This window comes from Sus scrofa, chromosome 1, assembly GCF_000003025.6.
Source record: "Sus scrofa isolate TJ Tabasco breed Duroc chromosome 1, Sscrofa11.1, whole genome shotgun sequence".
Classification (NCBI taxonomy): domain Eukaryota; kingdom Metazoa; phylum Chordata; class Mammalia; order Artiodactyla; family Suidae; genus Sus; species Sus scrofa.
In genome coordinates, this window is record NC_010443.5 from 121,272,354 (window position 1) to 121,403,893 (window position 131,540).

Consider the following 131,540-nt stretch of genomic DNA (forward strand, 5'->3'; position numbering starts at 1 on the left):
ACTTGCTTGGGGGAAGGGCCCACTGCAATGCTGACCAGTGGCTGAGCAGGACCACAAATGGTTGCTCACTTATACAACTGCCTCCTTCCCCAGGGTGAGAAATGGTCCCTCAAAGTCCCAGGAGTAATGCGGTCACTGGGAGTGTGGGTGAATGCCTTAAGGGAGCAGGGTTGCCATAGTGTCCACATAGGTGTGACCTGGAGGCAGATCTGTTTGGTGTATGTTTTGTGTATGTGTGTAATAGATTAGATAGATAGATAGATAGATAGATAGATAGATAGATAGATAGATACAGAGAAACTTAGAAAAATGAAGAGAGGTTATACGTTCAGTTCTGTGAAGTCTTAACTTTTTTTTCCTTTTTGTCTTTTTAGGGCTGCACCCTTGACATATGGAGGTTCCCAGGCTAGGGGTCAAATCGGAGCTATAGCTGCCTGCCTACACCACAGTCACAGCAACTCGGGATCTGAGCTGCATCTGCAACCTACACCACAGCTCACAGCAACGGCGGATTCTTAACCCACTGAGCAAGGCCACGGATTGAACCTGCATCCTCATGGATGCTAGTCAGATTTGTTTCCACTGAGCCAAGATGGGAACTGCTGAGGTATAATCTTTTAAAGTTTTAAAGCAACCAGGTAACAGTATCCTGACAACATGATAGAATCCTGATGTGTAATGTAAAGGATTATGATGTATGGGAAATCCAAGTCGGAACGTACCTGAAGTACAGATGAAATCAGTTTGCAGCTACTGAAAGTAGGGAGGAACATACAAGTTATTTATTACAAAGAAAAAGAACCAAAGTAAAAGGCTCGGAGAAATGAAGTTAAAAGGAATAGAAGTAGCTCCTGAATAGAAGTGAAAGACCAAAGTGGTTTCACTAAAATGGCTTCACAGCTGCCTTTTCCTGCAGACGACTTCGGTATCTACTATGTCCTGTGAGCCTCTGTCTACTACAGCTTACTTGAAAAGTTTGGTTGGGGTGGAGGGAAGAAGCTATGCTTAAAGGAATCAGGAGTACATGCCTCATTTCAAGTTGACCCATTGGCGGCCCCCCAAAGGAAAGGGAAGTTATTAATATCTAGTCAGTAGGTATTCCTAAAGAGTGACGGTTCAGGGGCTCCCATGACATCAGTAAATAAAAGGGAACATGGCCAACTATGTAACAGCATTCTTCAAACTGGTAGCATTGTAAGTAGAGGTACTGAGGTGAGGTAGCTGTACCCAATTGTAGATACTACATGGAAAGAAAAACCAAAAGGACAGAAATACTGGACTGCCTGGTGCAGTAGCCAGATTACAAAAGGAAACTGTGTGGAAAGAGGAGGACTGTCTTCTCTGTGCAGGTCTGCTTGGCCACGTGGACACACTAATTCTATAGCTACTATCTAGGAGAGCCTAGATCAGTCATTACTTTTTTAAAAATGTTTTTAGGTTACCATTTATTAAGTGTGGCATCTGTGCCACATGCCTTGCTTGCATCATTTAAGCTAATCCTCACAACAACATTATAAGGCAGGTAATATTATTCCTATTTTATAGATGAGAAACAGATATAAGTCCCAGATCATGTAACTGGTAAGTGACAGAGTCAGAATTTAGCTCTTATGTATTTATTTGTTTTTTACTTTTAGGGCTGCACCCATGACATATGAATGTTCCCAGGCTATGGGGTGGAATTGAGCTACAGCTGCCAGTCTACACCATAGCTCACAGCAACACTGGATCCCCGACCCACTGAGTGAGTCCAGAGATCAAACCTCTTGCATCCTCATGGATACTAGTCAGATTTGTTTCTGCTACGCCACAACCAGAACTCCCAGAGTCAGAATTTAAACTGTGTTCTTTCTCTCCCACTATGTATTATGTATGTTTGTGTTTACATGTATATATATGCATATACATATATAGAACACACACATATGTATGTGCTCTTAATGTATGTATATATACTCTTACCATGTGTATATATTATGCTCTTAAATGTATATATACCATAGATATGTGTATACACACACACATATATGTCTGATATATAAATCCAAATAACTCTTGACAGATAGGTGTTAGGTGAATCAACAAATAGATATCCCTTCTCTCTACGTGCCACCACACTGCCTTAGTACAGTGCCATGGGCAAATGACTAAACCATTCATACATGATATTTCACCTGTAAAACAGGCTTTAAAAATAATTATACCTGCTCAATAGAATCATTGAAAGAATTAAATAGGAAAGTTCATGTTAAGTACTTAACAAATGCTAGGTTAATACATGATAGCAATGGTTATTAACTATTATCTATTATTAATAGTAACAATAGACAATACTAATAATAACTTACTTGCCCAGCAAAAACAGGAAATACTTGGATATTTAGAAGGAAAATCTGTGTTTTTAGCAAAGCAATTCTAGGGCTCTGAAGGGCCAGTATTTTCTGTCTTCTTGCTTTGGTTTTAGGAAAAAAAATTTTTTCTCTGCTTATGTGGCCTCAGGCACTGTTCAAGGAGCCCTGAACAAAGTAATGCAATTTTAGACTCCAAGTCCAAATACTTCTGTCCTTGATAGGGGATGTATTTGGTGGAAGTCTTATGAAAACTGTGTCATAAGATCAAATGGGCCTTATTTCATTTTTATGTATTTTGTTCCTTCCAAATACTTTCCTTTCTTTCCACATGGCACCAACCCAGCTCAGAGTGCACAGATCACTATGACCCCTTTCCAGTGAACGAGGCTGATGAGAACCAGCCACATTTCCAGGGTGTGACTGGCCTGCGGAACTTGGGCAATACCTGCTACATGAATGCCATCTTACAGTGTCTCTGCAGCATCTCGCCGCTGGTGGAATATTTTCTCTCCGGAAAGTACATTACTGCCCTTCAAAAGTAAGACTGTTTGCAACAGGGGCCCGCCATATAGCACAGGGAACTCTACTCACTCTTCTGTAATATACAGGGAAAGAATCTGAAAAAGAACAGTTTTGTGTATAACTAAATCACTTTGTTGTACACCTGAAACTAACACGACATTGTAAATCAACTATACCTCAATAAAACTTTAAAAAATGAAAAAAAGTAAAAACATTAGCCTTCCCTGTGGCCCCGTTCCCACCCCTGCTCCCCAAGGTGAAGTTAGGGAAGGGATCTTCTGGAGCCCCTGTTAAGGGCTAAACCAATTAATAGAGGCTGCAGCACCCCAGATCCCTTTCTAGGGTGAGTAAAACACGGAAGGTCAACCAAGAAAGTGATGAAGCTTTGTTGGGGGCCTGATGCCACATGTGGAAGTTTTTAGGTGCCTTCTTTTCATTAAATCAGCCAGAAACATTTCCCTTCCTTCTTCCAAGGGATTGTAGTGAGGTTGCCACGGCTTTCGCCTATGTGATGACAGACATGTGGCTTGGAGACTCTGAATGTGTCTCACCAGAAATATTTCGGTCAGCTCTTGGCAACCTCTACCCAGCGTTAATGAAAAAGACGCAGCAAGATGCTCAGGAATTCTTGATTTATGTCCTGAATGAACTTCATGAAGCTCTGAAAAAGGTAAGTAGAATGAATGGCCTTGAAATAGGATTGACTTTTAGATCTATCAGCTACTTTCATTTTTCATTGGTTTGTTCAGTAGATAGTATCTATTCAGTGGAGTTACTGGGGTCACTATGGGGAACATTCAAATTAGTATTTGAGTGGGTCTGTACTTACCAAACTTAGCTGGTTATCAGAATCACCTGGCAAGATTTTTTGGCACAGCTTCTAAGGCCCTCACTCCAATGTTATTGAATTAGAATGTCTGAGTGGTCTTCTGGGAAAACTTGGGATTACTAGTGATCAACAGGTGTGGAAACCACTGATCTAGTTCCCCTTGTAATAACATCTGCATGGACTGGTTTTTAAAGGTGAAAAATATGAGATATGTTTTATCATGAGATAGAACATATAAAACTTTACAACTTAAATGTTCTCAGAGTTTCCTCATGGCTCAGCAAGTTAAGGATCGGTGTTTTCACTGCTGAGGCTTTGGTTATACCTGTGGTGCAAGTTCTATCCCTGGTGTGGGAACTTCCACATGCCCTGGCTAAAACAAACAAACAAACAAACAAGCAAAATGTTCTTGGTAGCTACAAACCTGAGAAAGTATCAAGCTTGGTATGAGGTGAAAGGACAGATCTGTATACTGCAGAGTTTCATCTTCATACTAAATGTGTCTGACCTGAGTTCTTCACTGGATTAGGACATACATTTAATAAAACATGAACTCACCAGTTACTAAGGAGGTTACCTTTATTTGTAAGAGGCACTACTTTCGGCCTTGATCCAAGACCCACACCCTCCAAGGATGTGCCCTGGACTTTATACAGTGTCCTTGTGCTGCTGTTAGCTTAGTTCATAGCCAGCACCCAGGAGACACTTAGCGTGGAAGATCACAAACTATCACTGTTAATCACTCTCATTTGCAAATTAATTTTTGCCTATAAGATATTAATGACGACACTTTATTTTAGCCAGAGGGGAAGTGATGGGCAGTAAAGTCACTTAAGTCCTCATTTGCAGCCAGTCTGAATTAAATAGTTTCCCAAGGTCAAACGTGGAGTTAGAGGCATCAAACTATAGATAGGTGGAAGACCTGGGCGGCAGAATGTGATGAAAGAAGCACAAAGCAGAGTTGTGTGCACAGCTTCAAAGCAGAGCTGACTGATGCTCCCTCAGAATGTATATTCTGCTGAGGCTGTAGAATCACTGACCAATCAGCATGCTCCCGGAAACACTGTTCCTGAACATCAGCTAAATTCAATTCGGGCTCCAGGGAGAGTGAAGTTGGGCTTAACCTTCTTAGAAGTTTAAGATTTGCTCTTTAAAAAACAAGGTTTTCAAACAAAGGAGAAGAGGCTAGGGAACAACACCTGAAGGGCCTGGAAGCAAGATCCAATTCCTTTATTTTACCTCTAGATCAGCTTGCTGGACCAAAAGCTAGTTTGACAGCTTATCTTCTTCCCACAGTAACTGCCTCCAGGACCCTATATCACATTACCTGTCAGTTTATGGGGCCATGGACATGTGTTTTACCAAGGTTAGGGTGTCCTCATTCCTCAGCTTCACATAAGAGGGGAAATAACTGAATTATCAGAAATCACACCTAGTATACACTGTTAAGAAGATCTTATTCTTTTTATTGTCTGAATCCAAAACTAAGTGGTTTTGGGTAGCACTGTATCATTCTGATAGGAAAAAAATCAGGGTATTCTGTTAAAAAATTTGATAACCATTAGTTGATTTGGGATGAATTTGTTCCTTGATTCAGTACCACCGAAGAAGATCATATGAAAATAGATCTATTCCAAGATGCTGCAGGAAAATGATTGCCAGTGAGTCCTCTATCATCACCCGGCTGTTTGAAGGGCAGCTCAGTTACAGCATTATATGTTTAAAGTGTGAAAACTGCACCTATAAGAACGAGGTCTTCACTGTTCTGCCCCTTCCCATTCCATCGGAATACGAGTGCTCTCTTCAGGTAGGGATTTTTTACTCCTAGAGAATTCTTTTGTCTTTTTCTACTCAAGCCCTGAATTTTCTCAGGTCTGTTTTCTACATTTTCTAGTGGGTTGCTTTATAACTTAAAAAACAAAACAAAACAAAACAAAAAAAACTGGGGAGTTCCTGCTGTGGCACAATGGAATCAGCAGTGTCTTGGGAGCGCTGGAATCCAGGTTTGATCCCTGGCCCTGCACAGTAGGTTAAGGATACAGTATTGCCACAGCTGCAACATAGGTCACAACTGTGGCTCGGATCTGATCCCTGGCCCAGGAACTCCATATGCCTGGGGCAGCCAAAAAAAAAAAAAAAAAATTGGAAGTCTGTGATGACAATGTTTTGTAGAAGAGCAACCTACAGCCAAAAGTTACTGTGAATTCAGGTTATTTCTAAATGTGCTTAATAAAACAACCTCACTGGAAAGCTAGAAAGATAGGTGTGGCTTTACTCAGTTTATTGAGATGGCTTGATGCACATAGGTTATTTATACTTATCAAAATTTTATGGCCCTTTCTTACCCTAGAAGTCTGTAGGTCCAGATTGGGAACTAGACAGAAATGATCCTCTTATTGTTGAGCTCTTATGTTTTGGACAGAAGTTGAGGAATTTGAGAGGAAGAAAATGAAATAGTGCCTTAGTTTAACTCATGAATTTTCTTTATCATGACACCAAGAGTTAATCTGTAAAGGATGTGAAGGTGAGAGGGATGGCAGTGGCAGTAAAAGGCAGGGAACAGAAACCAGAGAGCAATAAGTTTCCTTGCAGAAAATCACACATGTATATTTTTCTTCCTGAATTATGAAAGCACATATATTGCTAAAGGTTTTTTTTTTTTTTTTTTTTTTTTTTGGTCTTTTTGCTATTTCTTGGGCTGCTCCCGCGGCATATGGAGATTCCCAGGCTAGGGGTCCAGTCGGAGCTATAGCCACCGGCCTACGCCAGAGCCACAGCAACGCGGGATCTGAGCCGTGTCTGCAAGCTACACCACAGCTCAGGGCAATGCCGGATTGTTAACCCACTGAGCAAGGGCAGGTACCGAACCCGCAACCTCATGGTTCCTAGTTGGATTCTTTAACCACTGCGCCACGACGGGAACTCCTGCTAAAGGTTTTAAAGTAGCAAAGAGAGAGAATAGAATTCTACTACTTATTCAGAACTGGGCTTTGTTCTCAGATCAAACTGCAAAAGATGGCTGGAGATGAGGCACTGGCAACTCTACTGCAAACAGAATATGTGCTCATCTTCCTCTTTAGGTTAATGGTTTGCTGAGTGGGGCCCTGGGTGGGTGAGGATATCTCCTGTGGGAATGAGAGCTCATTCTCTCTGTGCTGCTCTCTTTATTATAGGCCACTCCCAAATACTGGGATAGGATCATTTTTCAATCACCAGATCACTTTTGTGATGAGATGAGTAATTTAAAGCAGTTGCCTGTCTTGGTTAGTGGAAATTGCATAGTCAGTATTATTCTGAAACAAACCAGAAATGTTAAAATGCTGATTCAGAGATTGGAAGTGAGATGGACCCTTGGATCTATTTCAGTAATTGAGAAAACAGCACCTCCTTGCCAAGTGGACTCTATCTAGGCTGCAGCTCGTGGCACTGGCATCTCCTGGACTTGTTGACTTTGAGAAAAGCATCAAAGATTACATTCCCAAAGCTCTTTCAAGTTCTAATATAGACAGGATCCGGGGTTGCAGTGGATCTAGTTTGGTTACCAAATGCTTTTTTCCTCAACAGGACTGTCTCCAGTGTTTTTTTCAACAAGACACACTGACTTGGAACAACCAGATTCACTGTTCCTTTTGTGAAACCAAGCAAGAAACAGCTGTGAGGGCCAGTATTTCTAAAGCCCCCAAAATAATTGTCTTTCACTTAAAGAGGTATGGATTTTGACATTTTGTGAGCATATTTTTTTGAACAGCTTTATCAGGATGTAATTCACATACCAGGCAATTCACCCATTTAAGTGTACAATTCAATGTTGTTGAGTATATTACATTAATTTTTAAAAATCTTTGATAAGGAGTTCCCTTGTGGCCCAGCATGTTAAGGATCCAGCCTTGTCACTGCAGTGGTTTAGTTCACTGCTGTGGCGCAGCACAGGTTTGATCCCTGGCCTAGGAAGTTCCACATGCTGCAGGCATGGCCAAAAAAAAAGTCTGTTGTAAGATACATACAACAAAATTTGCAATTTAAGTATATAATTCACTGGCATTAATTATGTTCACAATTACACTGTTACACAGTCACTATTTCTAAAACTTTTTCATCACCCCCAACCGAAACTCTGGAACCATTAAACAGTTACTCCCCATTCCTCTTTTCTCCAGCCCTTGGTAACCTCCAGTCTACTTTCTGTGTCTGTGAACTCTCTGATACTTCATGTAAGTATAATCATACAGTATTTGCCCTTTTCACTCAGTATAATGCTTCCAAGGTTCATCCTTGCTGTGACATGTACCAGAAGGTCATTCCCTTTTAGAGCTGAATAATAATCCATTGTATGTATGTACATCATATTTTGTTTATCTGTTCAACTGTTGATGAACATTTGGCATTCATCTTGAATGCTTTTAAAAAATAAAAAATACAGTTCCTACTGTATAGCACAGGGAACTATATTCAATGTTGTATGATGAACCATAGTGAAAAAGAATATTTTTAAAAGAATTTCTATATGTATAACTGAATCACTTTGTTATACAGCAGAAATTAACACAACACTGTAAATCAACTATATTTCAATTTTTAAAAATTCCCTATTGCATTGGGGAAATAAAAATTTTTTAAAAATTAAAATAAAAAAGTTAATGTCCTAAAAAAAAAAAAAGATTCCCTGACTTTACCCTTGGGGATTCTAATCCCACAGGTCTGAGGTGGAATCCAAGCATCACTATTTTAATTTTTAAATTCCCCCAATTTTTTATTTTTAAATGTTTCATATCTACAGAAAAGTTGAAGAGATATAAAATGAATACCCATATACCCTAGGATCATCATTAGTTGATGCTACTTTGTCACACTGCCTTTTGTTCTTCCTATCTGTCTGTTTGTCTGTCTTTCTCCCTGCAGCCTTTCCACTTTGTTAGCTGAACCACCTAAAGTAAGATGCAGGAGTTCCCACCATGGCACAGTGGTAATGAACCCGACTAGTACATATGAGGATGAGGGTTCCATCCCTGGCCTCACTGAATGGGTTAAGGATCCAGCGTTGCCGTGAGCTGTGGAAAAGGTCACAGACATGGCTGGCATGGCTGTGGCTGTGGCATAGGCCAGCAGATGTAGCTCCGACTGGACCCTAGCCTGGGAACTTCCATATGCTGTAGATGTGGCCCTAAAAAAAACCAAAAAATAAAATAAAATAAAATAAAATAAAATAGAGTAAGTGGCAAACACCATGGCATTTCATGCTTAAACACTTCAGCATGTATTGCCTAAGAATAAGGACATTCTCCTACATGATCATGACACTATTATCATACTTAAGAAGTTGAACAATAATTTTATATCACCCAAGATACAGTTTATATTGAAATTCCCCACATCCCAAAAATGACTTTCATAACTTTTTTTTCTAATCTAGCATTGAGTCAACGACTCTACATTGCATTTGGCTGTCTCTTTAGTCTCATTTATTCTAGAAAAATCTAGATTGCTCTTTTTCCATATTTAAATTTTTTTTCTCATATTGTGCCTTTGAGGAGTCCCTGGTTTAGATTATGTGCCCCATCCTGGATTTGTCTAATTGTTTCCCTATGGTTAGATTCAGGCTAAACTTTTTTTTAGTAAGAGTCTCCCATAGCTGATATTATGTACTTGTCATCACATCGCGTCAGGAGCCAAACCATACAAGTTTGTCTCATATTGGTAATGATAAGTCTGACCCTTTAGTTAAGGTAGTGACTCTAAGATCTCACCCTTTAAAGGTTTAGTTTTCTCCTCTGGAAGTAATGTCCTTCTGGACTCATGGACATTTTTTAACTTAATGGGTTTAATATCCATTACTGTTATCATTCTTCTTGATGTTCAAAATCTTCAAAGTTAGCCAGTGGGATCCCTTTCAAGCCAGCTCCTGTAACCACATTAGTTAATTTAAGTTTAATAAAGTATAACTACATATAAAAAATGTATCCTTTCAGCTATATAGTTCTATGAATTTTGGCAAATATGATGTTGTCATCACTCCAAATGTAGAGATTACTTCCATCACCTTAAGAAAGTTTTCTCATTCTCCTTTGTAATCAATCCCTTCTTCCACCCTCAGCCTGTAGAATCTTCTGATGTGGTTTCCATCTTCATAGTTTTGCCATGTCCAGAATACCCTGTGTTATACCATATGTGGCCTTTTGAGTTTGGCCTCTTTCACTTAGCACAATGAGATTCATCCATGTTATGGCATGTAGCAGTGGTTCCTTCCTTTTTCTCTCTCTTTTTTTTAGGGACATGCCTGTGGCATATGGAGGTTCCCAGGCTAGGGGTCGAATTGGAGCTGTAGCCTCTGGCCTAAACCACAGCCACAGCAATGCCAGATGGGAGCCTCATCTGTAACCTACACCACAGCTCACGGCAATGCCAGATCCTTAACCCACTGAGTGAGGCCAGGGATCAAACCTGCATCCTCATGGATGCCAGTCAGATTCGTTTTCTGCTGAGCCACGATGGGAACTCTGTTTCCTTTCTTTTTATTGCTGTGTAGTATATACCCTTTTATGAATGTACGAAAATTGTTTATCCATTCGCTAGTTGCTGAATATTTGTGTTGTTTCCAGTTTGGGGCAGATAGGAATACAGCTGCCATTAACATTCACATATAGGTATTTTTGCAAATATAAATCTTGATTTCTTTGAAATAATAACTAGGAATGGGATTTCTGGGTCATGTGATATTCCCTTAGTTTTTACAAACAAGGTTTCTTGCTTTCTGGCACAAGAATATCTCAGTATCACCCAGTAATTTCCCTGCCCCAGCCTTAAATCAGCCATTTTCCATATAATTTATTTTTTAAAAAGCTCTGGGATGATTCTGATATGAACTCAGATTTGGGAACTGCTGATCTATATAGCAAATGGAGAATATGACAAGATTTTCACAAAATTTTATCTCGTTAAAGATATATTAAAACCTCAGAGAAGGAAAATAGGACACTGCCAAGACAATGTATTCTGAAATCAAGATAAGGAAAAGCTGAGTTGGCTTGGTTAGAGTGAACAGCATGAGCTGGAGGGAAGGTTTCAGAAAATTATCCACGTGATTTCTGCTCCCCTGATGCCAAGCCTGGCTTTATCCCTTTCTTTTCCTCCCACTGGATTGACTCTATCCTGTCTCACTCCCTGACTCAAGATCTTGGCCCATTCTAGCCTCAGTTTTGGCCAGGCTTGTGGATGTGGAGATTCTAAATCTATGTAGATAAGAAAAACATAGTTTATGTATAGGTCTGAACCAAATAATCTTTCCAAAAAATTACTGTTAACTCTACTTGGGATTTATGAAGGTCTGTGGACTTCGTCTGTGGTGGTTCACAAACTTACTTTCTATTTCACACATTTGTTTTATCTCTCCAGGTTTGACATTCTGGGTACAATGAAAAGGAAACTGAGGACAGATATTCATTACCCACTCACTAACTTGGACCTTACTCCTTACATTTGTCCAATTTTTCGGAAACATCCTAAATATAACCTCTGTGCAGTGGTGGTGAGTAATATATTGAAACTATTTAACAGATTTTTTTAAAAGCTGTAGAATTACCTGCTTGAATGACTGTTCCTTCTATATTTCCCTGAGTTCTCTAGCACTTCTCTTTTAAAAACAAAATATAGGCATTCCCTTGTGGCTTAGCAGGTTAAGGATCTGGAGTTGTTACTGCTATGGCTCTGGTGAGAGATGTGGTACAGGTTCAATCCCTAGTCTGGGAACTTCTGCATGCTGCAGATGTGGCCAAAAAATAAAATAAAACAAAACAAAATATAGGGCCAAGAAACTCCCTGCTTTGACCATGAACAGTACAACAGTGAAAGAATACAGTTCCTCTTCACTGCTCTCACTGTCCGTCTGCTCTGTGGCTCTTTCAAATCTAGGGATCTTTGTGAGCTGTGCTCTGGGGAGAAGCAGAAGTTGGTTCCAGTAGCTTTATGTGGAATAACTGTGAACACTTCCGTGGTCAAAGCCCCCTGAACACGAGGTACACAGGAGTCACAGACACACTGTCTGTGTGAATGATTTCCAAGGAAACTCTAAGGGTTCCCTTTGGCTCTAAATCAACTGTCATCATCAAGGATTCCCCAAAGGAAGGAAAGCATGAAGTATAATTCAGACCAAATCATCCAGATCTTCCCACAACATCAGCCACTCCAAGTACCAGCCCATTCTCTGGGTTTCTGTTCTAGATCATGCCATTAAATATCTGCTTCAGAACACTCAGATTTTAGTTGAACCTGGATGTCTGGCTGTGTCCATGTCAGATGGGCAAGGCTCCCTCCAGAACCCAGTATGCTTCACTAGAGTCCCCTGATGTACTGAAGTCTAACTTGCCTATTCAGCTTGTTGTTGGATTAATATAGTATAAAATAGTGATCCAAATGCTTTCTCTTTAACATCTCTCAGAACCGTACTTCAAACTTAAAAAAAAAATCCTTCTTTATTGTTTCCTTTTTACTTCAAGCCTTGACGTTCTCCTTCTTTCTTATCCTGCCTTTAAATATGATTTTCCTTTTCCCACTCACCTAATTGGATATCTAGAGCGACATCTCTTCTTTATTGTAATAGACTCCGATGTGAAATCTAAAATGATATAGGACCTCTCCCCCCATTTTATTCTTATAACTTCTCATTATAAGTGTTTCTGCTATTTTAAAAAAATCCAAAAATGGAGTTCCTGTCATGGATCAGCAGAAACAAATCTGAGTAGGATCCATGGGGAAGCAGGTTTGATCCCTGGCCTCGCTCAGTAAGTTAAGGATCCAGTGTTGCTGTGAGCTGTGGGGTAGGTTGCAGACACAGATCGGATCTGATGTTGCTGTGGCTGTGGTGTAAGCAAGCGACTACAGCTCTGACTAGACCTCTAGCCTGGGAACCTCCATGTGCTGTGGGTGTGGCCCTAAAAAGACAAAAAAAAAAAAAAAAAAAAAGGAAAAAAATCCAAAAACATAATTTATATAAAAAGTCTGGCTTCTTATAACTTCTAAATTCTTTTAGTGTTTAAATTATTATTAGTTCACTGAAGGGTAAAACTTGGTTTTGAAAGAGAAACATATCTAGGGAGTTCCTGTTGTGGCACAGCAGAAACCAAAGAGAAATATATCTAGAATTTACTGCAAGGTGATGATTGACCAGAAATGAGAACTGAGGACCTTAGGAACTGTGATGTATTGATCAGAGGGAAAGGCCCTCCAGAGCTCTGCTCCTCAAGGTGTCATCTCCAGGAGACTCCTGTTAGAAATAAGCAATATCGGGCTCCACCCCACCTTTACAGACTGGAAACTTGCCTTTTAGTAAGATCTCCATGTGATTTGAATGCACCTGAAGTTTCAGAAGTACTCATTTGGACCAGAAAGGATGGATTACCTCTACACCATCCTTAACAGAGATGTATCCAGCTTTTGAATAAGCCCTTGAAGGGCTTTCTGCTTCACAGGGAAGGCTCTTTGTCTGCCAGATTTGATTTATTTTACAAACATGTGGTGCTTCTTCTGTACCAGGCACCGTTCCAAGCACTTTATGAATAATCACTCACTTAATCCTTACGTAGCCCTGTGAAGTGTAGGCATTCCTTTGTGTTCTACTTCATTAATTTCTGGTCTTTATTTCATTCCTACTTTCTTCAAGTTTTCATCATGTTATTTAGAGGTGCATTTGAAAAATTCCAAACATAATTTAAAATAGTTGTCTTTTGTTATTAATTTCTAACTTAATTGTGTTCTTATCAGAAAATATGGTTCAAATATCATCCTTTTTTGGTATATGTTGATAATTGCTTTGTGTCATAGTTTTATGTGTTCTTGAAAATAATTTTTAAATTAGGTTCAGAGTTGCTTTGATTTGACAAAAATTTTTTTTTTTTTTGGTCTTTTTTTGCCTTTTCTTGAGCCACTCCTGCAGCATATGGAGGTTCCTAGGCTAGGGGTCTAATTGGAACTGTAGCCACTGGCCTACACCAGAGCCACAGCAATGCAGGATCCAAGCTGTGTCTGTGACCTACACCACAGCTCACGGCAATGCCGGATCCTTAACCCACTGAGCAAGGCCAGGGATTGAACCCGCAACCCCGTGGTTCCTAGTCGGATTTGTTAACCACTGTGCCACGATAGGAACTCCTGATTTGACAAAATTAGTAACTGAAAGATATATGTTAAAAGACTATGATTTTGCCAAATTCTTATAGTAATTGTCATAATTTGAATCTATGTGTGCAGTTTTATATCTTTGTAGTAAATTGTTCCTTTTATCATGCTAGAGGGAGTATTTTATCCTTAGACATGCTTTTGCACTTAAAGTCTATCAAGTCTGATATTGATAAAACTATGCCAGCTTTGTATTCAATGATATTGTTTGTTCTTTTTCTGTCCTTTTCTTCTCTTTTCTTTGTTTTTGGTTTCTTCCAATTTTATTGATATAATTGACATATAGCACTGTATAAGATATACTGAACAGTGATGTAACCTACACACATCATGAAATGATTATCGCAGTAAGTTTACTCAACATCCATAGCTAATACAAATACAAAATTAAGGAAACAGAAAAACATTTTTCCTTGTGATGAGAACTCTTTGGATTTATTCTCTTAACATCTTTCATATCTAACATACAACAGTGGTAACTGTATTTATCATGTTGTACCTTTCATCCCTAGTACTTATTTATCTTTAAACTCTAAGTCTGAACCTTTGACTACCTTCATCTACTTCCCCCTTTCCCCACCTCTTGTCATTGTAACCACAAATCTGATCTCTTTTTTTTTTTTTTTTTTTTTTTTTGTCTTTTTGTCTTTTTTGTTGTTGTTGTTGCTATTTCTTGGGCCGCTCCCGCGGCATATGGAGGTTCCCAGGCTAGGGGTTGAATCGGAGCTGTAGCCACCGGCCTACGCCAGAGCCACAGCAACGCGGGATCCGAGCCGCATCTGCAACCTACACCACAGCTCACGGCAACGCCGGATCGTTAACCCACTGAGAAAGGGCAGGGACCGAACCCGCAACCTCATGGTTCCTAGTCGGATTCGTTAACCACTGCGCCACGACGGGAACTCCTGATCTCTTTCTATGAGATTGTTTTTGAAGTATAATTGACCTACAACACTGTTAGTTTTTGTTACACAACATAGTGATCTAATAGTTTTATACATTCCAAAATGATCACTACAGTAAGCCTAGCTACGCTATATCACTATACAAAGATATTATATATTTGTCGACTATATTTCCCCAGACTGTATATTTCATCCCTGTGACTCATTTATTTTCCAACTAAGTGTACTTCTTACCCTTCCTCACCTATTTCTTTCCTTCTCCTACCTTACTCCCTTCTGGCAACCACCTGTTTGTTCTCTGTATCTATAACTGCTTCTGTTTTCTGTTTTCTTTTTTCTTTTTTTGTTTTTGTTTTTCAGGTTACATATATAAGTGAGATCATTCAGTATTTGTCTTTTCTCAGCTGACTTAATTTACTTAGCGTAATACTCTCTAGATCCATCCATGTTGTTGAAAATAGCAAAATTTCATTCTTTTTTTTATGGCTAATACTCCATTATATATATATGTACCACACATCACACATCTTCTTTATCCATTCCTCTCCCGATAGGCACTTAGATTGCTTTCATATCTTGGCTGTTGTAAATAATGCTCCAGTGAACATAGTGCATATATTTTTTCAAATTAGTATTTTGGTTTTCTTTGTATATATATCCAGGAGTGGAATTGCTGGATCATATTTCTCTTTTAAAATTTTTGAGGAATCTCCATAGTTTTCCATAGTGGCTGCACTAGTTTTTTTTCCCACCAACTGTGTACTAGGGTTCCCCTTTCTCCACATCACTTGTTATTTTTGTTTTTGTTTTTTATAATAGCCATTATGACAAGTATGAGGTGATATCCCACTGTGGTTTTGATGTGCATTTCTCTGATCACTGCAGTGATGAGCATCTTTTCACCTGCCTGTTGTTCATCTGTATGTCTTCTTTGGAAAAAATTCTATTCATATCTTTTGCCCATTTTTTAATAGGGTTGGGTTTGGGGGTATTTTATTTTATTTTATTTTGGGCCACACTTGTGGCATATAGAAGTTCCCAGGGTTGAATTGTAGCTGCAGCTGCTGGCCTACACCACAGGCACAGGAACATAGTATCTGAGTCACATCTGCACCATACACCACAGATTGCAGCAACATCAGATCCTTAATCCACTGAGTGAGGCCAGGGATCAAACTGTATCCTCTTGGATACTAGTTGGGATCTTAACCTGCTGAGCCAAAACTGGAACTCACGTTTTTTTGTTGTTGAGTTGTATGAGTTGTTTATATATTTTGGATGTTAACCCCTTATCAGATATATCATTTGCAAATATCTTCTCTCATTCAGTAGCCAGTGTATTTGTTTTGTTGATAGGTTCCTTAAAAGCTTTTTTTCCTTTCCCTTCCTTTCCCTTCCCTTCCTTTCCTTCCCTTCCCTTCCCTTCCCTCCCCTTCCCTTCCCTTCCCTTCCCTTCCCTTCCCTTCCCTTTCCTTTCCTTTCCTTTTCTTTTTGTTCCAATGCAATGTATAGCAGCCTGATATGGGATCTCAGTTCCCAGACCAGAGACTGAACCCTGGCTGCAGCATGAAAGTGCCAAATCCCAATGACTAGACCACCAGAGAATTCTCTCAAAAGCTTTTTAGTTTGATGCAGTTCCATTTATTTATTTTTGCCTTGGTTTCCCTTGCCTGAGGACACAAATGCAAAAGAAATATTGCAAAGACTGATGTCAAAGAATGTACTGCTTGTTTTCTTCTAGAAGTTTTGTGGTTTCAGGTCTTACATTTAAGTCTTTAATTCATTTTGAATTTTTGTGCATGTTATAAGAGATTGGTTTGATTCTTTTGCATGTAACTGTCTAGTTTTCCCAACACCATTTCATTTGTTCATTCACTTATTTATTTTTGATTACTCAATGAATTTTATTACATTTATGGTTGTACAACAATCATCACAACAAAGTTTTATAGCATTTCCACCCCAAGCCCTCTGTGCATCCCCCTACACCCCAACCTGTCTCATTTGGAAACCATAAGTTTTTCACGGTCTATGAGTCAGTATCTGCTCTGCAAAGTTCATTGTGTCCTTTTTTCAGATTCCACAAGTAAATGATAGCATTTGATGTTGGTGTCTCATTGTCTTATTGACTTAACTTAGCATGATAGTTTCTAGGTCCATCCATGTTGCTGCAAATGCCTTTATTTCTTTCTTTTAATGGTTGAGTGATAATCCATCGTGTATATGTACCACATCTTCTTTATCCACTCCTCTGTCAATGGACATTTAGGTTGTTTCCATGTTTTGGCGATGTGTGTATAGTGCTGCAATGAACATTGGAGTACATGTGCCTTTCAAGTCATGGTTTCATCTGGATAGATACCCAGGAGTGGGATGGCTGGATCAAATGATAGTTCTATTTTTAGTTTTTTGAGGAATCACCATACTGTTTTCCATAGTGGTTGCACCAATTTACAATTCCACCAACAGCGTAAAAGTGTTCCTTTTTCTCCACACCCTCTCCAGCACTTATTGTTTGTAGACTTTTTGATGATGGTGATTCTGGCGGGTGCAAGGTGGTACCTCATAGTGGTTTTGATTTGCAGTTCTCTAATGATGAGTGATGTTGAACATCTTTTTATGTGTTTTTTGGCCATCTGTATGTCTGCTTTGGAGAATTGTCTGTTTAGATCTTCTGCCCATTTTTTTTTTGATGGGGTTGTTTGTTTTTTTGGTATGGAGTTGCAGAAGGTGTTTATAAATTATGGAGCTTAATCCCTTGTCAGTCGACTGATTTGCAAATATTTTCTCCCATTCTGTGGGTTGTCTTTTCATTTAGTTTAGGGTTTCCTTTGTTGTACCAAAACTTTAAAGTTTAATTAAGTCCCATTTGTTTATTTTTGTTTGTACTGTCATTATTCTATGAGGTGGATCTGAAAAGATACTGCTGTAGTTTATGTCGGAGTGTGTTTGGCCTATGTTTTCCTCTAAGCGTTTTATACTCTCTGGTCTTACATGTAGGTCTTTAATCCATTTCGAGTTTATTTTTGTGTATGGTGTTAGAGAGTGTTCTAATTTCATCCTTTTACATGTGACTGTCCAGTTTTCCCAGCACCACTTCTTGAACAGACTGTCCTTTCTCCATTGTATATTCTTGCCTCCTTTGTCAAAAGATTAGGTGGCTGTAGGTGCGTGGGTTTAATTCTGGGCTTTCTATCCTGTTCGACTGATCTGTATTTCTGTCTTTGTGCCAGTACTATAAGGTTTTGATGACTGTAGCTTTGTAGTATAGTTTGAAGTCAGGAAGCCTAATTCCTCCAGCTCCATTTTTCTTTTTCAGGGTAGCTTTTGTATTCTGGGTCTTCTGTGCTTCCAAACAAACTTTAAAATATTTTGTTCTAGTTCTGTGACAAATGTCCTTGGTAATTTGATAGGGATTGTATTGAATCTGTAGATTGCCTTAGGTAGTACAGTCATTTTGATAATATTAACTCTTCCAGTCCAAGAGCATGGTATGTCTTTCCATCTCTTTGTGTCATCTTTGATTTCTTTCATCAGTGTCTTATAGTTTTCAGAGTACAGGTCTTTTGACTCTTTAAGTAGGTTTGCTCCTAATTAATTTATTCTTTTTTTTTTTTTGTCTTTTTGCTTTTTCTAGGGCCACTCCTGTGGCATATGGAGATTCCTAGGTTAGGTGTCTAATCAGAGCTGTAGCCGCTGGTGTACGCCACAGCCACAGCAACTCGAGATCTGAGCCGTGTCTGGGACCTACACCACAGCTCACAGCAATGCCAGATCCTTAACCCACTGAGCAAGGCCAAGGATCAAACCCGCAACCTCATGGTGGTTCCTAGTCAGATTCATTAACCACTGAGCCACAATGGGAACTCCATTAATTAATTTATTCTTTTTGATGCAGTGGCAAATGGGATTGCTTCCCTAATTTCTCTTTATGATCTTTCATTGTTAGTCGATTTCTGTGTATTAATTTTGTTTCCTGTGACTTTCCAAATTCATTGATGAGCTCTAATAGTTTTCTGGTAGAGTCTTTAAGATTCTCTAGGTGTAGTATCATGTCATCTGTAAATAGCAGTAGTTTTACTTCTTCCTTTCCAATTTGGGTTCCTTTTATTTCTTTTACTTCTCTGATTGCTGTGGTTAGGACTTTCAAAACTATGTTGAATAGTAGTGGCAAGAGCAGACATCCTTGTCTTATTCCTGATCTCAGCAGGAATTTGTTCAGCTTTTCACCACTGAGAATGATGTTAGCTCTGGGTTTATCTTATATGCCCTTTTATTATGTTGAGGTAGGTTCCCTCTATGCCCACATTCTGAAGGGTTTGTATCAGAAATGAGTGTTGGATTTTGTCAAAGGTTTTTTCCGTGTCTGTTGAGAGGATCACATGGTTTTTATTCTTCAGTTTGTTAATGTGGTGTATCACATTGACTGATGTGTGGATATTGAAGAATCCTTACATCCCTGGGATAAATCCCACTTGATCATGATGTACAGTCCTTTTAATGTACTGTTGGATTTGGTTTGCTAGTATTTTGTTGAGGATTTTTACATCAATGTTCATCAGTGAAATTGACCTATAGTTTTCTTTTTATGTGATATCTTTATGTGGTTTTGGTATGAGGGTGATGGTGGCCTCATAGAATGAGTTTGGGAGTGTTCCTTCCTCTACAATTTTTTGGGATACTTTTAGAAGGATAGGTGTTAGCTCGTCTCTGAATGTTTGATAGAATTCACCTGTGAAGCCACCTGGTCCTGGACTTCTGTTTGTTGGAAGTTTTTGTTTGTTTGTTTGTTTGTTTTTGTTTTTGTTTTGCCAGTTCTTGGGCTGCTCCCACGGCATATGTAGGTTCCCAGGCTAGGGGTCGAATCGGAGCTGTAGCCGCCAGCCTATGCCAGAGCCACAGCAACGCAGGATCCGAGCCATGTCTGCAACCTACACCACAGCTCACGGCAATGCCGGATCGTTAACCCACTGAGCAAGCGCAGGGATCGAACCTGCAACCTCATGGTTCCTAGTCAGACTCGTTAACCACTGTGCCACGACGGGAACTCCTGTTGGAAGTTTTTTAATCACAGTTTCAATTTCAGTTCTTGTGATTGGTCCATTCATCTTTTCTATTTCATCATGGTTTAGTCTTGAGAAGATTGTACTTTTCTAAGAATTTGTCCATTTCTTCTAGGTTTTCCATTTTATTGGCGTATAGTTGCATGAAGTAGTCTCTTATGATCCTTTGTATTTCTGTGATGTCCATTGTTACTCCTCCTTTTTCATTTCTAATTTTACTGATTTGGGTCTCTCTCTTTTTTTCCTGGTAATTCTGGCTAAGGGTTTATCAATTTTGTTGATCTTTTCAAAGAACGAGCTTTTCGTTTCATTGATCTTTTCTGTGGTTTTCTTCATTTCTATTTCATTGATTTCTGCTCTGATCTTTATGATTTCTTTCCTTCTCGTAACTTCAGGTCTTGTCTGTTCTCTCTCTAGCTGCTTTAGATGTAAAGTTAGCTTCTTTATTTGAGGTTTCTCTTGTTTCCTGAGGTAGTCTTGTATTGCTCTAAACTTGCCTCTTTGAACTACTTTTGCTGCATCCCATAGGTTTTGGAGTGTTGTATCTTTATTGTTGTTTGCTTCTAGGTAACTTTTAATTTCCTCTTTGATTTCTTCAGTGATCCCTTGGTTGTTTAGTAGCATGTTGTTGAGTCGCCACGTGTTTGTGTATTTGGCAGTTTTTTTCTTGTTGTTATTTCCAGTCATATAGTGTTGTGGTCGGAAAAGATGCTTGTTATGATTTCAATTTTCTTAAAGTTACCGAGGCTTGATTTGTAGCCCAAGATGTGATCAGTCTTAGAGAATGTTCCATGGGCACTTGAGAAGAATATGTATTCTGTTGCTTTTAATGGAATGTCCTATAAATATCTATTAAGTCCATCTGGTCTAATGCTTCATTTAGGACCTATGTTTCCTTATTGATTTTCTATCTGATGACCTATCCATTGCTGTAAGTGGGGTGTTAATGTCCCCCACTATTATTATGTTATTGTTGATTTGTCCTTTTAAAGTTGTTTAGTAGTTGCCTTATGTATATATATAGTGATCTTATGTTGAGTGCATATATATTTATAATTGTTATATCTTCTTCTTGGATTAATACTTTGATCATTATGTAATGTCCTTCCTTGTCTCTTAAAATATTCTTCATTTTAAGGTCTATTTTGTATGTTATGAGTATTGCTACTCCAGTTTTCCTTTGATTCCCATTTGCATGGAATATTTTCTTCCATCTTCTCACTTTCAATTTGTATGTTTCTCTAGAAGTGAAGTGGGACTCTTGAAGACGGCATATATATGGGTCTTATTTTTGTATCCACTTAGCCAGTCTATGTCTTTTGGTTGGGGCATTTAGTCCGTTTACATTTAAGGTAATTATTGATATGTATGTTCTTATTGCCATTTTATTAACTGTTTTGGATTTGTTTTTGTTGCTCCTTTTTCTTCCCTTCTTCTTTTGTTCTTTCCTCTTGTGGTTTGATGAGTATCTTTAGTGTTGTATTTGAGTTGATTTTTCTTATTTTTTTGTGTATCAATTGTAGATTTTTGGTTTGGAGTTGCCCTGAAATTTTGATATAGGTGTCTATATATATATACAAGATTGTTTTAAGTTGTTGATCTCTTAATTGCAAGTGTATTTCCAGTATCCTGCATTTGTACCTTCCTCTTCTCATGATTTCTGATTTTGGTAGCATAATTGTGCATGGATGACTTCATATCTTTACTGTATATATGCCTTTACTTGTGTGCCTTGTTATTTGTGGTATTTTTGTTTCTGGTTGTGGCCTTTTCTTTTCTGCCTAGACAAGTTCCTTTAGTATTTGTTGTAAAGCTGGTTTAGTGGTGCTGAATTCTCTTAGCTTTAGCTTATCGGTGAAGCTTTTGATTTCTCCTTCAAATGTAATGAGAGCCTTGCTGGGTAAAGTAATCTTGGTTGGAGGTTTTTTCCTTTCATCACATGAAGTATATCATGCCACTCCCTTCTGGCATACAGAGTTTCTGCTGAAAAATCTGCCAATAACCCTATTGGTGTTGCCTTGTATGTTATTTCTTTTCCTTAGCTGCTTTCAATATTTTCTCTTTGTCATTCATTTTGGTCAGTTTGATTAATATGTGTCTCAGGATGTTCCTCCTTGGCTTTATTTTATATGGTACTCATTGTGCTTCCTGGATTTGAGTGAGTGGTTCCGTTCCTGTGTTAGGGAAGTTTTCAGCTATTATCTTCGAATATTTTTTCTGTCCCTTTCTTTCTCTTTTCTCCCTATGATACAGATGTTGGTGCGTTTAATGTTGTCCCAGAGTTCTCTGAGCCTGTCTTCATTTCTTTTCAATCTTTTTTCTCCCACATCAGTGATTTCCACTAGTCTGTCTTCCACCTCACATATTCGTTCTTCTGACTCCTGTATTCTGCTGTTGGTTGCTTCTAATGAGTTTTTTATTTCAGTTATTGTATTTTGCATCTCTGCTTGCTTAAGTTTTAAATCTTGCTTTGTGTTTGCTCTAAATTATCTGTCTTTGCCTCCAGTTTATTTGTAATGTCTTGCATCATCTTCAGCATCAACAGTCTAAAGTCTTTTTCCTGGAGGCTTAGTTGTTTTTCTGAGTTTTTTTCTTGCTCCATTATCTGAGTTATCTGTCTTATCATTTTTATAGGTTTTTGGTGTGGTGTCCTTTTTGCAGACAGTAGAGTTGTAGCCTCTCTTACTTCTGGTGTCTGCCTCCCTTGTGGCTGAAGTTGTTATGTGGGCTTGGTATAGGCTTCCTGATGGGAGGGACTGGTGCCTGCCCACTCGTAGGTGGGGCAGATTCCTATCCCTCTGGTGGGTGGGGCTTTGTCTCTGGTTGAGGTTAGAGGTGGCTGTGTGCCTGGGGGGGGGGTCTTTAGGCAGCCTGTTTACTGATGGGTGGGGCTGCGATCCCACCTGGATTGTTGTTTGGCCTGGGGCTTCTCAGCGCTTATGGGTGGGGCCAGATTTTCACAAAGTGGCCACCTCTGGAGAAACACACAAAGCTGATGAATATTCCCAAGAGCTTTGATTCCAATGTCCTTCCCCCACAACAAGCTACAGCCGCGCCCCCCCCCCCATTTTCTCAAGAGATCCTCCAAGAAGTGTAGTCAGGTCCAACCCAGATTCCTATGGAGCCTTTGCTTTGCCCTGGGATGCAGTGCACGTGAATGTCTTTGTGCACCTTTCAAGGATGGGGTCTCCATTTCCCCCAGTCCCATGGAGCTCCTGCTCATAAGCCTCTCTGGCCTTCAATACCAGATGCTACAGGGGCTCTTTCTCCCAATGCCAGATCCCCAGGCATGGGGATTTGATGTGGGGTCAGGAACTCTCACTCCTGTAGGTGAGTCTCTCTGATACAGTTACTTTCCAGTCTGTGGGCTTCCCCCCACACCCTGGAGGTATGGGGTTGCTTATATCATGTAATCACTGCTCTTACCTCTTGATGTGGCTTCCTCTTTGTCTTCTGGTGGAGGATATCTTTTTGAAAGTTTCCAGTCCATTTGGCTGAAGGTTGTTCAGCATTTAGTTGTAGTTTTCTTGTTTTTATGAGAGAAGTTGAGCTCCAGTCCTATTCCACCATCTTAATCCTGTCTCCAGCCCCCACACCATTTCTATATAATTTCCCCACTGTTGTTATTGCCTCCTTTGTCATAGATTAACTGACCATAGTTCATTTCTGGCCTCTCTGTTCTATTCTCTGATCTATGTATCTGTTTTTGTGTTAATTTCTCTTTATGATAGTTCATTGTTGGTGTACAGAAATGAAACAGATTCTATATATTAATTTTGTATCCTGCAACTTTACTGAATTCATTGATGAGTTCTAGTAGTTTTTGGGTTTTTTTTGCTTTTTAGGGCTGCACCTGCAGCATATGGAGGTTCCAGACTAGGGGTCAAATCAGAGCTACTGCTGCCAGCCTACGCCACAGCAACACTGGATCCGAGCCACATCTGCAACCTACACCACAGCTTATGGCAATGCCAGATCCTTAACCCCCTGAGTGAGGCCAGGGATTGAACTGGCACCTCATGGTTCCTAGTCAGATTTATTTCTGCTGCACCACAACGGGAACTCCTCTAATAGTTTTTTTATGGCATTTTTAGGATTTTCTACATATAAGTATCATATAATCTGCATACAGTGACAGTCTTACCTCTTTTTTTCTAGTTAGGATTCCTTTATTTCTCTTTCTTGTCTGACTGCTGTGGTAAGAGTGGACATCCTTGTCCTCAGGGGAAATGCTTTCAGTTTTCCACCAGTGGAGTATGATGTTAGCTGTGGGCTTGTCATATATGGTCTTTATTATTTTGGGATATTTTCCCTCTATACCACTTCATTGAGAGTTGTTAGTCATATTCCACAGAAAAGAAAATCATGGACATGGAGAATAGACTTGTTGCCAAGAGGGAGGGGGAAGAATGGGAGGGACTGGGAACTTGAGGTTAATAGATGCAAACTATTGCCTTTCAAATGGATAAGCAATGGGATCCTGCTGTATAGCACTGGGAACTATATCTAGTCACTTATGATGGAGCATGATAATGTGAGAAAGAATGTATACATGTATGTGTGACTGGGTCACCTTGCTGTGTGGTAGAAAATTAACAGAACACTGTAAATCAGCTATAATGAAAAAAGTAAAAATCACTATAAAAAAATTTTTAGGGAGTTCCCGTTGTGGTGCAGTGGAAATGAATCCAGCTGTAGCTCCGATTAGACCCTGAGCCTGGGAACCTCCATATGCTGTGGGTGTGGCCCTAAAAAGACAAAAAAAAAAAGGAGTTTTTAGTCATAAATAGATATTGAATTTGTCAAAACATTTTTCTTCATTTATTGAGATAATCATATGATTTTTATTCTTCAATTTGTTAATGTGGTGCATCACACTGATTTGCAGATATTGAACAATCCTTGCATCCTTAGGATAAATTCCACTTGATCATGGTATCTGATCCTTTTAATGTATTAGTGAATCTACTCTACTAATATTTTGTTGAGGGCTTTTACATATATGTTTGTGAGAGGTATTGGCTTATAATCTTCTTTTTTTGTGATATCTTTGTTTAGTTTGGTATCAGGGTAATACTGGCTTCCTAAAATGAATTCAGATGAATTCCTTCCTCTGTAATTTTTTTGAAACAGTTTGAGAAGGATAGGTGTTAACTCTTCTCTAAATGTTCGGTAAGATTCACTTGTGAAGCTGTCTGGTTGTGGATTTTTGTTTGTTGGGAGTTTTAAAATTATTGATTCAGTTTCATTAGTGTTAATTGTTCTGTTCATATTTTCTATCTCTTCCTAGTTCAGACTTGGGAGATTGAATTTTCTGGGAATTTGTCCCATTTCTTTTAGGTTGTCTATTTCATTGTGTATACTTGTTTATAGTATTCTCTTATGATCCTCTGTATTTCTTTGGTGTTGGTTTTAAGTTTTCCTTTTTCATTTCTGATTTTGTTGATTTGGGCCCTCTTTTTTCCTTGATGAGTCTAGCTGAAGTTTAAAATTTTGTTTATCTTTTCGAAGAACCAGCTCTTTTATCTTTTAAATATCATTATATTTGATGTACATAAAAGAATATATAATGGAAACATGATAAATGAGGACCTGTGAAATCATCACTCAATTAACTTAAACATCATTAGTGCAATTGTGTCTACCTGTATGCTCCTTCCTTTCCCTCAGCCCCCCTTGAGGTTACACTCTCCTAGATTTAATGCTCATTATTCCCTTGAATATTTAATATAATTTTATTTCACACATATATAAACAATATATTATTTAGCTTCCTTGCATTTGAGATTTATAAAAATACATTATATTCTTTAGACTTTGGCAGGTTGCTTTTTTCACTCTATTGTTTTTAAGATTCACCCATATTTTTATATGCATCTGTAATTTCGCTAGCATATGTGTGAATATACCGTAATTTATCCATTGTCCTATTGATGGACATTTGATTGTTTCCAAATTTTTGCTATTATGAACAACACTGTGTGGACATTCTAGCATATATATCTGTGAGAGTTTGCCTAGTGTGTATACTTAGGAATGGAATAACTTGCATCATAGAGTATGTGAATGTTTTAACTTTCTAGGAAATATGAATGGTTATCAAAGTGGTTATACCATTAAACACTCCTACCAGTTAATAATTTTTGCACATCTAATAGGTATACATTATATTTCTTAAATTGTATTTCCCTACTAATCAATCTTACCATATTTCTTTCCTATTATATGAAAATTGTTCTTTTGCACATTTTAAAAAGGGTTATTTCTCTTTCTTCTTATTCAAAGAAGCTCTTCATGTGCTCTAGGTAGTGTTTCTAAGTTATAGATGTTGCAAATAACTTCTCTCAGTTTTGGTTTGTTGTACATTATCTTTTTCTTTTCCAACTTTAAAAATGTAAGTTATTGAGATAATTCACATACCATTAATTCACTCTTTAATGTATACAGTTACATGGTTTTTAGTATATTCATTTAGAATACTGTCATCATCCCCCAAAGAAACTTCATAACCCACACCTTCTCCTCCCAGCCCATGGCAGTCACTAATATACTCTGTTTCTACGGATTTGCCTATTCTAGACATTTTGCATAAATAGAATAATACAATATGTGGCCTTTTGTGAATGTGTTCTTTTATTCAGCATGTTTTCAAGGTTTATCCTTAATGCAGCATTATCTGTGCTTCATTCCTTTTATTGACAAATAATACTCCATTGTATGGATTTATCACATTTCATTTATCCAATCATCTGCTGATAGGCATTTGGGTTGTTTCTACTGTTTGGCTGTTGTCAGTAATGCTGCTATGAACATTTGGGTACAGGTTTTTGTGTGGACATGTTTTCATTTCTCATAGGTATATACCTAAAAGTGAAATTACTGGGTCACATGGTAAATCTACTTTAACTTTTCAAGGAACTACAAAACTATTTTCCAAAATAACTGCATCATTTTCCATTAGCAGTGTATAAGGTTCCCCTGTCCCATATCCTGCCAACAATTAATATTTTATTTTTTATTTTAGCAGTACAGCTGAGTTTAAAGTAGTATCTCATGATTTTGAATTGCATTTCCCTAGACTAATGATGATGAGCCTCTTTTTATAGGCCTTCTCCCAAGTTTTTAAATAAAAATTTGGAAACATTCAGAAAATCTGAAAGAACTGTACTAAGAACACTGGTATATTCTTCATCTAGATACAACAATTAATATTTTGCCAGTGTATATATACATTTTAATATATTTTTGTTTATTTTCTCTCTTGTTCTATGTATATATTTATACATATTTATATAAAAATTTATGCTAAAATTATCTGAATGTTAGTTGCATATATTATGAGAATTCATCCATAAATAAATGTATCTTCTAACCACTTTCTCCTACATACACACAATTACTGGTATTATCTGTAAGAACATTAAAAATTTTATCTTATATTCCATTTATAATCATAAATCCATTTTCAAATGTCCCCAGTTGGTTCAGTGTTTTTTATATAACTGTTTTTTTAAAGATGAGAATCCATTCAAGATTCACAAAACTCATTTGGTTTTTGTATCTTATAGTGATTCCTAACAAACAGAAGTTTTAATTTTAATTAAAACATCAATATCAATATTTTCTAGTTGTTTTCTGTATCTCATTTAAGATATCCTTCCAGTCTCGAAGTTACAAAGATACCTTCCTATGTCTTCCAAAAGTTTAAAAATTTTTATTTTTGGCTGTACCTACAGCATATAGAAGTTCATGGGCTAGGGAACAAACCTGCACCTAGGGCAATGACCTGAGCCATAGCAGTGACAATGCCAGATCCTTAATTGCTAGGCCACCAGGGACTCCTAAATTTTGTGTTTGCCCTTTTTATAGACATGTGTTTGGTATAGATTTAATTTTTTCCCATATGAATAACTGTATATCCTGTGGGACTCATGGGCATAAGCTCCACTGGCTACCAGAGTCAGGCAATGTAGAGGAGTTTCCTGGTGGCAACTGTAAAAGTCAGTGTGCTAGACAAAGGCATAAGCTCCTTTCTTGGAGATATTGGTGAGCTGGAGCAAAGCAGTGGGAGAGCACAGAGGTTGCATCCACCAGTCTAGGTTCCCTGAGAACACCTCTGTTGGGCCCTATTTGTCCCCAGAAGCATGTCTCTCAGGCTGAAGCTCCAGGACAAGCAAATAAGCCTCTTTCATAAAAGGACTGGGGATATATTTCAGTCTGCTGTCTCTGCTGTGCCCTGAAGGAGGTAGTCTGCCAGGAACTCTCTCCCCAATTGCCCATGGGATTCACCCCTTGCCCCCACAGCTAGGAGATCAAGAGGCATCCCCTGGGCAGCATCTGCAAAACTAGACACATGTAAAAGCTCCCCTCTTGGAGACACTGGTGCTCTGAAGCATTAGCAGAGGCAGAGTGTGGCAATGGTGCCCAGTGGCTGGAGTGATGCAGAGGGAGAGTGTATAAATTGTGCCTGCTGGGAAAAAGAAAAAGAAAAGAAAACTGCAGCTAGAGCTAGGGAGAGGGAGAGTTTATAGATGAAGCTCCCCAGCCAGCAGTCCCCTAGATGTGTGTTAAATTAGATGCTTGCCTCTTAGACTAATACTTTTAAGATTAGCAAATGAGCCTCATTCATATAAAGTCTGGGCACCTCTCAATTGGCTGCCTCTGCACTGAGCTCTAGGGTGAGCAAGTCTGAGCACGTGAGCCCTTTAAGAGGAATTTGTCAGATTATATACTTAAGGGTTGTTTCCTGATATGAACCAGAAAGTTTTTCTGTATGCTCCTGGGAGGAAGTGAGACCAGAGTGCTACACCTTGAATGAGTGTTTGTTTTTTTTTCCTTGATTTTTTAAAGGGGGCAATCAAGAATGTTTGCTGTTAAGTTTTTGTTTATTTATTTTTGTCTTTTTGCCTTTACTAGGGCCGCACCCATGGCATATGGAGGTTCCCAGGCTAGGGGTCCAATCGGAGCTGCAGCCGCTGGCCTATGCCAGAGCCACAGCAATGGGGAATCTGAGCCGCGTCCTCGACCTACATACATCACAGCTCATGGCAATGCCGGATCTTCAACCCACTGAGCAAGGCCAGGGATGGAACCTGAAAGCCCATGGTCCCTAATTGGATTCGTTAACCACTATGTCACGAGGGGAACTCCTCTACCCTGGTTTTAACATAACAGTTTTTGTGCATGTTTGTAAATGTGTTGCATTTTACTAATCTTTTTCCACAATAATTGAGATGCTATGGCTCCCCTGAATCCTTACTAATCTATTTATATGGTCAGTTGCATTTATAGATTTTCTAATTTTACTACTGGCTGGGATAAATACAACTGGTCATTATTTATTGTATATCCATACACACATAATGTAATGGTATATAAGAAATATAAACATGATAGCAGAGTTATCAAACTTTTCCTGGAGTTGGTAATATTTTTCTAAATGAATCTTATTTTATTAGATGCATAGCAGTTTGGAGTTATCTTTTTGGTGTCGAACTTTTTTTCAATTTTATGACTCAATCATTTATGTTTTTTAAGTCCATTTTAATTTATTTATATAGCTCCTCCAGCTTTCTTTCAGTAGTGTCTACCTACTGTATCTTTTTTCCATTCCTTTGAATTCGCATTGAGTTCTTAATGTTAAATAGTGTAGAATGTGGAAATGGATTTTTTTAAAAGTTTATTTTATTTCTTCCTTTTTTTTAGGGCCACACCTGTGGCATATGGAGGTTCCTGGGCCAGGGGTCAAATCAGAGCTGCAGCTGCTGGCCTATGCCACAGCCATAGCAACAATGGATCTGAGCCACATCTGCAAGCCTACACTGCAGCTCATGGCAACACTGGATCCTTAACCCACTGAGTGAGGCCAGAGATTGAACCCACATCCTCATGGATACTGGTTGGATTCTTAACCCACTAGGTTACAATGTAAACTCCTAGAAATGGATTTTAAAAATCCAATCAATCTCTCTCTAGTAAGTTTAGTACATTTCCATATACTTCAAATAGTAATAAATTTGGATTTGTTTGTTATTCTTATGTGTTAACCTGATTTCTCTAGTTATCCCCCCTGCTTTTTTCTTACCTACTACTATAATGATAGTTCTCTTTATTCTTTTCCTCTGCAGCTTTGGAGGTTATACATTTTATTTAGATTCTTTTATAATTACCCTTAAAACTTTTGAGCTTCTATATTTGATTTAAAGCCTAAAGTTAATTAAGACCCCACCCCATATGCTCCTCTCAAACAAATAGAAGGATCTTAGATCATTATAATTCTAATGATTGAACTACTACTGTTTTCTAGCATACTGGTTTTAACTTTATAATATTTACCTACAAAGTAGACATTATTTATCATGGTCCTATATGGTTCATGTTGGTCTATATTTATTAAGATCTTTACAAACTTTTGCTGTCTAATCTATGTCACTTTTTCATTTGTATCCAGTTTTATTTACTTGGGATATATTTCAGTACACTTTTCAATAACTTGTTATCCTGAAGTCTCCCAAGTCTGTTTTTTGTTCTCTTTTTTTCAAGGCTGTACCTGAGGCATATAGATGTTCCCAAGCTAGGGGTCCAGCTGGAGCTGCAGCTGGTGGCCTACACCACAGCCACAACAATGCCAAATCTGAGACACATCTGTAACCTAAGCCACTTCTTGCGCAACTCCAGATCCTTAACCCACTAAGTGAGGCCAGGGATAGAACCTGCATCCTCAGAGACTAGTCAGGTTCTTAACGCTTTATGAGGCACAATGGGAAAGCCTCCCAAGTCTTTGACTGAAAAAGTTTTTAGTTCACTTTTCTTTCTTGAATAATTTAACTAGAAACCTAATTCTAGATTATCATTTTGAAACTATTTTATTATTTCTCTTTTTGTTTGTTTTTTTTGCCTTTTCTAGGGCCGCTCCCGTGGCATATGGAGTTTCCCAGGCTAGGGGTCGAATCGGAGCTGTAGCCACCGGCCTATGCCAGAGCCACAGCAACATGGGATCCGAGCCACATCTTCGACCTACACCACAACTCACAGCAACACCAGATCCTTAACCCACTCAGCAAGGCCAGGGATCGAACCCTCAACAACATCATGGTTCCTAGTCGGATTTGTTAAACACTGCACCACGCCAGGAACTCCTATTATTTCTGATTTATATGGCTGCTATGGAGTTCTATCATCATGTGGGTAATCTTTTTTTCTGGTTGCTTTAAAGATTTTTCTCTTTGTGTTGTCTTGCAGCACTATTTTTATTTATGCCTGGTTCACTAAATTTGGTATTTATGCTTGGTATAAATTTTTATTTATGCTTTGGTTCACTATGCTTGGTATTTACTAAATTTGAAGATTCATCTTTCATTAATCATTTCTAGTCATTATCACTTTCAATATTGCCTATACTCTATTCTCTGAAACACCTATTAGACATACATTGAATGTCTTCATTCAATTTCCTATTACTACGATATTCAGAGTAATTTCCTCAGTTTCATTTCTATAGTTTATTCATTCTCTGTTCAATTCTATGTACTAGTTAATCTCTACACTGAATTTTTAATTTCAAGTATTATATTTTTCACTTCTAGAAGTTCCTTTCAGGATTCCAAAGTCTGCTTCCTTTTTCTTAAATGTCTATACCTTTTATATAGTCTCTATTTATTGCCTTTTAACTCTTACTCATGGTGAATTGTTTCCTTGTGTGTTCTGTAATACTAAATTGTCAGTTCAGCATTACTAGGTTTTTGTCTTATGTGGGTATCCTGTGCAGCCTGAATTAAATACATCAAACCAGAAAGTAATTATCTTCCCTTTTGCCAAAGGCAACCCCAGAATACTTCTAACATTAAATTCACAAGATTCTGGAGTTCCTGCTATGGCACGGTGAGTTAAAGATCCAGGTCATAGCTGTGGCTCAGATTCAGTTTGTGGCTCGAGAACTTCCATGTGCCATGGGTATGGCCAAAAAAAAAAAAAAAAAATTCACAGGATTCTGAGACACACAGGTAGTGAAAAAAATTTTTTTTTCCAAGGCATGTTGAAGTTCCCAGGCCAGGGAATGAACCCATGCCACAACAACAGATCCTTAACCTTCTGAGCTACCAGGGAATTCCCCAGGTAGTGTAACTTTGAATCCAAACCAAAGAGAAGTCAGTCTGTGGTAACAAGCTTCTAGGAATGACTTTTGTTCTATGTACCCAGAGCCTAAGCTAAGCTAAGCACTGGAGGATGGGTTTTTCTCTCCTAGTTCATTGTTTTATTGAGGACGAATCTCTTTAAGAGTTGTGGTTATGTGTGTGGATCTCCAACCCAACTCCTCGCCTTGCTGGGACCTAAGACTTAACCTCCTCCAGTCCTTAACGCAAGTACCCTGGTTCCAGGAACCAGGGACTGTCTTTACTCCCAGGAAGTCACAACACGAACCACATGCTATGCTAATCTTTTTATTTCTTCTGTTCTTGGCCTCTGGGGATTACTTTCGTTATACAGTCTTTAAAGTTAGCCATATATTTCAAAGGGTATTTAACAGGTTTTCTCCAGCACTTCCATAACTAAGGCTTTCAGGCTAGCTAATTGTCTGCCCAAGTTACTGGGAATGGAAATCTAGAAAGAGGCTTCATTCTCTTTGACTAAGTTTTTTGTTTGTTTGTTTAACAATAAGTCATCCAACTGAACATATTCCAGCTGTGGTCTGTCTAGTCACTTTAAAACACTACTTCATTATCTGGATCCACCAGATGTTTCTGTCAGTCAAATTACAATCACACCATTATAGGCACCATTTTATAAATAAGGAAGCTAAAGAGCCTATCAGCTTAAGGTAACATGGCAAGGACCAGGATCAAAGACTGGATCTTTTATTTATTTTAATTTTTTTTGTCTTTTTGCCTTTTCTAGGGCCGCTTCCCAAGGCATATGGAGTTTCCCAGGCTAGGGGTCTAATCAGAGCTGTAGCCACTGGCCTACGCCAGAGGCACAGCAACGCGGGATCCAAGCCGTGTCTGCAACCTACACCACAGCTCACGGCAACACCAGATCCTTAACCCTCTGAGCAAGGCTAGGGATTGAACCCGCAACCTCATGGTTCCTAGTTGGATTCGTTAACCACTGCGCCACGACGGGAACTCCAAGACTGCATCTTTTAAATGTCAGCTTTGGGATATTTCTCTAACATGTAGGGGGAGAGGGAGGGAAGATGAAGGTCTTAGGAAATATTTAACCAAGTACTTCCTATATGGCAGCACTAAGAGAGAAATAGTAGCCATGTAAGACAAGACAGATCTAATTACCCCATTTTAAACGACAGGGGAATTAAAGCTCAGATGGTTTCCTTAAGGTCACTGTGTAGTATTAGAGCTGAATTCATAGTCAGAATGAATTTAAAAAATCCATTTTCTTCACTCTACCCTAGGGATCAACAAACTTATTCTGTAAAAAGCTAGACAGTAAATATTTTAGGCTCTGCAAGCCATATAGTCTCTAGTCTGTACTGCAATTATTCAACTTTACTGTTGTAGTGTGAGAACAGCCAGCTAAAAACATAAACAAGGAGGAGTTCCCATCATGGCTCAGTGGTTAATGAACCCGACTAGAATCCATGAGGACGTAGGTTCCATCCCTGGCCTCGCTCAGTGGGTTAAGGATCCGGTGTTGCCACGAGCTGTGCTGTAGTTTGCAGAGGCGGCTCGAATCCCGCATTGTTGTGGCTGTGGTGCAGGCCAGCAGCTACAGCTCTGATTCGACCCCTAGCCTGGGAACCTCCATATGCCACAGATGCAGCCTTAAAAAGACAAAGACAAAAACAAAAAAACAAAACAAAAAACATAAACGAGTGAGCATGGCTGGGTTCCCATAAAACTTTATTTAAGGACATTGAAAAATCTGAATTTCATATAATTTATAATTTTCACATGTCACAAAATATTATTCTTTTGACTTTCTTCAACCGTATAAAAATATAAAATGCATTCTTAATTCACAGACCATATACAAACAGGCAGTGGGCTGGCTTTTTGACCCATGCGCAAATAGTTTGTCAACCCCTGGCCTATACCAGACCACCTTCTGAGAAGTGAGGTTCTCCAATGCCTTTGCTTCAGACACTCTTTGACTGGGTTAGGAAAGACATGCGAAAAAGAGGATGGAACAGGTTCTTTTGGGGGGCCTTAGATGACCAGGAGAACTGTTGTTCAAGTACAACAGCCTCAAATTGTGTGGTAGCAATATACAGTTGTTTTCATGTCCTGCTCCAATGTTAAATTTTTTTTTCATGTCGTCAAAATTAAACAATAAGCTCATTTAGGAAAGATTATTATTTTCTTATTTTAAAATTTCCCTTGATGTTTAATAGTCTATGTACAGTACGTGCTCAGTAAGTATTAATGAATAAATATTAGATGCTGCCAAATATTGTCCTACTTCATTCACAGATTCTGTTAAATAATCAATGTACACAATATATAAGTTCAGTGATTAAGAAAAATATAGCAGTCAGGCTATATGTGGGATTTAACTTAACAAAATTACCATTTCCTTTTAATCCAGTATATGGGACAATTAGAAAAAATATTTATTGGCCCTACCTTTTTGATTCCAAGTGTTTAAAGTATTCGAATGTAAATACTAATGCTGACATTCCTTTCTCCTCTAGAACCATTTTGGTGATCTGGATGGTGGCCACTACACTGCTTTCTGCAAGAACTCGGTGACCCAGGCCTGGTATAGCTTTGATGACACACGAGTCAGTGAGATTCCGGACACTTCAGTTCAAACTGCTACAGCGTATCTCCTGTTCTATAGCTGCCAGCCCTTTTCTATACCTATACAAAAATGCAAGAGTTAGGAATATGGTAATTCCTGAAAACTGCAAAACAAGTAGTCAGAAACTGGTACTTAAGTTCTGTACTATCATTAAAACTCTTGCAACTTACCTGCATCACATTTAAGTCTTTCTGGCATATTATGCAAACTTTTATAAGTCTATAACAAAGATGGGTCCTGGACCACCAAAAAAAGGCAGCATAAGAATGATGCAATGCCAATGGGCTGGGAGCCTTCAAAGCACTTAGACTACATATTGTGTTCAGGCTTCAAAGTGCAGTGTTTATTAGGGTATTTATTTATTTTTTACCATAAACTGTCTCATAATTATTTATATCCAAAGAGTTATTTTCCGAAGATATTTCACAGAGCTAAACCGAAATAACTTTTGTTCGAATGGCTCTGTGAGCTTAGAATGTGAGCTGAAAATATTTAATTTGATCAGATAATTTAGCCAAGAAGCTTTAATCTCAGACTACTTGTGGTACATGAAGTCGTCAGTTTCACAATTCAAAACCTATCCTTTCATCTTCTTCCTGGGAGTCCACTAGTGGTGACATCTTTTAGAAGCACCTTTAGAATTTTGTTTTTATATGGAGTGTTTATATTGATTTTATCTGTAACAACTGAGTCCCTGAGGTAAGTGAAATTCTAAGCTCCTCTGTTCCTATTAATAAATCACTTTTTTTTTTTTTCCACTTTTTAGGGCTGCACCCATGGCATATGGAAGTTCCCAGGCTAGAGGTCGAATCAGAGCTACAGCCACCAGCCTACACCGCAGCCACAGCAACTTGAGATCCGAGCCATGTCTGTGAGCTACATCACAGCTCTCGGCAACACCAGATCCTTAACCCACTGAGTGAGGCCAGGGATTGAACCCATGTTCTCGTGGATACTAATCAGATTAGTTTGCCCTGTGCCACAACGGGAACTCCAAATGCATCACTTTATAAAGATGTGGTTTATAATGCAGTTTTGCAGTCATGCCTGACTCTTTTTTTTAAAATCTTAATCCAAAGAATTCTACACTCTTGATAGAATAAGTCTGGTTTTATTATATCTGACTCCCAATCCTGAGACTCGTAAGTGTTATATGTAGTTCGGGGTCAAGATGAAGGAAGAGTGGAATCAACTGATGTAACAGAGTAAGCGAACTAAATTCTAAGTCACTGTAGTGGGATAAAGTGTGTGTATGTGTGTATAAAATCTTTAGTTATTCTGTCCTATGTGTGATAATATAAAATTAAAGACAGAACACTTACAGGATTTTAAATTATTTTTCTCATTAAGATTTTAATGTAGGTGTAAATGAAAATTCTCATTTTAAAAAATTAAAGAAAAGTTTCCATTTATTTTTTTAGAATAAAGGTTTAGTGCACAAATACAGCCCAAAGCCAACAGAAAAAGAGCTTTGCCCTGTCATTTCCCTAAGAAAGCACTGCAGTTACTCAGGATAGGCCAAAAGGAAGAAAAAAAAAGCAATCCTCTGAGATCTAGGCTTCACAAAAGGACCACATATTATACTATGTACATCGATTTGATGTGCAAGTGTGCAATAAATATATACACATACATTCCTATCTGCTTTACATCATTCTAGAGTATTCATAGATCAAGCTGAGATTTGGAAATGTGAAAAGGCCATAACAGTGAAACGGAAAATAAAGGATACAATGGTTTTTAGACCAGCAGAATAATAATGCTTAGCTAGTTAATTATTTTAACTCTAGAGCAAACTTAAAAAGTTTTTTTGAAATAAATGGTACCTGTCAGGAATGCTTACTGCAATACTTGTTAAATTTTACTGGTCAGATTTTTGATTAATAGCACTGACCTAAAATATATGGTGATAGTAACACAGCTCTCACTGTCCTAGAATTCCCTTACATGGCCAGCCATAGCGATCCGGTATCTTTATAAGCATTTCAAGGGCTGTATTGCTCAGCCTGTTAAAAGATAACTAGCTTATAACCTACTTCTCCTTATGTGGCAACATCAGTTACTCGTGGTCCCAATGACGTATAAAAGAGGATATAAGCTGCTGAAGATTTCACAGAAGAAATGGAGATATCAGAAACTTCGTGATCATCAAATTTAAACCATCGCTGTCTTGCTGCATTTTTACAATAGGCAGTGTAGTGACCTCCATCCAGTCCACCATAGTGATTCTGTGCCAAAAAGGTAGAAAACCCATTTAAGTTGAATTATTTAAAATATGTCAATAATTTCAAAGCCTTTTGTTATTCTTACTTTCCTATGAGGTAAGCAACTGCTTGAAACTTTCTTTTTTAGTTTGTTTCAAAAGAAAAAGTATTTAGTTCAAAGAGATACTTACCGAAACAGAAAATAAATTGTATTTCTTTAAATTGTTCTTTGGACCAATAACATACTGTGCCAAGTCAAGATTTTCTAACGGGAAGTCCACAGATGTCTGTAATTTTTGCTTCCACCTACCATCATAGGAAAAACTGCAGAGCAAAACATTACAGCAATTACAAACCAAAAACATCAGAATGAACCCTAATTAATTAATTAACATCTAGATTTTTAGACAGGATAAGATCTATTTCAAATACATACTCAGAATTTTGATAATGGAAGGACCTGTTAAAGACACTTGGTTTTGGAGTTCCCATTGTGGCCCAGTAGAAACGAATCCGACTAAGAACCATGAGGTTGCGGGTTCGATCCCTGGCCTCACTCAGTGGGTTAAAGATCCAGTGTTGCTGGGAGCTGTGGTATAGGTCACAGACGTGGCTTGGATCCAGCATTGCTGTGCCTCTGGCATAGGCCAGCGGCTACAGCTCCAATTCAACCCCTAGACTAGGAACCTCTATATGCCACAGATGTGGCCCTAAAAAGACAAAAAGACAAAAAAAAAAAAAAAAAAAAGGAAAAAAGAAAAGATACTTAGTTTCATTTCCGGCTTACAAATGAAGAAACTGAAGTGCACAGATATTAAATGGTCTTGTCGCAGGTCAAATAGCTGGAGTGGTAGAAGTAGGGCCACACCTAGGTCCCATAATCCCTAGGCCAGCAAGAGCTATTAGTTGAGTCTTCTACAGACATCAAGTTATGAAAACCCCCCACTTCTAACACTAATCACTGCAAAAGTACAGGGGATCAACAGAGGAGCGTTGCTCCAAATTTCAACTTGTACTTTTGGGGAAATTGGAGCTGGAAATCGTGGGCACTTAGAACAGTGATTGAAATAATGGCATTCCATTACCCTGGCATACTCTGCTTCTTTAAACATCAAAAACTGGTATTTTGGTTGGTGTAATATGGTTATTTCAGAATTATTATGTTTTTCTCTTTTGGCACCCCACGGTAATATGGAGTTCCCGGGCCAGGGATCAGATCTGAGCCACAACTGAGACCTACACCCCAGGTCAGCTACAGTAATGCCTCATCCTTTAACTCACTGTGCCAGGCTGGGATTGAACCTGAGAGCTGGTGCTGCGGAGATGCTGCCAATCCTGCTATGACACAGCAGGAACACAGTTTTTTTTTTTTTTTTAAATGAATCCTGGGGAGTTCCCAGGTGGCCTAGCAATTAAAGGATACGATGCCATCACTGCTGTGGCTCGGGTTCAATCCCTGGCCCAGGAACTTCCACATGCTGAGGGCACAGCTACAAAAGGGAAAGGAAAAAATACCAGGTGGAAAAAAGAGAGTAAACAAACCTAAAAGCAAAACAATTGAATTCTGAATTGAATTTATATTTTTAGATATTCTCCATGAATAACAAACAGCATTAAAAATTTTAACAGAACAGGAGTTCCCGCCATTGGTTCAGTGGGTTAAGAACCCGACTGCAGTGGCCCCAGTCCCTACAGAGTTGTAGGTCCCACCCCCTGTCCAGCACAGTGGGTTAATAAAGGATCCTGTGTTGTCACAGCTGTGGTTCAGATTCAACCCCTGGCCCAGGAACTTCCATTTGCCATGGGTGCGGCTATAAAATTTTTTTTAGCAGAACAAATGTGTAATCATTTATACCTCCATGATCCTCAAGAAGAAGACAAGTGATGCAACAAGATTCTGCTAGGAAATTTATACAAGAAGAATTTGAACATGCCAATGTTGAAATTAACATATGTAACTGCCTAAGGAGTTCCCGTCGTGGCGCAGTGGTTAACGAATCCGACTAGGAACCATGAGGTTGCGGGTTCGGTCCCTGCCCTTGCTCAGTGGGTTAAGGATCTGGCGTTGCCGTGAGATGTGGTGTAGGTTGCAGACGTGGCTCTGGCGTAGGCTGGTGGCTACAGCTCCGATTGGACCCCTAGCCTGGGAACCTCCATATGCCGCGGGAGCGGCCCTAGAAATAGCAAAAAAAAGACAAAAAAACCCCAAAAAACATATGTAACTGCCTAAGAATCTCCAATAACATTATACAAAAAATTAAAAAGAAATCCTTTCTTTGAAACAAATATTAGAGCTCTCAATAAAGATAAGACTTTTTTTTTTTTTTTTTTTTTTTTTTTTTTTTGTCTTTCTGCCATTTCTTGGGCCACTCCCGTGGCATATGAAGGTTCCCAGGCTAGGGGTTGAATCGGAGCTGTAGCCGCTGGCCTACGCCAGAGTCAGAGCAACGCAGGATCCGAGCCGCGTCTGTGACCTACACCACAGCTCACAGCAACGCCAGATCCTTAACCCACTGAGCAAGGCCAGGGGCCGAACCTGCAACCTCATGGCTCCTAGTCGGATTCGTTAACCAGTGGGCCACGACGGGAACTCCAAGATAAAATTTTTAAAGTTCATCTAGGTGTTCCCTGGTGGCCTTGTGGTTAAGGACTTAGCATTGTCACTGCTGTGGCTTGGATTCGATCCGTGGCCTGGGAACTTCTGCATGCCACTGATGCAGCCAAAAAAAAAAAAAAGTTTTTCCAGGATTTCCCGTTGTGGTACAGCAGAAACAAATCAGGCTAGGAACCATGAGGTTTCAGGTTTGATCCCTGGCCTCGCCTCCCTCCATATGCCATGGGTGCGGCCCCAAAAGGGCAAAAGACAAAAAAAAAAAAAAAAGTTTTTCCAAAAAATGACTCGAAGTTATTACTCCACAGGTGGTTACCACAAAGACAAAGAATCACAGCAGAAGACCTGGCATGCTTTATAACTCTCTTGCCACTACTCTTGTTTTTGTTTTTGCTTTTTAGGGCTGCACCCAAGGCACATGGAGGTTCCCAGGTTAGGGGTCTAATCGGAGCTGCAGCAACCAGCCTACACCACAGCCACAGGGACTCCAAGCCATGTCTGTGACCTACACCACAGCTCACAGCAACACCGGATCCTTAACCCCACTGAGTAAGGCCAGGGATCAAACCCAAGTCCTCATGGATACTAGCTGGATTTGTTTCATTGCCCCACAATGGGAACTCCTGCCACTACTCTTCTACTGCTATAGGGCCAGATCTTTTTCATTGGCTGGAAACATCTGGACAAAAATATGCCTGCACTCTACAATGGCTTCCTTAACATTTTAGCTTTAAAAATCACACTGTTAAAAAACTTATGTATTTCATTTCCAGCACTGTATTAAATCTTTGTTTAAATAAGATATTTTATCTGCTAATGTATTAGTTATACAATATAACATTATTTCTGTATTTTCACTGAATGTTTTGTAATGATTTAAAATTTTTACATTTGAAATGTTTTACTTTCATTGATTTTTAAAGATGGAATAACATGAAAAAGTGGTGCTGTCATTTTGCTCTGTTATTACAAACACTAAGGTGAACTAGAGTTTCATCACTCTAGTTTCTGCCTTATTTCCTTAGAGATATCCTTTTTATTTTTTTTTTCAGCCACACTAGCAGCATATGGAAGTTCCTGGGCCAAGGATCAAATCCGAGCTGGAGCTCTGACCTATGCCACAGCTGTGGCAACGCCAGATTCTTAACCTAAGGCACTGGGCAGGGGATCAAACCCATGCCTCCAGAAAGACAAGCTGGATAATTACCCTGCTGCACCAAAGCGGGAACTCCCCCTAGAGATATTCTAAGCAGATAATCTTCCTTTGTTAAACACCCTAAGCAGGCAATACAAAAGTGTTTAGAATAAATAGACTTAGAATTCCTTCATCTAAAGTGTACCATACCGTTTCAGATGCACTAAAAGTACAGGTGGCAACTTCCAGATTTCTATCTTTTTTAGGGAATCCCGTCGAGCTCTGCAATGACTGCAGTAAAACCTGTTGTTATCTGTGAGTTTTTCTTCTTTGGAAAATAATCTAAGGCAATCCTGGTGGCAAAAACAAGTAAAATGTACTTAATTCATTTCTTCAACACTGTATCACAAAGCACCTATTCAGTATACTTGGGCAAGAATGAGGAATACAAGAGTCAACTATTACAAAACAGGTCCTGCCCCCCACAAAGTTTACGATCTAGTGAGAAGCACAGATGGGAGCTGACAATGACAAAAAGTTTAATGAGTGGTAGTGCTGCCTATGGTGGAGGGAAGAAGCCCTGCATGTCCTGAAAGAACTGAGGAAGGACTTCCACCTGGTGGCTCAGGAAGTTATGCTGGAAGAAAGGACTTTGAGGGAGTTAACACCAAAGTTCTCAACAAGTTCTCTAAGTTACACTGCTCTTGTGTACAAGACAGGTATTTATTTGATACCACCATGAAGAGCAGATTCTTAGAAAAAGTGGACCTAAATTAAAGTCAACATACAATTTTCCAAATTAACTTTTTTTTTTTGGCCTCACCCATAGCATGTGTATGTTCCCAGGCCAGGGATCAAACCTGCACCACAGCAGCAACCTGAGACACAGCAGTGACAATGCAGGATCCTTAATCTGCTGAGCCACCAGGGAACTACAAATTAACTTTTTTTTTTCTTTTTAGGGCTACACCTTCGGCATATGGAAGTTCCTAGGCTGGGGATCAAATTGGAGCTGCAGCTGCTGGCCTATTGCACAGCCACACCAGATGTGAGCCGCATCTGCAACCTATGCTGTAGCTTGCAGCAACCCAATTAACTTTTAAAACTTTTTTTTCAATAAAATCAAACTTTAAAAAACATTATTATGGAGATGCAAACTATTACATTTACAATGGATAAGCAATTGAGATCCCACTGTACAGCACAGGGAACTACACCTAATCTTTTGTGATAGATCATGATGGAATATGAGAAAAAGAATGTCTATATATGTACAATTGGGTCACTTTGCTATATAAGCAGAAATTGACACAACACTGTAAATCAACTATACTTTGCCTTTCGGGTTTTTTGTTTTTGTTTTTGTTATAGGGCCAAACCCATGGCATATGGAGGTTCCCAGACTAGTGGTAAAATCAGAGCTACAGCCTTCAGTCTCTGCCACAGCCATAGCAACGGAGGATCCGAGCCGCATCTGCAACCTACACCACAGCTCATGGCAACACTGGATCCTTAACACATTGATTGAGGCCAGGGATTGAACCTGCAACCTCACAGTTGCTAGTCAGATTCATTTCTGCTGCACCACAATGGTAACTCCTAAATCAACTATACTTCGAAAAAAACTATTATCAACTCTAAAAGAATATTTAATAGGAAAATATCTTAAAAAGGAACATTTCAGGAGTTCCCGTTGTGGCTCAGCAGTAACAAACTGGATTAGTATCCATGAGGATGCAGGTCTGATCCCTGGCCTTGCTTAGTGGGTTAAAGATCTGGCATTGCTGTGAGCTGTGGTGTAGGTCACAGACATGGCCTGGATCCTGCGTTGCTGTGTCTGTTGTGTAGGCCGGCAGCTGCAACTCCGATTCAACCTGTAGCCCAAACTTCCAAATGCTGCAGGTGTGGCCCTAAAAAGCAAAACAAGAAAAAAGGAATATTCTTTATTTTTTAAAGCTAATTTAACTTATACAGGCCTAGTTAAAACAAAATTTTTGTTTGAGTTTTAGCCTATAAAATGTTTACGGGGTAATGAACAGAGATAGGAATTCCCTGGTAGCACGAAGGGTTTGGGATATGGCATTGTCACTGCTGTGGCACTGGTTCAATTCCTGGCCCAAGAACTTTTGCATGCTGCCAGTACAGGAAAAAAAAAAAAAAAAAAAAAGAACAGAAATAAACTGCTGAATAAAGTATACCGTATAAGCAAAATTTTTCTTCAACAAATCACTTTCTCTCAATTTTAAACTTACCTGTAATGTACATTTACTTGTAGATGCTAGTGGTAGAGACAAATACATGAAGGCCTCAAATGTCCTAGACTTTTTGTGACAAGTGAGGCACTGTACTGTGGATTTAAACTGACCCTGAAAAAGTGCAACAATGATAGATTCATTGAGCTGCTTGTGTTTCTGCCAAGCATATTCTGCAGCTTTAAAGTCATCAAGATGATCATTATTTTCTTCTTTATGTCTCTTCCGATTATCAGCCTGGAAATAAGATTTAAATTCTATATTAATATCTCAAGTCAACATTTATATAAAATTGAAAAGAGTATATTAAATATAAACACTTTGAGACTTAGGAACACTTCTGGTGCTCTCCTTAAGGGAGTGCTAATCTCAAGTGCTACCAAAAAAAAAAACAAAAAAAAAACAAAAAAAACTTTCCAGAAAACCAAAACCCACTTTATCAAAAGGGTGCAACTTATTGTAATCTCTTAATAAATTTTTATTTAAAAAGCTGAAAAATCTTTTGAGAAGAGAAAGGGCAACAATAAAACATGTTATTCTGGGTTCTGCCTTATTACATGGATATTCTGTCTCCACATACAAATACACATATAGATACACACAACATGCGTATATTTATGCACATACATATATACGTATATGTATATACGTGTGTGTGTGTGTGTGTGTGTGTGTGTGTGTGTGTGTGTGTGTGTGTATTTGTTGGTAAGGCTATCCCAAAGGTATCTGAAAGAGAGAGGACAGCTTGGTACTAAAAAGAAGACACAGGAGTCCCCTGGTGGCACAGCAGGTTAAGGATCCAGCATTGTCACTGCTGTGGCTCCAGTCACTGTTGTGGCAAGGGTTTGATACCTGACCTCAAAACTTCAGCATGTCATGAGTGCGGCCAAAGAGGAAAAAAAAAAAAAAAAAAAAAAAAAATCCATAATATACAGAGATAAAGATTAGTTATTGGAGTTTCTGTTGTGGCTCAGTGGAAACAAATCCAACTAGTATCCATGAGGACATGGGTTTGATCCCTGGCCTTGCTCTGTGGGTTGAAGGTTCTGGCATTGCTATGAGCTGTGGTGCAGGTCGCAGATGTGTCTCAGATCGTGGGTGGCTACAGCTCTGTTTTGACCCCCTAGCCTGGGAACTTCCATATGCTGTGAGTGTGACCCTAAAAAAAAAAAAAAAAGATATTTATGTAGCAATAGATGCATCAGTAATAACTTTTTGCATGGATCACTTGGTCATGTGGTCATAATATCTCCAACAACTATTTTTACAAATTTACACAATAGTTACAAATTTCTCAAAATAATACAACCTGCAAACATTTTAGTAAATAAATACAAATTGTATACACTTCCTTTCAAATATTAGACCTATTACAAATATTTATTTTAAAGTTCCATGCCATAGTACAAAGACACTAGATTTGAATACTTTATTATTTATTTATTTATTTATTTATTTTTTGTCTTTTTGCCTTTTCTAGGGCCACTCCTGCGGCATATGGAGGTTCCCAAGCTAGGGGTTGAATTGGAGCTGTAGCCACTGGCCTACACCACAGCCACAGCAATGTGGGATCCAAGGCACGTCTACGACATACACCACAGCTCACGGCAACACTGGATCCTTAACCCACCGAGCAAGGCCAGGGATCGAACCCGCAACCTCATGGTTCCTAGTCGGATTTGTTAACCACTGAGCCATGACGGGAACTGCCTAGATTTGAATACTTTAGCATGTAACAATTACCAACTCTGATTTTTTATTTTTCTTTTTATGGCTACACCTGCAGCATACAGAAGTTCCCCAGCTTGGGGTTGAGTTGGAGCTGCAGCTGACGTCTGCGCCACAGCTTGTGGCAGCACTAGATCCTTAACCCAATGAGCCAGGCCTGGGATCAAACCTGAATCCTCACAGAGACAATGTTGGGTCCTTAACCTGCTGAGCCACAATGGAAACTCTGCCAACTATAATTTTAAATTGCTATGAATACATTGGTAAAAAAAGCCTAAAGAACCTGTGTAACTTAGAAAAATCAAATTTCTTACTTTATTAAGATCTTCATGGAGACCATCCATCAGGAACAGAAGCAGTTCTTGTGAATCTTGCTGGCTGTATCCAGCAAATTGGTCATTGATCTTGCCAATGGTGATTTTGAAGTCTTTTGGACTGATATACCTGTACTGTCCTGTCCACAGGGCTTTCATGATTATGCCAAATTCTTCTGCTACTTCACCTTTATGTCCCAACAAATTTGACCTTTGCAAATAAAATTAATGTTACAAAAGAAACAATAAAGGAAATTATAAAAAGCCAAGGAACAGTGGATTCTTGTTATCAAGATTATTCACATACTGTAATATATGACCCTACACTAAGATACTTATTCATAAGTTTATTACTAAATACTTACCTGATCTTACTTAGATTACAACCCTCCAACTTGTTTCTTTTGGGGGCCAGCCCTGCAGAGTCTCCTCTTCCTTATCAACAAGCTCCAGTTTGACAGTAAGGTTCTGCCTTGTTGCACTATTCCTTTCCTGTCTGTCCTTTACCAATCAAAGGAAGCTTTTCTCTATATATATTTTTTATTTTTTATTTTTTTTTATATTTTTAGGGCTGCACATGTGGCATATGGGAGTTCCCAGGCCAGGCACTGAATCAGAGCTACAGTTGCTGGGCTACACCACAGCTACAGCAACAGGGATCCAAGCTGCATCTGCGACCTATACCATAGCTCACAGCAACGCCAGATCCTTATCCTACTGAATGAGCCCAGGGATCAAACCCACATCTTCATGAATACTAGTCGGGTTCGTTACCGCTGAGCCACGATGGGAACTCCTCTACATTGTTCTTAAGAATAAAGATATTTTCCTCTTTCCTAATTTGAGATCTCTGGAACTGGGTGGCAAGGAAGTGTGATTAGATCACTCTTTTAGTATTATATAGCAAAAAGTATGAAGTTTCTTTACCTATTAATATCTTCCTGATAACAGTTGCGGTTGAAATAATCAGCCAAATGTGGAGCATTACATAGGCACTGGAGTATTGAGTTCATGTAACAAGTATTTCCTAAATTACGAAGTCCAGTGAGAGCTGGTCCAGATCCTCCAAAAACAGGATTCAGGTTTCGAATCTGAGAAGCAGAAAGCCTTGTGATCTCAGCTTTAGGGTAGCTTGTTGGCCTAAGGAAGAAAAAGTGTTCAAGATACCTTAAAATGCACAGCATGTGAAATGAAAGTTCACACTACAAAGGGCAGCAAACTTCAGCATCTGTACCACAGTACACAGTAATCCTACCAATACTTATAAGGATCTGGGTCTTAGAGGACATTCAGTATCTAGGTAACACTCATTATATTCTATGACCCTCCCATGAAACAAATACCTTTAACCTCTCATATGAGTTCATGGTAATTTTTACAAATACAGTGAGATAGACTCTCTGGCTTCTCATGACCAGGTAGTCTTCCATTAGAGAAGGCCCTTTCAGACTTCTTTAAATGATCCCAGGACGTTCAGCACTATCAAATATTAAATTTGACCAGAATGCCAAATAAGGAATCAGAATAGGCATATCTATTTATCATTGTGGAGTATTTATCAAGGAGGCAGAGGTTATTTGGGTACTAGAACCTAAAGTCTAGAGCCGTGCTGACAAATTTGGTAGTAGCTGCTAGCCACAGGTGGCTGCATAAATTTAAAATAAAATTTAAAATTCAGCTACTGGAAGTCCTGGTTGTGGCTCGGTGGTAATGAGCCCAACTAGTATCCCTAAGGATGTGGATTCAATCCCTGGACTTGCTCAGTGGGTTAAGGATCCAGCATTGCTCTCAGCTCTGGTGCAGGTTGCAGATGTGGCTTGGATCCTGTGTTGCTGTGTCTGTGGTATAGGCCCGCAGCTCCAGCTCTGATTCGACCACTAGTCTGGGAACTTCCATATGCTGCAGGTGTGGCCTTAAAAACCAAAAATAAAAAATAAAAATAAATAAAATTCAGCTGTTTAGTTACACCAGCCACAATTCAAAATAGCCACTGCCATACTGGATAGCACATATACAGAATGTTTCCACCTACATATCTAGTGCACAGCACTGGAATAGGGGATGCCTCTAAGACTTTTGTTACTTTAGTGTACTTGACTTACATGTGGAACTTCTAGAATTGCTACAGCATTAAGAAAACTCCTCCTTGATAAGTCTTTTATGATCAATCCTAAGCATATTTCCACCTCTGAAAGGAATACTGAGAACAGATTTAACTATATTTCAGTTAGCTTTTCTTTACACATCTCAGGTGTATGCACTCATATGCTCTGTTCAGTACATATAAAAAACTGCATATGCTAGTTTTTAACTTAAAATTAACAAACTTTATTAAGAATGATGACTCAAGAAGGAATTAAATCTTACCAGTTTTAATAGTGGGCCCTACAATCTATAACTACATTTATAAAATTTACAAAATCTCCTCGAGGTAACTCCCCACCTAGCAGGGTAAGTTTTCAGGGGGAAGTGTTAGTTACTAAAGGGGCCAAAAAGATAGCCTAGTTATTAGAATTCCTTAGCAATTAAGAGAATGTATATTACAAACAGAAAAATCCATTTATTTTCACGTCCATCTAGTTTACATCCCTTAAAATTAATGATCAAAAGTGTAAGTACAAGTAACTATCTTCTCATAACCTTACCAATCATAAGCCGGGAGCATTAGGGTATTCAATAGAAGGGATAAAGCCAGGAATACATCTAAGTGAGATACTGTTTGGGGAAACTTAAATGAACCTACTGATCATCACTTGTGAATAGAGTAACAGAAAAGCAACAAAGGAAAAGAGAACAGAATAAAGATTAGAAGTTGATATACAGCACAATGCCAATTATTTTAATACTACATAAATGTTTTCCCATGTTACTGGCTGAGTTTTAGAAAAAGGTGGGAATTTGAGAGCTGCAACCAGACATACTCAAAAATCCTATAAATTATGGTCCTCAAAGGGAGACAGAATCACAGGAAGTTTATGAACAACATCTAGATAGTCTGGCATGCTCCCTTAAAATGTAACAAGCTGTATACCTTTATGTCTATGTTAATACTTATGATAAACTTCTGTGATATATTTAAGTTAGCATTTGGAAGAAAAACCAAGCATATTTAATGCATTTAACACTTTTTTTCCTCTACAGTACACAAAAACAGCTGGGATATCCATCCACAGAAATTTCTGACTCCCTAACATTAGGAAGCTGATAGGTTTACAGTAAAAGTTTTCAAATATAGCAGATTATTCTGTTTCCAGGAGTTAGGATAAACTTACTTGTTTTCCCGATTAACTGTTGGTGTCACTGTTGGCCTCCTCTTCTCTTCCTCTTGGATGGCCTGGGTTATATCTGGGGAGGAGTAGGAGCGCTTCAGTTTGGATGGTTCCCTGTCCCGCTCAGCAGGTATCTGTGGCTTGGCTTTATGAGTTGGAGGGGTGGAAGGAGGCGCAGATGAAGGAGCCATTTCCGGTGGATACATATGAACAGTATTGGTGGGTGAATGATAGTAACGAAAAGTTCCAGTGATGGGATCAAGAAACTTAGATGAGGGAAGAAAAACAGATCAAAACAATGAATGTTAGGTGAACAACAACAACAACAACAAAAATCAAAAGTATTCCACTGCTAAATTTACTTTTGGATTAAAACAATTTCAATAAAATGGTGATAATCACTTTTACAATTCAACTTCCAAAGAACTTTAAGTTTTAAAGTGATACACTGTTTCTAAATGACAAATGCCAGGATGCTCATATTGTGGCCAGAATCCCAGACTGGATATTGAGAAATATAACCCTGCTGTAATTAGAGAAATGAATTATGTCTTCTATAACGAAGAAACAGAATCAACTCTGCATTAGAGAAGATGCAGAGTAAACAAATGAGTTTTTAAAAAACAAAAACAAAAAAAAAAAACAGTGACAATGTGGAGTTCTCTTGGGGTGCAGCAGGTTAAGGATCTGGCACTGTCACCATTGTGTTTTGGGTCACTGCTGTGGCGTGGGTTCAATCCCTGGCCCAGGGATTTTCACTTGCCACAGTGTGGCCGAAAAACAAACAAGCAAAAACAGTGACCATGTTATTTATTTCTACGCAAATTTTTAGTTTTACCTTGGCCCAGCCTGAAGGCAGTCCTGGTACGATCCTCCCCATTTCTTCACTTCGTGCTCTTGTCAAAGGCTCTCGAGTCTAGTTTAAAAAAAAAATTGTTTTTAAATTAAATTTTGTCATATACAAACTTAAGCTGCTGGTACACTAAAGAACCAAAAAGCCTATGCTGGCTGCCCTAAATCCTTTTTAAAACAAGTTCAAAGATGAGGAAACATACATGCTTTCTCAAAGGCTGAAAACTGTCACAGCAAGGGGAAGGAGTGTGTGTGCACAAGCTTATAATGATGGTGGCTTTTAACACTTTTTCTAAAAAGATCCAAAAATGTAAAGACAATTCATTTCTAAGTGTCAACCCAAAAGAAATGAAAATATATTTCTACACAAAGACTTGGATGCAAATGTTCATAGCAGCATTATTCCTAACAGCCCAAAGCAGAAGCAATCCAAGATCCATCAAATGTGGTATATCCACACAAGGGAATACTACACTCAGCAACAAAAGGAGTAAGCAACTAATATATGGTACAATATAGATGAATCTCAAAAAATTCAAAAGAAGACATATACAAAAGACTATATATGCATATGTTTCAGTTATATGAAATGCCTAGGAGGCAAATCTATGGAGACAAAAGATTAGATTCATGGTTGCCTGGGCTGAAAGGCAGGAGTGGGGAGTGACTATGACCAGGCACAGAGACCTTGCTGGTGTAATGGAAATGTTCTAAAACTGGACTAAGTCAAAAATATTTCACAACTCCAAACTGAAATCACTGAACTGTACACTAAAAATGGGTAAATTCTATGAGATGCAAATTATACCTCAAGAAAGCTCTTAAATAAAAGAAAGCAAAGATGTCTTACAAAGGCCTAAATTTTAAATTGTGATGAAATATACATAACATAAAATTTACCATCTTGACCATTTTTTCATGTACAGGTAAGTGGCATTAAGTACAGTCATGTTGCTGTGCTACCAATCTCCAAAGGTCTCTTCATCTTGCAAAACTGAAACTCTGTACCCATTTAAACAACTCCTGACTCTTCCTAAGGTCCCTGGCAACCACCACTGTACTTCCTGTCTCTATGAATTTAACTGTTTTAAGTACCCTATATAAATGGAATCAAAGAACATTTTTCCTCTTGTGACTGGGCTTGTTTAATTTAGCATAATGTCTTCAAGGTTCACCCATGTCAGAACTGCTTTTTTAAGGCTGAATAATATTCCATTTTATGTACACACTACATTTTTAATATATTCATCTGTTAATAGATATTTGGGTTGCTTCATTCTTTGGCTATTATGAATAATACTCTATGAACATAGGTGTATAAATGTATTTTGAGAATGAATCCACTTTCAATCCTTTTTTTTTTTTTTTGTCTTTTTTTTTTTAGAGCTGCATCCTCAGCATATGGAAGTTCCCAGGCTGGGGGGCAAATCAGAGCTGCAGCTACCAGCCTATGCCACAGCCACAGCAATGCGGGATCCAAGCCATGTCACAGCTCACAGCAATGCTGGATCCTTAGCCCACTGAGCGAGCCCAGGGATTGAACCCGCATCCTCCTGGATACTAGTAGGCTTTGTTTCTGCTGAGCAACAATGGAAACTCTTTACTTTCAATCCTTTTGGGTGTATGTCCAGAAGTAGAATTGATGGATCATACAGTAAGGCCTAATAAGCATCTTTCAATTTCAGAAAATGGTTAGAATATACATTATTCTTTAAATAGGAAGACAAGCATCTATTCCCTTTAGCATATAAATGGATCAGTCATGTAAAAACAAACAAAAAAGCTACCAAAGAATGCAAAAATTCCCTCAGAGATCTTAAGATGAAGGATGAGGATATGGTAGAGAGAGGACTGCATGGTTATAATCTATGTTTTCCCCCCAATGAACCACTGCTTACTTTATTTCTTTCGGTGTCTTCCGTATTCTCTCTAAAAGTTCCAGTTTTTAGAATTCCACTTTCTGGCTGTCCTTTAATCTTAACAAGCTGTAAAATTATTAAAATCAGAAGTGAAATAAGACTAACTTTCCTTCAATATAAACCTACCTATAACTAGCTAATACAAGCAAATCCATCAGACTGAAAGTACAAAGAAAAAAAACAAAACAAAAAAAGAGGCTCTGAAGAGTTATATATATATATATCTTTTTGTTTTGTTTTGTTTTTAGGGCCGCACTTGTGGCATATGGAGGGTCCAATCAGAGCTACAGCTGTCAGCTTACACCACAGCCACAGCAATGCCAGATCTGAGCCGCATCTGAGACCTATGCCACAGCTCACGGCAACGCCAGATCCTTAACCCACTAAGTGAGGCCAGGGATCGAACCTGCAAACTCATGGTTTTAGTCAGATTTGTTTCTGTTGTGCCGCCATGGGAGCTCCTGAAGAGTTTGATTTTATTGTGAAATGAGATATTTTAATTAAAGGTGGTAGGGCCCATATGGCATTTCTTAACACAAAAGGTAAAGAGCTAAGAAACTCTGATGAATCAGTTTGGGAGAAAAAGATGTAAATCATGGCCTCCATAAACACTATCCTTTTATTTAAGTATCTTATGATTTTGGTTACCTTGAAAGTGGTCATGCTCTAAAATCAATAAGTATTAAAGAGAATGAAGAGATTATAGAATTTCATACAAAGCAATATTCAAAAATGCAAAACCCATTTTATTTTCATTTAGTTATTTACTTTTTCAGCTGCACCTGTGGCATATGGAAATTCCCAGGCCGGGGATCAAATCCAAGCCACAGCTGCAACCTATGCCACAGCTGTGGCAACACTGGATCCCTAACCCATTGTGCTGGGCTGGGGATTGACGCCACAAAGCCACAGAGACAATACCAGATCATTAACCCTCTGTGCCACAGCAGGAAATCCAAAAAATCCATTTTATACCTCTTAGAACTTACTACAGTTTCTTTAAAAAATTCACTTTAGTTTTATATTAAAAAAACACTATAGGAGTTCCTGTGGTGGTGCAGCAGAAACCAATCCGACTAGGAACCATGAGGTTGTGGGTTCGATCCCTGGCCTTGCTCAGTGGGTTTTAAGGATCTGGCACTGCCGTGAGCTGTGGTGTAAGTTGCAGAGATAGCTCGGGTCTGGCGTTGCTGTGGCTCTGGCATGGGCTAGCAGCAAGAGCTCCGATTCAACCCCTAGCATGGGAACCTCCATATGCTGCTGGTGCAGCCCTAAAAGGACAAAAAACAAAAAAACAAAACAAAACAAAACAAAAAAAAAGCAAAAAAACCCCACTATAGTATAGTAAAAACTTGTTAAAGTTATGATAATTTAAATAAAATGTATTCCAGAATAAATTATGTATTTTGCCTACTTTTAAAATGACCATATAATTAATGCAACATTATAGGAAACATAAAAAAGGAAACTTGATCATCACAGAGCAATTTAGATTTGTAGGTGGGACGTTTGGCATCTATTCTAAATGACCCCAGAAATATGAATGTTTTAAGTTCTTAAGACTGCCTGCCCCTATGGATATCAAGATAGAAAGTACCTTTGGAATTTAACTGCATATGGATTTATAGGCAAATTACTTAACTTCTAAGCTTCAATTTCATTTGTCAATTGAATACCTCATAAAATTAACATTAGGAAGAATAAGTAAGATAATTTAGAAAAAAAATACCTGGAATATAGCAGCTATATGATGAATGATATTTAAACTGTAAAAGCACCTAACTTTGGATTCTCCTATGAATAAAGTTAAAAAATTTAAGAACATGGGCTTCGTTTCCCTCACTTCGGGTGTCTAGAAGGTTTCTGCATGGGAGCTGCATTTTTTTTTTTTTTTTTTTGGCCACACCTGCAGCAAATGCAATTTCCCAAGCCAGGGATCAAATCCAAGCCACAGCTGTGGCAACATCAGATCCTTAATCCACTGTGAGAGCTGGAGATCAAACCCATGCCTCAGCAGTGACCCAAGCCCCCACAGAGACAAAGCTAGATCCTTAACCTGCTGTACCACAACAAGAATCTTTAATAGTTATGGTTAGCAGCTAAGTGTTCCCTGGATAAGTGTGGCCTTAATATGAATTGTTATCTTGGTATATGTGTGAACTGGTGCCTAAGAAGTATGAAAATTAATGTTCAATAAAGATAGTATTTCAGACTTTCTGTTGTGGCTCAGCAGTTAATGAATCTGACTAGAATACATAAGGACGCAGGTTCAATCCCTGGCCTTGCTAAGTGGGTTAAGGATCTGGCGTTGCCCTGAGCTGTGGTGTAGGTCACAGACACAGCTTGGATCCTGTATTGCTGTGGCTGTGATGTAGGCTGGCTGCTACAGCTCCGATTCAACATCTAGCCTGGGAACCTCCATATGCCACAAGTGTAGCCCTAAAAAGTAAAAAAAAAAAAAAAAAAGATAGTATTTAACTTTTCATCAGAATTCATTTTCATACTACCAAAAATATATTTCCATTTACATGAAATGTAAAAAGGGCTATCGCTGTTCTTGCTATGATAAAAACTCATTTGTTTAAAGATGACATGGTACTAAAAATAGAAAATCCTAAAGACACCACCAAAAAACTACTAGAGCTCATCAATTCATCAATGAATTCAATAAAGGTGCAGGATACAAAACTCATATACCAAAATCTGTTGCATTTCCATAAACCAACAATCAACTATCACAAAGAAAAATTAAGAAAACCATCCCACTTACAATTGCATTAAAAAGAATAAAATACCTAGGAATAAACCTAACTAAGGAGGTAAAAGACATGTACTTAGAAAACTATAAGATAATGATGAAAGAAACTGAAGATGACTCAAACAGATGTAAAGACATATTATCTGTTCACATATTATGTGTTCATGGATTGGAAGAATTACTATTGTTAAAATGTCCATTCTACACAAGGCAATCTACACATTCAATGCAATCTCTATCAAAATACCAAGAGCATTTTCCATAGAACTAGAATAAATAATTATAAAATGTTTATGGGAACATGAAAGATCCCAAGTAGCCAAAGCAACCCTGAGGAAGAAGAGAACTGGAGGAACCATGCTCCCTGATTTTAACTACAAACCCACAGTCATCAAAACAGTATGGTACTGACACAAAAACAGACACATACAGATCAGCTGAACAAAATGGAGAACCCAAAAATGAACACACATTTAATTGGGCAAATAATCCATGATAAAGGAGGAAGAATATATAATGAGAAAAAGAGATCCTCTTCAATAAATGGTGTTAGTGATGGATCAGGACTTTGAGCTACATAAGGAAGCATGTAATTTCTTTCCATGCTTTTTATTGAACAAAATAATTCAAAGTATATACGCATTATGAAGTTCAACATTTAAAGAGCACTAACACTTTATTAATATTAAAAATAAACCAAGAGAGAAGGTGTAAAACAAAAAACCCCAAAAGCAAAAAAGTAAACAAATACATGGTTTTGGATAAACTGGACAGCTAAACACAAAGAATCAAATTAGACTACTCACGACATGCACAAAAATGAATTCTAAATGGATTAAAGGAAGTTCCCATCAGGGTGCAACAGAAACGAATCCCACTAGGAACCATGAGGTTGTGGGTTCAATCCCTGGCCTTGCTCAGTAGGTTAAGGATCTGGCATTGCCGTGAGCTGTGGTGTAGGTCGCAGACATGGCTCGAATCGCACATTGCTGTGGCTGTGGCTGTGATGTAGGTCCCTGGCTTCAGCTCTGATTGGACCCCTAGCCTGGGAATGTTCATATGCTGCAGGTGCAGCCTTAAAAAAAGACAAAAAAAAAAAAAAAAAAGGATTAAAGACTTAAATGTAAGACCTGAAACCATAAAACATCAAGAAGGAAACATAGTACACTCTTTGACACTGGTCTTGATAATATTTTTTGCAGGTCTCCTCAGGCAAAGGAAACAAAAGCAAAAATAAATGGGACTACATCAAATTAAAAAGCTTCTGCACAGAGAAGGAAACCATCAAGAAAATGAAAAGGCCACTTACTAAGTGGGAGAAGATATTTTCAAATAATAGATCTGATAAGGCACTAATATCCAAAATATACAAAGAATTCATAGGACTTTGAAACAACATCAAAAAAACAAAACTGATTTAAAAATGGGCAAAGAATCTTTTTTTTTTTTTTTTTTGTCTTTTTGCCATTTCTCGGGCCACTCCCGCGGCATATGGAGGTTCCCAGGCTAGGGATCGAATCAGAGCTGTAGCCACCAGCCTATGCCAGAGCCACAGCAACGCGGGATCCGAGCCGCGTCTGCAAACTACACCACAGCTCACGGCAACGCTGGATCGTTAACCCACTGAGCAAGGGCAGGGATCGAACCCGCAACCTCATGGTTCCTAGTCGGATTCATTAACCACTGCGCCACAAAGGGAACTCCGTAAAAAAGTGGGCAAAGAATCTTAATGGTCATTTTTCCAAAGAAGATACAAAGATGACCGACAGGCATGTGAAAATATGCTCAACGTCACTAGTCAGCAGGGAAATGCACATTAAAGCCACAATGAAATATAACTTTACACCTGTCAGAATGGCTATTATCAAAAAGACAAGTTTTGATGAGGATGTGGAGAAAAGGGAGTCCTGGAACACTGCTGGTGGGAATATAAATTGGTGCAACAGCTATGAAAAACAGCATAGAGATTTCTTTAAAAATTAAAAATAGAACTACCATGTGATCCATGGTATACGTCTAAAGAAAACCAAAACATTAATTTGAAAAAACATATCACCCCTATGTTCACTGGAGCATTATTTATAATAGCCAAGGTATAGAAGCCCATCAATAAATGAATGAATAAAGAAGATGTGTGGTACAATGGAGTATTAGCCATAAAAAAGAATGATATCTTGCCATTTACAACAACATGGATGGGACAAGAGGGTATCACGCTAAGTGAAATAAGTCAGCTGAGAAAGACAAATACTGAATGATTTCATTCATATGTGTAATCTGAAAAACAACAAATGAACAAACATAAAACAGAAACAGTTATAGATACAGAGGACAGGTAGTTGCCAGAGGGGAGGAGCAGGGCTTGGGGGGAGAAAGAAATAGGTGAGGGAGAGCAAGAGGTACAAACTTTCAGTTGGAAAGTCACAGGGATGAAATATACAGTATGGGAATATAGTCAACAGCTATGTATCTCTTTGTGACACATATCATAACTAGACTAATCCTAGTGATTTTTTTTTTTTTTTTTTTTTTTTTTTTTTGCTTTTTAGGGCCACACCCACAGCATATGGAAGTTCCCGGGCTAGGAGTCCAATCAGAACTACAGCTGCCAGCCTATACCACAGCCACAGCAACACCAGATCTGAGCTGCATCTGTGACCTATACCACAGCTCAGGGCAATGCTGGATCCCTGACCCTCTGAGCAAGGCCAGGGGTAGAATCAGCATCCTATGGATCCTAGTTGGGTTCGTTTCCACTGAGTCACAATAGGAACTCCTCATTTTGAAAGGTATAGAAATACCAAATTGCTATGTTACAGGAACTAACATGGTGTTGTAGGTCAATTATACTTCAAAAACAAACACTTAGAAAAAGTATTTAATTTGTGGTTATTGGAGGTAGAAGGCAGAGGAAGGGGGAATTGAATGAGGGCAGTGAAAAGGTATAAACTTCCAGTTATAAATAAGTACTAGTGATATAATGTACAACATAACTAATAAAATTAACACTACTGTATGTTATATAAGAAAGATGTTAAGAAAGTAAATCCTAAGAGTTCTTGTCACACATAAAATTTTAAAAAACTAATTTTGTATCTCTATAAGATGATGGATATTCAGTAAACTTATTATAATTATTTCATACTGTATATAAGAAAATCATTATGCTGTACATCTTAAACTTATACAGCACTATATGTCATTGTAACTCAATAAAACTGAAAGAAAAAAATGAAGTAGGATTAAAAAAATGCAAAATATTTATTTGGTGTTCAAAAGGGAAAGGCATTGTTAATTGAGTAATAGACCAAAAAAACCCACGAAAAGCATGCATGCTTTATTAAGTTAAAAAATAAGAAGAACAAAAAAAATCTCCTCCAAAATTATTAAAATCAATGTTGGGGAATAGTCAAAGGCAACAACATTAATGGGGTTACTGCCTCTATTATTGATTAGATGAATCAACAAGTGAAATGACACAGACCTGACCAAAAAAATCATTACACACAAAGATAAATATTGGTTAATCTAAATGTCACTGATTTTAGACATATTCTAAGCAAATACAAACTTCATCATATAAGTTTGGTGCCTAATTCCTCCATTCTGAGATCAGATTACATTTCACTCTAATCTTCTGATGATCATACATCAAGCATAAAAATGAAGAATGTAGCTGTTTATTTTGATTATCAAAAATATAATGCACAGAGTTCCCATCGTGGCTCAGTGGTTAACAAACTTGACTAGTCACCATGAGGTTTTGAGTTTGATCCCTGGCCTCGCTCAGCTGGTTAAGGATCTGGCGTTGCCATGAGCTGTGGCAGAGGCTGGCAGCTATCGCTCTGATTGGACCCCTAGCCTGGGAACCTCCATATGCCACAGGTGTGGCCCTAAAAAAAAAAAAAGACAAAAGACAAAAAAAAAAAACCAAAACATATATATATATATATACACACACACACATACATAAAATGCACTCAGTTCCCACTGTGGCACAGTGGATTAAGGATTTGGTGTTGCTACAGCTGTGGCATAGGTTGCAGCTACAGCTTGGATTCAATCCCCGGCCCATGAAGGAATTTCCATATGCCACAAGTACAGCCCAAAAACAAAACAAAACAAAAAAAAAACAAAAAAAAAACCCACAAAAAGAGAAGCACTTCATAAACACATAAGGCAGTTCCATTTCCAACCAGAGTAGGTAAGCAAACGCAGGTGGATCAGTACAAATCTACCACCTCCTAGAAAACTACTTAAAATATCTGCCCTATTTATGGAATGCTACTGGAGTCATCATCTTATGTACATTTTATTATAGTTAGTTTGCAATTTGTGCTATTTCTACTTACCTTGCCTGAACCCGAATCTCCTGCCACAGAAGCATGGGGTATATCTCCTGCTGACTGTTTCTGCATTTCTGGGGTTGGACACCTCTTCCCCCTATCTTCCACAGATTTCTTGGCATCAGTAGTTTCATGTTCACTTTTACTTTGTCTTTTTACTCCTGTTATTTCTCTGCCCTTCTTTGCTGAGGTTTCTTTATCTTCTTTCTTGGCCTGTTCACTTTCTCTCTTTTCCATTTGCTCTTTTGCATTTTGTTGCTTCTCTGTGATTTCATTTTCTTCAGCTTCCTGTTTCTTTCTGTCTTTTTGTTCTTCTTCTTCCTTTCTCAGTTTCTCTTTCTGTTCCTCTTGCTGCCTTTCTCTAAGTTCTTTTTCTTGTTTGTTTTTCTCCATTAGAAGTGCAGTTTCTGCATGAATACGAGCTTTTTCTTCATCTGTTAACATGGCAGTTGGAGGGGGGAATATTGGTTTTGTGGAACGATCAGGAACAACTCTTCCATCCTGGGGAGACTGTTGCTCATGATCTGTACTTTCAGATTTTACTCTATGATCTTCAGGCAATTTGACTGCTGGTTTTTTAGTACGATCAATCTATATCAACAAAAACAGAAAAACATATTCTTCTGTCAAAATCCAGGAATGTATTAACCTCAGTTCTTGATATCAACTTTTGATAAAAGAACCATCACTTTGTGGATACAATCTGTACCAAAACATCTATTCATAAATTATCCTAAGTCAAAATTTCTCATAAAACAGTTAAGTCCTCTTGATTCCACATTTCTAATATACCTTGATGTGTTCTGTATATGAAGAGTTTGTTCTAAAATATAAAACCCAGACCTGGGCATACCTAGACTAAAGTTCCATCTCCACGTCCCCAATTGCCCATTCATTATCTCAATGTGAGCGTCTCCCATATACCACAAACCTCATACTGACAAAACTGAATTCATAATTTCCCCCAACAACACATGGGTGTGACCACCATGCAAATAGTTAAGTCAAACCAGAAAAATGAGACCTTCAGATGTTTTAAATTTATTTTTCCACACTGTTACCAGAATAATCTTTTTTGGGGGGGCTGCTCCTGTGGCATGCAGAAATTCCGAGGCCAAGGATCAAAGCCGAGCCATAGCTGTGACCTAAGCCACAGCAGCGACAATGCTGGATCCTTAAGGCACTGCACTACCAGGGAATACCTTAAAACCTTATTTAAAACAGCCTGTACTAAGATCGCATCTAAAATCCTTGCCATGCTTGTTTGGCCCTATGTAGTCTCACTTCTGCTTGTCTCCCTCATTTTATCTCATACTCTTCTACACACCAGACATACTTGCTGCTCCCCCACCCCACCATTCCTCAAAGATGCCATGCTCCTTCCCAACTCAGACCTTTATATCAGCTGTTCATCTAGAAAATGCCCACCACAACATTAGGTCTTGGCTTAAACATCTCTCTCTTAGAAAAGATTTCCCTGATTCCCTAAGTCTAGCCAAGTCCCCTATTATACCCTATATATTCATAATACCCTATTCTTTTCCATCACAGTACTTATTGGGATTCTTTTTTTTTTTTTTTTTTTTTTTTGTCTTTTTGCCATTTCTTGGGCCGCTCTCGTGGCATATGGAGGTTCCCAGGCTAGGGGTTGAATCAGAGCTGTAGCTGCCAGCCTACACCAGAGCCACAGCAACGCGGGATCCGAGCTGCGTTTGCAACCTACACCACAGCTCACAGCAACACTAGATCCTTAACCCACTGAGCAAGGCCAGGGATAGAATCCGCAACCTCATGGTTCCTAGTCGGATTCGTTAACCACTGCGCCACAACGGGAACTCCCTTATTGGGATTCTGATTAAACAACTGTGATTGTTTGTTTAAAATCTTTCTTCCCTCCTGTACATAAGCTTGAGTAGGGGAGAGACTGCCTGACAGTAAATAAATGTTGCAGAAGGAAGGAATAAAATATTCCATAACAACTTTTATAAGAGGTAAGATACTAATTACAAATTGAGTAATCACCTCAATTTAATGACATACTAACCCTACAAAATTGTTAGAAGAGACCCTAAGATTATTTCTTGAGAATATAGTTTACTGAAACAAAAATGAGAATATCTGCTGGTAACATGTACAGTGTTCTTACAAGATGAACTGTATGTTCCTTCTCTTTTTGCCTCTTAACTTACAATCCATTTTTCCACTCATCTTGAAAGCATAGGCATGACCATGTTACTTTCAGGTTTAAAATTCTGTAATGGTTTCCTTTTGCTACGGGATAAAATTCACATTTGATCAAAGTCTCTCATGAAGACTTTTGTGCACTTTCCAGTCTTATTTGCTATCACACTCCCCTCTCTCCAACTGAGAGCTCTGCATAAGCATGTCAAAGATACTCACTGATCCCAGAGCATGCTTTGTGCATTTAGTAATACAGTTTTCTACTTATTTCATCCTCAAATCCTACTCACCCCTTAAAGCTCAGATAAAAATACTACCTCCTCCATGAAGACTTTCCTGATGATACTCACTCTCAGTCAGAATTTCCCTCCTTGCTCTCTGCTTCTGCAACTATTAAAAACAATTAGGATATTCTGCCTTATGCTATGGCTGATTGTGTCCATGTCTATCCTTCTAAACATCAGACAGAATCCATGGTTTTACCATATTTGTAAACGTTCACATTTTCTTTCATATAGGAAATCTTCTAAGATATGCTTTGCTTGGTGAATTGCACATATCTTGGAAAGTCACAAAGGGATTGGGGTCAAATAACATGGTAAGTTGAAAGGAAGCCCCTTTTAAAATTTCTTAAATTTACATTTTAAGAAAAACTTATTCTATGTAGTCTTAAGACTTAATATGAAATATTAAAGCAGACCTTTAAAAAAATGAAGAAATTAACTACCTCGTTTTACAAAAAAAACACTAAATTTTCTAATCATAGCCTGCTCCATAAATGAGATGTCACCCACTTCAAATGTGAAATACATCTGAAGAAAAATATTAAAAATAAATGCTAAAAAACATTGTTAGACTCTCTCTCAGCTTTTCCTTACAATTCTCATTGCCTCTGAATTGATTCTATGAACAGTCTTTGTCTCCTTCCCACCTTTGCTCAGGAGCGGGAAGCAGTCCTGGCTGACACTTCTGCCCTGGTGAGGTGGCTGCCAGAGAATGTTACTGCTAACTCACCAGTTTCTTGTATTTTGGAGGAGGTCAAGGCCAGGCCCCCAGTTGGCTTGAAAAGGAATACTTTCAGAATTTTCTTTCCGTCACCTGGGTGGGGTGTCTTTGGTTCTCATATTTCCCTAATAAACTCAACTTTAAAAAATAAAAAACCTTATTGGAAAATGCATAAGAGAGAATTAGCTAACCTTTAAGTATATTCTTTTTTTTTTTTTTTTTTTTCCCCTCGCTATTTCTTGGGCCGCTTCCACGGCATATGGAGATTCCCAGGCTAGGGGTCGAATCGGAGCTGTAGCCACCGACCTACACCACAGCCACAGCAACTCGGGATCCAAGCCACTTCTGCAGCTTACACCACAGCTCATGGCAACGCCAGATCCTTAACCCATGAGCGAGGCCAGGGATCGAACCTGAGTCCTCATGGATGCTAGTTGGGTTCGTTAACCACTGAGTCACGATGGGAACTCCATTGGCTATTAAAATTCTTAAATAATTATTGTTAAAAACATACCTGTAATTTGTGTCAAATTTTAAGGAAACAGAATTAAAGTACTATTTTAAAACCAAAATATTAACATCATATATTCATCATCTATAAGTCAAACTATTTGGGAAAATAATATGAATTATAGTCAAAACAAAACAAAAAAATTTCACTGTGGGAAAAAAAAGAAAAGAAAGAAAGAAAAAAAGGAGTTCCGGTTGTGGCTCAGTGGGTTAGGAACCCAACTAGTATCCATAAGGATGCAGGTTTGATCCCCGGCCTCATTCAGTGGGTTAAGGATCTGGCATCGCCACAAGCTGTGGCACAGGTCACAAGTGTGGCTAGGATCTGATGTTGCTGTTGCTGTGGCTGTGGCTGTGGTGTAGGCCAGCAGGTGCAGCTACGATTCAACCCCTAGCCTGGGAACCTCTGTGTACCAAAAATGAAGCCCAAAAATGAAGAAAAAGTTCATTGTGTTAATACTGGCTTTTATTAATACTGCCTGTACTAAATGGATCCAGCTGGTTTTTAAAATCCTTTCAGTTATCTATTCTAATATTGCTGTGGCAGAATGACTGAATTACAATGAAAAATTTTTATAGCATAAAAGGTACCAAAACGTATAGATATCTCTCAATACTTTGTAAAATATTGAAATATCTCTCAATACTTTTCTTTGTAAAATATTGAGATATCTCTCAATACTTTTCTTTGTAAAATATTGAAGGTATACTCAATATACATACTTCTATACTATATATTTAATATAATATTAAAAAAAGAGAGACAAAAATCAAAAACATACCTGTGGAACAATCTTTACAGTAGGCACTGGCTGAATTATGGGTGAAACATCAGATTTGGAAGCAGCAATTGGTTCAACTGGAATTGGTATATTTAGTGGTCCCACTCTCTCATTTTGATTGTTTGTCAATTCTATACTTTCATTGACTTCTATAGGACGTGACATCTGGGCAGTAGGTTTTGAAGGAAGTGATTCTTCCAGTGAGGGGTAGGTAAAATTCACTAAAATTCCCAAAAGAAATATTTTTGAAGGAACAGCAAAACCCATAAGCAGTATTTAATATCTCATGCATGTTATTTATATGTAATAATTAAATATAAATTAAGAGATGACAACCACAACAGTCAAAGAATTAATAAACATTAACTTAGAGGCTCTGGACACCTTCTATTCATTTTTGTTTTTGTTTTGTTTTGTTGGCCTCGCCTGCGGCATAGGGAAGATCCCAAGCCAGGGACTGAACCCACACCACAGCAGTGACCTGAGCCACTACAGTCACAACGCCAGATCCTTAACTCACCACACCACAGGGGAACTCCTGAACAGCTTCTATTTTTAATGTCTAAAAGCAAACTGCTATCTAATAGGACAAACCCACACACAACCAAGAACATTAATCTGAGAAGATAAATAAAGTATATTTTACCAAAACAACTTTAAACAAAAATTTTCACATACATACATACATGAGATAGACACCTCTTCATTCTTGCCTCGTGGGGGTGGAGTGACTTTAGCATTTGTTGTATACTGTGGATAACAAAGGAGCCAGTTTTCATAGCCTCCTTCTAAAACCAAAGGCTCATTGCGCAGGACAGTTTTACTTTCCCACTATAAAATAAGGAAATAGTATGTTTAATATGGCAGCAGCTTCTTCACAGCTAAAAACATTAACAAACTTGAATTTTACAATTGCTTTTAAAAGAGTCATCCTCTAAATGACTGAACAAAAGAGAGCTGAATTCAAAATTCAGCACTGAATGAAACAAATGGATAGATCAGGTTTTTTAAATCACACAAGTAATCCATGATCTTATAAGAAAAACAGGAAAATAAGTGAATATACAATAAAAATCTTCTATAACCTCATCACCCAGAGATACTACTTTAACATTTTAGAGTTTATTTTTACCATTTTCTACATAGATACATCTTTTTAAATTTTATTTTTATAAAATAATGAAGCTCATGATGCTGCTTTTCTCTTATATGAACATCTTTTATTAATAGAGCTATATCATCATTTGTAATAGCAAGACAATATTCTATTTTATAAAGACACATACACAGATACACATACATACACCAAAACTCTATAAATCATTTGAACAATTATTTTTCCCATTTAATCATAAACAATGCTGAGATAAACATTAAAAAGATCCAGAGTTCCCATCGTGGTACAGCAGAAACGAATCCAACTAGGAACCATGAGGTTGCAGGTTCGATCCCTGGTCTTGCTCAGGGGGTTAAGGATCCGGCGTTGCTGTGAGCTGTGGTGTAGATCGCAGACACAGCTTGGATCTGGCGTTGCTTCGGTTCTGGCTCAGGCTGGCGGCTACAGCTCCGAATGGACCCCGAGCCTGGGAAACTTCATATGCCGCAGGTATGGCCCTAAAAAGACAAAAAACAAACAACAACCACAAAAACATTAAAAAGATCTTTACACATGTACACATCCAAATAACTCCATTAGGGAAAATCCCCATAAGTGGAGTCCTGAGCCAAGAGTCATGAACATCTTAAGGCTATTAATATATACTGCTAATCTTTGAAATGACCTTTTAAAAATGTTTGTGCACAATAATTTCCAAGGAAAACTGCTGTTTTAAAGGTATGGTAGATGCCACCAAACAGCCCTTAAAAAGATAATACCAATTTACCAACAGTACATATTTATCAACAGTATATGAGAATGCCCATTCTAAGTCTTTGTAATTTTTACCCAATTGGTGGATATAAAATGGGTTGTTTTAATTACCATTTATTAGTGAAGTTAAACAACTTTTAACATGCTTATTAACCCTTTACAGTCTATGACTTAACCAACCTCAACTTTTGCCCATTTTTCTAGAGTTTGCAATTTCCTGGCAAAATGAATGTACTGTGAACATTGAGGAAAATAGGTCTTTGTTCTATTTGTTATAAATATTCTTCCTAATTACAAATAAATTTTCTAATTTTGCCTACTTTTACTTTATTTGTGGTGTTTTTAACACAATTATATTAGCCCTCTTGGTTTAGGATCAAGATTTTAAAAACATTTATTAATGCTTTTTCCTGGTAGTTCATGTTTGAATTGACATATTTATATATTTTACCCATCTGGAGTCTAGTTTGGGCTAAGAAATCCTTACCTTTAAGGATCCCCTTTCCTTTACTTACTGGCTAGCCAGCTGCCCCCAAACCAGTCATTTCAATCTATCTTTTCCTCACTGATCTTTTACATCAGCTTTATCATACACTAAACTTTCAGGTATCTTAGGTTGATCTTTATGGAACTGACACTTTTTAAAGTCAAAACTAATTGAATATTTGCAATTTCACATATTGACCTATACCTGGGTGTATTTCTAGCTTTCCTTATTTATTTATTTATTTATTTTTGTCTCTTTCCTAGGGCTGCACCCATAGGAAGGTTTCCAGGCTAGGGGTCAAATCGGAGCTGTAGCTGCCGGCCTATGCCAGAGCCACAGCAACTCGGGATCCGAGCTGCATCTTCGACCTATACCACAGCTCACGGCAACACCAGATCCTTAACCCAGTGATCAAGGTGAGGGATTGAACCTGCAACCTCATGGTTCCTAGTCAGATTCGTTAACCACCGAGCCAGCCACGACAGGCACTCCTAGATGTCCCTATTTTAAAGCATGATTTGTTTCAAGGCTTTTAAGATTACTCTCCTGGAGGGCAAGGTTCCATCAAGTGGCCCTCCTACAAGCAGACTGAGTTTTATTTTTACCACACACTCATGAGCATTCAGAGCTATCACTGTTTAATAATTTAATAAATTAAACTGAGTATTATTTTTTATCTTTCTTAATTTGATCATGACAGTGGCACTTACTATTTCAATTTGCATTTCTCTGATTATTAGCCAAGCTGACACTTTTATGTTTTTGTCACTTGCATATCCTCTTCTGTTCACGTCTATCTGAATCCACTACTTATTTCAACATTTTATCATTTATTTTTAAAGTAACTTCATTATTTATTTGCAAAATCTCTTTGCATTTTAGGTACTTGAAATCACTGCCATATTTGTTGCAATATTCTTGTCTTCTGCTTTCAAATTTGGCATATTTTTTAACCCTTAAGTTTTTATTTTATGAAGTCAAATCTATTAATCTTTTTTCCTCAGTGCCTTGAAGCTTCCTTTGCTTTTATGAAAAACAACACTTTTTTTCAGATATTTATGTTTCTGAAAATTTTAATATCCTACTTTATAAAGATCAGTTTACTCTTACTTGGTGATTGAAAACTAGTCTTTTAAATTTGAATTAAAAAAAAAAAACTACAACAAAAGCATGATGGATCTTCTTATCCTTAAGATAATCAACTAGTCATCATATCTTTCTAACAACCAGAGGAGGCTTGCAATTACAGTAAACTAACAAGGAAACTCACTAACCTTGAAAAGTGCATCTTTCAGACTCCGCAGAATTGTTCCAAGTTGCAAATCTTTGGCAGAACTAAACCAGTCAAGAAGTACCACATAATCCACACTCCCCCTCTTCTTCCATGTGTCTTTAGAATCATCTGGGAGGTTTGCTTCAATCCAACTAGCAGTGACTCTGAAATGTATTAAAATTTGTATCAGGGCAAAAGTAGATGAGAGGTTCTAATACACTAATATTACATATTGAAATGAAACACTGAGTTTTGCTCTATAGTCTTTATTACACCATAGCAAGCTTTGGTGACAGTTTCAGACTGTATGTTAAGATAGTAGACAGACTAAAATAATGAACAACTTCACTAATGCAATATATTTTAGTAACTATTAGAGATTGAAAGAAACAGACTCAGCTGACTTTCTGTTTTGTTCTCTTTTGTTTTTTTACAGCTGCACCTGCTGTATATGGAAGTTCCTGGGCTAGGGGTTAAAATGGAGGTACAGCTGCTGGCCTAGGCCATAGCAATAGCAACGCCAGATCCAAGCCTTGTCTACGACCTATACCACAGCTTCTGGCAATGCCAGATGCTTAACCCACTCAGCAAGGCAAGGACTGAAGCTGCATCCTCATGGATACTAGTCAGGTTTGTTACCACTGAGCCACACAATGGGAACTCCCCAGTTGACTTTTTATACCAAAAAAAAAAAAAAACAAACAAAAAAAAACCTCTCCAAAACAAAAAGAAAGGACCAAAACTGAAAACAAAGGAAGTCATCTAAGTAAGTCTCAGCCAAATATAAACAACTGGGTGGGGGTAGGAATGTCCCTTAGTTAACACTGCCTATATTTCAGTTCTCTTATACCTATACGAACAATTAATAGTGTACCAAATACCAAAATGCTCATTTAACAAACACACAGAGCATTTACTATGTGCCAGGTGCTATTCTAAATGTCTTCTTCTCACCAGACTTTTAGAAAATGGCATTATTAACCCCATTTTATAGATGGGGAAACTTAGCACTTAAGTGGAGGCACAAAGCACTTAAGTAACCTATCCAAAATTACATTTGCCAAGTGGAGCCAGAATTCAAAGTCAGGCAATCTGGTTCCTATCACTCTTAGTTGCTTTGCTGCCTTCTACATAATCACCTGTGAATAATACCAACTCTACACTGAAGCATGCTGTTCACTTCCTCCTTCACTCACACAAAAGCTCAAGTTCTTAGCTATAGGCCTTACCATGGGCCTCTCTCTCGAACTCTACTATTTTAACTTCCTTACTAACTTAGCCCCCCTTACCCTACTCCACCCTTGTCCTCCTGGTAATACCTGGTTTATGGAGGTATGCGCCTGCCTAAGTGCTCTGCTCCTATTGTCCTCTCTGTCCAGAACCCTTTTCCCTCAGATAACTGCATCACTCATTTCTCTTATCTCAAGATTAGCTCAGGAATAATTTCTCCATGAAGTTTTGTGGATTAAAATTTTTAATACTGGAGTTCCCGTTGTGGCTCAGTGGTAATGAACCCTACTAGTATCCATGAGGACATATGTTTGATCCCTGGCCCTGCTCAGTGGGTTAAGGATTCGGCGTTGCCATGAGCTGTGGTGTAGGTCGCAGACGAGGCTTGGATCCTGTGTTGCTGTGGCTGCGGTGTAGGCTGGCAGGTGATTCAACCCCTAGCCTGGGAACTTCCATATGCCTCGGGTGTGGCCCTAAAATACAAAACAAAAACAAAAACAACCCCCCCCTTTTTAAAAATACTCATCCCAACATACACACTTGACACACCCATATCCATAGCACTTATTAACAGCAGACATATATTTTATGGTTTACAGTCTATCTCACCTATTCCACCTCCCTGTTAAAGTTTAAGCTAAATGAAGCAAAGATTTTTGTCTGTTCAATGATTTAGCCCCAGCACAGTAACTTAGATCATAGTTAGTGCTCAAAAAATACCTGCTTAATGACAATAAATAATACATGTTTGCTCTCCCAGGCAGGAACTCCATATTATTCCTAGAAAAGCACATGAGTCATTTCAATATTTAACTGGTGATACTGGCAAACTGGGCAGGACTGGTGAAAACTATATTCTAAGTAAAACTAATGGTTTAAATAATTTAAGGTGAAAAAATCCTATTCTATATAATAATGTTGGTTACTATATTTTCTAGGAAATAAAGAAAAAAATAAAATACTGTTTCATAATAATTCCTACCTGATATATAGACATGAGGATACTTAGCCAATGAAAAATGAAAAAAACTGAAACATAATATTTTTCAGGACAACTTCTGACTCTAAGGATATATGTGCTTAAATACACTTTGTCTAAAAACTCAAGATTAATATTCTGCATTGTTCCCGTCATGGCTCAGCAGTTAACGAACCCAACCTGCATCCATGAGGATGTAGGTTCGATCCCCAGCCTTGCTCAGTGGGTTAGGGACCCAGCATTGCCATGAGCTGTGGTGCAGGTTGCAGATGTGGCTCGGATCCTGAGTTGCTGTGGCTGTGTTGTAGGCAGGTGGCTACAGCTCTGATTTGACCCTTAGCCTGGGAACCTTCATATGCTGAGACTGCTGCCCTAAAAAGACAAGTAGGCAAAAAAAAAAAAAAAAAAAAAGATTAATATCCTGCATAATACTAGTTTGGAAAACAATAATGTCAATATTCTCCAAACTTCAGTCTTTCCTGTATCGCCTTCACAAGATGCTGCAATTTTGCTCTATGTTGTCTACTGTGTTTAATTTAATTATTTAATTGAAAGTGATACTTTACTTAAATTTATTTTAACAGGAAAATTTATATCCCTAAATACACTGGAAAACAGCATCATATCCAATAAATAAAGGATAACCCTAAAAGTAAAAAGAATAGAACAGTAAATTATGCTTTGTTCACATAATAGATCAGCATATATCAATGATAAATGAATTATAGCTACACACAATAATATATATGACTTGCAAACATACGATCAAGTACAAGACAGACACAAAATGGTAATGTTCAGTGTCTTGGTCCAGGTGCTAGATAAATGGCTACATCCAGTTTTTGAAAATTCACTGGGCTGAATGCTTAGCACAGTAGTTCTTTATAAATACTATACTGTATTAAAAATTTAAAACAAACAATGAAAAACTAGTAATACAGTTTCCACCATCAGCTAAGTGCAGATACTATTGCCTACCGAAAGCCCTGAGGTCTGCTTTATGGCAAGAAAGGGAGATTAATAAATACTAAAAGGAATGTAGCTTCAAATTGAGGCTTAATTTAACTAACTCAGAAGGACTGAAACAGAAATAAAAAAATAAAAAACAGAAAAACAGAAAAAACAGAAAAAAAAAACAGAAATAAAAAAATAAACTCAATAAAAACTACCAGCTTTCTGTTAGTATGGATTAAACCACCAAAATATTAATTATAACTTTGTTTTTTCAAATCCTGGAAATACATTCACACTTACTTGATTAGACTTTGCCCTCTAATCTCACTTTTAAATAGCATGTTTACAAAGCATTCTATTCTTTAGGTCAAACATTTATCAAGCCTTGGCAATGCACCAAAAACTATGTAAATTTTATTACTTTAAAAATATATCTTTTTAAGGTTATTGAAGTTAGTCCTGGAATGATCACAGATTTTAACTAATCCAGTCTCACAAACAAAGACCTAGAGAGTTATGCAATTTTTATAATAGTGAAAATAGCCCTGGATCTGATGTTTTAGCCCTGTCACTAGTATGACAGTTTCTAATATACAATACATCCATGCAAGTATCTTTAAATTATTTCATAGGTTAAAGGCCTTCTTATCAAAAAGAAAGTTATTTTTTAGTAACTCTTTACTAGCTCCAGGCACTATGCTAACTAGGTGTGTATATAAAATTTCTCATTTAAACATCTCAAGGAACTCCCTTAGTGGTACAGTGGACTAAGGATCTTACATTGTCACTGCTGTGGCTTGGGGGCAGGTTGAATCACTGGCCCTGGAACTTCCACATGCTGCAAGTATGGACAAAAAAAAAAAAAGGGCTTAAAAAAAATAAATAAATATACTTCTCAAAATTTCTGAGCTAGGTACTATTATTATCCCCATTTCAAAGATGGAAACATGGGCTTAAAGAGAGGATAGGTCACTAGTTAGAATTATGTAGCTAATAAGAGTCATATATATATATATATATATATATATATTCTGAATATAGTCTGATTTTAGAGCCTATACTTTTTCTTAAGCTATCCTGTTTCTTCTTCAAAAAAGTATTTGTGTACTCTTTTACCACAGGTAACAGTATGGGGAATTTCAAAATAGAAAACAATTTAACTAGTTCACAATTTTAGTCAATTTGGTTCATATGATTCACAAAGCTCATAAATAAAAAAAATAGCAGGAGGAATTAGCCAAAAAACACCTGGGGTTAGAGGACACACAAAGGCAATTTCATTTCTCTTTTAGTAAGACTCCAGATGCCACAGACAGGAAAAAATAGCCAAACTGGAATGCCCTTTACACTACCCTTCAGAAAGAGTAAGGTGTGACACTAGGAGCAAAGAATGAAAAGGTCAACAGGAAAAGACAGTCTACTTTATCACATTTAGCTTGGATGCTATTTAAATAGTAACATTTACTACTGACCAAAGTTTACTATTGTATCTAAACACATGATGACCCACCCTGGACTGATGGCTTCTTCAGGAACACTGAGACAATTTAAAATATGGGAATCCTGATAATCTTGCATTCTTCGAGCATCCATTATAATCAAGCTGATGTTTTTATCCATCATCATTGTGTATAGCTCCTTTGCTGTGATTGCTCCTTGAAATCAAGAGATACAGTATAAGTGACAAGAAACATACAGTTCTGTGAGCAATCATATCACTAAACACAGGATATGCATAAACTTTTCCTAGAAGTGTCATATACTTGCTATTCCATCACATTATTTATTATCTTTTATATATAATATCAAATATAATTTAGGTTTCTGACATTTATCAAAAAACTAGTTTAGGAGTTCCCGTAGTGGCCCAGTGGAAACAAATCCAACTAGGAACCATGAGGTTGCAGGTTCAATCCCTGGTCTCACTCAGTGGGTTAGGGATCCAGCATTACCATGAGCTGTGGTGTAGGTTGAAGATGCAGCTTGGATCCCACATTGTGTTGCTCTGATGTAGACTGGCAGCTGTAGCACCAATTAGACCCCTAGCCTGGGAACTTTCATATGCCACAGGTGCGGCTCTAAAAAGCAAAAACAACAACAAAAAACTAGTTCGATACTTTGTTTATAAAGGCTTAAAAATACCAAAAGTTGTTGGTGAAGTTATAATTACATCAGGTGTTGGCTCTGTTGTTCCATAAAATAAACCAGTATGTGTCTCATGAAAATATTCTATTTAAAAAAATTAAGCCATTTGAGAAATGTCAACCAGAAGAAACAATGATCATTGAAAAAAATTTTTTTTTGTCTTTTTTAGGCTGCACCCGAGGCATATGGAGCTTACAGAGTGAGGGGTCTAATCGGAGCTGTAGCCGCCGGCCTGGCCAGAGCCACAGCAACGTAGGATCTGAGCCGCGTCTTCAACCTACAGCACAGCTCACGGCAATGCTGGATCCTTAATGCACTGATCAAAGCCAGGGATCGAACCTGCAACCTCATGGTTCCTAGTCAGATTTGTTAAACACTGAGCCACAATGGGAACTCCCATTGAAAAATTCTTGAAAGGTTCTAAATTCTTCTTTAAAAGTCTCCATGGGGTCTTATGGAGCTATCTGAAAAACCTGCAGATTTCCTAGAGTAATAAGCCAGAAGCTTGTTATTTGAGTTCTTCATCAGAAGTTGGCAAATTATGGCCACCTGTTTTCAATGGAACACAGCTATACTCATTTATTTACATACTGTCTATGGCTGCTCTCATGCAAGGATCACAGGGCCCCTTAAGCCTATCAGCTTCTACCACTTGAGGTGAAAAATTAAAAAGCACTATAAGGAAGCTTGGAGCATGATTTGCTCCCTGGTCCAGGAACTTCTACATGCCAGGGGCAAGTCCAAAAAAAGTGGGGGGGGGGGGAAAGAGCCCTGCAAGGAAGTGTAAGTATGGTAAGAACTGTTCGATCAGTGAGCTATGAGAAAAACACAGTCACACCATCTCCTAAACTAAAATACCCAGTTGCTAATAATCACCATACTTCCCTAACAACCATCAAGATCATTTTGACAACAAAATAGTCTCAAGTAGAGAACAAACCACCAAGGAGTGTAACACAGGGTAACACACAAAAGAACATGTGGAAAAAAACTAATCTTAGAATGAACTGGTAACAGCTTTTAGGAAGGTATCTTACTACACTCAGTTTTATTTTTTAAATTATTGTATGGCAATATTTTAAATAGGTAATTAATTTTAGTGTTACATACAACTAATATTTAAGTTAATATTTAAGCATCGGCATATGGATGACATGCAAATTATTTGGTTTTTTTTATCTGTTTGTTTGTTTTTTGCTTTTTTAGGCCCAAACCTGAGGCATATGGAGGTTCCCAGGCTAGGGGATGAACTGGAGTTGCAGATGCCAGTCTATACCACAGCCACAGAAACACTAGATCCGAGCCGCATCTGCAACCTACATCACAGCTCATGGCAACGCTGGATCCTTGAACCCACTGAGGGGAGCCAGGGATTGAACTCTTGTCCTCATGGATACCAGTCGGGTTTGTTTCCACTGAACCACAATGGGACCCCCTAGATTTTTTTTTCGGAGGGGAGTGAAAACGCTTTTAATAAAGTCTAGGAGTTCCCATTGTGGCTCAGCGGTAACAAACCCAACTAGTATCCATGAGGATGCAGGTTCCATCCCTGGCCCAGCTCAGTGGGTTAAGGATCTGGGGTGTTGCTGTGACCTGTGGTGTAGGTCATAGATCTGGCCTTGCTATGGCTGTGATGTAGCCAGCAGCTGCAGCTCTGATTTGACCCCTAGCTTGGGAACTTCTATATGCTGCAGGTGCGGCCCTAAAAAAGCAAAAAAAAAAAAAAAAAAAAGAAAAAAGAAAAAAAGAAAAAAATTAAGTCTACAGCTGAGAGTCATAAGTACTAACAGTTAATACTTATACAAAGTTTACTGTGTTCCAAGAGTTTCACATACATTAACCAATATTCACAATAACCTATAAAATAGATAGAATTATTATTCCCACCTCTAATGGGAAAATTAAAGTGGAGAGGTGAAGTAATAAGCTCAAGATGACATGGATACTCAGAGGAGCCTATACTCAAACCTAGGCAGTCTGACTTCTGAAAGTCCATGCCCTTAAGCACTTCTCTAAACTACATCTTGGAAAAAAAAAACAAACAACAATGACAGACGCCATCTATGATTCTGATGTTTTCAAATGTATATTACCATAATTATTCCCCATATGTACACAGAGAATATAATACATTTTCAGTATAATTGTACAGGCTAGGAAAAATGATAAAGCTCACACATAGATCAGACACAATGTTCAGAATCTCAGTATGTAAAATCTGAAGCTTATTCTGATTAAAAGATCTCAATAATAACCTAAAAGAACTCCCTCTTTCTGAACACACTTACCTTTCTCTGTAGTTTCATTTTTTTCACTCTTTTCACCATTTATCTATTTCATAGGGAAAAAAAGTTTCAACTTTAATATTTCTTTGAAACTGAAAATCTAGGAAATGAAGTGTGCAGAGTGCTAGCATTTTATAAACATAGAGATGAACAGTTATGGCAGTATCAGGTTATTCTGATAAGAGCTAAAATAACTAGCAGCATATCACAATCATGTCCCTTCCTCAAAATTTTCCTCAGTTAAAGGTCAGATATAATTTAAAAGCACACACTGTTACAGAAATTTAATATTTAACAAGAGAGTACTTCTTACGAAATAAAAATTCTGGCCACCCCCTTCAGTGTCCTACATTACAGAAATAAAGAAAAATGAAGTAATACAAAGTTTTATAAATGTGCATTTCCTAACCAAGATAATCCAATTAAGTTTTTAGGTTGAACTTCCAGCCTACAGTAAATATGGGAGACAGAAGAACAAGTTAAGTGACACAAGGAGGAAGCAATCAGATAAATGTGAAATGTGGTTCATTTTTCTGAACTGATTCAGTACTAAAAAGTCAAATACAGGAAGTGAAAAATGAGAGGGAGACTCAAGTAGAGAATGCTATAGAGACTTAAGAGATACTGCATCCTCTGACAATGAGTGGACCTCGTTTGGATCCTGATTCAAACATATCAACTCTAAAAAATCATTATGAGACATGTGGGTGAGTTTTGAATACAAATGGGGTTTTAGCTTGCATAAGGGAATTATTGCTAATTTTGTGAGGTAAGAAAACAGCACTGTGGTTATTACGATAATGTTCCTTTGAGATGCATACTCAAATATTTAGGGGTAAAATGATATGTTGTCTGGAATTTGCTTTGAAAAGGGAAGAGGTATAGATAAAAAATATAGCAAATGTTGGAAGATTATTAGAGTTGGGTAACAGGGTTTAACTGTATTCTCTTTTCAATATAAAAATGCTAAACACAAGTAAAAGTAACAAAAGGCAGTTTGCCCTGTTGCTGAAAAGGCAACAAAATGAAGAAATTTAAAAGTCCCTTTCATACAGTTCTTTGGAATTTGTTATTTTTTTATATCATCAGCCATTTGACCTATAAATGAACATCTAAGGCAGTACTATTTATCTTATGTCATGAGCTCCTAAAATCAAAAGACTAGACCTCTTCACTTCCTTTTACCTAGTGCCTAGCCCAATGTCACTAGCAGCTCAACCACTACTTCTAACACAATCAATAATGATTCACATACAAATGATAGTTGAAAGCTACTAAATGCTTTAAAAAAAATAAAGCAGAAACCTTTCCATGAATTTCAACAGTGCAGAAGGAATTATCTTTTAGAAAGAATAGTTTCTGAGGAGGTGAAGGGAGGGAGATATAGGAATGGATAGCTGGCAGGTACACATTGAATCACTAACAGTTTTTGGTAAACAAATGATGTAGCTAAAAATACTACAAGTAGCGGCTGAACAAAATGGAAGGGGAGGAAAAGAAAAGATGAAGGGGGAACTATGGCAGAGAAAAGAGGAAAAAGCAGAGTGGAGAGAATGTGACCCCAGAAATAGAAAGTTTGGCACCAAATAAATAGTATACCAAACTTTCCCTAAGGTAAATTACACTTATTAGAAAGGAGAGTCCTTAAAGATCATCTATTTCAAGATCTTCATTTTGGCCAATGAAGAAACTGAGTCCCAAAACAGTTAAGCAAGATGTGACATAGCACCAGAACTCAGATATACTGAATCACAGCCCAAACGCTCTTTCCACTGCTCTAGTCAAGTCTACAGTGACTGCTAAAAACTAATGAATTCACAGCCCAAACGCTCTTTCCACTGCTCTAGTCAAGTCTACAGTGACTGCTAAAAACTAATGAATTCACACAATATATTTCTGTAAAAGTACCATGAAAAACCTGAAATCAACTAAAGCTAAAATTATTAATTCAATTTCTAGTAAAAACACATTAAACTTTATCCTTGTTGCCTGAAAGAATGATGTAGTGGTACTTCAACTCTTCTTAAACAAATTATCTGACAAAAAAAATCAGTCTTTTTATCTCTCAGAATAAATATGAAATACCTTTCGGGTTTTGTCTTTGGAATCCAATACACTTTCCAAAGAACTTTTTGCTGATGTGCCACCATCCTCAATTCCTGCTTCCTGCCTTTTCTGTCTCTGCAGCTGCTCTTTCTCCTGTCTGTCTTTTTCTTCAAGTTTTTTCCGAACTTCAGCTTCTTCATATCTAGTTGAAAAAAGAATTTCTTTATTGGCATGATGGTGGAAAGTAAAGGATTTCCAGTTTCATAAAATTGATACCCTACCTTGGGGTATTTTATGCCTGCATTCTTTTTCCCTCCAATTGAAATCCAACACTGCCAGTGCTCCATTACAAATCATAACTCATAAACGCACTTATTATAGATTTATTTCAAATTTCTTAAAAGTCTTGAAAACAAACTCTATGCTCTCAAGCTGAAGTTGTTTATTGTTCTTTTTGCTCTTCTACTCCCACAGATTTCAACCTTTTAAAGATTCAAATATGCTGCAATTTCCTTTTCAAAGGATTTCTAATCCTAAAATCCTGAAATTAACTACAAAGCCTTATTTACTTATAAAGTGGCTCAAAATACAAAAAAGTACAGATAATAATTAAATGAAAGAATCTAAAGCCCCAAAGAGAGGAATAAAAAACATGATTATTGCTAGTAGTAACATGATTAAGGAAAATTAGGCAATCTAAGAGAAAACAGTTAATAATGGATAACCCAAAGATTAGGAGAAATTCTATTCGACTTAGTTGATTAACTGGCTAAAGGAGAAAGAGAACAAAGATTCTAAATGACTTCACCGGGCCCCAAGATTAGTAATTCTGGGAAGGACCAAGGGAAGATATTAGTTGAAAAAGACGATTTCTAGGTAAAGACAAAGTTAAGCAAAGATGTAAACAGGTATCCCTGTTTTTCAAAGTTTGCTTTTATACCACTGCATCTTTTACAAAAGACCTACATCAATATCTGTTTTCACTAACTGGCAGAAATCTGAAGAGGATTTTCATATATGGAAAAAAGGTGAAAAGTGAAAACAGCCTTTAGCGGTTGTTTTGTAGCCAGCTGTTAGAGAAGCAGCAAAGCACCCTGAGCAATGAGAGTGGCACTGTGGGCTCCTTTCCCAGGAACTACACTACTAAACTGCCAAAGCGTTTTTTTCCCCCTCTCTGCCACTGTTTCTCTCACTTTCTACTGATGTAAATTAGTTTAAATTTCAAAATCAGATATAGCATTTTTTTTTTTTTTTTGTCTTTTTAGGACCAGACCCACAGCATATGGAGGTTCCCAGGCTAGGGGTCCAATCGGAGCTAGAGCTGCCGGCCTACACCACAGCCACAGCAATGCCGGATCCTTAATCCACTGAGTGAGGCCAGGGATGCAACCTGTGATCTCATGGATGAAAGTCAGATTTGTTTCCACTGTGCCACGACAGGAACTCCAAACTGCCATAGCTTTGAACTTTGTCTGTGAACATCTATGTTTTATCTCAATTTATTTTGTGCATCCAGTAGCAAGATGTGTCCTAAGGTAATTCCTTCTTTGCCTTATGCCATTTTGGCTTTGGTAAGGTTTCATAGAACACTTTATTTTCAGATAGCAGGAGAAAACCTGTATAACAGTTAATTGATCCAAGTACTGAATAGTCATTAAGAAAAAAATACGAAAGTTACAAGGCCACTATTTGAAAAGAAATACTGAAGTTACAAGACCAATATCTGAAAAAAAATTTTTTTTGAAGTAAAAATAGTTCACTTTTTATTTTGTCAAAGAATGACTAATGACTAAAAACTGAAACATGCTGGTTTTAATTTCTAATTATTTTATAAGCCTGGTAAACCAGTCATGGCAATTATCAGAATTATATCTTTTTAAAGAAACATATGTAACTTCTGTAACCAGGCAGGTCAAAACTAACATTAAATACTTCATTCCCGTAAGTCCAGTGTCCAGTAGCACATTCCAACATGAAGATATGAGAATATTATCTTTTTCTGATGAATCTTGTCAGAAACTTAGAAAAATCTGAACCTGAGTGTTAATACACTTACACTTATCTTAACAATGTATCAGTCTAAACATTAAAAAAAAAAATTCAGTGAAGAATAGTGACAGTAACACCTGAATATAATGTATGTGATACAGCGAAAGATTTTAAGTTTTGTGTCCTACTTAATATGACTTTTTCCTAGGAATTGGGATTATATGTATGGTCAGACAGAAATGGACAAATTCTAAATATTATTTTTATCTTTTAAGTTTACATTCTTTTAAAGATTTTATAATAGTTGTACCTGAGTTTAAGGCTTTCAGAGAGTCTTTCAGCTTCTTCAATAGCTTTTTTGATGTTTCCAGGTCCAAGTATTGAAAGAAAGTAGTCCTAAAATTATAGGAAAATCATTCTGTACTGTTAGTACTGGCCACTATACATAACACTAATGCCAAAAACACAAAATCATGGCATTTAATGTAAACAGAAGTTTACATAAAAGCATTACTATTAGAAAAAAAATATAAAGAAAAAAATTTTAGGAGTTCCCGTCGTGGCGCAGTGGTTAACGAATCCGACTAGGAACCATGAGGTTGCGGGTTCGGTCCCTGCCCTTGCTCAGTGGGTTAACGATTCGGCGTTGCCGTGAGCTGTGGTGTAGGTTGCAGACACGGCTCAGATCCCGCGTTGCTGTGCCTCTGGCGTAGGCCGGTGGCTACAGCTCCGATTCAACCCCTAGCCTGGGAACCTCCATATGCCGCGGGAGCGGCCCAAGAGATAGCAGCAACAACAACAACAAAAGACAAAAAAAAAAAAAAAAAAAAAAGAAAAAAATTTTAAACAAAACCAAAAAATGTAATTACGACAGAATAAAGTATTTTCTAAACTTTTTTTTAATGTTAGTTTTTCCTTTTAGTCTCAGAAGCAGTAAATCAAATTTTTTTTTTTTTTTTTGGTCTTTTTGCCTTTTTCTAGGGCCACTTTCACAGCATATGGAGATTCCCAGGCTGGGGGTCCAATTGGAGCTGTGGCCACTGGCCTATGCCAGAGCCACAGCAATGAGGGATCCAAGACATGTCTGCAACCTACACCACAGCTCACCCACAACACCGAATCCTTAATCCACTGAGCAAGGCCAGGGATCGAACCCGCAACCTCATGGTTCCCAGTCGGATTCGTTAACCACTGTGCCACGACAGGAACTCCTAAAGCAAATTTTTTATAAATCTACAGGATAGGTTTCATTTTACTTGTTTTAAACTGAGATGTTTCCTTCCACTTATATTTTACAATACTTACCTACCTCCCAACTGGAATCAAATCACTTTATACATAAAATAAGTTTTACACTTGAGGAAAACTTGAGTAACTAAAAATCAAATGACAAAAAATAATAAATACTATAGTCTACATTAAAACACACATACACAAGATTTGGCACATAACTAATTAACAAGCATAATAAAGTTTTAATAAGTCACTTCCTTAAGAGTCACTCAATAATTAGGTCCTGCAATCAGAGATGTTTTCAAATCAAGCTTAGGTCAACATGACAGTCATGTAGTGGACTGATGAGTGAGGATCTAATTTTCCACAACTTATCACTATAACTTTGCAAACAGAGCCTACTAGCACAGTTCATCACAAATGATATTATAATCAAAGGTTAATAAAAAAGGTCAGGAAGTCAGAGATATCCATCTTTGGCTCTTTGAAAGGCAGTCATGAAGAGCTAGTATGATAAATTTGCTGATAGCAGCTATCATACATCTTTCTAGCCTAAAAGTAGATCATGTTTTAGTTGATTTTACTCTTCTAGATTAAAGACTAAATAAATAAAAAGATCTTTCATTATGTAATTTTAATAAAAGAATATAGTTTGGGACTTCAAGTTGTGGCACAGAATAAACAAATCCAACTAGTTATCCATGAAGATGTAGGTTTGATCCCTGGCCTTCATCAGTGGGTTAAGGATCTGGCATTGCCATGAGCTGGGGTGTGGTGTAGGTCGAAGATGCAGCTCCAATGAGACCCCTAGCCTGGGAACTTCCATATGCCATGAGTGAGGCCCTAAAAAGAAAAAAAAAAGTATATAGTTTGTTCAGTATTATATCAACTAAAAATCATAGTGGAAACTGTAATTACTCCCATTATTACAATGTCATGACTACTGAAGCAGTATTTTTTTGTGTGTGTATGCTTTTTTTAGAACTGCACCCATGGCATATCAAAGTTCCCAGGCTAGGGTTGGATTGGAGCTGTAGCTACCAGCCTAAGCTGCAGCCACAACAATACAGGATCCAAGCTGCATCTGCGACCTACGGCACAACTCATAGCAATACCAGATCCTTAACCCACTGAGCAAGGCCAGGGATCAAACCCACATCCTCACAGATACTAGTCGGGTTTATAATCCACTGAGCCATGACAGGAACTCCTAAAGCAGTATTTTTTATTTTTCTTATAACCATACCCACGGCATATGGGAATTCCTGGGCCAGGGATTGAATATGAACTGCAGCTCTGACCTATGCCATAGCTGTAGCAACATCAGATCCCTTAACCTACTGCACTGGGCTGGGGATCGAACCCAAGCCTCCCCAGCAACTCAAGCCACTGCAGTTGGATTCTTAACCCATAGTGGGAAATCTTGAATACTTTTTAAATGGAAAACAAAATTTAACAAAACAAAATTTAATCATTACTGTAATATTTCTCTGATAAAAACAAACTACTGGTACAACCACTATGGAAAACAGTATGGAAATACCTCAGAAAACTAAATATAGAACTACCATATGACACAGCAATAGCATTCCTGGGCATATATCCAGACAAAACTTTCATTGAAAAAGATATATGCACCCCTATGTTCACTGCAGCACTATTCACAATAGCCAAGACATGGAAACAACCTAAATGTCCATTGATGGATGAATGGTTAATAAGATGTGGCACATATATACAATGGAATACTACTCAGCCATAAAAAATAATGAAATAATGCCATTTGCAGCAACATGGATGGAACTAGAGACTCTCATGCTAAGTGAAGTCAGAAAGAGAAAGACAAATACCATATGATATCACATATCTGGAATCTAATATATGGCACAAATGAACCTTTCTACAGAAAAGAAAATCATGGACTTGGAGAACAGACTTGTGGTTGCCAAGGGGGAAGGGGAGGGAGTGGGATGGACTGGCAGTTTGGGGTAGTAGATGCAAACTATTGCATTTGGAGTGGATAAGCAATGAGATTCTGCTACATAGCACAGGGAATTATATCTAATCACTTGTGATGGAACATGATGGAGAATAATGTGAAAAAAAAAGAATGTATATAAATGTATAAATGGGTCACTTTGCTGTACAGCAGAAATTGAAAGAACATTGTAAATCAACTAAAATAACAAATTTTTAAAAAGTAAAACCAAAAATACTATGACTTGTTTTGTAATTTTTTGACATGATGTCATTAAAAAGCCCAGTTTAACCCTGTTCACATGCTGAAAAAAAAAAAAAACTATTTGGGAATGCCTGTTACAAACATCCAGGACACTTCCTAATAATAAGGTTTCTTGTCAATAATTATCTCTCTCTCTGCTCTTAAAGGAACACAGTTGGATTAAGTATATTTCTTCCCCAAATTTCAATAGTATTAACAATTGGCAGAATAGAAATAATGTCCAATTCCTATATAACTAAAAACATTTGATTCTTAAGTTTACCAAGTATAACCTTCCTACTCCTAAACATACAAATTCAAGCAATTCTCATTATTTCCCAAGCAAAAAGGTTTACTAGTAATATTCAGGATTAATTATCAAGACTGCCGTGGAGATTTAAAAATACTCTAATTTTATGTAGACTTTTCTATCATAATAACTCCTTTCTTTTGGAGGGCCACACCTAAATCATGCAGAAGCTCCTGGGCCAGGAAATGAACCTATAGCACAGCAGCAATCTGAGCCGCAGCAGTGACAAAACAAGATCCTTAACCCACCAGGCCAACAGGGAACTCCCTAATATTTTCAATATATTTGCCTTCCTTTCTTTTTCAGATAACCCTGAAAAATTTGTTCATAAACTGATTTTTTTCAATGAGTAAACAATAAATATGTTTAAAACCAGTGAGCTTGGGAGTTCCCGTCGTGGCGCAGTGGTTAACGAATCCGACTAGGAACCATGAGGTTGCGGGTTCGGTCCCTGCCCTTGCTCAGTGGGTTAACGATCCGGCGTTGCCATGAGCTGCGGTGTAGGTTGCAGACGTGGCTGGGATCCCGCGTTGCTGTGGCTCTGGCGTAGGCCGGCGGCTACAGCTCCGATTAGACCCCTAGCCTGGGAACCTCCATATGCCGTGGAAGTGGCCCAAAGAAATAGCAAAAAGACAAAAAAAAAAAAAAACAAAACAGTGAGCTTGTTAAATTAATAACTTTTATCTAAATCTTAAATAGTGTAAAATAAGTGAAAATATAAGCTTCTGAAGGAGGCTGATTACATTACATTCTGTCCCTTCCTGATGTGAAGGGTAAAAACCAGAAAATATCTAGTTACTAAATTTAATGCTTTACATACTTGAAGTGCACTGGAGAGGTTGAGCTAAATAAAACAAAACAAAAAACAGTTCTAAGAGAAAAGCAGATGTGGACAGAGCAGATGGAAACAGTCTCTTTACTGAACCAGGGACTGAACATCTGCAGCATATGAAGTAACAACCTGGGTTACCTGAGGCTTTGCAGTGAGCTTCCTAACCCAAACAACTCCTGCCACTTTCAACTAGATACTCCCTTTGGAAACTCAATGGATACTTGGTGGAAATGAAAAAGTCTTACTGATTAAAATTTACTCCCAAACTTCTCAAGTTAAAAAAAAAAAAAAAGCCAAAAAACCATTCCCAGTCTTGTCAAAGAAAAAAAGTATACACCAAGTTAGAAAAATAAAGCAGAAATTAAACAAGTACACAAAAAATTGGCCTTACCACAATATATAAAACAGCAAAAACCAGAACTACCAAAGTTTTCCAAATCTGCAAATCTTTCAAAAATATTTACTTTGGTATTTTTATACTTCTTTTAAAGCAGTATCTTTTTAACAGCTATTGTAAAAATCATCAAAGATAGGCCTCTGAATCTATCGCAGATAAGTATGTCCACACATGTTTAAGGGGCCAGACCAATCCAGCCATTTGTAGACAGGAAGATGAACCTCCAAATGCAGGAGGCACCTTTCTAAAGCTAGATTCTAAAATCCCATAAAGATTATTAGCATAGGGAGTTCCCATCATGGCTTAGTGGAAATGAATCCATGAGGACACAGCTTCGATCCCTGGCCTCGCTAAGGATCCATTGTTGCTGTGAGCTGTGGTATAGGTCACAGACATGACTTGGATCTGGTGTTGCTGTGGCTGTGCGGTGCCTACAGCTCTGATTTGATCCCTAGCCTGGGAACTTCCGTATGCCGCAGATGCGGCCCTAAAAAGACAAAACAAAAAACAAAACCTACCAAAAAAAAAATTATCAGCATAATTTTGCTGGTAAGAAGAAACACGAGCAATGGTTTATCATCATTAACTAAAACATTAAAGTTACCCCTTAACCAACAACCCAAAAAAATTATACCAGTCATACTACTGTGGACAAAAAAAAAAAAAAAAAAAAAAAAAAAGGATAAGAAAACTTACCCTCTTCAAAGTGTAAGAGAACTTTTTTTTTACTTCTATAAATCTATTTAAATGAGGCAAGCTAATTCTATCACCATAAATGAAATAAAAGTCTCAAAATTAATTCAAGAATGGCTTGTCTACCAGGTAAGAAATCTATAGACAGTATTTTGCTGCTGTTCTCCAGTAGCAAGATCATTCCTAGGTAAAGGGAGAACTACCAACACAATATTCCTCCCATTTCTTTAACCCAGTCTCTATTTTCTTCTTTTGTCTGTTTCTGTGCAATAAAAATGCAACCATTTTCTCAAGCAACACTTATCCTAGTTATCAGCTCTCTTTATCCATTCACACCTACCCCCCAACACTTCAGCAAACTGGAAGACATCTGGCTTAACGGGTTAAAGGCAAAAAAAAAAAAAAAGATAAAAATGGAAGTGATCAACATTAATTTTGCAAACTGAGATCTTTAATACGGCTACAATGTTAATTAAATATAAAAAGCTGTCATATTAAAAAAGTGACTAAACATTTACTTTTTTCCCCATGTTAAAGTAAAACTTTATTTATAAAAACAGCCACAGGCTACAGCGGACAAACTTCTGAACTACATCCTAACTGTATTTAAATCCAGATGTAACTAGCACTCACTAATTGTTTAACATATATGGGAGTATTGTGTTGGGTATTTTTTATGACTCAATGAATTTTATTACATTTACAGTTGTACAACAATCATCATAGCCCAATTTTATAGCATTTCTATCCCAAACCCCCAGCCCATTCCTTCCATCCCCCACCCTGTCTCCTTTGGAAACCATAAGTTTTTCAAAGTCTGTGAGTCAGTATCTGTTCTGCAAAAAAGTTCATTGCGTCTTTTTTTAAGATTCCATATGTAAGTGACAGCATATGGTGTTGCTATCTCACTGTCTGACTAACTTCCTTAGCATGATAATTTCTAGGTCCACCCATATTGCTGCAAATGCTGTTATTTCTTTCCTTTCGATGGCTGAGTAATATTCCATTGTGTATGTGCATCACATTGTCTTTATATACTCCTCTGCTGATAGACATGTACATTGTTTTCATGTTTTGGCTATTGTATATAGTGCTGCAATAAACATTGGAGTACATGTATCTTTTCGAGTCATGGTTTTCTAAACACTGACTCTTGAAAAATTACAAACAGAGCTAGATTTTTATTTAATACATGAGTAAACTGAACCTTCCATTTGACCTGGCAATGACTTATTACAACAAAAAACTGAGTCTGTATTTTTGCTATAAACTTGTGTTAATCCAAGGCAAATTTAAGTATGTATATACAGAGTGTGTGTGTATCCGTATATATACACATACATATTTGCAAATAATGAAACTAAGTCTTTGCTTTTTTTCTCTGCAGAAAAGTTTGAACCCACTGCTACATGATACTTAAATTTTAGTATTAAAAATTTTAGAGGCAATCAATTGTTCTATTGTGTAAAAATAGAGCAAATAACTTTAACTTAGCAAATAAAAACATAAAAGGTACCTGCTGTTGCTTGAAATCAGGCCTTTTTTTGATAAGATTATAAACAGTCACATATTTCATATATAGCACATAGGCCCTTTCCTCATCACGATCTAATCTGCTTTCTTCCGCAGTCTTGAAGATCTTCAGGGCACTCTGTACATAACTGAAAATTAGAGAAAAAAAGAATTAAAGCACTTCACCTTGGGGAGAAGGCAGGGGGAGTCATGAATAAAGTCCACAGAGAACTTCAATAAAACACATTTCATAATTTAGGCTGCACTATTTCAGATCTGATACAAAGTTAGATATGTTTGGATGCAACATGAAAGTCTCTCTTATGCTACAAATACCTATGTTTCATAGTTCTTTATGTCACCAAACTGTTCAAAATGCATTCTAAGTTCAGTTTTAAAGATTTGCTACAATTGGAGTTCTTGTTTTATAGCAGCAGAAGCAAATCTGACTAGAATCCCTGAGGATGTAGGTTCAATCCCTGGCCTCGCTCAGCGGACTGGGGATCCCGAGATGCTGCGACTTGTGTAGGTCTCAGACGCGGCTCAGATCCTGTGTTGCTGTGACTGTGGCTGTGGCACAGGCCAACAGCTGTAGCTCCAATTTGAACCCTAGCCTGGGAACCTCCATATGCTGTGGATGTAGCCCTAAAAAAAAAAAGATTTGCTACAATAGATAATAAGCTTGAGGGAAATGGTCCTCCAGCACCCATATAATATTCAAACTCTATAATCTCTATAATTAAAAAACATAGCTGCATACTACTTGTATTGAAATGGGGGAGCTAAAATATTTAACGTTAAAACAAATAATTTTCAATTCTCCTTACTCCTTTCTAACCATGATATAAAATTCTCTCCATAGAAAAATCCAAGAAACTAGACACAGGGAAGGGGACATGAGTTGAATCTTTACTTTGAGTTTTCCAAACAACGACAGAAGTGCACTCTGATTAACTGGTCCTGGAAGGAAAAGAGATTTAAAATCTAAAAACATATCCTAAAACTCCACTTCAGCAGTTCCTGCTGTGATGCCGTGGATTAAGAATTGGACTGCAGCTGACTGGGTTGCTGCAGAGGTGTGGTTGGATCCCCAGCCTGGTGTGTAGGTTGCAGCTGTGGCTCGGATTCAGTCCCTGGCCCAGAAACTTCCAGATGCCTCAGGTGTGGGCAAACAAAAAATTTCCACTTCAGTAAAATAATTTGAGGATTGCACAGCATTCATTCTAAAGACATTTTCTTGGTTTAAGAGTCTTTAGAAAGACTTTAAGAAATTAGACTTTAATAAAACAGACATTTCTGCAAGAGGAATTCATTCACTTTACAATGAAAGCTTGACAACCAAGCTGTAGTGCCAAAGCTTATATACAACACACTTTATCAATAACTCACTTTTACAAAGCAGTTTATCTTGTTTCCTATATTTTTTCAAACTGTGCTCCAAGATTGAGACATGGATTAATAATGAAGTTGGTCAGGCCAAAGAACTAGAACACCACACAAAGAAACAGGGCCAAAGTGGTCTTCAAGAGCAAAGATAGTTCCACACAAGGATGATTTCAGTCATGTGTATGCCCTGCCAAGCATGGCATCAAAGTTCTAGGATACAGGTAAATCAAACCAAAGCTAGAAAGTAAGGCGATTTTCTAAGAGTTTTAGGAGTGTGTGCAACAGCTCTTAGGTTTTTCCAAATTTCTTTCACTATGATATACATACATTTCATGGACCTATGTGTAGCAGATCCAGCCGAAATGGCTGCAATGACACCATGAGTTCAATGAACCAGATATCCTAAAAGGATTCTAGCATTCTCTAGAATAGTACTACGGCATAGCCAGAACATGAGTTGTGGTTACAAATTTAGAAACTCCTTCCAACACACCACTCCCTGTGGAGTCAGGGTAGTCATAGAGCTAAACCAAACATTGCTAGAACAGACTTTTCTGTTTTTAGATAAGATGAAGCTCTCTGAGAGAGCATCAACGTGGTTTTATCCTTCCCACTATCTCCCATTTGAAAATCACCCAATATGAGTTCAAGAGAGCTACTTTCGCTGTCATCCCATCAACATTACCAACTTAACTCAAGAAGTATGCCCATCCTTTCTTTGTTCTTCCTGCTCCTTCCCCCCACAAAAGATCTTCTTTCTAAAGGTCCGTTTTATCTTTAGTAACATTTAAGAATATCAGTTTTTTTGGATTTTCTTTTCTGACCTCCTATAAAGTTCTTACCACTCTCTTTTCTTCTCCTTGATGTTTTATTTTCTTCCAATCGTCTGTTTATTTCCTCTAGAAACTGACTCATAAAGATGTCTGTGTGCAACCATGGGTTTAAGATGCCTCTTCACAGGTTCATTTGGGATCAGAGACATTTTTTAGTCTCACTTTAGCTCCAGCAACAGAACACCTGTTTTCCCCTAATTTCTAAAATCTGCTTGCTTCAAGTGTTGGGTATATGGGTGGTTAGACCCACCTTTCTTTCTGAAACTCTTACTCCCAAATCTATAATATAGTCATCTCCAAATCTTCTCCTTTGTTGGTCAAAATAAATTCAAAGGAAAAGTTCCCCTACTGCCTCCCTCCTGACAGATAAAACTATCAGCAGGTTAACAATTCTAATAACACCTCATTTTTGGCAAAATAACTTCCAGCAAATAACAAAAGAGCTGGACCACTTCATTTCTATTATATTTTACCTCAGGACAAATTTTATTCCCAGGAAAGTATCATCAGCAGCCTTTACCTCAACATATAGTCTCCCCCAGCATAGACAGACTACATGCCCTCAAAAATAAACACACATAAATCATTAGATTCAAAGTTCATGTCAAACTGGCAAAAATTACTACTTTGCTCAATACTGTATAAAAAAACACATATCTCCTTTTTTAATTACAAAAAGACTATGCTAGAACTGTATCTTGTATGTGAAATTCACAAGGATAAAAATGATCTTTACTTAAGAAGTACTTTTATCTGTTTTATGAAAAGACACTAACTGTGGCTGAATGAGTTCTGTAGAATCCTTGCAGTCTTTATCCCTTAAACTTATGACTTAATATACTGTCCAGATAACAGATAATATGCATATTAGCAGAATATATATATTCTGACAAAATAAATTAAGAACTTCTCTAACTCATTTAATAAAATGGAAATGAACTGAAAGTTAACAACTATCCCCTGCTTGCTGAAAGTTCACTTTATATCACTTTGCTTTTACCAAAGACCTACCTTAATAGGTCTTTCTCACTAAATCAAGGGACCCCAAAGAGGATTTTTGCTTTTTTATTAAAAAAGTAATTGCTTCCTCATTTTATGCCATTTTGGCTTGCAAAAGGCTTCATAGGAAGACTCTTGAATAGTGGGGGACACCTGGATATGACTCAAACTAGCAAAGGATACATACTTCTTAGTGCTTATTTTCTCTGGTTTAACTTCTGTCTTCTTATTGAGGTCTTTTAGTGAAGAACTGAGGTAGAGTTCTTTAGGAACTGAAGCCACAGCAGGCATGATGAATAATCTTTTCCACTTTTACAATGGATGGTATACTTCATTAAAAGCAGTTCTTTTCTGAAACAAAATGAACACAAGTAATTCCACTAGTTTTCCTCATTAACAGTAAAATAAATGAGCAATTAAAACACTCCTAAACCAGAGTTCCCATCATGGCTCAGCGGAAACGAATCTGACTAGCGTCCATGAGAACGTGGGTTTGATCCCTGGCCTTGCTCAGTGGGTTAAGGATCCAGCGTTGCCATGAGCTGTGGTGTAGGTCCCAGGCACGGCTCAGATCCTGTGTTTCTGTGGCTTTGGTGTAGGCCAGGAGCTACAGCTCTGATTTGACCTAGGCTGGTAACCTCCATATGCTGCAGAAGAGGCCATTAAAAAAAAAGACAAAAAAAAAAAAGACAAAAAAAAAAAAAACCCAAACAAGCAAAAAAAAAAAAAAAAACCACTCCTAAACTGTATTTTTTGCCAAGAGTTAATTTTAAATTATCTTATATTTTGGAAGTTCAAGATATATAGGGTATCAATAAACAACTTACTTTCCCCTCCAAATTTTTTTTTTTTTGTCTTTTTTTTTTTTTGTCTTTTGTGGTTGTTGTTGTTGTTGCTGTTTCTTGGGCCGCTTCTGCGGCATATGGAGGTTCCCAGGCTAGGGGTCGAATCGGAGCTGTAGCCATCAGCCTACGCCAGAGCCACAGCAACGCGGGATCCGAGCCGCGTCTGCAACCTACACCACAGCTCACGGCAACGCCGGATCGTTAACCCACTGAGCAAGGGCAGGGACCGAACCCGCAACCTCATGGTTCCTAGTCGGATTCGTTAACCACTGCGCCACGACGGGAACTCCCCCCTCCAAATTTTCATTAACTAAGTGAATTGCTACTTGTATCATTTTGCATTAAGTATTTAGGACTCTTTCCTGTCAATGGAACTAAAAGAATAACAGCTTTTATATTTTTCTTCTGTTAAGTCTGCATGTAGAGATCACAAATGGAATTTTCATTTAGAAATATTTCTCTTTCTCATTGAAGCTATCAATTAATAAAAGGAAACAAGCTGAGGGGTAGGAAGGGCCACTTTATATGAAGCTGGCGGTATATGAACATGTTTCTGGGAGAATATACCCATGTACTTTGGTTTACTCTGAAAAAAATCTCTGATGTTTCATGACATTCTTTGTATCCTCATCTGCTCTGGTTAATTCTGACTAGGAAGACAGAGGAGGTAGCAAACAAAATGAAGACAAGAAGAAAGGCTAGATATGTAACAATTAAGTTGTGTGTGTATATACCTGTAGATGGGGCAGATTAGGTGAGCCCATCAAACGAGGAGTCTTAGCAAGATCGTAAGTGTTACTAGATGAAACCCTCAGGAAACCAAGTAAACATACACAAGCTGCTCTGAGGAACTAATTTACAATTTGAATAAAAAGCTTTATTAATACATTTAAGAGATAACAACTTTTTTCTATCACTTATTTCCACTATCTTAATGCTCTTCGATGTGTCAGTTCATTATTATTAGACAACTCAACATCAATGAACACTTAATCCTAAAATGCTGAGTAAGGTAAAACTTTACAGCGGAAAAGGCTTCTGTTTACCTATGTGAAACTTCATAAGCACACCATTTTGCTTTGATTCTAGTCACATTTTACATTAAATATTGATACTTTCTGATTTCATGATACTTATCCCTTCTAATCCCACACCATTAATCCACTGTCTTATTCACCAAACCTAATTTTTTCGCTTAAAGTCTTATTTTTATAATTTTCAACTTTTTTCCATCCATATTTGCTCTATGCACCTACAAACACAGGTTTAACCAAACACTTGAATTAGTAGTTTCAGATCTATGCATTCAGAAACAAATATCTCATATAAAAACATTTTCTACACTTATCCCTCTACTCTGCATTCTATGTCTAAAGCTTTTTGGAGGGGGGGAGGGGTGTCTTTTTAGGGCCACACCCTCGGCATATGGAGGTTGCCAGGCTAGGGGGCGAATCGGAGCTGTTGCTTCTGGCCTATGCCAGAGCCACAGCAATGCAAGATCCAAGCTGCGTCTGTGACCTACACCACAGCTCACAGCAATGCCAGATCCTTAACCCACCAAGTGAGGCCAGGGATCGAACCCATGTCCTCATGGACACTAGTGGGGTTCGTTAACCGCTGAGCCACATGGGAACTCCTATGTCTAAACCTATTAATGACAGGGAAGAAAAAGCCTAGGGACCACACCATCACTTCCAAAAGGATTAATTACCCTTAAATATGTCTTTCTAGTTAGGTATCTAATTCATCAACAAAGCATCACCAAAGCAGCCAAGAGCACCCATGAAAGAAAGAATATGATAGGAATCTCTTAGAGACAACATTATTTGAGCGTCTTACCTTGTAAAAAACATTGTATTACATGGTAAAGATACAATAGGTACATAAGAGGAGTTCCCATTGTGGTGCAGTGGAAACAAATTTGACTAGGCACCATGAGGCTGAGGGTTCAATCCCCAGCCTCGCTCAGTGGGTTAAGGATCCGGAGTTGCCATGAGCTGTGGTATAGGTCGCAAACACAGCTCAGATCCTGCGTTGCTGTGGCTGTGGTGTAGGCCGGCAGCTGTAGCTCCGATTGGACCCCTAGCCTGGGAATCTCCATACACCACGGTTTTAGGCCCCCCCCCAAAAAAGAAAAAAAACCCAAAGGGTATATAAGACCCTGACCTCCAAGGATAAACAGTTTAATCAGAGAATAGTCCCTACCCTCCCACACTTACCACCTACCTCCCCAGTCCCTGCCTATCCCCCTAAAGTTGAATGGAAAAGCAGGAATACATATAACATGATAGCATTTGTATGAAGGGTTTTTTTTTTTGTACAAAGTTTTAAAATAAACTAAATTGAACAATATACTGCTTAAAGATACAAATGAGATAAGCCTATCAAGAAAGGCAGGAAATGATTAACAAAACATTCTTTTTCTGGAGAGGTAGAGGATATAATAAGGGAGGCACACACAAGGAGCTTCAGGGGTATCAGGAAGGTTTTATTTCTCAGGTTGGGTGGTACATTCACAGATGCTCACAGATGATCATTATTTATTTATTTACTGAAGTATAGCCTATGTGCAACATTATATACTACAGTGATTCATAATTTTTAAAAGATATTCCATTTATAGTTATTATAAAAATGTTGGCTATGTTCCCTGTGTCATATAACATTTCCTTGTAACTTATTTTACATATGATAGTTTACACAGATGATCATTTATTATCAGGCTTTTTATAGCATATAAAATAATATGTAACATACTTTGTGTTTCATTAAAAAAATTTAAAGAAAGCAATTATATAACAATGCGAGTATAATAAAAATATCCAAATGCATACAATGAAAAGAATATCCAGAAAGATGTAAAAGTTAGGAAGTTATGGATGAGACAAGCAAACTTAAAATAAGTTTTTAAATATTGATGTAAAAAAAAAAAAAGATTTGGAATATTGGAAGAGCCTAATATATATAACCTTTTTTTTTTTTTTCTTTTGATCTTTTTGCCTTTTCTAGGGCCTCTTCCTGCGGCATGTGGAGGTTCCCAGGCTAGGGGTCGAATCGGAGCTGTAGCCACCGGCCTATGCCAGAGCCACAGCAACGCGGGATCCAAGCCGAGTCTTCGACCTACACCACAGCTCATGGCAACGCCAGATCCTTAACCCACTGAGCAAGGCCAGGGATCGAACCTGCAACCTCATGGTTCCTAGTGGGATTCATTAACCACTTCGCCACGACGGGAACTCCTATATAACCTTGTTGAGCACAGCTTCCATACAGTGCTGTGAGTGGAAGCAAAAGTAGAGGCATTAAGGAATAAAGAAATGGAAGGAGACTGTAGATAACTTTAAAAAAAATTGGCATTGAAAAAGAAAATGATGGAATGGAGTAGTGCTCTAGGAACATTATTTCTACTGAAATTTAAGAATCAACATTTGAGGAATAATACTTTTAACTAAAGGAAAGCATAGTAAGGCCAAGAAACTAACTTTTCAAGAAGGTACCTAAGGAAACCTGAGGCCTTAGTGATGCCACAACCATGGTGGCAGAGGGCAGGGGATACTGGAGCTTGGACTATTAAGGAGGGCTAGAAGGCAGCAAAATAACAGTAACAAGAGTTATCCCTAACTTCTCTGCCCTCATCTAGCTCAGCTAGGATCTTAACTTATTCAACCACAAAAACCCAACATTTGCTCCCTTGATAGAGGCTGGCTCTTGAAATGTAATTCTCAAAAGGATCAATGATTTAATTGGTGACACTAAGTGTACTAAGATAAGAATTAACACCATAGTTAGGCAGAGTAACCTGGTACCAGTCTGATAGTATCTAGTTTTTCCAATTCTATCCTTCATGTGGGTCATAAGTATTAGTAGCTTAACCACAAAATATATTTTCAAAAAATCAGGTAGATGCTATTTTGTTGACTCATGATAATTAGATTTCTTGGTTGGGAAAAGAAAGCTACTGATTTGAACTTTCTAAAATGAAGATCTAGGAGTTCCTGTCATGCTGTGAGCTGTGGTGTAGGTTGCAGATGCAGCTCGGATCCTGTGTTGCTATGGCTGTGGTGTAGGCCAGCAGCTGTAGCTCCGATTTGACCCCTAGCCTGGGAACCTCCATATGCTGCGGGTTTGGTCCTAAACAGCAAATAAAATAAAATAAAATAAAATAAAATAAAATAAAATAAAATAAAGATCTAGGATACGTCTCAGTCAAATCTGTTTCTCATGACTATCTTTAAAGCCTGGATCTTCATTAAATAAAGGATACAGAAACTTTATATGCTACCTTAAAGGCAACTTAAAGTAGTAAATGAACTGAGAGTTTGGGGTCAGTAGACAGAAACCATTACATTTAGAATGGATAAGCAATGAGGTCCTGCTGTATAGCACAGGGAACTATATCCAATCCACTTGAGACAGAACATGATGGAAGATAATATGAGAAAAAGAATGTACATATACATATGTACGACTGGGCCACTCTGCTGTACAGCAGAAACTGACAGAACATTGTAAACCAACTATACTTTAATAAAAAAAATTGTTTTAAATAAAAAAGTAAATCAGCTATTTCAAAGTTATATTCAATTTGAAGATTCACAGATATCCTGCTGTATAGAAAACACTGTGCTTCCAAGAACTCAAAAATTAGATGTGATCCATTTCCTCACATAATTTAAAAAACATGGAAGAGAAAGTTGTAAGCAGTGTTAATACAACATGTATTCATAGGTATGATAGAGTTGCAAATAATGCACAATAAGAAAAATTAAGAAGGAAGATCAGGAGTTCCCGTCGTGGCGCAGTGGTTAACGAATCCAACTAGGAGCCATGAGGTTACGGGTTCGGTCCCTGCCCTTGCTCAGTGGGTTAACGATCCGGTGTTGCCGTGAGCTGTGGTGTAGGTTGCAGACGCGGCTCGGATCCTGCGTTGCTGTGGCTCTGGCGTAGGCCGGTGGCTACAGCTCTGATTCGACCCCTAGCCTGGGAACCTCCATATGCCGCGGGAGCGGCCCAAGAAATAGCAACAACAACAGCAACAACAACAAAAGACAAAAAGACAAAAAAAAAAAAAAAAGAAGGAAGATCAAGTATGACCAAAAGGATCCTGGGAGACATCACAGAAGAGACAGCATTTATGTGAGTCTTGGTAAGAGATGGCTTTTGAAAGAGATTAGGAACAGTATTAGGAAAAAGTCAAAAAAAGTAAAGAACATTTTTAGGAACTAGACAGCAAAATGAACAAGGACTTGCTAGGCAATAAAGCCTGAAAAAATAGTCTAGGAACACATAATGGAAGGCCCTGAAAGTCACATTAAGGTATTTACTTTGTTTTCTAAAGGTAACAGAGAGCCATAGCCAGTTTCTAACAACTGAGTTACATGATCCAAACTAACAGTACAGGTTAGGCTTGAAAAGACTGGAGATAAAGGAAGACACTAGCTACCTATTATAGTGATCCTAAGGAAAGATGATGAAGGTCAGAAGTAGGGCAGTAGAGACAGAATGGAGGAGGCAGATACTAGAGACACTGCAAAGGTAGAATGACAGGACTTGGCAACTGATTAGACACAGTGAGGGAAAGACAGGGATAAGATTATGATGACAACAATTTTTTTTTTTTTTGTCTTTTCTAGGACCACACCCGTGGCACATGGAGGTTCTCAGGCTAGGGGTCTAATCAGAGCTGTTGCCGCCAGCCTACACCAGAGCCACAGCAATGCGGGATCCGAGCCGAGTCTGCAACCTACACCACAGCTCAGGGCAACACCGCATCCTTAATCCACTGAGCAAGGCCAGAGTCCTAGTCAGATTCGTTAACCATTGAGCCATGACAGGAACTCCGACATCAATGTTTTTAATGAGGATTTCTAAGAGGAAGATTTGTGCTTTTTAAAAAGTTACCTTTTCTGACATTATTTGATTTTTGTGAGTTGAAATAAAGAACAACTCTCTCAGATAATGTCATCAAAGGATCACAGGTGTTTCCACTTTCATTCATTAAAGTATAAGTTAAAATAAATAAATACATTATAAGTTACATTGTTATAATAGGATGTTCGGTGTTAAAAATACTTTCACCTTTGCCTTAATTGCTATTTCAGCCTCTACAATCACACACATTTCTGCAGAAGTCAAAGCACAAGGTAAAGGGTATTTTGCTTAACCAAAGGAGAAAGCAAAGAAGGATACATATCCAACTTAATGTATGTAAACTCTAATGTATTAAATTTTTGATAAGTCCTTCTGCTATGTTTTGCCATTAAAGACATTTCAAAAGAGACTGGCATAAAATACATTAAGTCCAGAATGACTGAATGAATTTCCAATTTCCTTATTTTGACTGCAACAATAAAAACAAGGGAAAGAGCATCAGCAGTTTGTTGTTGTTACAACCCACTGATAATTATACAAGCATGTTCAGTAACTACAGAACTCAATTTTAAAATCAACCCGTTTAGTTGTAGGACTAAATATACATAATCCACTAAAACTATGTTATACCTCAAAAATGACAAGTAGAAAAAAATATATGTAAAAAATACTAAAGTTCTTCTAAAACAAAAAATAATTCCTTAAGATGTGTAAACCTGATAAAGATTAAGAACTCCAGCTTAATCAAACAGCCTTGCTCCAAAAGTGAAATCCAGGCAGTGCTGAAAATAAGTTAACAATAGGGAGAAAATGGAAGGCATATATACCCCTCTCTTTCTCTCTCTGATATCTTTCTGACTGTTTCAAAGAGAGGAGTAGACATTAGATGACTTGAACCACAGAATGAAGACTAAAAAGTAAAAAAAGTGAAGACTTAGATTTGTGGTAATTTAAATCAGTCCTGATATCCTACTTAGGGTTTCACACCAGCTACTGCCAAGGTTGTTGGCAATGCTGAAAGGAAAGCAAGTTTGTCTTCATTGGCCATCCATCATCTCATCCAGCCCTGCCTCTGGCCCCCAGACAGCAACAGTAGTCACTACATCTTCCAACTGTCTTAAATTTCATATAATTCACTCTACACTAATTCTAGTTAAAATGCCACAGACTAATGAATACTGATGAAATAATGTTTTAATGCAATCCTAGAGTATTAAGAAGGCTCTGGAGTTCCCACTGTGGTGCAGTAGGTTAAGAATCTGACTGCAGAGGCTCAGGTAGTGCAGAAGTGCAGGTTCAATCCCTGGCCCGGTATAGAGGGCTAAAGGATGCAGCGCTGGTTGCAGCTGCAGCTTGGATTCAGTCCTTGGGTTGGGAACTTCACACATGTCATGGGTGCAACAACAACAAAAAATTCCATTTAGAAGGTCACAGTCAGGAGTTCCCATCGTGGCTCAGTGGTTAACGAATCCGACTAGGAACCATGAGGTTTCGGGTTCAATCCCTAGCCTTGCTCAGTGGGTTAATGACTCAGTGTTGCCATGAGCTGTGGTGTAGGTCACAGATGTGGCTCGGATCCCGAGTTGCTGTGACTCTGGCATAGGCCGGTGGCTACAGCTCTGATTAGACCCCTAGCCTGGGAACCTCCATATGACGCAGGTGCGGCTCTAGAAAAGACAAAAGATAAAAAAAAAAAAAGGTCACAATCAGCATTAGGAAGAAAGAAAGAAAGAAAGAACAAATGAACTTTAAGGAGTTCCCACCCTGGCTCAGTGGAAATGAATCTGATCAGTATCCGTGAGGACACAGGTTCGATCCTTGGCCTCGCTCAGTGGGCTAAGGATTTGGCATTGCCATGAGCTATGGTGTAGGTTGCAGACGCAGATTGGATCCTGAGTTGCTGTGGCTGTGGTGTAGGCAGGCAGCTACAGCTTCAATTTGAACTCTAGCCTGGGAACCACCATATGCTGCAATTGTAGACCTAAAAAGAAAAAAAAGAAAAAAAAAAAAAAAAAGAACTTCAAGAGAAAATATCAGAGTATGTCATACATAGTAAGGTTACGTACTGTTTCATGAAACTTTAGTTTTGTTTATGTGTATGTGTGTGTTCACATATAGAATACTGGGTAGAAATGAAAAATGTTTTCTTACTAGAGGTTACAAAAGAAATAGTGTAAAAGTCCCATAGAGCAATGCTACTCCAAGTGTGGTCCACAGTCCAGTACTGGTTGAGCAATTGTTTGCTACCAGTCTGTGATAAAATAACCTTATAATAGAATGTAAACCAATTAGAAACACTGAATTTTTCACAGCAGCAAGACTTTATGAAGAAAGTAGTGTACTGATTTATATTCTAGCACAAGCTGCAAGCCTATAACAGAGACTGGCTACTTCTGAGTAATACTGCTCTAGGGAGATAAAGAGAGTAATACCATAGGGCTTCTGATCACAAATACCTTAGTCTAGTTACCAAGACCAAACTAATACTCATTAAACAATAAGCTAACAATTAACTCCTATACTATGCATCAATATGTGACTCCAATCACAGGAAAGTCAAAAGGGAGGAAAAATTCAGTATAACTTGGGGCAAGGTGTGGGTGGGGGAGGTGAGGGAGGGCTTCTTCCAGCCCAAAGATCACTCTTCTCTTTTGAGCTGATCCCTCTTCCTTCAAGGACCAACTCAAGTTCCACATCTTCCATCCTTGATGGTTCCAGTTCTTAAAGTTTATCTCTTGTTCTAAATCCTATAGTATTCTTTATCTGTGTATCATTCCTTTAGTACAGTAATTGGGCCAAATGACAATTATGACTATGCTTTAAGATCCTCATACCTCATAAGCCTGCAGTCTCATGATGTGATAGAGACAGAAAGGATAGAGTGAATAGAGTGAGAAAGGAGGGCATTTCGGAAGAGGTGAGGAATCAGTAATGGGAAGGTAGTAAAAAGAATAAAGAATACTATAGGGATTATTAGGAAATAATCAATTAGATCAAGGAATTATATTTACATGCCTTTACATGTCATTACTCTGACATGCTAGATCGCTAACATCTACCTCAGTAGTCCATATAGTCAGCTATGAGTACTTCTTGGCTAACAATAATATACTAGGGAGAAGGAGATGGAGTCACATTACAGAGGACTTTGAAGCCATCCAGAATTTATATTTAATTCAGCAGGCAATAAGAAGCCAGATCTTGATGGGAAAATGGTATCTCCTAGCAGGTCAAAGTGAGGATACGCAAGACAGATTGAAAGGAAACAAGAACAAGGAAACGATACTTTAGAAAAGAATATGGGGCCACAGCAAAAAAGAACGCAAAAAGGTAGAAACATGCTTTGACTGCAACAGTATTTTCTCTCTTGAGTACTTACACACACACACACACATACCTTTCAACCCTAAGAAATGTGAACAATGGTAGAGATGTTAACAAAAAAAAGGAATACTGTAGTTTTTATAAAGTGATTAGTTTATAGCAGCATTTCTGAACTAGGCACTACCCAGATGTTTGACTGGATAATACTTTGTTGCGGGGCAGCTTTATGCATTGTAGGATGTTTAGGAGCATCCCTGGCTTCTATCTACTAGATGCCAGTAGTACCCACACTTCTCTCTCCAGTTGTGACATCCAAAAAAGTTTCCAGACATTGTCAAATGTCCAATTGGGGGGGGGGAATCACCCCCCAAATAAGGACCAATGATTTACAAAATATTTGAACATGCTGAGTTTATGCAAAAGGGTAACATCTAAAGAAAGAAGCCTTGAGAGAGATATAAATATGTAATTAGACATTAGGTCTACAGAAAGACCAGATACATACTAAATTAACTATTAAGGCATTAATGTTAATTTTGATAACTCCACTGTTTTTGGAGACAAAAAAAGTACTGACACTGAAATATGTTATCTAGGATAGTTTAAATAATTCTATTCTCTTCATTTTTATGTATATTTTAAAACTATAATAGTTTTTTAAATTTATTTTTTATTTTTGGCTGCACCCACAGCATGTAAAAGTTCCCTGGCCAGGGATGGAACCCTCACTACAGCAGCACTTCAAGCCACTACAGTGACAATGCCAGATCCTGTTTAACCCACTGAGCCACCAGGCAACTGCTGTAACAGTTTTAAAAACATAAACATCTTTTACACAAGTAACTAAAATCAGGAGAACAAATCATCAAGGAAATGAGATTTTGATTCTCTACAGGTGACAAGATACCTGAAGGGCTCAGAACTTGGGGGCAGGGATGGTTCCTAAAGGAAGAAAGAAACACAGAATGAAGCAAAACCAGGAAAGTGCAGTATCATGGAAACCAAAGAAAAACAGAACTCCAATGTTACAAAGCTCCTACAATACTAAAAAGAAAAACAGTAAAAGAACTAGCCCTAGTTCTAAAGAGTGATTAAAAACTAGCTTCAATGTGGTAAACACTTAGAATACCTATATCTGTTCAAGATGGGATGTTGGGGGCTTTAGGGGATATAAAGAATATACTTCCTAACATAGTTTGTACCTCTTAAGATGAAAGATAAGTACACAATAGTAACATAAAGCAAAGTATCATAATACAGGCCCTAAAATACCATGCCAAAATTTTTCAATTTTATTAAGGGCTATTCCTAGAGAAAACACAAAGGGTAACTGTTTTACATAACAGATGTCTAACTATACATATAACCTTGATTCATTTCTTATCTCTTCTCCATCTTTATCTCCTTTATTTAAAAAAAATTTTTTTTTCGGAGTTCCCATTGTGGTGCAGAGGTTAACGAATCTGACTAGGAACCATGAGGTTGAGGGTTCGATCCCTGGCCTTGCTCAGTGGGTTAAGGATCTGGCGTTACCGTTAGCTGTGGTGTAGGTTGCAGACACGGCTCGGATCCCGCGTTGCTGTGGCTCTGGTATAGGCTGGCGGCTACAGCTCCGATTCAACCCCTAGCCTGGGAATCTCTATATGCCGTGAGTGCAGCCCTAGAAAAGACAAAAAAAAAAAATTTTTTTTTTTGTTTTTTTGGTCATTTTTGACCACCCCTCAGCATATGGAGCTCCCAGGGACCAGTCTCGACCCAAGCCACAACTGCAGCAACGCCAGATCCCTAACCCACTGTGCCGGGCCAGGGACCAAACCCACATCCCCACAGCTCCTCAGGCACAGCCGATCCCACTACACAGTAGCAGTAGCTCCTATTTTTTTAATTTTAAAAAATTAATTTTTTTGGTCACAGCATGCAGCAGCTTGATGGGGGATCTCAGTTCCCAGACCAGGGACTGACCCTGGGCCTTAGTGGTGAAAACACCGAGTCCTAACCAGTAGACACCAGGGAACTTGTATATCAGAATGACCTACAGAACTTTGATGCCCAGAACCTATCCCTAATGGTTCAATCAGACTCTCTGAGCATAAGACTTACACATAGGTATTTTTATAAAGCTCCTCAGGTGAATTCTAAATGTGCAATCCAGACAGAAAACTATAGGCATAAACAATGGATATAAGCATGTTACTAGAAGCAATGAAACAATAGGAAGATGACAATTTCCAGCTGCTATCACCATGTTAAGTTATGTAATTCCTAATCTACCAAAATTATGAGGAATCATTTTCATTTTAAAAATTTTGCAATTAAGAAATTAAAATAAAACCCTCAGGAGTTCTACACTCACAGCTTTTCAATTTACTTATAAAACCACTGCCATTGAAATTGGTATTACAATGCATATAATTTCATTTCACTATATTAGGAAGCCTTGTAGGACAAATATCATATAATATCGCTTATACAAGAAACCTAGAATAATGATACAAATGAACTTATTTACAAAACATAAAGAGACTCATAGACATAGAAAACAAACTTATGGTTACCAAAGGGGAAAGGTGGGGGAAGGATAAATTTGCAATTTGGTATTAACAGATACATACTACTATATATAAAATAAATAAACAAGGACCTACTTAGCACAGGTAACTATAGTCAACAGCTTGTAAGATCCTATAATGGAAAAGATATGAAAAAGATTTTATATATATATATGTAAATAAGCATACCTATACATATATATGTGTATGTCTGTGTGTGTATATATATATATACTGAAGCACTCTGCCCAATACATATAAATAAGCATATACACACACACGTATATATACATATACTGAAACACATATAAATAAGCATATGTATATACACACACATATATGTACTGAAACACTGTGCAGTACACCTGAAACACTATAAATCAACTGTTCTTCAACTTAAAAAAAAGATATGCAAGTCCACATCATTACTGGTACATTTCAGAGAATTCAGTATTATAAAAGACTAAACTAATGTGTTGGAAGAGCCCGGATTTAGCTATCTTAACCCTAACTTTATTCACTATACATAAGTACTGTGTTACTGGAATTAGTATGATTATAAATATATAATTGCAAATAAGTTTAATATTTCATCATTTACTACTAATAAATTTTATATCATGAAAGTATTATAGGTCTTAGTCCCATTTTCTACTCTTTGTCATGTGACTTTGGGTAAATTCCTTAAATCCTCCCAACACCACCACTGCCATTCCCCAGTTTATTTTCATCTGCAAAACAGGAAAAATCCATCTGCTTCTAAAGAGTTTTCAAAAGCATCAAATGAAAAAATATACATATGGAAAAGTGCTCTGAAAATTGTAATGTACACTGAAATGACTAAAGAAATCAAAACTGTAACTTATTCTTCATCTACTGTTAAATCCAAACATTAGTTTAAAACAACTTTTTCAACAAAATTATGGTATGCTAAATATGGCCACAAATTCTTTGGCATTTTCCCCTTCAAAAGGTAGAGGGTCAAAGGGGAAGGCTCTTACTGCTCTAACCAAATGAGTATGTTAGAAGTAATGCTGTGCCAAATTCTGGTCCAGGCTTTAAAAGGCTTTAAGAGAAAGCTTCCACTTTCCGACTCTTCAAATACTTGCTTTTAGAACTCATCCTCCATGCTTTGACATGTCAAAGATGCATAAAGAGACTGGTGCATGCACTCCAACTGACATCTCCAGCTGAACTCTCAGACAGTATCAACTGCCATCCATGCGAATAAACCATCTAGGATGTGCAGCCCAGGTGAGCTTTCAGATGACTCCAACCCTAGCTGTGTACCTGACGACGAATACATGAAACCCTAACTAAGAACCAACCAGGTGAGTCCACTCAGCCCACAGAAACATGAGAATAAACTGTAGTTTTAAGCCACTTTGTTTTAGAGTGATTTGGTATACAGTAATAGGCAGTGGGGACAATAACCAAGATTTGTTTTTAAAGACTCAATAATATCTAATTTTATTAGCAGCTCATATTTGATGAACACTTCTCCCCCTTTCATCTCTACAAAACCAAGTATATCTTCATGAAGAAAAGTTCATAATAAAATATAGTGCTAGACATTTTATGGGAAAAAAATCTGATGTGCTAACTCTTACTTTACAAAAGCCATATTGGTTCTTTCCCATTATATTCACATTAATAAAGACCATAATGATTGATAAAGTTCAAGTAAATACATTAAAAAATTAAATTCTAGAAAGATATCTTTAAAGTATTTTTGTTTTTCTGTTTTCTCAAAGACTACAATGAATACTTGTGTGCAATTAATGTATATTTATATCATTAATGACAGGTTGTTGTTGTCTTTTACTATACAATCCTTACTATCTAATTTAAAAGATGCATCTAATGTGTCACAAGAAAAGGAATACACATTTCAACATGATAAAGACATAGCACAAGCTACGGCACCTTTCAGATAAACTGATCCAGTACTCTGGGGTCTGAGAAACTATCTAAATTCATCATGAAAGACATTGAACAATGAATCAAACAGAATCTGTTGAAATACAAAATCTGCTTACACAGCAAAGCTACAGAGCAAGCCTAGAAGAGGAACACTTCCTTAACAAAAATCACTTGACATTTTTCATGGCTCCAGTAGGAAGTATTCAAAAATTAAGATGCTCGCAGATGCAGAAAAAGTAAAATCCTCAGTTCGGCATCGCCTACATCTGAAACCCTCAGAGCTCTTTAACAAATATTAAATTCCTTAGGCTCTGCAACACCTCTGTCTTCAGGTAAATTTTTTTTAGTGATTAAGTGATTTGCTTCAAGGTCACAAAATGTACTGGAGGTAAGAAACAAACCCAAAAGTGTGGTCTGCAGCTTTCTGTCTAAATTCTGGGTTCTGGTATTTTCCAAGGTGGAGTGGAGGTGAAATTAACTTGTTTCACACCTCTAGTAGAGAGGCCACATTTTAGGAAAGAAAAGATTTTACTTGGGGAGTCGCAGTTTTAGTTTTGATGAGCTCATTGATTCTTTAAACTCCTACTTGGAATTCACTAAAACCAAGTTTGACAGGATCAGAGGAAGGACTGGAAAACACTCTAGAAGGTTGTATTAAGGCCTGGGAAGATAGCCCAACAGCAGAAAATCTGAAAACAGAGGCAAGAGGGACGAGGTCAAAGTCGGACTGAGCGTTCAAGAAGGTGGAAGAATGGTCAAGGCCACCTTCTAAGACCGGAAAACCTGAGCCCACACGAAACTCGCTGGGCAACTCTAGGTGGGCACCAGCAAAGACTCAGGGTAGGGCCCTTCCTCCAAATGCGGATTCTACGTTCGAGCTGTCCCACCCTTCTCCGAAGACAGGGGTTGTCTCCCGGGTGACCAGCAGCTGGTGGAAGGGGGTTCACTGAGAAGAGCTTCCGGAGGAATAAAAACCAGGATCCAACCCCTCACTCACCTTGGCGCACGGCGCGCTTCACAAATGCCAGCCGCCTTGCCAAAGGCCCATCTCCCACCAAACCGAGGAAGAATCGCTAACCCGACGGAAGCCAGACCAGCTCATCCCCTTTTCCCAATTTGCACTGCGTTACGACGCGTCGCTGCTCTGACGTCACGCAGGGGCGGGGCTGCGCGCGCGCGCTCTCACTGCTAGTTCCTTCCCATCCCGGTCACCGCCTGTGAGAGGGTATGGGAGGGCGGAGGAGGGCTGAGGCGGATGTTTTAGATGGGCAGTATGGGTACGGACCAGGCTACGCTGAGCTGAGGCGAGCTGGCCCGCCCATCCCCTGCGCTCTGTATTTCTCGGGCTTAGATCTGTTACCCTGGTGTTACTCGCATCGTGGGTTTTGCTGCGGAGGAAGCATGGCTGCTTTTAACGCCTGAGCTACGTCTCTTCCTCTTCTAATTGGAGATGTAGGGCTTACAAGAAAAGGAATTTCAATTTCCTCTAATTCTGGCTAAAAGTTTCGCCTCTGGTAAGGGAAGAATGAACACGATCCTAAAAATCATATTATGTATGCATATAAAACGTTAACCAAAATTCTAGTCTTACAAAAACTAAACGAGAGGCCTGAACTTTTTCACAAGGTGATCTTTGTATGCTCGTAGAAATGGTGATTAAATACTCCAATTAGACCATAAATTTAAACAAATTTGGTTGGAGTTTTTGGCCGTGGTCACTAAGCTCCCAAGGACAGTCCAAGTGTCTAATGGATGGAAAAGCTGGAAGGCGGGGTATAGTAAGTGTGTTAAGTGAAAGTGTGTACCAAATAGGTGTTCAATAAATTTGTAATGAATAAATGACACCTAAAGCAACAATGTGTCACATATAGTAGTCTTTCCATTAATGTTAATTTCCTTTACATCATAATGAAGTACCTGCAAAAACATGGTAACTCTTTTAAACTCAAGCTATACACTTTCCCAAGAGATTTAAAACCGATAGAATATGAAGTATACTATACCACCTGAGTATACTATACCACTACTAACTAGGAAACCTTAGAAAAAAATTTCATAACCATGGGGGGAAAATCACAGCTATTGAGGGTGGATCTTAAGAAAGTAAACTGGGAATTCCCGTCATGGCGCAGTGGTTAACGAATCTGAGTAAGAACCATGAGGTTGTGGGTTCGATCCCTGGCCTTGCTCAGTGGGTTAAGGATCTGGTGTTGCTGTGAGCTGGGGTGTAGGTCGCAGACGCAGCTCGGATCCCGCGTTGCTGTGGCTCTGGTGTAGGCCGGTGGCTACAGCTCTGATTCGACCCCTAGCCTGGGAACGTCCATGTGCCAGGGGAGCGGCCCAAGAAATGACAAAAAGACAAAAAAAAAAAAAAAAAAAGAAAGTAAACTGGTTGTTGGTTGTTTGCTTTGTGTGTGTATGTATGTCTGCTGAGCACCTTGATGAATTTGAGTATGCAAAGAAAAAGCCAGAGCAGAGTTTGGAGTGGGAACCAAACAAAGAAGGAAGAATTTGGGGTTCTCTGAAGACAATCTTAGAAGACCCTAGAAATATGAAGTGATAAAGAAAAAAGCTCCTAAGAATGAATCAACCAATGAAGAGTCTCCTATTGTGGGCTGGCAGAAAGGTTTTAATAAATAAGACTCGTTAACATTCACATAAAGTTTTTTGTTGCACTGATGTAATTGCCCCAATTCTGACCACCACTCTCCCAGTAAGTAGAATTCCCCAACTTCCTTAAAGCATCAGTCAAGTTTGCTAAAGCACATACCATTTGCTTTAGTTTTTTTTTAAATTAATAAATTCCCACATGTGGATCAACAGGTGTGGTAGAGAAACCAGATACAAGATGAAGGATGATTCTAAAACTGAACTGAGTTGGTGAAAGCATGAAAAAACAAGGACATCTCTAGGAAATTCACAGAAATCTGGGTATGGGCTCTGGATTTCTCAAAACTAGTGGAATGAAAGTTCTTACAGACCCAGGTTACCTAGATGAAACTATGCTTATTGAATTGAATTATAAACCCTAACTCTTGTTCAAATATGTGTTGTAACAAATGAGGCAACAGTTATCTATGGTTCCTAGAATGCAAGTAATGGTCACCAGGTCTTTAAAAGGCATAGCCTATATTTGACCATAGCTTTGATCTCCACCATAAGCAGTAGTCCAAAACAAACTGTAACAGATTCATTCCTCATCCATTCAAGAAGTATCTACTGCAGATCCCATCGTGGCTCAGTGGTTAACAAATCCAACTAGGAACCATGAGGTTGTAGGTTCGATCCCTGGCCTTGCTCAGTGGGTTAAGGATCTGGTGTTGCTGTGAGCTGTGGTGTAGGTCACAGACGTAGCTCAGATCCCGAGTTGCTGTGGCTGTGGTGTAGGCCAGCAGCTACAGCTCCGATTAGACCCCTAGCCTGGGAACCTCCATATGTCATGGGTGCAGCCCTAAAAAGACAAAATACTACTGAATATGTGTACCATGCAAGGGATTGTTTTATTTGTTTTTTTCTTTTTGGCCATGCCCACGACATGTGGAAGTTCCCGGCCCAGCGACCAGAGCTGCAGCAGTGACAATGCTGGATCCTTAACCCACTGGGCCACAAGGACACTCTTGCCAGGGACTGTTTTAGACTTGGGTTATAAAGTCTCTTCTCAGAGTTCCTGTTGTGGCTCAGCAGTTAACAAACCTGACTAGCATCCATGAGGACGATGGATGGCCTCGATCAGTGGGTTAAGATCTGGCATTGCCATGAGCTGTGGTGTAGTTCACAGAAGCAGCTCAGATCCCATGTTGCTGTGGCTCTGGCATAGGCCTAGCCTGGGAACCTCCATGTGCCGAGGGTACGGCCCTAAAAGACAAAAAGACAAAAAAAAAAAAAAAAAAAAAAAGTTCCTCCTCAACACAGAGCTGACTTACATTCTAGTGGGGGAGGCATGATAAACAAATACATATACAATTGACCCTTGAGCAATATGAGTTTGAACTGCTCGAGTCCACTTAAACATGATTTTTTTTTTCAATAGTAAACATGCAATCTGAGGTTGAGCGAATCTGTGGTTGTGGAACTGAACTGGCACACTTGGAGGAGGAACCTGAGATATGGAGAGCCAACTATAAGTTACACTCAGATCTTTAATTCTGAGGAGCTTGGTGCCTCTGGTGCCTGTATTGTTTAAAGATCAACTGTATACTGTGTCAGGTGCTAAGTAGAAAAATAGAACAGGGTAAAGAGCCAGCAAAGATAGACTCTCTCTCTTTAATGAGAGAGTCAGGGAAGAGTTCCTTGACTAGTGACATTTCCTTAGAGCCTTTAGTGAAGAGAAGGAGTAAGCCATGGGCACATATGGGTAGAGAAAATCCAGGCAATGATAGCAGCACAAGTGAAGGCAGTGCAGCAGGAAAAGGTGAGTATGCTGGAGGGACAGCAAGGAGGACAGTATGGCTGGCAGGGAGTGAGTGGGATCATATTAGGAGATGATCTCAGGGATATAGAGAGAATAGAAGACAGATTATTATTATTATTATTATTATTTTTGCTATTTCTTGGGCCGCTCCCGCGGCATATGGAGGTTCCCAGGCTAGGGGTCAAATTGGGGCTGTTGCTGCCGGCCTATATCACAGCCACAGCAACTCAGGATCCGAGCCACGTCTGCGACCTACCCCACAGCTCATGGCAACGCCAGATCCTTAACACACTGAGCGAGGCAAGGGATTGAACCTGCAACCTCATGGTTCTTAGTCGGATTCGTTTCCGCTGTGCCACGATGGGAACTCCTCTCAGTCACATTAAATGACATCACTTTCTTCATCTACCACCTCCCTAAGATGTTGATGAAATCAGCTAGATTCTTGCTAATGTTACTCCATCCTCCACCACCATTTCCCCTATGGTAACCATAAGATTGCTTTAGACATCCGTGAGTTAGTTTCTGTTTTATAAATAAGTTCTTTTGTATCATTTTTAAATTAGATTCCACATATAAGTGATACCATATGGTATTTGTCTTTCTCTGCCTTACTTCACTCAGTATGATCACCTCTAGGTCCATCCATGTTGCTGCAAATGGTATTATTTCATTCTTTTTTATGGATGAGTAATATTCCATTGTATATATGTACCACATCTTCTTTATCCATTCCTCTGTCGATGAACATTTAGTCTGGTACCATGCCTTGACTATTGTAAGTAATGCTGCAGTGAACATGGGGGTGCGTGTATTTTTCAAAGAACCTACTGTATAGCCCAGGGAAATCTACTCAATCATATGTAATAGCCTATATGGGAAAAAAGTGGATATATATAGATATATATATCTCCAATTCACTTAGCTATATACCTGGAACTAATACAATATTGTCAGTCAACTATACTCCAATACATTAAAAAAAAAAGAAATCAGGGAGTTCCCGTCATGGCAGAGTGGAAATGAATCCGACTAGGAACCATGAGGTTGTGGGTTTGATCCCTGGCCTCGCTCAATGGGTTAAGGAACTGGCATTGCCATGAGCTGTGGTGTAGGTCGCAGATGCGGCTCGGATCCCACGTTGCTGTGTCTGTCCCATAGGCTGGCAGCTACAGCTCCGATTAGACCCCTAGCCTGGGAACTTCCATATGCCATGGGTGTGGCCCTAAAAAGACAAAAGACCAAAAAAAAAAAAAAAAAAAAGGAAAAGAAAAGAAAAATAAATCAACTAGAGTGTACAATTTGACATGCATAAATTGAGAATCCTCTTTAGCTTTTCTTTCCCTCTTTTTTCTCTTTCCTCCTTCTCTCTTTCTTTCTCCCATTTACTCAGTAAGTATAATTTGATGTCTACAGAAAAGAGGTCCTGGATGAATTGGCAGAGTATAAGGTAATATTTAAGAAAGCACAGATGCCTGTTTTTGAATCTAGGCTCTGCCAGTTAATAGTTATGTGACCTTGGCCAAGTTATTTCACCTCTGTTCAACCTCAGTTATGTCATTTGTAAATGGAGATGATAATAATAGCACCCACCTTATAGGATGGCTCTGAAGGTTAAATTATTTAGTACCTAAAAAGTGCTTAGCACACAACTGCTCCCCCCAACTATTAGCCACTATTAACTACTGCTTAATTCTAAGTGAGTAATGGGTATTAATTAGAAGTGAAGTGGGGTGTGGGGAGAAAGAGCTCTTTAGATAGAGGAAACATATCTGAAGTTCTGAGGCAGGAAGTAGGGGCAGGATATTTGGGAGAATAGACAGGAGCTGAGACTGGCTAGAATGAGTAGGGGAAGATCATCAGGGGCCCTGTAGATCCATCAGGATTTAGGATTTTGTTTTACTTCCTAAAAGTCATGCAAAACCTTGAAAAGGTAAACAAGGGGATGACATGATCCAATTTGCTTTCATAAAGATAACTCCTACTGCTGTGGGAGAGAGTACTTTGAAGCAGGAAATGTGGGGAGATCAGGGGGAGGGAAAAAACTATGATGATGCTAAAGAGTTGAGCCACTGGGTGGATGATGGAGCCATTCACTGAAGATAGGAAACCTGGAGTTCCCCGTGGCACAGTGGGTTAAGAATCCAACTGCAGTGGCTCAGGTTGCTACGGAGGTGGGGGTTCAATCCCCTGCTGGCACAATGGGTTAAAGGATCCAGCATTCAGGTCAAAGCTGTGGCTCAGATTCATCCCTGGCCCTGGAACTTGCTTATTGCTTTGGGTAAAGCCATAAAAAGAAAGAAAGGGAAAAAAAAAAAAGATGGGGAACACTAGGAGAGGATCAGGCTGGCAGAGGAGAGGAGAGGACTCACCTTTGAACATGTACGGTCTTGTAATAACCCTTAATGGAGTATAACATGTAACAATATTGAATCACTATGCTGTATAACTGAAATGAATATAATATCGTAAAACAATTATATTTCATAAAAATAAAAAATTTAGGAGTTCCCATCATGGCTCAGTGGAAACAAATCTAACTAGTATCCATGAGGACCCAGGTTCAATCCCTGGCCTCGATCAGTGGGTTAAGGATATGGCATTGCAGTGAGCTGTGGTGTAGGTCGAAGACGCGGCTCGGATCCCGAGTTGCTGTGGTTGTGGTGTAGGCCAGAGGCTACAGCTTGGATTTGATTCTTAGCTTGGGAATTTTCACATGCCACAGTTTCAGCCCTAAAAAGACAAAATAAATAAATAAATAATAATAATAAATAAAATAACTTAGCCACCCTTCCCCCGCCCCCCGACCTCCATGGATATGTGGATTTGAAGGGGATAGGAAACCTCCAAACAGAATTAGATATTTAGAGAAACTGGATATATAGGTCCAGAGCTTAGAGTTAAAATTTGACTTGATCTCTCTTGAATTTAGAGTCAAGGTGAAAAAGGAAATTCTCATTCAAATTAAAGTAGACAGATTCAGTTAGGGATGGAACAGTGATCAAGTGAGTACATTTAGTAAGAGGGGGAAAAACTTTCCTATAACTTTTGACTGAAACACAGGGATAATTAGCTTAGAAAGACTGAATTTCAAACAAGCATTTGAGAGTGACAATTTAGCCTTTGATAATTGTCAAATAAACACTTCTCGTCAATTTAAGGATTACTTTATTTACCCTAAGAAAGCGGAAAAAAAGGGCAGAGAATTTCTGTCTCTAGTTTTGACTTTTCTGCTGCAGATCAGAACTATCAGCTAAGACCTACTAATGGTTTTCAAATTGAAAAATTCCACAGGCTTAGATTTTAAGTGGACACTTGAGGTAAGCAGAGTGCTTCCTGGAGTCTGAAAGGTCACTATTAGTCTTGCTGAAACATTCCAGGAGAAATGAGCAAATACTAATTAGCAAAGTTTAAAGTTAGCAGCTTTAAAGTTAACATGTTAAAGACTCCTTAGAAATTGGATTAAATCTTTCAGAGATTTTGAGACTGAAGCTGCAGTTGGGGTGAGAGCCATGGATTTATATTTTAAAAAAGAGCAGGTTATATAAAATATTGTGTCCTTAAGGGTGTCAGAAAAGATATTTTTACTATAGAAAATTTCAAACACATAAAAAAAATAGAATAGTATGATGAATACCCATGTACCCATCCCCCAGCTTCAACTACTGTCACTTGTCTGCTTGTAAAAAGATATTTTTGGGGGTGGGTGTGGCACACCTGCAGCCGATGGAAGTTCCCAGGTTAGAGGTTGATTCTGAGCTGCAGCCAGGGGCCTACATCACAGCAACCACAATACAAGATCTGAGCCGCATGTGCGACCTGCGCCGCAGCTCACAGCAACGCCGGATCCTTAACCCACTGAGAAAGGCCAGGGATCAAACCCACATCCTCCTCATGGATACTAGTTGGGTTTATAACCCATTAAGCCACAGCAGGAACTCCATAAAAACATATATTTTTTAATTGTATTTTTTCTTTCACAAAAGCAATACTTATACGATGAAAATATAGAAAGTACAGAGTAGCCAGGAAAAGAAGATAAATACTGGTCACAATCCCAGCCCTTCTAGCAGGGCTCTCTGCAGTCCAGTTGATTCTTATGCACAATTCAGAAAAAGCTATCCCCTTCCAGCCCTGTGCCCAAGGTGCAAGGCAAGGCAAGTAGAGTAGGAACTTGACCTCTGCTCTAACTCTCTCTGCTAAGCTCCTTTCTAGAGAGCTCAACAAGCACCATGGACCTGGCATACCTGCCTTCAAACCTCCTTTCTCTGCAAAGGCACACATACATTTACATAATGTTATCGTATTATACACACTGATTTTTCATACTCCTTTTCACTTAGTATTTCACGAACACTGTTCATTATTGAATTCTTCTAAAAAAAAAATCTTATTTATTTATTTATTTATTTTTGGGCATGCCTGCAGCATGCAGAGGTTCCTGGGCCTGGGTTTGAACCTGAGCCACAGCAGTGACAATGCTGAATCCTTAACCTCTAGGGCACTAGGGAACTCATCACTTTTAATGACTGCACAATATTATTCAATAATCTCCTAATTTATTCAACTCTACCATTGTACACTTAGATTACTCCTATTTAACAGTATTATAAAGAGTACTGAGTATAAAAACATATACCTTCATGAATTGGTAACATAAATATTACTGTACATCCATGATAAACGCCTTAGAATAATTTTCAGAAGTGGCATTCCTGGGACAAAGGGCATGGCAAATCCCAAGCTTTTCCCTACCTGTTACCAAACTGCCTTTTAGTAAAGTTAAACTAGCTCATACACCATTAGCAGTCTTTTGCTCATTTTCCCAAAAACCTGACAATATTAAATATGATGATGAAAGACATGGATTCATGTTTTTACAATTAAAAACTCCCAAGAGGTTGTCAGTTTAACTATTGAAAAATAGTACCTAGTGTTACTTTATTTGAGTTTGTGTAGAGGTAAAGTGAAAAAATATGTTTATATGTATATTAGTCATTCTTTTTCCTGAATTTCTCACATGTTATCATTTATCCTTTTCTACTAGTGTATTTTCTTTTTTCTTTTTTTTTTTTTTTTTTTGGTCTTTTTGCCTTTTCTTGAGCCGCTCCCACGGCATATGGAGGCTCCCAGGCTAGGGGTCAAATCGGAGTTGTAGCCACTGGCCTACGCCAGAGCCACAGTAAGGAGGGATCCGAGCCGCATCTGCAAACTACACCACAGCTCAGGGCAACGCTGGATCCTTAAGCCACTGAGCAAAGCCAGGGATCGAACCCTCAACCTCATGGTTCCTAGTCGGATTCGTTAACCACTGTGCCACGACGGGAACTCCTACTACTGTATTTTCTTTCTTTTTTCGTTTTTTGTCTTTTGTAGCTCCGCACCTGTGGCATATGGAGGTTCCCGGGCTAGGGGTCGAATCAGAGCTGTAGCCTCTGGCCTACACAACAGCACAGCAATGCCAGATCTGAGCTGCATCTGCAACCTATACCACAGCTTATGGCAACACTGGATCCTTAACCCATTGATCGAGGCCAGGGATTGAACCTTCATCCTCATGGATGCTAGTCAGATTCGTTTCCGCTGAGCCACGATTGGAACTCCTCTACTGGTGTATTTCTGATTTCAGAAATCTTTTGGGAGAGTTCCTGCTGTGGTGCAATAGGATCGGATGGCATCTCTGCAGCACCAGGACTCAGGCTGGATCCCTGGCCAGCACAGTGGGTTAAAGGATCTTTTGTTGGCACCACAGCTGTGGTATAGGTTGAACTGCACTTCTCAGATGTGATCCCTGGCCCAGGAACTCCATATGCCATGGGGCAGCCAAAAAAGGAAAAAAAAAAGTTGAATATATGTCACACTACCCACACCTTACTAAAAGTATAAGAAGGCGATTAAGAAGTATTGCATATCACACTTAAAAAGATGTAAGTATTCCTCCCTGAATATTTTGAGGGAGGAGATGTATAGTAGATTGAACCATGTGAAATTGCCAACCCTATGTGGTAGTGGTTCTCATATTGTGGTCTGGGGATCTCAGGAAGTTCCCAATTTCATATAGAGGGGTCCACAAGGTCAAAATGATTTTCCTAAGAATATTAAGATACCATTTGCACTTCCACTTTCATTCTCTTACAAACATACTGTGGAATTTTCCAGAGGCTGTATGATGTATGATATTTTAACGAGTTGAGTGCAAAAGCAAATGAGAATCCATCTATCCTCTATTAAGCCATACATTGAAGAGATTTGCAAAAAATATAAAACAATGTTACTCTTCTCGCTAAATTTTCTTGTTTTGGGAAAATATAGTTATTTCTCATAAAAGTATGTTATTTATGTTAACATATAATGGGTTTATTATTTTTAAATGATTTAATAAATTTTTGTTCGGTATTAAATTAAAGTATGGGTAATATCAATAGGTACAACCTGTATAAACAAAAGCTCTTCAGGGCCCTCAGTTTTTAAGAGTGTAAAGGGGTCTTGAGTTGAAAGATTTGAGAACCTCTTCTTTGTGACGTTTGAACATAGTTGCCTTTTATTTCAAAGACAGCAAGAGATGTGAATTGCTTTCCGAGCACTAAATGAAATTAATCACAGGAGTGATTGTTAAGGGTTTCATCCCAACACTTCTGTGTTCTTTATTTTTTTATTTTTGTCTTTTTGCCTTTTCTAGGGCCCCTTCTGCGGCATATGGAGGTTCCCAGCCTAGGGGTCTAATCGGAGCTGTAGCTTCTGGCCTATGCCAGAGCCACAGCAACTTGGGATCCAAGCCGTGTCTTCGACCCACACCACAGCTCACGGCAATGCCAGATCCTCAACCCTCTGAGCGAGGCCAGGGATCAAACCCACAACCTCATGGTTCCTAGTCAGATTCGTTAACCACTGCACCACGACGGGGAACTCCCTGTGTTCTTTAATAATGTATTTTTTTCTAGGCCTAATGGCAGTATTGTAGATGAGCAATAATGAGAGAATTAGTTAATTAGAGAGAACATATTAAAATTTTCACCTCAACAACAAAAATGGTAAAACACATTTTCCGCTGAGCCTTGACAGGAAGCCCCGGAACATTATTAAAAATGTTGCTTCTCTCCAAATCACATTTTGGGTGAAACACAATACCAATAAAAATGTGCACACCCTCTGAACCAGTAATATTATTTTTAAAATCAGGAATCCATGATATTAAGCTTATTTTTACTCTTTAAAATTTAGTTCATGTTTCATTTTTTTTCCTCTGGTACCCGATGTCTACATTGAAGATATTTTTGTATAATTGTTTCTCTAGAACGGTGAATAACTACTGAACAAGGACACTGCCCCAAACAAGGAACTCTTGACTTTAATACCCCTCCACTATCATCATTTTCCCTTGACGTTAATGTCCAGATGTCCTCAAGGGAACCTGGAAGATTAGAATATGGCAATAAGAGGAATCAAAGGTACTGACCAAACTGAGGGTGTCCAGAGTTGTAGTAGTGCTGGATGGACCTTATCGTTGTGAACTCCAAACTGAATGGTATTATTGTCCATTTGGTTATTTGAGCAATTTCTGCAGAGTTGTGGATTTTAAGGGTGATACTCTGTGCTGTATAATATAAGAGCACAGACCACAAAGCACAGAACCTGGTGTAATATTCTCTTGTGTGAAAAACATTAAAGGGTTTCAAGATGTGGAAAACTGGGCAGTTGGAGATTTAGAAAGTAGAAACTAATGAGAAACATGAATAATTTTAATAAAGAGGTTAAAATGAGAAAGAAACTGATAAATTACAATGTTGATCTTGTCTTGATTTAAGCCTATGGTGAGAACGAGGTTGACAGACTTGAGGCCTCTGATTAAAAAATATCCTGGGAGTTCCCGTCGTGGCACCGTGGTTAACAAATCTGACTAGGAGTTCCCGTCGTGGTGCAGTGGTTAATGAATCCGACTAGGAACCATGAGGTTTCGGGTTCGGTCCCTGCCCTTGCTCAGTGGGTTAACGATCCGGCGTTGCAGTGAGCTGTGGTGTAGGTCGCAGACGCGGCTCGGATCCAGCGTTGCTGTGGCTCTGGCGTAGGCTGATGGCTACAGCTCCGATTCGACCCCTAGCCTGGGAACCTCCATATGCCGAGGGAGCGGCCCAAGAAATAGCAAAAAAAAAAGGACAAAAAAAAAAAAAACACACCCAAATCTGACTAGGAACCATGAGGTTGTGGGTTCAATCTCTGGTCTTGCTTGCTCAGTGGGTTAAGGATCTGGCATTGCCGTGAGCAGTGGTGTAGGTCGAAGTCTCAGCTTGGATCCTGCGTTCCTGTGGCTCTGGCGTAGGCCAGCGGCTACAGCTCCGATTAGACCCTAGCCTGGGAACCTCCATATGCCGTGGGAGCGGACTTAGAAAAGACAAAAAAAAAAAAAAAAAAATCCTGAAGTATAACATGCATACAGAAAAGTGCACATGGGAGCTACCATGTGGCTCAGCATGTTACAAACCCAACTAGCATCCATGTGCTCGATCCATGGCCTCACTCAGTGGGTTAATGATATGGCATTGCTTGTGGCTGTGATGTAGGCCAGCAGGAAAAAGAAAAAAAAAAGAAACCCCCAAACAGAGAGGTGCACAAATCATGAATGTGTAACTTAATGAATTTCACAAACTGAATCCATCTGTGTAACTACTGTCAGATCAAGAAATAAAATCTTGGGAGTTTCCGTTGCGGCTCATCAGTAAAAAATCCAACAAGCATCCTAGGGGATGCGGGTTTGATTCCTGGCCTTACTCAGTGGGTTAAGTGTTAAGGATCTGGTGCTGCAGTGAGCTGTGGTGTAGGTTGCAGACAAGGCTTGGATCTGGCATTGCTGTGGCTGTGGTGTAGGTCGAAGACTCAAGCAGCTGCAGCTCCAATTCAAGCCCTAGCCTGGGAACTTCCGTATGCTGCCATTGCGGCCCTAAAAAGAAAAAAAAAAAAAAAAAAAAAAAAAAAAAAAAAGAGAGAGAGAGAGAGAGAGAGAGGAAAGAAAAAAGAAATATTGCTTTCCTTGGTGCACACACACACACACACACTCCATAGGCAACCACTATCCTCTTTTCTAACTGAATAGACTATCTTTGTCTGTTTTTGAACTCTCTCAAATGGAATCATACAGTACGAATTCTTTTGTCTCTGGTTCTTCTGCTCATCATGATGTAGTATAATTCATCCATACCATTGTGTGTAGTTGTGGTTCATTCATTCTCACTGTTGAGTAGTATTACACTGCATGAAGACACTACATTCATCTGTTCATTCTACTATAGAACATTTGCATAGAATCCAGTTGTTTCTGCTAGGTAGATATCTAGAACTGGAATTGCTAGGTCATAGACTATGCATTTGTTCAGCTTTATGAGGTACGAGCAAATGGTTTTCCAAGGTGATTGTACCAATTTATACTCTTCTGAGCTGTGTATAAGAGTTCCAGTTGGTCCAAAACCTTATCTAACACTTCATATTTTTCTGTTCTTTTCATTTGAACTGTTTCGATGACTAAAATATCTTGCTATAGTTCAGCAATTTTTGATGAATAAAGAAGTCGAGCTTTTGTTTTTTTTTTTTTTTTTTGGCTTTTTAGGGCTGCACTCACAGCATAAGGAGGTTCCCAGGCTAGGGGTCCAATCAGAGCTGCAGCATCCAGCCTACTCCACAGCCACAGTGATGCAGAATCGAGCCATGCCTTCGAAATACACCACAGCTCACAGCAATGCCAGATTCTTAACCCACTGAGAGAGGCCAGGAATCGAACCTGCATCCTCATGGAATCTAGTCCAGTTCGTTAACTGCTGGCTGAGCCACGACGGGAACTCCACACTTTTTCTTACTGATGTATAGAAATTATTTATATAGTCTGAGGTATGTGGCTATTTTATTTACATATGGAGAACATTTTCTTTCACTCTGAGTCTTGTTTTTTTTTTTAAATTTTCTTATTGACAGCTCTTGATGAACAAAACCTTACAATTGTTTAGCCATCTTAGTCTATCACATCCGCCGCCCCTTATGACTAGTGATTTTTTTTTTTTTTTTGGTCTGATTTTAGAAATCTTTGCCAAGTTTCTGCTGTGGCACAACGGGATTGGTAGCATCTGGGAAGTGCTGGAACTTGGGTTCTATCCCCTGCCTAGCACAGTTGGTGAAGGATATGGCATTGCCAAAGCTGCAGCTTAGGTCATGACTGTGGCTCAGATCTGATCCCTGGTCCAGGAACTCCATATGCTGCAAGGTGGCCAAAAATGGAAAAAAAAAAAAAAAAAAAGAAAGAAAGAAAGAAAGAAATCTTTGCTTATTCTAAAGTCATGAAGCTACTTTTTAATGTTTTCTTCTAAAGGCTTTATTCTTTTACTCCTGACTTTATTTATTCACTTATTTTTAAAGTTTTTTGCTTTTTAGGTCTGTACCCGCTGCATATGGAAGTTCCCAGGCTAGGGGTCAAATTGGAGCTATACCTGCTGGCCCACACCACAGTCACAGCAACTTGGTATCCGAGCCATGTCTGCAACCCACACCACAGCTCATGGCAACGCCGGATCTTTAACCCACTGATCAAGGCCAGGGATCGAACCCACATCCTCATGGATCCTATTCGGGTTTGTTAACCACCAAGCCACGAAGGGAATTCCCTATTTGTTTATTTATTTAAAAATCGTTTTATGGCAGCATCTGCAGCATATGGAAGTTCCTGGGCCAGGGACTGAATCCAAGGCACGGCTGTGACCTACGTTGATGTAGTCAGATTCTTAATCTGCGGCACCACAGCAGGAACTCCACTCCTGACTTTTAAAATGTGTGAGTTGGGAAAGTTGTGAAAATAAACATTTATCTAAATTGAAGCGATCTGCTCCCCTCCCCAAACACACTAGTGGCATGTAGAAGTTCCTGGGCCAGGGATGAAATCCTCACCACAGCAGTGACCCAAGCGACTGCAGTGACAAGTTGAATCCTTAACCCTCTGTGTCATAAGAACACTCTCTGAAGAGCTTTTTTTTTTTTTTTTGAAGAGTGAGGAACATAATCTTGCGCTATCAAATCTGAAATAGTTGAGCTCTTTGCACAAGGAACACTAGAGAAAGCAATTACTCAACTCCCACTCTACTTCAGGAAAGTGTCTCTAACTAAGTAGGCCATGTTGCAAGTCAGTCAGATATTGGTTTAATTGCCAAGGAACTGGAAAAAAAAAATAGGGTGATATTTTCCACAAAGGAAAAAAAAATTATCTGAAAATCATCTGAATTAGAAACTGAAAGTCTTTATCTCTCATGCCTAGAAATTAGTCACAGAAATAGTTCTTATCTTTTCCTCCACTAATACCTCTGAAACTATGACCTTGTTCCATCATTTATTCCCTTCTCTTTTATCTTCAATTTTTGGTCTGTTCTTCATTTTCCCTTTCAACTTCCAAGCTAGTCTCCAGTTCATCATACAATGAAAATCCTCAAGATCTTTCCTCATACATCTTTCCTTCACTGCCAAAGCTCACAAAAAGTAGCTACATTTGCTGCCCCATTCTCACTTCCCATTTCTCCTTAACCACTTGTTCCATATTATCTATTGTTTCTACTAGTTTACAGAAACTGCTCTTTTGCAGATTCTCAAAATCAATGTGTCCAAACTGATTTTTTCCACTTCCTCCAAGCTTTCTCGCTTAGGTTTCTCATTTCTGTTAAAAGTACACCATCCTCTCAAGCGCTCAGGTTGCCAACAACCACACCCCATGTCTGCAACACTTTCGCCATTTGGCCTCCTCCACCCATTCCTCCTGCCATTCTCTACATGATCTTGTTATCTCTTACCTATCAATTTTAATAGTCTCCTAATCACCCTTCTTGCTCCTAGTGTGCCCTTATCCAACCAATCTTGTAAAAAACTCTAAGCTTAATCTTCTTAATTCAAAATTCTAAACTCATCATGTCTCAGCTTGAAGATCTTTGTTTTCTCCATTGTGTTAACCCCACCACAAGCTGGATCAAGTTCATTAATTTTTATTTATTCATAATACATTTCATGCTTTCTTTATTCAATATTTCACTTCATGCTTTCTTTTGCTTTTCCTACCTTTGTTGATACAATTCTGGATTGTTCCCACTTCTGAATGTCTAAATTCTTCCCATTTTTAAGATGAAAGGGCAACTTCTTAATAAATACCCTTTCCTATCTTCTGTATCTGATAAACTCCTCTTTATCTTTCAAACATCATTTCTTCCTCATACTCTCTGTTCACTGTGTTAATCACTTTTGATCTCTACTTCTAAAGCACATTGAACATACCATTTATTTATTTATTTATTTTTATTTATTTATTTTATTACTCAATGAATTTATCACTCCTGTAGTTGTACAATGATGAACATATCATTTATAGAGCAACCAGTCCCTAGCACTTAGTATTTCAATTATTTTTCCTGTGACTTTCTCCTCTACTAAGCTCTTAGCAAACAAGTATAATATGATTTAATTTAATTGATTTATTTGGCCTCACATGTAGCATGCGGAAGTTCCTAGGCCAGGGATTGAAGCCGAGCTACAGCAGTAACCTGAGCCACAGCAGTAATCTAAGCTGTTAGGCCATTAAGGAATCCTGAGTGTAATATAATTTTAATCTTTGCATTCCCAGTGCCTAGAAAAATACCTTGCAAGACACATCTATGACAAATGTCTATATACCTTGCAAGACACATCTATGACACATGTCTATTGAATGAATCCATTTTTTTAACTTCTGTAGCTGGAAGTGATTTTTCCTTATTAAATTGTCGTAGCATTGTCTCTGCATATCTCATGTCATTAAGACATACATTACATTCTATTTTGCGTAATTGTTACTTACGTAAATATCTTATATTTTCTAGTAGATGGTTATTACCTAAGGGCCAGAGACTCCACTGTGTCATATATGAGCACCTTATGGAACCTATTAAGAGGGACCCTTACACACCAACATCATGGACACAATTAGACTTGGCCTTTGATCAGGACATGTTATGACACACCTCAAGAGCACAATGTTCCCAAACTAAAGTGCTAGAGACAGGCCAAGGCAAGCTACTAAGAGACCTGGTTTACTCCTGTCTTCAGAAACAGGTAGTACAGGTTTCTATAAATAAGGTAAGTATAGCTGCTTTGGAACTGTTCACTTATTTCTTCATTAATTTGTAAACCACTTTGTGGAAAAAAAGGGAAATATATTCAGAGTAGTTACTATTTGCCAGAAATTTTCACATGCCTTATCTCTAAATCACCAAAACATTATGAGAAGAGCATTATTATTGCTAAATTTACAAATAAGGTTCAAGGTGCTTTAGTGACCTATTCAATATTATGGAGCTAGTTTAGAATTAGGATTTTTTTTTCCTTAGTCACCCTGAGGCATATGGAGTTCCCTTGCTAGGGATTAGATCTGAGCCACAGTTGTGACCCGGCAATGCCAGATCCTTAACCCACTGTGCCAGGCCAGGGAGCAAGCCTGTCCCAGTGCCCCTAAGACACCACTGATCCTGTTGCGCCACAGCCAGAACTCTGACAAACTAGGATTTGAATGCCTATAATGCCTGGGACTCTCAAGCAGAAGATCTTTCCCACTTTATCATGCTATATATGCAGGAGGTTTCTGGAGGAACAACTAGAGAAACCCTTGAACCTAGGGGAGCATAACCTGCCAGGAACAAGGGTCAGGCTTTTATCAAATTTTATATTGAGGAAATCCTGAGGAACAAAAACAACCCTGCCAAATTTTCTTATTAAAAATTGTGGTATTATTTACATACAACATTTTATTAGTTTCAGGTGTACAACATATTGACTTAATATTTGTATGTACTGCAAAATGATTACCACAATAAATCCAGTTAACATCCATCAGTATACGTAGTTAAGAATACTTTTTGTCTTGTGATGAGAACTTTTGAAGATTTACTCTCTTAGCAACTTTCAGTATGTAATGCAATATTAACTATAGTTGCCATCCTGTACATTACCTCCCCATTACCTATTTATAACTGGAAGTTTATGCCTTTTGACTCCCTTCACCCATTTTGCCTTCCCTTCACCCCTCGCCTCTGACAACCACCAATCTGTTCCCTATGATTTTTTTAAAGACTCCACATAAAAGAGAGACCATATGGTATTTGTCTTTCTCTTAAAAATTTTTGTTTAAATACAGTTGATTTCCAGTATTATATTAGTTTTAATATATCAGCCTTTTGAGTTAGTATTTTTACAGATTATACTGCATTTAAAGTTATTATAAGACAATGGCTATAATTTCCTGTGCTATACAATGTATTCTTGGTGCATATCTATTTTATACATACTAGTATGTATCTCTTAATCCCATACCCTTAACTAGCCCCTTCCTCTCCCCTTTAGTAACCACTGGTTTGTCTTCTATATCTGGGAGTCTGTTTCTGTTTTGCATATACATTCATTTGTATTATTTTTATATTCCACAAATAAGTGATTATCATCACTTACATTTTTCTCTGCCTGACTTTAATTCACTAAGTGTAATATTCTGTAGATCCATCCACTTTGCTGCAGATGTCAAAATTTCATTCTTTTTTTTATGGCCAAGTAATGGTGTGTGTGTGTGTGTGTGTGTGTGTCTGTGTGTGTATATATATATATTTTTTTCTAATAACCATTCACTAAGTGTAATATTCTGACTTTAATTCACTAAGTGTAATATTCTGTAGATCCATCCACTTTGCTGCAGATGTCAAAATTTCATTCTTTTTTTTATGGCCAAGTAATGGTCTGTGTGTGTGTGTGTGTGTGTGTGTGTGTGTGTGTCTGTGTCTGTGTGTGTATATATATATATTTTTTTCTAATAACCATTCCTACAGGTATGAGATGATATCTTGTGGTTTTGATTTGCATTTCCCCAATGATAGTGATATTGATGTCGATTCAGATTCTCTGCCCATTTTTTTCATCATATATATATATATATGTATATATATATTTGCTATTAAGTTGTATATGTTCTTTTTTTTTTTTTTTTTGGTCTTTTTTTCTAGGGCCACACCCATGGCATATGGCTAGGGGTCTAATCGGAGCTGTTGCTGCCAGCCTACGCCAGAGACACAGCAATGTGGGATCTGAGCCGCATCTGTGACCTACACCACAGCTCACGGCAACAATGGATTCTTAACCCACTGAGTGAGGCCAGGGATCAAACCTGCAACCTCATGGTTCCGAGTCGGATTCACTAACCACTGAGCCATGATGGGAACTCTGATATATTCTTGCTTCCTTTGTCATATACTGACAAAGTATGTCAAGAATGCTGGTTTATTTTGGGGCTTTCTTTTCTGTTCCAAGAACCCATGTGTTTGTTTTTGTGCCAGTATCATGCCATTTTGATTACTGTAGATTTGTAGTATAGTTTGAAATCATGGGTGTGAAACTTCCAGTTTTGTTCTTTTTCAAGACTGCTTTGGCTAGGAGTTTCCTGGTGGCTCAGAGGGTTAAGGATCTAGCAGTTGTCACTGTCGTGGCTCAGGCTTGATCCCTGGCCTGGGAATGTCCACTTGTCAAGGGTTTGGCCAAAGGAAAAAATAGCCTTGGCTGTTTGCCAGGTTATATCATGAACACCGGGGAAATACCTGCTTCCAAGTAGTCCTGAGGTTAGGGGTAGGATACATTTCCAGAAAGGATAGAGGAAAGATGGCAGTTATGGTTATTGGGAAAGGGAACAGAGGCTATAGATTTTGTCTGGAAATCAGAAACATTAAAACAGATTGGAATAAAGACAATAAAGACACAAATAAACCAATGGGATGTAATTAAACTCAAAAGCTTATGCACAGCAAGGGAAACCACTAACAAAACAAAAAGACAATCCACAGAATGGGAGAAAATTTTTACGAATGACTCAACCAACAAAGGTTTAATCTCCAAAATATGCAAACAACTTACACAAATCAACAACAACAAAAAAACAAGCAACCCAATTGGAAAATTGGCAGAAGACTGAAACAGACATTTCTCCAAAGAAGACATACAGATGGCCAGCAGACACATGAAAAAATGCTCAACATCGCTAATTATTAGAGAAATGCAAATGAAAACAACAGTGAAGAACCACCTCACACCAGTTAGAGTAGCCATCATTAACAAGTCAACAAACAAATGCTGGAGAGGATGTGGAGGAAAGGGAACCCTCCTTCACTGTTGGTGGGAATGTAAAGTGATACAACCACTTTGGAAAACAGTATGGCAATACCTCAGAAAACTAAATATAGAACTACCATATGTCCCAGTAATACTACTCCTGGGGATATATCCAGACAAAACTTTCACTGAAAAATATACATGCACCCCTATGTTCACTGAAGCACTATTCACAATAGCCAAGACATGGAAACAACCTAAATGCACAAGAATGGGTGAATGGATTAGGAAGATGTGGCACATATATACAATAGAATACTACTCAGCCATAAAAAAGGACAAAATAATGCCATCTGCAGCAACATGGATGGAACTGGAGACACTCATACCGAATGAAGTCAGAAAGAGAAAGACACCACATGATATCACTAATATGTGGAATCTAAATGATCTATCTATAAAACAGAAAAGATCATGGACATGGAGGATAGACTTGTGTTTGCCAGAGGGAAGGGGGAGGGAGTGGTATGGATTGGGAATCTGGGGTTAGTAGATGAAAACTGTTGCATTTGGAGTGGATAGGCAATGGGATCCTGCTGAATAGTGCAGGGAACTATATATTTAATCATTTGTGATGGAACATGATGGAGGATAATGTAAGAAAAAGAATATGTGTATATATATATATATGTATGTATGTATAACTGGGTCATTTGCCTGTACAGCAGAAATTGACAGAACATTATAAATTATAATAAAAAATTTAAAAAAGACTGGAAATGAAACAAAATTCACTCTAGTGGAAACACATTGCAAGTGACATGCTTGTAATCTTTTTTTTTTTTTTTTTGGTTTTTTAGGGCCACACTCGTGGTATATGGAAGTTCCCAGGCTAGGGGTCTATTCGGAGCTGCCGGCCTGTCCCACAACCACAGCAATGCCAGATAGGAGCCTCATCAGTGAACTTCAGCACAGCTCACAGCAATGACGGATCCTTAATCCACTTAGTGAGCCCAGGGATTGAACCTGCATCCTCATGGATCCTAGTAGGGTTCGTTACTGCTGAGCCATGATGGGAACTCCACTTGTAATCTTAAGTATAGGTGTGCGTGGTCCTAAACATGTTTGGTTCAGTTCACTAACATTAATCGTGCTAGGCACTTTAAAAGGCATTAGGAATACAAAGAGAGTTCCTGCTTTCAAGACACTGACAGTCTGGCACAGTAGGTTGACAGAAATGGGAGACAAGTTACCAGGGGAGTCTTTTCTAAAAGTTCCTTGAAAACACAGAGTGATCCTCAGAAGTAGAATGGAAGGGGAATCTCATTAACAGCAGGCAGGCCAAAAGTTCTGTTTACCTAACTCTGGGTTTGATGATCAGTGATCCTGCTCATTTAACACCAATGTATGAGTAGCAGAATGTATGTCACCCACTGCTCAGGCCCTACCCAAAATTATTAAGAAAGTGAACATAGATATGTCTTCACATACATAGGTGAATTAATTACAGGCTTTGTTGCCTTTATGTTCAATGGTTAGAACAAGGATGAAAACTTCTACCTCCTCTTCCAGTGTTCCAATTGACAGCAATGTAGTCATGAAACCAAGTAGTATACCTGGCATTTAATGAACACTCAACAAATTGTTGAATAAATGAACAAAGCACTTATGGGCCAAACACTGCGTCCAGTGGTATCAAAAACAGAGGAATACCTTTGAGGATGTAAACACTTATGAGTGAAAATTAAGACACATGAAATCAGCAAAGAGTTAGTAAAAAGGGAGATCAGCATGGGCTGGAACACAGCACCTATCAAGAGACTGAGGAGAAAAGCATTCATCAAGAGATTTGCATTCTAGTTCTGTAACAAATTAGCCATGCTATTTCATGAACACTTCCCTCTTATATTCTTTTGTGTTCTTACTTTTAAGATTAGGAAACCATTTTAGGTGATCTCTGATGGCCTTTTCAACTCTTTAATTTTTAAACTTCTATTTACAGCCAGGGAAAGCATTTTTCATTTTTTTTTAAAAGGTAATACATTTAATTCCTATGGTTTAAAAATATCAAAAGGTGTATGTATGTACATTGAAAGGTCTCCATGGGTATGCGTGTGTATAAAATCTTCTCCCTTCATTAAAAGGTAGCACTCTATACTTTCTGTATCTTAACTTTTTTGTTTTTTGCTTTTTAGGGCCACACGGGCCACACCTGCAGCATATGGAAGTCCCCAGGCTAGCGGTCAAATCAGAGCTGCAGCTGCTGGCCTATGCCACAGCCACAGCAGTGCAGGACCAGAGCCCCATCTGTGACCTACACCACAGCTCACAGCAGCACCAGATCCTTAACCTACTGAGCGAGAGCAGGGATTGAACCCGAATTATTCATGGATACTCAACAGGTTTGTTACCACTGAGCCACAGCGGGAACTCCTGCACCTTACTTTTCACCTTAATGATATATTGTTTATACTAAGCTGGAGGTGTTTCCCTATCAGTACTTAGGTTTTTTTTTTTTTTTCTTTTTCTATAGTCCCCTCTTGATGGATATTTGGTGCTATAAAATGAATGTATTCTCCCCAAATTCCTGTGTGGAATCTTGATCACCACTATGTTGGTATTTGGAGGTAGGATGCTGGGAAGTGTTTAGGTCACGAGGGTGGATTAGTGTCCTTACGCTTTATTATTTACAGATACTTGGCTCCTTTTATTGCTCTTATTTGTCAGGAATTTCTGGCCATTCTTGCTTATTTTTCTTAGAATTAGCTTGGCTAGCTCCCTTCCTCCCATTTCCTTTGCTCCCCTCCAAATCTTATTAGTATTTTTGACATGTTAAAAAAACAGTATTTTTATGATGTTGAATTTCTTAGCCAAGAACAAGGTATGATTTTTCTATTTGTTCCAACTTTTGTGACCTTCAAGACTTTTAAAGTTTGAAAGTAGAATCTGAATTTGTTTATGTTTGATAGGTTTAGGTTTAGGGGCTGGGGATTGGAGTGAATGCCCTTCTTGGATGGAGAATACAGGCATACTTTGCTTTATTGAGCTTCATTTTACTACACTTTGCAGATCCTGGTTTGTTTTTTTTTTCCTTACCAACTGAAGGATTTCCACACCAAGCAAGTGCATGGGCACCACTTTTGCAATAGGATTTGCCCATTTCATGTCTCTGTATCACATTTTGGTAATCCTTGCAATATATATATATATTTTTTGGTCTTTTCTAGGACCACACCTGAGGCATGTGGAAGTTCCCAGGCTAGGGGTCTAATTGGAGCTGCAGCCGCCGGCCTACGCCAGAGCCACAGCAACTCGGGATCCGAGCCACATCTGCGACCTACACCACAGTTCACGGCAATGCCGGATCGTTAACCCAATGAGAAAGGGCAGGGATCGAACTCACAACCTCATTGTTCCTAGTCAGATTTGTTAATCACCGCACCATGATGGGAACTCATTTTTTTTTTTTTTGTCTGTCCTTGCAATATTTCAAAACTTTTTTTTGTTTGTTTGCTTTTCAGGGCTGAACCCGCAGCATATGGAGGTTCCCAAGCTAGGGGTCGAATCAGAGCTACAGCTGCTGGTCTATGCTACAGCCACAGCAATGCAGGATCCAAGCCTCATCTGCGACCTACACCACAGCTCACGGCAATGCCGGGGGATCCTTAACCCAGTAAGCAAGGGCAGGGATCGAACCTGAAACCTCATGGTTCCTAGTCGGATTCGTTAACCACTGCGCCATGATGGGAACTCCTCAAAATCTTTCATTATTATATTTGTTATGGAAATCTGATCTTTGCTGTTACTACAACTCACTGAAGGCTCAGGTGATACTGTTTTTTAGCAATAAAATATCATTTAAAGTATGTACATTTTGCACACTAATAGACTATAGTATAGTATAAAGAGTAACTTTCATATGGATAAACTAAAAAAATTCATGTGACTCACTTTGTTGCAATATTACCTTTATTGTGGTGGTCTGGAACAAAGCTGCAATATCTCCAAAGCATGCCTGTAATCTATGAGGCTTGTACAACTAGTGTACCCTTTGGGACAGTAAATAAACTAACTTGATAAGAAGAGGAAAAAGGGGAGTTCCCGTCGTAGCACAGCAGAAATGAATCTGACTAGGAACCATGAGGTTTCGGGTTCGATGCCAGCCTGCTGTGTAGGCTGGCAGCTGTACCTCCAATTAGACTCCTAGCCTGGGAACCTCCATATGCCGCGAGTACGGCCCTAAAAAAGCAAAAAAAAAAAAAAAAAAAAAAAAAAAGAGGAAAAAGAAACCAGCAGTGCCTGCTATGTGCCAGAAATGGTGGTAGATATTTTACTATCATCCTTGAACACAGGTCTGCTCAAACCCAGGGCTAGATAGGGCCTAGATACCTTGTAGGGTAAGGCTCAGAGGAGTCTTAGGATGAAAGCAATATTTGAAGATCACAATGGTAGTCAGGCAGGATAGCCTGAGAGTAGGAAGGAAAGGTTAAATTCAAAGAGGGCAACAAGATTTAGTCATCTTAGGGAAAAATGATAAAGGTCAAGTCCTTGCTTGTGGAGATAAAGGTAAAAATACAAAAATCTCTTGCCGGGAGGACAAGCCATTTGGACATCAGAATGAAGAAAGCTGGCTTTGCAGATACCACCACTGCTCAGTCAGTCAACCCCACTGTGTTTTTCAACATTGCTGTCCAGGGTGAGCCCTTGGATCATGTCTTTCAAGCTGTTTGCAATGTTGCAAAGACAGCAGGAGACTTTCATGCTCTGAGCACTGGGGAGAAAGGACTCAGTTATAAAGTTTCCCGCTTTCACAGAATTATTGTGGGGTTTATGTGCCAGGTGGTGACTTCACATGCTGTAATGGCATTAGTGGCTGGTCTATCTGGGGAGAGGAGAAATCTGATGAGAGTTTCATCCTAAAGCATATGGGTCTTGGTATCTTATCCATGGCAAATGCATGACTCAACAAAAACTATTTCCAGTTTTTCACCTGCACTGCCTAGAGTGAATGGTTGGATGGCAAACACGTGGTCTTTGGCAAAGTGGAAGAGGGTATGAACATTGTGGAAGCCATGGAGTGCTTCGGTCCAGGCATGGCAGAACCACCAAGAAGCTCTTTATTGCCAACTACAGACAACTCCAATTAAGTTTTACTTGTGTTTTATCTTAACTTCCAGATCATTCCTTCTGTAGCCTCAGGAGTCCCCTCACCACCATCACCTGCTCAATCTATCCTATAATCTTTGTGCTGTCTGAAAATATGACTCAACATCTATTCATATGCTGCAGTTTTTTAGGTTCTATATTTTCTTTCCTTCCCTCCAAGTCTAGTTGGATTGCAGAGTTGTTTATGTCCTGTACACTTGTGTGCAGATGGCAGACAAATCAATTTTTAGTGAATGTGAAAAACTAAATATCTAAGTTTCAGTGCTTTACTAAATAATTTATTATCCCACCTATTGATTGTCTCCTGCCAGAGAAAGGTGAGTTAGCCAGGGAAAAAGGCAGGTCTCAGCTTTCCATACAACTGAAAGCCTCAGGAGGTTGGGCAGAGGCATTTTTTTTTTTTTTTCGTCTTTTTTCCATTTCTTGGGCCGCTCCCACGGCATATGGAGGTTCCCAGGCTAGGGGTCTAATCGGAGCTGTAGCTGCCAGCCTACTGCAGAGACACAGAAACGCAGGATCCAAGCCGAGTCTGTGACCTACACCACAGCTCACGGCAATACCAGATCCTTAACCCACTGAGCAAGGTCAGGGATCGAACCCACAACCTCATGGTTCCTAGTCGGATTCGTTAACCACTGTGCCACGACGGGAACTCCAGCATTTTTGAATATATGCCCTTAAATAATCTGTAGGTGTTCTGTAACTTGAAGTTCTCGATTTCTCATTACCTAGTTTTCTATTTCTTTGGGCTCAAGCATCAAATCTTTTTTTTTTTTTTCTTTTAAAAGAGTAAAACATGGGAGCTCCCGTCGTGGCACAGTGGTTAACGAATCTGACTAGGAACTGTGAGGTTGCAGGTGTGATTCCCTTGCCTTGCTCAGTGGGTTAAGGATCCGGTGTTGCTGTGGCTGTGGTATAGGCCGGCAGCAACAGCTCTGATTAAATCCCAAGCCTGGGAACCTCCATATGCCGCGGGATCGGCCCTAGAAAAGGCAAAAAGACAAAAAAAAAAAAAAAAAAAAAAAAAAAGTCAAACATGTTAAAGCTTCTCCAGTGATTCAGTGTTTTTACTTGGTTAAAGGACATCTCTATGGATAAAACTGAAGTTTGTGCTCTCACTACGTCATATCTCTCTGGCCTGGAGATGCAGAAGTCCAGGGGAAGGGAAAGTGCACCAGGAAGCCGAAAGTATCCCACATGATCTACTCCATAGGCTAGTGAGTAAGGGTTTTTTTTTGGTCTTTTTGGGGCCGCACTCACAGCATATGGAAGTTCCCAGGCTAGGGGTCAAATAGGAGCTGTAGCTTCTGACTTATACCACAGCCACAGCAACGCGGGATACGAGCCCCATCTGTGTTCTATACCACAGATCACGTCAATGCCAGATCCTTAACCCACTGAGAGGGACCAGGGATCAAACCCTTGTCCTCATGGATACTAGTAGGGTTTGTTAACTGCTGAGTTATAACGGGAACTTCATGGGGGTTATCTTAAGCATAGTTGAGTCTAGATTTGCCTAAGTATGACGATTTTTATTTGGGAGATGGGTGGGTGATCGAGAATAAAGGGAGTGTAAATACCCAGACTCCACATAAGGCCTTTCTTGAATTCAATCTTGCTATAACCATAAGTTCTTATAAAATTTGGTCTCTTCCACGGGATATATCTCATCTCCACACACAGGATGAGACTTTTGTTAAGCTCTGCCACACTATATATTAAGTACTCTTCAAGCTCATTGTTAAAACTGGCTTGGAAGTAGAGGGTTGTTACAAGCTCCTCTACATCACAAACTTGGCACATACTTGGGAAGAGAAAGGAGAAAGCAATCAGTGGCTGGAGAGGCTGCTCAGCGTTTTTACCTTGCTTATTCCATTGCCCAAGTTGTGTAGATATTGCTGTAATTGAAGGCTGAGTGGGGATGTGTTAGGAATGAGCATCCCCCCACTGGCTTTACTGAGATAAAATAGATGCATTAAACACTGTATAAGTTTAAGGCATACAACATGATGATTTAATATATATGTATATACTGCAAAACGTTTACCACAATAAGGTTAGTTAACACATCCATCACCACAGTTACCATTTTTTCTTTTTCTTTTTTTGGCTGTGCCCATGGCCTGTAGAAGTTCCCAGGCCAGGGATCAAACCTGTGCTACAGTAGCAATCTGGGCCACTGCAGTGACAATATTGGATCCTTAATCCACTGTGCCACAGGAGAACTCCTTTCCTTTCTGTGGTGAAAAATTTTAAGATCTACTTTCTTAGTAAGTTTCAACTATATAATATGGTATTTAACTATAGTTACCATGACACCTAATTTTGCAGAGATTAAATGAGAAAACTCTAAAGGAAAGCACTTAGTAATTGCTAAATGAATGCCCGGTAGTGAAGTCCAATTCATGCTAATGCCCAGCATTTAAATTTTCATGCTTAAGACATTTAAGTTGAAGATTCTTTACATGTTAATTTCAGCAGATGTCAGAATTATTCAGAATGGAAAGACAATGAAAGCTTAACTGTAGTCATTAGATATATACAATCATAAATTATTTTAACAATTTTTTAGTGTATAATATGTGAAGACATATAGAAGTAGAGAATATAAAGAACACCCATGTATTAATCATCTAGCTTCTCCAATTATCATCCCCTAGACCACTACTAACTCCTTGATATTGCCAACAATTTACACCCTGTTGCAACTTCAGATTATTTTGAAACAAATCCCAGATATCATATGCCTAAAACAATCCAGCTTAAAAAACCTAGTCATAACATTATCATCAAAACAAAGCAATAAAAGAAATCTTTTCTTGTATCATCAAATAGCCAATCAATAACCAGTGTATACGGCTTCCTACAGCCCATCCAGTGAACGAGTTTATACCTGCATTTATACACTTATTTCAATTCAGGAGACAGAAGGATTCCAAATTCCAAGCCACTTCTGAGATGTAAATTAAAATTATTAATTTTATTAATTAAAATTATTAACTAAACTGAAGGATTCCCAATATAGTCACCTGCCATGCCTAAAGAGGTAATGGTTTCCAAATTTTGCAGGAACTATAAAGACAATAAATTAGTTGCAGTTAATCAAGAAAGGCAGGACGTTGTTAATAGTTATGAGAATTTTTTTTTTTAATTTTTTTTTTTTGTCTTTTGTCTTTTTGTTGTTGT

General features: G+C 38.5%; 2 protein-coding genes and 1 pseudogene across 6 annotated transcripts; 2 read left to right on the forward strand and 1 right to left on the reverse strand.

The window, feature by feature from the left end:
* USP50 (ubiquitin specific peptidase 50) lies at positions 624 to 34,676 on the forward strand. Its single transcript, XM_001927656.4, has 7 exons — positions 624 to 941; positions 2,695 to 2,889; positions 3,348 to 3,543; positions 5,300 to 5,509; positions 7,267 to 7,409; positions 11,092 to 11,224; positions 34,485 to 34,676. The coding sequence occupies exons 1-7, from the start codon at positions 889 to 891 to the stop codon at positions 34,674 to 34,676; spliced, it is 1,122 nt and encodes a 373-aa protein (XP_001927691.1). The 5' UTR covers positions 624 to 888.
* Positions 33,678 to 103,801, reverse strand: USP8 (ubiquitin specific peptidase 8). 5 transcript variants are annotated; one of them, XM_021095635.1, is made up of 21 exons: positions 103,644 to 103,801; positions 88,322 to 88,485; positions 84,921 to 85,065; positions 78,029 to 78,114; positions 75,769 to 75,931; positions 73,687 to 73,729; positions 70,764 to 70,908; positions 66,092 to 66,254; positions 63,147 to 63,291; positions 62,461 to 62,681; positions 57,989 to 58,573; positions 50,858 to 50,944; positions 48,946 to 49,023; positions 48,111 to 48,373; positions 45,766 to 45,978; positions 44,839 to 45,049; positions 42,797 to 43,033; positions 40,755 to 40,897; positions 36,990 to 37,122; positions 36,631 to 36,822; positions 33,678 to 34,653 (listed from the first exon to the last, which is right to left on the reverse strand). In XM_021095635.1, the coding sequence occupies exons 2-20, from the start codon at positions 88,423 to 88,425 to the stop codon at positions 36,637 to 36,639; spliced, it is 3,351 nt and encodes a 1,116-aa protein (XP_020951294.1). In that variant the 5' UTR covers positions 88,426 to 88,485; positions 103,644 to 103,801; the 3' UTR covers positions 33,678 to 34,653; positions 36,631 to 36,636. The 5 variants fall into 5 exon arrangements, with proteins under 5 accessions (XP_020951294.1, XP_020951306.1, XP_020951293.1 ...); XM_021095647.1 differs by lacking the exon at positions 50,858 to 50,944 and having other exon boundaries at positions 33,679 to 34,653; XM_021095634.1 differs by lacking the exon at positions 33,678 to 34,653 and having other exon boundaries at positions 35,337 to 36,822.
* On the forward strand, positions 127,719 to 128,781 carry LOC100739764 (annotated as a pseudogene).

Coding starts and splice junctions, on each gene's coding strand:
- USP8 (XM_021095635.1), bottom strand. CDS start 88,425: ATGCCTGCTGTGGCTTCAGTTCCTAAAGAACTCTACCTCAGTTCTTCA. Junction 78,115..84,920: donor CTGATTTCAAGCAACAGCAG/GTACCTTTTATG, acceptor CTATAATTTTAG/GACTACTTTCTTTCAATACT. Junction 40,898..42,796: donor CAAGTAAATGTACATTACAG/GTAAGTTTAAAA, acceptor TTTTGCCACCAG/GATTGCCTTAGATTATTTTC.
- USP50 (XM_001927656.4), top strand. CDS start 889: ATGGCTTCACAGCTGCCTTTTCCTGCAGACGACTTCGGTATCTACTAT. Junction 942..2,694: donor TTCGGTATCTACTATGTCCT/GTGAGCCTCTGT, acceptor GCACCAACCCAG/CTCAGAGTGCACAGATCACT. Junction 7,410..11,091: donor ATTGTCTTTCACTTAAAGAG/GTATGGATTTTG, acceptor TTATCTCTCCAG/GTTTGACATTCTGGGTACAA.